The sequence below is a fragment of the Micrasema longulum genome, unplaced genomic scaffold, assembly GCF_059751315.1.
Source record: "Micrasema longulum isolate JH-2025_06_02 unplaced genomic scaffold, ASM5975131v1 h1tg002196l, whole genome shotgun sequence".
Classification (NCBI taxonomy): Eukaryota; Metazoa; Arthropoda; class Insecta; order Trichoptera; family Brachycentridae; genus Micrasema; species Micrasema longulum.
The window spans coordinates 141976-286154 of NW_028279360.1; the positions used below are offsets into that span (position 1 = coordinate 141976).

Below are 144179 nucleotides of genomic sequence, written 5' to 3' on the forward strand. Positions count from 1 at the left end.
TTATGAATACATTTGATAAACATATAAAAAAAATCTACTGACATTTCTTGATGGAACTGCATTTTAATTATAATAATAAAAATACGTATATTGTTTTTAAGACCAGTCTGACGATGTCAGTCACGATGAAACCCGATCACTGATGAAAATTTGTGGAATACAACTACATACGTATTTTTATAATTATATAAAATAAAAATTAAATATTACATTTTGGGTTTTTTTTTAATATGAGTATGTGCAAAATATGAAATAGCAAAAACAAAAAATTAAGCTAGAGTAAAAATAATTAAATTAATGTCAGATAATTTAATTAAGAGTTAATACAAAAGCAAGTAAAAATTTACCTAGAAAAAAAAACCTTAATCTATATATTTTTGACCCAGTTATAAATGAATTATTTAAAGAAGAGAGGCTTGAATGGACATCTTCCATTTTGTCTTTAAAGTAGGAGCTATACAGTTTAAGGGCAAGAACATTTGCATGCCTCTGTCCTTGTGTTGTTTTACAAAATGGAATCGCTAACACTTGATTACTTCTTTCAATATAGCAGTTTGAGTTTTAAGGGAACACGTGCTGACGATTTAGATCATATTTTAGATATTGCACACAATATGTATCTTACATTTAAAAGTTTCGCCTCTTCCAATGTTTTAATTCGAATGATATGTTTTATTATTTAAAAAAAATAATAAATCCATGTCAATATTATTAGGTACATGGAAGCTAACGCGATCAATCCAAGGACAAGTAATTCACATTCATCCTGCCAGGAATCGAACACGGAGTATCAAGCATTTTAGGTAAATGCGCCGACTACTACACTAAGAGGCGGACTGTTCTTCAAGTTGGAAATACTTATCAATGATTCTGGTTAATTTTTACCCACATAACTGTATTTGTCGCTGGCCCAGACATCCATCTCTTTTTTTATATTATTGAGGTAAAAGCAATATTCGCTCTACGTATCTAAGATGTAGCTAGTATAGGAATAGGTTGGTGCATGTAATACGATAATTGGTTAAAATCTTGTTTGCAAATGTATGTTTTTGAACACGTCTCAATTATTTGGTTCCATTTTACGCAGTGATTCTGCGCGCGCATTCAAATTAAATGTAAAAATAAGAAATAAAGTAGCCATTATATTTTTATAAATAAAAAATCTTACAAGATTAGAAATATTTTAAATTCATGATATACTCCAGCCTATGCAGAAAATTCAACACAAAATATATTTTTAATTTATTCTTGATGCTTAGTGTAGTTTTTATTTTGAATTACTTTATTATTATTACTATGTTCTATTGCAAACCAGCAAATTCATAATTTGTTAGCCTTAAAACAGACTATTGTCTAGTTAGCGACAAATTGTGAAATGCAAATTTTAAAAAAATAAAAAATTCTCCATATATGAAAACAATTTTGTATGTATGTAAATCTAAATTAAAAAATAAATTAATATTTAAGGCATTAACTTTGTGGTCAAAGATTTATTTAATGTTATTAAATATTTGTATTTAACCACTTACTGACTTTTCTTAGTCTACCGGTTTTGAGACGGACCCGTCTCTTCGTCAGGACACCAATTAAACCATCTTGCAAAATCCTAACACATTTATTAGGTAACTCTGCACCCAAGGTAAACAGTGCATGTAAAAGTTGCATACTGTATGCAATATATGCATGGCATGTTGGTTTTTGAGCAACAACAAGTATAAATGTGTAAAGTGGGTTTTGCATGTTGGTTTAATTGGTGTCCCGACGAACAGACGTCTACGTCTCGAAATCGATAGACACAGAAAAGTCGGTAAGTGGTTATCTACAAATATTTAATAACATTCAATATTAAACCACTTGAAATATTGCAATATGAAAGTAAAAAAAGTAATATTTCATGTTGACCTTTCCAGGAATCGAACCCAGTATGACGTCAAGCATGGTAGGTGAATACGCCAACCACTACACTACTGGCATATTTTTCTGCACTAGATTTCCTTTCTCAGGATTTTTACCCAAGAGTATCTAGTCAAAATCACTCATCTAGGATTCTACTTCTATTGCACTCACAGAACAGTATTCTGCATCCGCACGGACACAGGCAAAAATAAAGTAAAAATTCGTAAAATAAGCTAGAATATTTCTCATTGAAATTTTGTATTTCAATTAATAAAAATCGTAATAACTATGTTCCCTTTTGCAATTTGAAAATATTATTTTTAATTAAGTAAACAAATTTAACCCCTTCGTCCCGGTGTTTATGAAAAAAAAATCTAAATTTAAAATTCATTTCATCTCGAACGTACCGAAATTTAAAAGTTAGGAAATTATATTTGAATTACTGGTTTTTCTAAGTACATTTTTTTTCTTCTTTTGTTACTAGTCAACATAACAGGGAAAATTCCATTTTTGGTTTGATAACTGGCCGGTGTGTTTGTTTTGGAGTGAATTTCTGTCATCTTTATAAAATATATTTAGCTACATTTCAAATATACTTCGCGAGATTGAATCTGATTGTGTTTATTAAACATAAATTATGTAACAAAATATCAAATGTTTCTTGAATTTCGTCAATATATTATAATTTTGAAATCCACTTTTTATTTGATTTTTTAATATTTTTTTAATTTAAAACAGTAACCACACTTGAGTTGATCACATATACACAGTTTAAAGGGGTGCAACCTGGAACAATGCATGCCTGTGAACCTGCCCCGACTCCGAAAATCCGTGTTTAGTCGCCGCACTTGTAATACTATCATAAAAATACATGCACATACATATACACACACATACATATATATTCATACACATACATATATATTAACACACACATATATATATATACATAAATATAAGATTTAGGGGAAACGTGTACAAAATAATCCCTCGAGTTAAATCGATATCCTGAGATTTTAGCGAAACTACTAATGCGATATATTGTTTAATTCTATAAGCATATACAAAACAACGTTTTAAGCATTTGACAGTAATGGCAGAGAAACGCGTGCAGTGAGTACGAGTGTCAAAGTACAACAATCTCATCCATCATATATTTATACGAGCATAAAATTCACCGACACTACCCAGTTTTTCGGCATCTTTTAATTTGAATGTAAAAAATAAAATTGTTTATTGTGATCACATAAAATAATACCGATAGTCTTCATCATTCATTTGGCAGTTCATCAATATTTTGGTTTTTATATTGGTAACAATAACTCCTGAACCTGTGAAATGATCCTGAAGAGATCATTTTGTACACGTGGTAAGACAAAATGATCCGTATAGACGTATAGACGTAACATGGTGAATAATAAAAACCAGTATAGACGTAACATGGTGAATAATAACACAATTTGATGAATTGTGGTAGATAGAAAAAAAATCACACTTTTTTAATCTAGTCAAATTATTAAAAAAATATAATTTATTATACTTTAAATATCAATTTTTCTTTAGAGGGATATTTGATGAAACTTTTTTCATACTACATATACGAGTATTATTGTATAATATGACCCTTTACTAAAGCTAGGGTTTCCTAGGACAGCGGCACCCGTATTTTAACGGCCGTAGTGAACGTTGATGCGGTGGACAGCCGTCGCAACGGTGAAAAGAGAGTGGTTTCCTAGGAAAACGATGTTGATAACACCGTTAAAAAATAATACCACTCTCTAGTCACCACTACGACGGCTGTTCACCGCATCACCGTTCACTACGGCCGTTAAGATACGGGCACCGCTGTCCTAGGAAACCCTAGCTTTACTGATACTGTTTTTTTTTTTTATTTGTTTTTTTTTTGCGATAAAGGTACCTACATAAAAGGAAAACAGAGTTTTAAAAAAAAGGATAATTATATAGCCATGAAATACATATTTACATTAAAATCAGGAAAACAAAAAATCTCACAAAGGCATGGCCACTTCGTGGGTATACAAAAAATGTTAATGATATTTCGCTCCTTTAATAATTAGTCAATTATAATATTTTTCTGTAACAAAAGAAAGAGACAAGAAAATATTAAAAGGTATTTTTTAAATATTTTTATGGTAATAAAAAAAGGAAATAAAAAATACAAAAAATTATAAAAATATTCCTTATTCCCAATTTCCGATTAAAAAAATGTATCCACGCGATTTATTTTAGGTCTGAAAGGGTTGGTATTATTTTCATTTGGATTGAAATTGGTGATATTAATTAAATATAATTGTTGATTTAAGTGGCTACATATTTCAATTAGGTATAACTCAAGCGGGCCTATTGTTTTGATATTGAGTTTACCTTTATATCCTGTTCATTACCGAGAATACAATATTCATAATATAATAACGATTTCAATTAAGTCATTTAATTGGAGTTAACCGAGCGTTACGTAGGTGAATTCGTCTGTACTGATCAAATGATATAAACTAGGTAGTTAATAAAGTGAAAAATAGTTTATTTGTATTGGATAAAATACGTTGAGCCATAATATTCGTCAAATTTTTGGTTATTTGTAACGAAACAATAATGAGGCATACGATTTTTTAGATGTTTATAGCATTAAATTTGTCGATCATTGTTTTATACAATATTTTTGAGAAATCAAATAACTTTGTTTTATGAAACACTTTATTCATTTTACACAACCGACTTATTTTGGCAACAACACGTTAAACTGTTTCAAAGTTATTTAACAGCTAAACATGCATAATACAAAAAAGAAACAGTGAACATATTAGTGGGTGTCAATAAGAATAGAGAAGAGGATAATTGAACGTAGTTATAAAGAAAGCAGCCAGTCCACAGCTTAAATATGTTATCGGGTGCAGTAAATATGTTATCAATTCACATAAAACACCCACAGCACTAGAAAAATCTTACGGTACTTTAAAAATCATTCAAACCGGTCAAATACATAATTAGATTCTTGTTTGTTGTACAAAAAAACTAATGTAGTCATTTGTTAAAGCATTTATAAAAGTCAAAAACATTCCAACAATTGTGTAGATTTGATTATTCACTATTTGGACAAAAGTGCAATTGTCTAAGTTGCATAAATACGTTCAATTGTGTTTATGGCGGGGAAGAGATAGGCGTAGGGGAGGGGGCAATTTTGTTTAAGGTAGGGTTTGACTTTATATCAAAAATATTAAAATTTGGGCTTTGACTTGAGTTTTATTGGTTATGATTGTATTTTTTTTAATTTACGCCTGTTTTTTTCTTGAATTCCAAAATTTTTTAGTTCATTAGTTTCATTATATAAATGCAATAATTAGATTCGGTCTTCAAAATTTAATCACTGGTTATTTGACAAAATATGTAAAAATATTTCAGCATAATCGTACTATGGAGTTTTATTGCCCACTGGTGATTTTGATTTTGTTTTTTGTAAGAAACAAGGCAAAATATTCAATCATGATCTACTTAATCAGAATTAAAAATCTTGTTGTTAGTATTTATTGCAATAAATATTAAATGTAATTTGTAGAAAATTAACATATACAACCTCTTTTGTTTAGATTTATTATTTCAGTAGGATGCAAAATTTTTAAAACATTTTCCATAGGAATGGTTATCCAAGCATTAAAAATATATTCATGCATTTTGTTTGAATTGCTTTTTTCTTCTTCTTTAATCTTATTTTCATTCAAAAAGCATAAACGTAACTTATTTAGTACTTACCTAAACAATATATCAGACCTACTCTCTTCAATTTATTTTAATATCCCATCTAGGCGGACAAGGCACACCAAACTATTTTCCAAACTCTCAATACAATACAAATGCAGCAACAAATTTACCCATTAATCGTGCCCTGATCTTGTACAATCAAAACAAAACTCTCGACATAAACATTTTACTAGACTCTACAACATCTTTTAAAAATAATATTCTAACTAAATTCTAAGCCGTAATTATCCCCATTGACATCAGTACACATTTTATGATACTCTCATACACACAACCTCACCCTGTTCAGACGGTTTTGACATACCTGGTAACAAATTTTGGCTCTAATAAAAATACAACTTTTATGGCATTTTATACCTAAGAATAATTCTTCAGAATTGTTTTGATATGTTAGTTGCATTGTATTCTATTACCTTTATGAAATGTACAAAATAAAAATAAAATATTAATAAATACCATTTCAAAGTACCAACAACTGTATGATTGAGCTTTTCATTGCCCGTAGTAATAAAGTAGGAAGATAACGGAGTTGCATTTTATTGTCTACTAGCGGGCCCGACAGACGTTGTCCTGGCTGAACGTTGGTTTGGCTGCTTTTACCTTGGAATAACACGTTTCATTGATAAGTAGGTACCTGGATACTGATTGATAATGATTGAATTCCAATATTAAAAAGTATACATATTTGAAAATTGAATTTTAGTAGGTACTTTGGTACTTATTTAAGGTTGAATTCCAAAACATAAAATAATTTATTTTCAAATATAGAATTTTTCTTGCAAATTAATGTGAAACTCAGCTCTTCTCGCCTGTCTATTGTTTGTGTCCATATTGTTATTCGTGTTGTTCTAATGTTTTTTGTAAATTAATGTCACTTGCTTTAGGCCAATGCTATCGTGTTTTGGTAGAAGGCCCTAATAAATGAAAAAAAAACAAAAAAAACCGGGGTACATTTTATTCGAGAATGCGATTTTCAAAAATGTATTGACGCATTTTAGTTTTTACCAAAAATCTAATATAAAAAAATAAATGGGAAGAAATGATAAGGAACTTTAGGATAAAATCTGATTGAGATCCACAAAAAACAAATGCTGTTTGCTAACATTCAAATTTAAAAAAAAATAATTGCTAAAAAATTGACGTACTCGTAAATTTTTAGTAAACGCATTATTCTTGAATGCAACCCTGGTAGATCAACGAATAAAACATTTTCCTCCTAATTTCTTTATTACATATTCGATTAAAGATTTTAATATTTACGAACACGGACAGTTCAAAGATCTACATTTCATTTAAAACCGCACGTAAATCGGTTAAGCCGTTAAGGAGTTCAGTGACATCACACGTAGAGAAGAATTATATATTTTTATATATATAAAGATGGAGTAAAATTTTAATTTCTCTGGAAAAATTAAATATTGATGGTTGTTGAAGGTACCAACCACTACATTACGAGGTGGAGATAAGTATTGCTAATAAATAAAAAACTTCATTTTGAGTAAATTATGACGTTTCATAGAAATTGTAATATAGTATACAGTGCCAAATCGGAAAAACTTTAAAAAATCATTGAAATTGCATACGAATAGATAATGCTGAATTACACTAAACTACGATGTCTATTTACAGTCCGAATATATTTAATAAGTGTTAAAATTACCAATTTACTATGTTTTTCATTAATAATAATTTTTTTTACGGAATAAACATTGCAGTGTAATTATATTGTTTTCATTGTTTTATATTTACCGGCGGTCAAAATTTGCGAATGTCATAAGCCCTGTAAATACCTAGACTTTTATATTCTCTTTCTTGTTTTACCCGGTAAAAGTAAACAGATTAAATAAATTTGTTTTGACATCAATCATTTCGCTGCTTACAATACTTATGGGATAAGGGTCAAATAAACATTGACGGGCGTCAGTAAACGAAGATTTCAGAGCATAATTACGTTGATGAGTTTAACGCTTGGTACGTCCGAGCTAACGACATGAATATGTTACCTTCCAAGTCCATTTGGCTTCCCCTATCGCCCTAGTACTAATGGTACAGTGAGAGTTGAACATAGTTGCTGATTAGATTATAACTACAAGCTTCGTATTAATGTTAAGGGCTGGCGTTGGGACAACCCCGTATTAAAATAAAACCATTATCATTTTCTTATTATTTAAACATATTCTGGATATTAGATATATTGTAGTACATAAATATGAGAAATGCTAAAAATGACTTATCTCTATCTTCCTCGGTACTAAAACAATAAATTTACAGAATATTGATTTTTAAAATCTTGTAATTTAAAAAAAAAAAAAAAAATTTTTTACACATTTATTACAGTAATTTACGATGAATTATTTTTACAACAAATTAATAAAGTAGTAAAAGTAAACATACATATTTTTTATTTTTGTTGGTTCATCTAAACTGCCTAACTAGGGATAGCTTCCCCGTTCTAAGGCAGTAAATTACGTATTTTATAAAAAGTAATTACAGTTTTATTATTATGTGTGCTTTTTCAGTCTTAAAAGTAAATAAATAAATATACAGTGAAAACATAAATAATACCAAAATCTCTATATCCTAAGTCCAAAGTCATTACTAGTAAAACAAAAAATCATCTTACGTCCTTCTACATCGGACAACAATTTCTCCGACTCCGATATTTAAAGAAATGTTTTTAAAAATCTCCTTTGGTCATTCATGCTAATGAGCGAAAAAAAAAACACTTATGAAAATGTCATATATTTATTAATTTTTAAACAAGCATGTTTTTTATTTAAAATTTTGTGTTCATTATAACAATAATTAATACAGTGTTATTAAAATGCACAAAATTTATATTGGTGAAAATATGTATACACGATAATTGATTACCAATAAAGAAAAAAAAAAAAAAAAAAAAAAGATAGCACATTTGGTTAAAATTTCTTAAAAGCTATTTTTTTATCAACATCCTGTGGATTTTAAATGCGTTTGTGTGAGTTTTGTGAACATGCCTGCTTTGGGTTAGGTTGGCACTAGAACTCCATGTGAACTGTTAGTTTTGCCTCCTGCGACTATTCATTCAGTAATGTAAATAAATCTTAATTATATAATATTTCAACTAAAAGGGGACTGTAGCGAAAAAACAAACTTCATTCAGTTTTGTAAAACGCTGGAAATATTTGAAGAAAAGAATAGAGCACGAAAATGGACCTACCATTGACGCGATGAAAATTTTCTTCTATTTTGGTGCACTAAATGATGGAAATTCACTATTCATTATGATATTAAACGTTTTATTACAATAACTTTCACAATGACGCGTGACAATTCCATGGATTTTTATGCAATGTGATGTAGTATCAAAATTGTGTTTTAAACTTTCAAAAGACTGTGGTAAACAAATTCATCTGCGCGCGGTGATGTTACATCGTATTACTACAAGCAAAAGACAAAATATTCTTTAGAATATTAGAAGCTCAGACATTTAAAAAATAATATACATGAAGCTATACAGTTCAATAATTCCTTTTCCATAATGTACACAAATTAACATACAACGAAGCCATGTTATAACAACAAAAAAAAAACATAAATTCGCCGCTCATAATGCGCGCGTGTGTCCCCCATCACTGTCAACAACCGACTAAATTTGTTTGACGCAACACCGGCTATAGAACAGCGTCTCTGTTTTCTTATTATGTGTTTTTGTGCTCTCTCTAATACAGGTGTATTGCTGTTTTTGTAGACACCAGTCTATGGGTAGCTAGTCTCAATATTTTTTAATCATACAAATTTTATTTTCCAAATCAGGTGTGAAAATGTCCATTTGAAGATAACAAAAAATACAACTTCATCATTAAGAAAAATAAGAGAGAAATGTCAAGTCTTGTGTCGTATGTCGACTAGTGTGACATCACAGCCACACAAGGGTTAATGTTCCAAATCCAAATGTTCTAATATTTTATCTATTATAATATTTTATGTGAGTACAATAATGACGAGTTAAGAGAAGGATGGGACACAGAGATAATTGGCCAGGAATATTATCTATAAATGCTGTTTTGTACTAAACATATGTACGTGTACATGAAATTGGACATCCTTCCTTTCAACCAAGCAGCAAAACGTAATTTTGTCCATGGTCAATCTCTGTATGATGCGTTGTTTGTGTTAATAATGAATAGTCGGGAAATGTGACGGTAATGCATTCGGCACTTTCGTAAATTATGGCATCATTTAGCCTGTTATACACAATTATTATATGAGAATATTGGACACACGATTAAATTATCACAAAGGACCCATAACAGAGGTGATAAATATTTTTACTACTGATATAATTCGTTATTTGACGTCCAGTTCATAAAGTTGACCATCAATTTTATGGAGTTATTACGGGAATTGATTGTTCTGTTCCGAATCACGGTGAAAAGGAAGCTTTTTTGATGAAATGATTAATTATTTTTATTTATTTAATTTATTTAATGGTTAATTTACAGAAAATGTATAATTTTTTTATATAAAGGATAATGTTACCGTGGGAGATATTTTATATAATTTTGAAACCCAACTTATTAAACATAATTAGATCATAATTTACAATAAACAGCCGGGCCAATTTTTTTTTCGGATTTCGCTTTTCTTAAAGCAACAAAAGGGTGTCCAATGGAGTCAAAACTACGTGTACAAAAAATATTTTAATTGAAAGTTGTCTTTTGTCTCTGGAGTGGTTTTGAAATTTCAGAAAAAAAAATATCCATTTTTTAGTTAGTATTAATCATTATGTAAGTAAAGATAATAACTTAATTTTCATAGTTAAATTGCCTTGATTTAGTCTTTGATTATAAATATGACCTAAATTAGCCTCTTTTAAGGCGGAATAGTTTTGGTTATATGGCAGGGAAACCAAACTCTGCTCGGGCACCATAAATCATACTCTAGCCATTTAACTGAATGCTAGCGTTTGGGCGTATCATTTATTTATTTTGAAATCCGAAATTATCAAAAGGTTGTGATTGATGCTTTTTATGATATAAAAAACAATGTGTTGCCAATTTATGCAGAAGTTATAAAGTTTAATTTAAAAGTAAAGTAACAAGACCTTGCTTAATGAGCAAGATATATTCAGAATTTTCTAAAACAAGTTACATTGCATCAAACAAAATAAATGACGTAAAAAATAACATATTTTCCTTCTGGGTACTTTATATTTATTTTGCATTTAAGTTTGAACATCTCAATTTGTTTTGGCAAAAACTTTAAGATAAGGTAATCAGTCTTACGCTTTTGATGCCAGTCCGAGAACAAAGAAATATTGCAGTTTGATAAAACCGTTCAAATCAATATTTCAGGTCAACTCGGCCAGAAATCTCTCAGGGCCTTATAGATGGCGAACGCGCCAACTCGCTTACCCTTTTAAGGATATTTACCTAAAAGTAGCCATCGAGTATTAAATTCTAAGTCCAGGATTCTGGTACTATTGCACACAGAGGACTGTATTCTTTATCCGCCTGGACACGGAAAATGAGCATATAAAACTGGTTATATAAAATATAAGAGTTGAAAAATTCGTCATTTTTACATACATTTTTTAATTATGATTATATTTAGGATGTGGGTACGCATTTTTCCCTCATGTTTCAAATTATCGCTGGAATGCTGCGGTTTTTGTGCCAATATAGTAGCTTAGGCGTCGTTTGATGCGAATAATTGAACGATAATATTAATAGTCATATCCCAAAATGAACAAGATGCCAATGAAACAAAAGGCATCCCTTGATGCACGTTAGCATTGTATCTACCACGAATTAACCGAAAAGATGTGGTTAACACGTTTTCGGTTACCAGGGCCCCGATTACAATGGGAAGTTAACATTTATCTTCAATTTTATCTACAAAGTAAAATTATGTTTTCTGTATGAAAAGCAGAATGCAGACATTTTCTTCTTTTCAACATGTTGAATAATAGGTAATCAATGAAAATACATAAAATATTCATGCAAATATGCTCATTTTCGTACATAAATATCGTTTTTTCTTTATGGGCAGTCGAATATATAATATGTTAAAACAGTGCTTTCTTATCTTAATTTTATTTAAACATATAAATTATAATAATTACATTTTACTTAGGCTTTACTTAAATGCTTAAAGTAGACGCTCTCTTAACTGGCCTTGACAAGACCGACCCGGAGCCGGATAGCAAAAAAGCCGGTTAAAGAGAAGGTAGTGAAAAACACATATAAAAAAACACTTTCGCAAGGAAGAAAAAAATTATTTTTATTCAAAACAGTAGGAAAATATAATTTTTATTCTGTATTAGAAACTCACGTATTTAAAATTAACACTTCACAAACTGTAAAAAATACGTACAGGAAAAAGCTACCCATTACTCCAAAAGAGGTATTCCTAAAAGAGGCCGGTTAAGAGAGCGTCTACTGTAGTTGTTTATTTTTAACTTTTTAACACTACTTCATGAACACTACTAACTTATTTCTCTGCTCAATGAATATTAAAAAAAAAATAAAAATTGGTTTCTAGAATGCTATTCGTCAATGCGTTTTGTAGCTGCAAGACATTTACTAAACGTAAGTGTCATAAACTATCCAAATATTTAAAACTTAAAATTCATTTATTTGCGTTTATGCGTTTTGTAGATGCAGGGTGTGTTGTAAAGCAGCTTTATTTGTAATTTAAATGGGGGCCATGTTTCATAGACATGTTGTAATCTAGCGCCTATCTGTTATACTATGTTTCTTTTTTTTTTTAGTGAAAACCAGTAATTTTAATCACAACCGTCAATGTACTGCAAGGCGTATTGGAATATTTATTGTAAAGCGCTCTTGAGTTGATTTTCAGAAAAATGGCCGTAAATAAATCATCCAGAATAATAATTTCGTGTTAGGTATTAAATTTGAAGTATTAAAAAGTTTTGCTTGGCATTTTAATACCACATTAAAAACAAATGGGTTTTTTTAACGATTACAAAGTCAGTAAAACACTAAAATTTTCATAGATTTAGAAACATAGCTCAGTTAGCAAAGCGAGTCAATTAAAAACTTGTGAAACGGCCACAAACACCAAACAGGATGTTTCGTAATTCATAATGGTGACGTAAAGTTGTTATGGCTCATACAAATCCGTAGGGATTACATACATAAAAGGGTAATGTAAAAATATAAAGCCGGTGGTTTTATGGCGTTTTTTACACCTTCATAGTTCAAATTGTCTTTCTTCAATATCACTGCTTCAGTATACCAAAAACAAACTTTTGTGTTTGTTTATTAACATTTTAACATTTATTTTATTAGTTGCAGAGACACAACTTTAAATGATACGACCAGTGGTGGTATTCTTAATCTTCTTTTTTCCCTTGAGAGTAGTTAATTTGAGGATATTTATTTTGTCCATGCAACTAATTTTTGCTTCATATATGGCCACACTGATATGAACACGTGATATCAAACATGATGGTTTTCATTTAAAACATTATTGCGACCTTAAGCATTATCCGAAACACTTAATTAGGTTGAATTGACCCAACCGTTTTAGTTTTATTTACGCTTTTGAAGCAGTTTTATACACCATTTGACGTTTAATCATCAGTGCGGCCATTATATGTGGCTAAGTGTCATCACATAAAAAATATAAAAATCTTCTAATTAATCACTCTCTAGGGGGTAGAGAAGATCCAAAATATCACCATACAAACGACCAATGCCTGAAAACTTTATAATGTTCTCTAAATAATCAGTGTTGAGTCTATTCGTACAAAAATGTACATATTAAATGTACATACATACACTCATGCGCATACACATACATACATTCATAAAAACATAGACAATTTATTTATGCGAAACTTCATGGTTGTCATCTATAAATATATATTTTTAAAAATTATTCCTCATTTTTTATGTTTTATTTTTGACATCCAGTAAGGTTCTCCAATCCGTGGCATGCATCAACTTTTCTGACTCCCTACGACCAATGTCATGAAAGAGCGAGGTCAACACCTTCCGTAACTTGACAACACTCCCGTCTTTCCACGATTCTGGCAAAAGGTTGTGAACCTTTTTGCCTACGTTATAGTGTTGTCTCGATGCCAGAACAGTGTTGACCCCTTCACTTAGTATCAAATCCCTATTAGAGTATCTTGTATTATGGTTGTGTTTGACGCTTGGGTAAATGTCTCTCTTTATGTGTGTAACCACTACCGTTCTCAATATATACTGTTGAATAATATTCAGTACTCTGAATTCTTTGAAGAGCAAGTCACTTGGATAACGAAATGTTTTTTTTTAAATGACTCGGATTAAAGATTTCTGTGCAATTGCTACAGGTTTAAGGGCGGTTTTTGTGCAAGCTCCCCAACCAATTAAAGCGTTAGTCAACACAGAGTTTGCCAGTGCATGGTATAGGTGTTTCAAGTCCGGGACTTTAAGCATAATATAATTTTTCATTAAATTATGCTTAAACGGTTTAAATTTATACTCAAAATAATAATAAATGAAACATAAAATTAAAACATAGATTTATTAATAAAAATTGAAGCATACATATAAATATCTTATAACCGTAAAATAAAAGTTACAAAATGTAAAATGAGAATAAAAAATAACGGGGTATTTTAAAATTTAAAACAAACGTAATATTCAGTCAAAGTAACATATTTTTGAATACATTGCAGTTGACAGACATTTCTATGCCAGCGTCAAATCTGTTAAAAATATCTAGGGCCCAATACTCTTAAACGGCTCTGAAAAAAGGCAATTCTGCTTTAAAGTACACTAAATTTAACGCTTGTAACACATCTTATTTTAATTTATTGTTAGGTTCTATTTTTTATTAAAGACCAGAAGTTTGTGAAGACCAAACCAATGAATGAAATCAGAAATAAATATTTAATGGCTCCTGTGCAAAATCAGCAAGTTGTGACTTGTATCTTTACCTTAATAGCGCATAATTTATGTACTGTCAAAATCAACTATTAATATCTTATATTTTTCAATATGCAATTATAAATTGTGTTGTTGAAATAATGTAATCAGTTTTTTTTAAATATTTTTAACTTAATATTATTGAACGTCTGTCTTGATTGGAAGTTTATTATAGAGCCTCTGTTTAATTTATATAACTTCAATGATAACTAGATTAAAATCTAATCTGGCAGAGTTTAGATAGAGAAGTTTAATTAATTTCTCGCTTTCGTGGAATAAATTGAACTTATTCTTGTAAACTTTTAGATGAAGTTTATCCGTATTTGTTTCTGCGAAGATAGGAACTAGATTGACAAATATTTAATGAGAAGAGTTTGGAGAGATTGCATTTTAAAATTTAGTTGAATCTGCTGAAATTATTTTTTTTTCCATAAGGTTTTAACCACATTTACATATTACTGAAATACACCGTAACCTTTAACATCACAACAGTATACTCTTTTATAATATTCTTTACAATATTTTGTGACCTCGTTATGGGGCAGCCACCGCCCCGGTTTTAAATGGCCACTAATTGCATTTAATTACTACGCAGTGGTTGTTGATAGATCAGTTACAATATGATGATTAAAAAAAAATTCAAAAAGAAATAATTTTTAATTAAATTTCACTTGCATAATACGATACTCATTAAGCCATAAACGTCTAGGGGCTTAAGATGTATTAAATTTTGATAGAGTCACGGTTGTGTATATATCTCGGAAAATATGTACATATAAAATACCGTGTAGTTTCGCAGTTTCATTCCAACAACACTACCAACGAAGAAGTTCAGTGTTACGGGATATTTGATATAAAAAAGTATTTTTTACTATTTAAAAAAATAAAATAATTAATGGTACGGCGAAGTATTATGAAAATGTACAAAAAAATAATGAGAATGATCAATAAAATGGTGGCCTCCGTGGTGTAGTGGTCAAGACGCTTGACTTACGCACGGAAGGTTCCGGGTTCGATTCCCGGTGAGAACGTAAAAATTAAAATGTGATTTTTCTCAAGCCTGGGTGTTCTGTGATGTAATTCACCACTGCAATCGGGCCTCCTGGCCTGTTGTGGTGCAAAAAAAAAATCATTTAATGACAAATTATTTTAAACGACGTCACTAGCTCTTCGAAATTCACCAATGATAGATCGAGTAAGTAAGTAAGTCGATAAGTTTCTAGTTTACCGGAAAACAATTCACCGATCAGCAGAACTCACCAACAAGAATTGTTACGTCACACGCGGAGTAATTTCAAAATTACACAACTTTAAGCAACTATAGTGCTGATAATACGATATATAAAATATTTTTTTTTTAATGGTTTAGTTTTATAGTCCATCCACAATGTTTTTTTTTTATCCACTAAATTTCCCCATTGTTCTTCTACCTAGCGCCCATGATTGATCTCTTAGGCCCCACAAGCCCTGGACAATGTGGCCACTGGCGTTAGCATCAGTACCATAGCAGATATAGAAAGGATGAGTGACGAGTGCTAGCGTCATGAAACGGGACCTCTCCAGCTAATGCAATGAAAAAATAACGTCTGTCAACAATTTCCCAAGATATCACTTATAAGAGATCTCTCCCAGGTGATTGTCAACGTCAGCGAGACCTGACATAACACGTGAAGAAAATAAGGGTTTTAACTTTTTTTTAATCAGTGTTAAGAGTTATATTAAAAAAACCATACCGATACCCGAGTGATTCGCTCTTCAAAGAATTTCAAGTGCTGGATATTCGTCAACAGTATATATTGAGGTCAGTAGCGGTCACACGTCTCAACAGGGAAAATACGTAAGGGTTTGTCATGTTCATAATAATAGACACTCCAATAAGGATCTGATTCTACAGAGAGGAGTCAATACTTTTTCGGCTCAAAGGCAGCAATATTAAATAGGCCCGAGGGTAAATAACCTTATCCCAGTTTCGTGGAAATGTGGTGGGATTGCCAGGCTGAGGAAGGTGTTGACTGCATTCTTAATCCATATTGGTCGGAGGGAGTCAGAGAATTTGTTGTCCGATGTAGAAGGACGTAAGCTGGTTGCTTGTTTTACTAGTAATGACTTGGGACTTAGGATATAGAGATTTTGGTATTATTTATGTTTTTTCTGGATATTCATTGTTTACCTTTAAGACTGAAAAAGATAGAGACACACATTATGATAAAACTGTAAATACTTTTAAATATCATTATAAAATACATAATTTACTGCCTTAGAACGGGGAAGCTATCCCTAGTTAGGTAGTTTAGATGAACCAACAGCAAAAATAAAAAATATGTATGCTTACTTTTACTACTGAATTAATTTGTTGTGTAAATAATTCCTTGTATATTGCTGTAATAAATATGTAAAATAATAAATAAAAAATAATAATAAATAAATAAACTGATTTCAATAATTTTTTACATGTCAATTCGATAACTATTTTTACGTGTTTCACTTCGTGAAATTATTTGTAATTTTACTTCGGTATTATTAGCAGCAATATGTGTTAAATATTAACGTATTACGAAACGTTTACTTTTCACTTTGTAAGAATAAATCGCCATTGCTTCTCTTTAAATTGTGTACACATTACGTATTCTTTTTTTCTTCAGAAACCCATCAAATATAAAAGATGTGTTCTTGAAACTGCGCTGAAATGGCTTATATTTTTATCAGATGCTCTTTAAAAGCCCTAAAACTGAAATAATGTATGTCTTTGAGGGGAATTTAATACCTATTTTGATGGTGATTTTCGGAAAAATTACCCTGCAAAGCTATTAAACTAGGGTAAATATTAAAATGCGTATTTTTACAAGCTTTTTTCGTGTATTAACAATATTGGTAAGTGGTTTAAAAATATATGAAGGTCCCGTGCTTTTTTGATGGAACAAGTGTCGAAAATCCTCTTGTTTGAATTTGTTAAATTTTATTCCTACGGTATTTTGTGGATGCAAACTTTTGAAAAAAAAATATAAAACACCTTTGAGACGATGTTATTTTAAAACAGCTGTTTTCAGTTTTTCATAATTTACTTGTAATAAAAATAACCATGGTCAATTTATGATGCGCCATTTTCATAAAACCTCTTAAGAGTGCTTAATTTTTTTCTTAACATCATAATAAAAATACATGCTCTTAGATATATTCCAGCTTCTTCGTCATTTTATCCAGAATACATAATATTGGGTGATCAAAAATAAAAACCGGCCGTATTATAAAATAGCCAATCGAAGATAAGTTATATTTTCAGTTGGCATTTAGAAATAATTTGGCTATTCTCGATATATCGGAAATGATTTGAGATATTTTAGAACAAATGTTAAGGTAACGCATGTAATAATATTTTATACTTAAAAAGAAAACACGTTTTTATCGTTTTAAATAATTAATAGGGTTTAGTAGGTCAGTTGAATCGGGTTGTGGTCCCGTGGCTAGTGTTTCGGACTCACGGCTCAGAGGTCCGTGGTTTGAATACCTCTCTAACCCAACTTGATTCCCATTTTCCAATAGTGCTTCATTTACAACTCGTTGAAAACGGCAATCAAAATAAAATATTTGGGTAAATCATAAGAACGCAAATATTTCTTTTAAGAAAAAAAAAAGTTAATAAACAATAAATCTTATTCAATTAATAAATATTTTTTTGTAGATATAACACGCACCGTTGGGTCTTCGGGTAATTTTTTTTCAGTAATACTCATTGGGTGTATTTGTTAAACTTCGCATTCACCCGGAAATGAATACCAGTGATTATCTGTCAGTGCAGAAATTTAATCAAATATTTCCGGTGTGCGGCCTCCGTGGTGTTGTGATTAAGACGCTTTACTTCCACACTAAAAGAACGGTAAAAACACAAAAAACGAAAGTTTCTCAAGCCTGGGTGTACTGTGATGTAATTAACTACTTTGATTAGGCCACCTGGTTTGTAGCGGTGCTGATACGAGCGAATATAAAATCGTTGAGAAACACGGAATTAGGAAATAAACACTTAACAATAAATACATAGGAGGTAGTAACTTAAATTAGTTCAGTTTAAGCATGCAGTCAGTTCAGACAAGCTGAGTTAGTTACAGTCAGTTCATACATTCAACTCTAGTACATAGTTAAGCAGTTTATGATATAAAACGTTTACGTAGTAACTCTCAATGTCAATTTGTTCATAAGCATTGTGATAAGCATGCATCAAAACACCGACATCGTTTTCTTCGGTCTCGTTTGTACGGATATCCCTCTTAAACCCAAAACCATGGTTAGTTTAGCACATTTTGCATAAAAAGCATTATGGTTTTGGTCAGCCGGATTAAAAGAAAAAAAAATACCATTCAATATGTGTGTGGTTATCCAGCCAAAATGCAATACAGCTAATCGTTGATTGGCCCTTTTACGGTACGGCGAGGTTTTGTAATTTGAATAATCAATTATTTAAAAAGGCTGAGATGAAAATTTGACTGAGACAGATACATTATTCTTGAAATATAATTCCTTTTAATCAAATAAATAAATAAAACCTTCCAATGCCTTTGTATTCATTACATTTCCTAAAAAAGGTTTTTTCTTCTGTTGAAATATCTGAAGATCCTGTTTCAATATTTTTTTTTTTTTTAAAGACAACTCAGTCCTTCCTAAAACTAATAAAATATGATTCCTAGTCTCTCTTATAAAAATAACGAGATCCGATTGGCGAGCACCCTCACTTTGAATTTAATCTTTTGATCTTTTAACATTACACGAGCTAGCCCGAACTAAACCGGAGATGGCCGATGTTTATTGAGCCTATTTCTCGAGGCGACTCGTCACGGCTACTGCAAACCTCGTTTTGTATGGAACAGAAAACTAAACATATTATCTGATATATTTTTTATACAGATATGAACTTGCAGAGAACACGGAAGTCTAGGCATTAACAGAGTCTACGATCTTTCAACGGCTGGGTTATGTGATCACTTTACATACTGAGGAATATCCACCATTCAGTTTATTGGTATTCAATTTTCATGAATAGCATTTTAGATTATTTATGCGTATATGTGTGCTTGGTTTTAATTTTACATTTTTATGAAAGTATTGAGCAATTTAGCAATTTCTTTTGATAAAAAGCGTTTTTTTTTTTAATGCTCGAAACCTTTATACTAATTTAAAAGATACTCAAAACAAGTTTTGCAAATGTTGATGCTGTATAGCAAAATGCCCCACGCATTTTAATTGGTTCAACGTATGTATTTATTTATTTATTTATACGTTTACATTTTTTGTATTCTTTTTTTATACAGAATAATGTTCCCTTACTGGAGTGTCCCGTGCAGAGGGAAACATTTGACAAAATGTGAAACATGCCTTAAATTAGCTGTTTAACAAAGTTAATAGAATAATAACCATAAAATAAAAAAAAATCCAGTTAACCTAATAATCATTAACATAATAAACAATATAAACTAAAATAATCATAAAAAACGTGACCAATTTATATAGACCAATAGACCAAATTTCATAAACAGTACACACATTTACCTATTTGGCTTCATCCACTCATTGATCCGTGTGCAACCGACCTCCACTATCCATTTCTTAATTTTATATTGTGAGAACTTATTAATTGTCTTTATGGATAATGGAAGTAGATTGTACACTTTAACCGAGTAGTAGGCCAATCCTCTTTGACCGAAGGTTGTATTTATTTTTTTGCAGCATCAGGGTGGAGTATCTAGTAACTCCTGTATTTGTCACGGAAGGTACAGAATAATGTTAATAAGATACATAAAGCTTTATTGATTTTACATAAAAAAATTCAAATATGCCGAGGGAGCTTTTTCTGATTGTGACTCTTAAAATATTTTTTATTTAAGCTTTTTGTGCAATTATTATTTGCTTCATCAGTGTATGTATTGATAAAAGTATGAAAAAACTGAAAGGTTTAAAAATGCCAGCAAAAATATAATGTTCTACTGTCAATTATTGTCTTTCATTTGTTAATGATTTCATGCTTCTTATTAGCAACACAAAGAACTAACAATATTTTTTGTAACATTTTATAAGTGTACGATGTATTTAAGGGAAGCAGTTTGCAGATAAATGCCAATTAATTAAATGTGATGATTTCCGAAATCAATGAAAGCATGACTAAATGCGAGATCTTTGTGAATGTTATACTGAAACAGGTAGAGGAAAGTGTGTATCTGGGTAGGTGTTTACTAGATATGGAATGACTGAAAAAGATATTGAAAAGAGGGTGAGTGCCGGGAACAGAGAGAACGGTGCACTTAAATGAACTTCAAAAAGTAATTTTTTGTCGCAGAAAGTAAAATTAACAGTTCACAATGGAGTCCCGGTGTCGACCCTGATGTATGGTGGCAAATTATGGAATTGAAAACACAAGAATTAAAGTAGGTTGAATGCTATCGAAATGCGATGTCTTAAGCAAATGTGCGGTAAAACTATATATGACAGGTTCACAAATGTCGAAATCCGTTTATTATGTAAGGCTAAAGACAAAATCAATAAAGGAGTTATGATTTTGATAAAAAAAACAGTAAAATTTTTTGGTTTAGTTTGACTTTTTTATTATTTTGACCAACGGTCGCTTTTGCTTAAGTAGGCATCTTCTAAACTGGTAAATTGTTTACAACGTTTACAGTTTTTATACTATTTTTAACAACATATTTTGAAGATGAGAAGATTAAATAGGTATTTTAACAGAGGACAGAACATATGAATATTGTATTTCCAACTAGTTTGCTAAACAGTTTATTTTTGGGAGTTTTTGGACCGAAATTGGGATTTAGCATTTATGCACATATGTAAGTGATAATTTTATTTATATTTTTATCAAAATCATTAAATATGGCGTTTTATAAAGAAATATCAACAAAAAACAACAATATTATTAAAGGAGTCGTGTGTTGGTTTGGACATGTAGAGCAAAAAATGGACAGCAAAAAAACAGCTAAGAAAATGTATCATGCAAATATTAATAGACTCAGAAATCGAAGAAAACCGAGTAAGACATAGTACAACCAAATCCAAGAACATGCCAAAAAGAAATGAAAATGTTGAAAGTTGGAAAAAACGGCGTGCGTGCATGATAAGATATTTGAATTTAGAGGGGGCGGGGTCTGTATGCAAAACAAATTGATATGGCGTTTTACCCTCTCTGCCAACCCAGTGAGACAATGGCGTAATTGTTTTAATTAAACATTTAAAAAGTCAGTAGAAATGCGCAGAAAACCTTTTATTAGTGACCCTAAAACATGATAGACGACATATCTGTTCATCTACAGCAAAACTAATGAAAACTAATGAAATAATTCATATACATGGATTAAAATACAATTCAAGTTTTAACTATATTTGTTTATATAAAATACGAGGCGTATCCAGAATGTAAGTGTACGGAGGCTCTCACGACCGGATGGATTTTATTTTTTACATGTTGGCTACATTTCCTGTAGCCTGACCTTTTTCCCCCACAATGAGACCAATTCGAGGTTAGTACTTTAAAAATGTCGACGCAACAACACGTTTCGTGAAAAATGTCAATCTAATCTCCCGCCAAATGAGAAATACGCGGCGTCATCCGTTATCCGTTTGGAAGGAAAAACCTCCGGTTGAGGTGAATTTCTCCATTCCATCGTTACTGGAGATAAAACTTGGGTTGCACACTACACGCCTGAAACCAAACGGCAGTCTCAACAGTAGCGTTACACCTCAGCCTCCGTCAAAAAGTTCAAAACCACAATTTTGCCAACAAAATCATGGCATCCGTGATTTGGGACTGTCAGGGCATAATTTTAATTGAATTTATGCCTCAAGGGGAGACCATTAACTCTGCAAGATACGAAACCCTAAAAAAATTGCGGAGGTTGATTCAGAACAAGAGGACAGGCATGCTGACAAAGCCTGCCTGCTGCACGCCTGCCTGCTGCACGACAATGCCAGACCACACACGGCCAACGCTACAAAGGAACTGCTCGTCTCGTTGAAATGGGATGTCCTGAACCATCTCGCGCATTCCTCTAAATTAGCACCTTCAGATTACTATTTTTTACCTTCCTGAAGCTGCACATGGGTGGAAAAAGGTTTTCAACCGACAAGGAGGTAGAGAAAGAAGTGGGGAAGTGGACTAAGTGGTTGACGGGAAACTATTTCAAGGAAGGTATCAAAAAGTTGATACCCCGCTTCACCACCTGCATTGAGAGGAATGGCGACTATGTCGAAAAATAGCTTACATGTGTACTACGGTAACCAAGTAATTTTTTTGTTTAAAAAAAAAATGTAAGTTACAAAAATTCAATACACTTACTTTCTGGATATGCCTCGTAACACACTTCATGTCAGTTAACGTGCGCAAATTATGATTCTGATTTTCATAAACTACACATTTTTTGGAGATGGAAAGTGAATCCGCTGTTTAAATTACAATCCATTAAATGATTAAAGTGTGAATAGTTGGATAGAAATGCCATTTGGCAATAAGCCCGCCAATGTACAAATATATATTACATGTCAGAAGTATTAATAAGAAAATAAAATTAACGAGGTATCTTTTTTCTGGTTTCACTATTTGTATGTGCACGTAAAAACTAAATTAAAAATTGTCCCAAAAACAAATTTTAATGTAAGCATTTAAAAATGATGTCGCTGAATGGGGACTGTTATTTCAATATTAAAGTCCCTACTTGCCTTCAAACATACAACTGAAAAAAAATGTTTTCAGAAATTTACAATTTTGCGCAACAAACATTTAGACAGAGTCGAAAAATCGTTGAACATAATTTTTTTGGAGTTTTTTTGATCCATATAAAACGAGTTTAAAACAAGAATTGTCAATCTATAAAGTAAGGCATTCTTAATAATTAAGGGGATTTTTGTCATTTTATGGTTATAAAGATAGTTGTGGCCTTGAATTAAACCCTGTTTTTATCACTATTGTTAACTTTAGAATATCAGCGTAATAATATGAGTAAATCAATACTTATTTGTACATTTTTGTAGACATTTCATACTACGGTGACATAAAACACAGTTACAAACCTTCATTTCAATATATCACAAAACATTTGTTTTATTACGCTTACGCTTGTTTTTTATATGCCTGTATGTTGTCTCGTCGTCCAGACGAATTTAAAACAATGTATGTTATGTTCATATTATGTGAAATAAAACTAGAATCGTAGATTAATGTTTTTTAGTCTATGACTTATCAAACATGTTTACATGGGTTGCAAAATGACAATGGTTTGTATGTACCTACAAGTTTTAAAAATATAAAAATAAAAAAAAAAACTTTTTTATGGCCATCAGAGCAAGTAGTTGTTCGAAGTGTGAAAATGAATTATTTTTCTGACTGCGTCAAATAAAGGTGTTTATCGAAACCACAATTCCGCTGCGTGAATTCTCCTGAGGAACGCCAATACATTTCATTCTACTGATTTACTGCCATTGGCCGTACTACGCGGATGTTCGGTTGTTCCGTCAGCGGACTGGGCGGAACGTTTACCTTTGGCGACTGTTCCGTTCTTCGCGCGCGTTTTAGCCGGCAGCGTCGAATGGCAACTCTGCATTCCACGTATTCTAAAAGGATGAGCCGCACTCAGCGGAAATTCCGTCGACTGTATAAGGCGTATTTAGCCGACGGATAATACGCCACGGATTATGTCGTGTGGCTAGTCGTTCGGTTGCACATTTTCCACACCCGAAAATTAAATGAGTGTGTCGCTCGCGTAACGCAAAAGCACAGACTTAAATGATTAAATTCAATATTTTGGATATACGTATAATATTATAATTATCTGCTGTATGTGAATATAACAAACACGTTTGTTTAGTGACTGAATTGTGGACAAAATGGTGGAATAAATAACTTATCTAGAGATCAAAGCGAATTAAATAGTTAAATCAATTACTTGGATTGGCTAAGTTAAAAAAATTGGATGTTAACAAACGTTGTGTCGTTTTTATCCAAATTCAAAAATTATCACAAAAAAAACACATTTGTCAAAACTAAACGTCATTAAAAAAAAAGTATGCACTACAAGGTTTCGTGTTTGCTTTTACGTAAAATATGTTATTTGGCAAAATAGAATGTCAAGTAGGATAAACACATCTGATGGCTTCAAAAGAAATTTCAAGGTTATCAAAACCTGTCGTAATCATTTCGGCGAAATGATCATGTCCAATCAATTTAATCCTAGTCAGTGAAGAATTTACTTTTTTCTTTTCTCGATCCAATAAAATGTACCACATTACAGAGAGATCCTTTGAGTAGCTTTTTTCGTTCGGCAACGAGCAATTTTTCCTTGTATGTGGGCACCGTCAAAGAGACTGATGTCCTCAAATGCGGTGTGCGGTATGTAGTGGACATACGATGTGTCCATTTTAAATCAAATCTACTGTCCTACAAAATCTTGTTTTTTTTTTGCGTTAAATATATTATTTTAACAATGGGATGTCAAATAGACGACCGTGAACACTTTTGACACCTTTTTTTGTTTTCAATCGAGAGAAAAAAGGAGAATACATTATTGACTATTTTTTTTATGACCTTTTGTTCTATTCATTTCCATAAAAAAAATATATATATATTTTACCACCCAATACAATACTTAGACTTGTAATATGTTATTATTAACATGAAGGAAAATACTTTTTGAAAATGTTTTGATGAAAGTATTCTTTGTCGAATATTTCTATCAAAAACTGATTTTACAGTAGTTTTTTTGGGAGATGGTTTTTGTAGAATGGATAAATAAAACGATGAAAAAAGAGATATTTGTTTGAGTTTTGTGGAAAAGTGTTTTCTCTGCGGGACTTTTCAAAATATTTTACATAATGCGGGCAAATTTCTTATGCTGAATTCGATTCAAAAAGTTTTCAATATGAAATTAAATTCATGTCCTAAATGTGGATTTTACATATTGTGATTTTCCCATTAGGAAAGTTTGACTCGAAAACAGTTTTGAAATTCACTGAAACAAGTGAATAAATTTCTCTCCCTTCGGTAAATTAAATTCAAAATTAATCACTTGCTTCATTTTCCTCTCTGATTGGATATTACCAATCCAGTTAACACAATAAAACTCTTAAATCATTGGTGTATGTATTGTATATTGCGGATCACTAAAATATAATATTATTTTTGGATGGATTTCTATTTTCGGAACACAAAAAAGATGTTTTCGTTTTAACCTGCAGTGTGAAAATTTGAAAACAAAATTGTGATTTGTCTAAATTATCGCAGATTTTTTTTTCATAAAACAAAATACGACTTTGCTGTAAAAAAAATACGAGATATATATCAAGTCTTGTATATATAAAACATTTAAGTTTGTAAGTAAAAATTCTTGATGGAAGTTCATTCTTATTTATTATATAAATAAAAGACGAGTGATACTTTAATCCACAAATTTGATTTAAAACTCGAAATTCGGTATTATAATGCACAAATCCAATGACCAGTTTCATCGCTTTTGCGACTGTTATCTTTATTAGGAGTTCAATGTATTTATACACAACTAAGAATAGATAATTCAAAATTATATGAAAGTTAATTAAATAAAGTTATTTATATCTTAAGGATCATTATCGATTTTTATTGGGTTAGCTAATTAGTTGACATAATGCTATTTTAATGAGTTTAAGTATTTTTTTGAACAAACAAATGGAACAATTGAAGAAATATAGATGTTCAAACATAGGCAAAATGGTGAATGTTACACAGTGTGTAAAGTGACCACTTAAACCAGCCAATGACAGGTCATAAGCCCTGTAAATTCCTTGACTTCCATATTCACTTATTAAAGGTATTCTCTATCCCTGTTGTGATTTGTTAATAATTAAAATAGCATTATATCAACTCATTGATTAATCCAAAAAAAAATATGATAATGATCCATAAAATAAAAATAATTTTATTTAATTTACTTTCATATAATTTTGAATTATCTATCATTACCTTTGTTTTGTATAAATACATTGAACTCCTTAATAAAGATACCAGTCGCAAAAGCAAAAGCGGTCGGGGTCATCGGTTGTGTTGGTCGACTCTACTATTTTTTCTGTCGGTAGGTCGACGCGGCAACAAACCCTTAGTCCTCTTTTAGAAATGTGTTTAACATTAAAACGTTCTTGACCAACAAAGCGATACGCACCGGACGTGTAAAAGGGAAGCGGTTGGGTAAGAAGTAATTTACAAATTAAAAAAAAAAAATTGTCGTAAAAATGTTTCTTTTAAAAAAAAAAATGGTTTTATTTATGTTTACTATGAGAAATGTTCCTCGGTATGACCCTGAAACACTGTATATCTTATATTATGTGTCATATAATAAGCATACATCGTTTATTTGAGGCGTCAGTGTTCTATAATTTTTAATTATTTAGAATATTGAGGGGAGGTCTTTAATCCCACCATCCACCCGCAGTCGTAATTGAGTTCTGGGGGACTCTCTGTCAGCTACGCATAGAGGAAAGTTATTAAACATATTCCTGAGGAATACAAACTCTATGCAGATTAACGAGGGGAAGGAGGATGGATGGACAGAGGCCAACACGTCGTCCCCACCCCTCAGGATCCTCTCAATGCCTCTGTTTTTTTTTTTATTCAATAAATATGTATTTACACAGATAATTAACATAAAAAAACGTATTCAAATATACAAAAACACAAACATCAACACAAACATCAACAGATGAAAGAATTGAAGGAATATGGATGTTCAAATATGGGCAGAATGGTGAATGTTACACAGTGTGTAATGTGGCCACTTAAACCAGCCAATGACAGGTCATAAGCCCTGTAGATGCTTAGACTTCTATATTACCTTTTCTGAAATGTTCTTCATCTCTGTTGTAATATGTTAATGTTATCAGCTCCCCAGGGAGTTAAATCCAGTCTTTGTCTACAAAATTTTGGACAAACTCAAAATATTGTTGATACGAAAACAATTTCCTAAAAATATGGTGACACAACAAACATAATTTGCACAACAAACATAATCAAAAACACAGATATTTACAATGAGAGAACGGCTTTGATTAAAGAAGGACTCCCTTGGTGGTCAGAAGCAGAGGATCCGAATACCTCTTTACCAATTATTTAGAAAAGTTAACTAACGTAACAATTTTGGAAAAAAATATAAATTACCACAATTAGCCATAAAAAACCTTATTATCTTAAAATTTTAATGCGCCGTTGATTATACATAATCAAAACAATAAAAATACGTTTCACGTGTGAAAAATGACTTATTTAAAATTATATCCGATACAAGAGTGTGAAATTTTATTCTGAGCTTGTTTTTAAAATGAAATGGCTGTTAAATTCACGTTGTTTTGATTTATGGAACACATTTACGTTAGTACGTGAAAGGCTTTTTCATTTAATATGCAAAAAGCGTTTTGAAAACGGGTGACGTGCATACCATGGTATTATATGGCTACAGATGGAAACTGTTTGCAATGAGAATTAACATAAAATTTTGCATTTCATTTTCGTGCTTTCGTGCCCTGTATTTCAAACTTAATCTCATTGATAACCTTGGAGTAATTAAACAAAATTATTTGTCTAGCTAATGTCATGGTTAAGTGTTTTTTTTGCTTATTTACTATGCGTGAGGTTCGATTATATATATATATAGTTGGATAATTTATAAAGCGCCATTTTCGTGAAAATCACCTCAAGGGCGCTGTACAATTAATAAATATCCCAGTACGTCTTGCAGCTACAGAGCGCATGGACGGTGGGGATTCTAGTTCCTCGTTTTCAATTAAGATCAATCAAAAATTATAACAGATAGGAGCTAGACGTCTTGCAGCTACAGAGCGCATAGAAAGTTAGAAATTTAGCCCCCATTTACACATTTTAAAAATTGACAAATAAATTTAGTGTATTAATGATATTTAAAAAAAAAAATATGAATAATAAAAACGAGTAAGATTACAACACGCCTTGCAGCTACTAAGCGCATAGACGATTGGAATCCTAGACCCCGTTTACAAAATTTAGGTATTTGAAAGTTGATATATGAAAACTAGATAACCAATCATCGTGCAGCTACAAAACGCATGGACGAGAGGAATTCCAGCAAAGTTAAAACAATATCAATAAATTTATAAAAAATCGAGTATAGTAGTAAATTGGTCAAGTGTTCATGCCAAGAAGTAAGCAATAAAAAACTAAATAAATCAAACACTGTTTCAACTCCATGGTTAACAAAGGGAGATAGATGTCCGAAGAGAAGCTTTTGTAGACAGTAGGTAGATATCGTCGCCATGTGGCCCGCTGGCTGGTAGATAGTTTCTGGAAACGCACGTGTGTAGTTCTATTATGCCTTTTGTTCCAATGACTGGGTGTCTATTTTGGTCCGTATTATTTTGTTTTATGAGACGCAACTTTCCTGTTCAAATTCACTTTTCTACATTAATATTACACAAACGCGTGTATGAGCGGTTTGATTTATCATTTTGTATATTATTAGAAGGCAGATATTTGAAATATTTTATATTTATCAATAAATGTCAGTTCACTTTTAGTAGCACTGTTGTTATTTATTAATTATGGGTGTAGTGTTCTAAATAGCAAAATTTAGGTACTTTCGCGTCGCTGATGCATTCTTAAACGGTTTTAAAGGATTTATATAAAATTTTATGATTTTAAGGTTACAGACACACACATACGCACTGACATACTCATTATGTACCTTGAGGTCTTGAGTGCGACGTTGTAGTTAGTATTTGAAACTGAATTAGCCGCAGAGTCGTTAATAAAAACGATACCGATGATATTATATTATATTTTAATTACCTAAAAATATAACAATATTTTTTTACCTACACCCGTTAGTTTGTTCAACTTACATTAATCTTAAATACATTACATAATGAAGCATGGAAGTCATGACATATTGAGGTGAAAATCAATTCCAATGTTTTCTCTAGGAAAAAAATGTATCAACTTATAATGTGTGCATTTTGATAAAAATATGGGGTATGTCTATTCAAGAAGACACTGTATTAAAATTTTCGGTGACTTTAAGATACCGTAATTAACAACAACATTTAAAAGAGCAGGTGCTATAGGTGGTAAATGAAATAAGCGTTTATTTTAAAACAAGAATTATTTCAAAACAGTACACAAATAAACTAAACTCAGTTACGTTTCAGCTCTTTCAATTCGAAGAAGTCAAAAAATAGAAGAGTTAAAGAAATGTGGATGTTTAAGTAAAGTAAGAATGGTAAATGTTATAAAGGGCCACTTAAAACAGCTAATGATAGATCATATGCCCTGTAAATGTCTAGACTTCCATATTCCATTCTCAAAAATGTTTTTTCTCTCTGTTGCAAACAAATTAAGATCATTTTAGCAAACTTAAAATTTTAAGGAAAGCTAGTAAAGTTATTTATTTATTTATGTAATTTAAATATCTTACCTTGAGCTGGGGCGTAAATATTAAGATACAGGCAATCCTCCGACTGGTTCACTAAAAACGGCAGGATCCTTTTCAAATACTCCAGCCTTCCTTTGGACACTCTCTTCAGCACTGCTGTTTCATTCCTTATATCGGGTAACACTTGAGGACACACAGGACTAAATCGATCCGCCACTTTAATCCCCGACCACAGGGCCCCCGAAACAGGAGGCATAAACCTCAAAGATCCTAAAGGAGGAGACGCGTAAGGTATCCCTCTAAACACTTCCACAGGATCTAAATACCGAGATTCTAAAGTAACAATCACCCCTCTCAAATCTCCATACTTAGTCCTAACGACCCTAGAGCTTAAGGTCCCTGAACTTCTTTCTGACTGACTTCCTCGCTGGTCTGATGCCGCTTCGCACTTCACAGTGAAGAACTTCGTAGCGAACGGAGGAAGAGTCAGAATCAGAAGTGCGTGGAAGATCAACATTGTGAATGGCGATGCACTGTTCAGGCATTTGAATCGTGATCTCACGTTTTTTCCCATCACTACACTTTAAGTATTACCTTGTGTGAAACATATTTTTAATGTTCACATCAAAATCTTTAACACAATTATCACATTTAAAGTGACTCATTTTTATTTATATTTAATCACGCCAAGATATGGAAGATATTCCATATTTAACCGTTTTATTTACAGTATTTTTCCAATGTTCAAAATCCATTTGCAGTTTGTGGAGTGTTGACAGGTTTAGCTGAAATCAAAGAAAAATAAAACAATATTAATCATTGCCAATGAAATCATATAACTCAGGACTTTTTGGACTCAGTTAAAGAAAAAAAAAAAAAAGCGCCTTCAATTATCCAACTTTTTTTATCAACAGTTTTTTTTATTTTTTATTTGTTAATAGTTTTTTTACCAAATAAGGACAAAATTACAAATATTTTCTACATGGACAATTAATAATAACGTTTCTACCTCCCTAATAGAGCTAAAACACGTGTTTAGAGATCCCTCTCTTGTTCGTTGTACATTCATTTTTATTATATTTAGGTTTTATTTTTGAAACCTGTTTTAACAATTTCCTTGAAATAAGATATTATATTCTAAAACATACACAATTTTTTACCGTAAGGAGTTGAGGATAGGGTGGGTTTATGTGTTTTTTTTTTATTTTTCTAAATGCATTTATTACGAACAAGAAGGCAACAGGCGGGTATCACCGACTGTTAAATGCTAGGATTCGGCCTTTGATTAATTAGAATCTCGGTCACTGTGAAATTTCACCCCTTTGAGTCTCAAAATCAATTTTTTGCTGTTAGGAACAATTGAAATATAATGATGAACCGAGTTGTGGTCACATGGCTAGTATCGCGGTTTCACGGATCAGAGGTTCGAGCTTCACACTCCGCTCTACAACAACTTGGTTCCCATTTTCTAATAGTGAGTTATTTACAACTCGTTGAAAGTGGCACCCAAAAATTTTAATATTTGAGTAAACCATAAAAAAAATATGTAATATTTTTTTTAAATGAAAAAAAAAATTCTGTCACTCAGAATAACGTCACTAAAACCACACAGTTATCAACCATTAAAAAAATCTAACAGTCGGTAGAATTCCAACCCAATCCTTCCGAGATCTACTGATTTTGAGGTCTTTTATTTTTATTACATCACAATAGCCTATGAAGCCCAATTACAGTGCTGAATTGTAGCACACGTGTAGCAAACGTGTGTTGTTATGCTATATTATGTTATATATATTACGCTTATATATAGAAAAAATGGATAAATAAATAATAAATTTGTATGAATATTATTTGAGGGTACTATTTGCAAACCCGGAAAAATTAATCTTTCTTTATTTTGAGTAAATCACAAATCACAAAAAAAATATAAAACATACCTTCAACTTTTTTTAAACTTCATTTTTGTATTATATTCAGTATTTTTTTTATACGTAAGCAATGATGACATAAGTACGATTTTGTAAAAAAAAACAGTAGTGAAATAATAAACTTGATTTTTTAATTTGTGTTTATTCAGAAAAACAACAGCAATACAAAAAAATATACACAACATTATGAAAAAAACATAAAATAAAGCCAAATCAGTTTTCCACATAAATACAATTATAAAAATCCAGTTTAGTTAGATATAATTCATAGAAGTGCATGTGTGCGAGTTTTTTTGTGTGAGGATGCGTGTGTAAAAAAGTGGAGTGTGGTTTTGGTAGGTATGTGAATATGTGTGTAATTGTATATGGGTGTGAGGGTAGGTTTAGGGACAGGGTAAGTGTGTGTTTGATATGAGTGAATAGAAATAATTTAAATTTATAATGTAAAAATATATTATTTTTTTTATAACGAAACATAATTTTTTTCAAATAATAGTTTTTTAATTTTGGTTTTAAAAGTGAGTTAACTGCAGTGAAATATGTTTATGTTATTGAAAAATAAATTATAATTACGCGTCAAACGAATCAGAGGAGAGTTCTGTGCATAGTTGGTGCGAACTGTAGGTACATGGAAAAGAGATAGATTCGTGTGACGGGTGCGGTAGCCAGGTACGTTAAGGGTCAATTCAGAAACCAGAACAGGACTATCAAGACGTCCATTAAGAATGTCATGTAGAATCCCCATATCTAATAACAAACGACGATCCTCAAGACTAAGTATATTATGTTTATGACAAGAAGTTTTATAGTTAAGGTCCGTAAATCTGGATCTCCAATTGAGATGTCTCAAAAATGTTTTCTGAATATTTTCAAGCCTTATCTTGTGTATGGAATACTGGAGAGACCACACAGAGGAGGCATATTCAAGGAGACTGCGAACGTAAGCGAAATAAATTAATTTGATACTACCAATATCATTAAAAGCTTGGCAAGTGCGGATAACAAAACCTATGTTTCTGTGTGCCCGGTTCACTATATTTTCGATGTGGTTCTCATACGTAAGTTTTTTATCTAGAATCACACCAAGATCACGAACACTTTCAACTCGTATAGCTCGATTACTTAAAAAATATTGATATGAAGGTTTGGAGCTACGTGAAAAAGAAATGAGTAAACATTTTGAGACATTTACATTTATGAAATTTTTTTCATAGTAATCTGTTAATCGGTGAAGATCGTCTTGGAGATTATGGCAGTCACTAGTATCTTTAATATTCAGATATATTTTTTTATCGTCAGCATACATCAAGAAATTTGAATTATGGATGACTGCATATATATCGTAAAGGTACTCATTAAAGAGCAAAGGACCTAAGTGTGAACCTTGAGGAACTCCCGATGTAATATCTATAAAATTGGATCGAAAACCTCCGAGTACGACAGCTTGGCTCCTGTTGCTTACGTAGGATGATATCCATCGATATACGTCACCTAGTATCACAAGGTTAAAATTTTTTCTCAGAAGGATAATATGATCCACACGATCGAATGCCTTTTCAAAATCAGTGTAGACCACATCCACCTGTTCACATTTATCCATACAACGAAGTACAAAGTTCGTAAACTCAATTAAGTTAGACGCGGTTGATTTGCCTTTGAGAAAACCGTGCTGATGTGGAGGAATTCCTTTAACAATAATGGGATAAATGCTTTTATAAACATTTTTTTTCGAATACCTAACTAAACGTATTAAGAATGGAAATGATTTTATACATTTCAACTTTACAAAACTCAGGTCGAGGTTACCATGTTTGCAACAAACCCGACAATTGAAAAGTCAAGTTCTTACAAACAAAGCCGGATTTTTACTGACGATGTTGTCATTATTGTAAAAAATTGTATTCTGAATAAGTTTTAATTAATATCCAACTTTTTTTAAATCTTGGATTTTGACAGGTTCGCAGGTAGTACCTTTATTTATCCTTCGGTCGTACATAATATATACGATTGGTTAGTATTGGTTGATTCTCGGTTGTTTTCAAACTTGATGAATTTAAGTTATGTCATTTCTCTTCATAATTTCATACTTTCTGTTTTATTAAATATAATGTCAGCATATCACTTAATAATAATAAAAAACGTTTTTAACGTTTGTATTTACTGCTCAAATTTAGTACCCCATTTTAAAATTAGTCATTATTATTTTATTATCAATCTTAAAATTAACGATAAACGTAAAAAATTACTAACACATCACAACAGAGATAAAGGACATTTAAGAGAAAGTAATATAGAAGTCTAGGCATCTACCGGGCTTATGACCTGTCAATGGCTGGTTTAAGTGGCCACTTTACACACTGTGTAACGTTTACCATTCTGCCCATATTCGAACATCTATATTCCAACAATTCTTTCATCTGTTGATGTTTGTGAAGTTTAAGAGCTGAAACCTCTATTTATGCGGGTGAGATTCATCTCTTTGAATTGTTTCACCTACATACTAGGTAAAGCCTAAAAATCTTTTTTTTTTTTAATTTCTGTACTTCTTCATGGACCAGGTGGATTTATCAACAATATTTTGAGTTTAAGTTAGAGAAAAAATAAGATTTTCAGGCGTTGCCTAGTATGTAGGTGAAATAATTCAATTAGATGAATCTCACCCGCATAAATAAAGACTTCAGCTCTTTAACTTCACAAACATCAACAGGTGAAATAATTGAAGGAATATAGATGTTTAAATATGAGCAGAATAGTGAATGTTACACATTGTGTAAAGTGGCCATTCAAACCAGCCATTGACTGGTCATAATCCCTGTAGATGCCTAGACTTCTATATTACCTTCTCTTAAATGTTTTTTTATCTCTGTTGTGATGTGTTAATATAAGCAGCTCCCCGGGAGTTCAATCCAGTCCTTGTCAACAAAAATTTGGACAAACTCGAAATATTGTTCTAAGAAATTACGTCAATTATTATGATCTCACTGGAAATTGAATCCGAAACTCTCCGTGTTATTATTGAGTTTAAAAAACGAAGGAAGAATTTTAACATTTTTGAGCAGAAATTTACCGGATATGGAACAATTTATGAAAATATATACCACGAATAACATTATTTTATATAACAAACATACCTTGTATAATTTATTTATTTAATTTTAGCATTGCAAAGTCAAATACTTATTAAGTTTAAATATGACCACAGTTCACTACATTTTCACAGAAAACTAAAGTCATAAACAAATTAACATGAAATAAATGACAAACTACCCACCGTTTATGGATTTTTGATTCCATACTAATTAAAACTCAAACGAATAACATTATATTGAATTTTAACCGTTTTTGGTGCACAAACCAAACGCGTCATATGTATTTTAAAAAAAAATAGTAGAATTAAATCCAATAAAAGTTTTAAAATTGGATACCTTACCAAATCGAAAACAATTGAAAACAAAACATATAAATTTCTCCGAAATATAGAAGTCTAGATATTTAGAGGGCTTATGACATGTAAATGGTAAAATGATGTTATTTAAAATTAAAATTAAAATTGAACCCGTCAATAAGGTCATAAGCCCTATAACTGCCTAGACTTTTATATTTCTGTTATTAATTTACTTTGTTCCCAATTCACTTAATTAAAAAAAAAAAAAAGTAATTTTCATTTGCAAGATTTCGATTTATTATTTAATATTTTTTGCTATATAATCTTGTTTAATTTTTAGGTTTTATTTTTTTTTTTTACTTTGGGTACAAGAAAAATTATGTTTAAAAAAAAAAAAAAATATTAAGCAAAATATGTTAGTATTATAAATTTTTTTAAAAGGCAGATTTTCCGTTTATGTTAATAAAATAAATAAATTTGTATTATTTTGTTGGAATGTAGATACAGAAATAATCCTTGCACCTTTGAGCAAATGTTGTGTTAAGGAGAGGAATATTGACAATGATATTATTTCTTGCCCTTGCTATATATTCATGTCTGTGAGATGGGGATGACCATGTCCTCCATGAAATGCCTAGCAGAATATATTTAGCATATATCAGACATATCACAAGTACATCAAAGGCTTTATAAATGTCTATAGATGGAATTCTCATTGGTACCTTGAGAATAACTTTCATAACTCTTAAAATGCCGCTCTTTAAAATTTATTTACAAGCGGTGATGTAACATTGTGTTACCTGAATCAAAAAATAAAATATTTTGAAGTTAAGACATCTGGAAAAAACACACGAAACATACTGTTAAATTTTTTTTTCCTTAATTTTTTTTTGTGCGATTTAGGGATCTAATAGCAAAATAAATTTGAACATGCCGGTCATATAATAAGCGTTCACTTCCGCTACTGCCAGTAACCGATCAATTGAACGAATTTCTTCTTTTATTTTTGCCTCTTTCACACAAACACCGGCTACATAACAGCGTCTCTGTTTTCCTTATTATAACTTCTTTTCTCGTGTTCTTTCCTATACTGCAAAGTAAAACCGATTTATTGTTTTATTGACATCACTTTCATTTGTATCACCATTCTTCGCATAGTAAGGATAAATTATCTTAATAATTTCAGCTCAACTCTCAATCTCATTAGAATATGATATCTCTCTCTACAAGAATTTCGGCAATAAATTTAAAACAAATAGGCATACGTTACGTTGAACGTTCCCTTTCTTGAAGGACTACATTTTTGAAATGTGCGGTCGCCTCTCTTTGAGTCCTTGCGCGACAGTTGGACTGTTCGTTCCGAGTTTTCAAATGGAAAGGAATCTACTTCTAATGCACGGATATTGTATGGATGAGTTACTACCGCGGCCGTCAGATGGCGCCAAATCAGGCAACTTAGAATTATAATCCAGTTCTAAAATGCTTTTAAAACGGAGTACGTTGGACTTATTTTTTACAACGTTACAATGCCACTAAATGTTTTTGTTACATGTTGTTTAGATGCACAAGTATTTGTCAAATTTTAAAGATTACTTTCTATACCTGTTATTTTTCTTTTTTTCTGCTGCATTGTCATGTTTTCATACTTTTAAACTACTTTTATTTACAAAAATTATATTTGTACACAAAATCAATATATTGCTGCTCTTACTATAGTGTGCAGTTAATTTTGAAGATGTTTTTTAAATTGATTTAAATTGATTTTTTTATATTTCACTTAAAGATTCTTCTTATCGTTTCTTTGAATCCCTTAAAATATGTATGTGTATTTTTATGTTTTTCCTATTGTTTAAATTTTTACATCTGAGCATGTTTTTCATTCTTTATTTTAATTCTTAATTTTTAATTACTTTTACAAAGTTTCTTTATTTTAAATATTATTTCCATTTGTAAATACTAACTACAAACTACAAACTTTAAAATATCTTTTTTTACTGAAATTTTTAATTTTTAAACAACTCCATTTATGTTTTTTTTTTCCTTCTCTTTTTGGTACTTTCAATAATATCCTTACATATAATTACTTTATAATATAGAAATTTTACTGTTCCATTAGAGTTAAGTCTAACTGTGTAAAATATATAACATCGTTACGGTACTGTATGTTTCCTAAATAAAAGAAAATCAAATAAATAATAAATAAAGGCACTTTATAATTATAATTTAAACCTAACGTTAAAAAGGTTTTAACGTTTTCAGTCCTGCGGACTTTTAATTTTAAACATCAAAAACAGCCTTTTATATTAAAAAATATATAAATGTAAAAGTTTCGGTTGCTTTTAAATGGCTAAAATATTTTGTTTTCGGTGTATCCTTTATATTCGAATGTTGATTCTGGCAAAAAGCTGGAAAATAAATTGGATTTATTATTAAGCCAAAGAAAAATCCTTATACATTTCCAAGCATTGAAATCAATGTGCTCCTAGAAAATCTTATTTACTATCTCATAGGCATGTTAATATCAGAGTTACTTCGAAGAATCCATTATAGCAGATAAAAAATACACTCAATAAAATACACAAATAAAAGCATTCTACATGTAATAAGTTGGGAAGCTACGGCTTTAACTGCCTTAATAAGTGCTTTTTCAAGATATATAGTCCAGGATCATATTTCAGTAGTTCTAAAAATTGATTTTTCCGTTTTTAGTAGTGTAAATAAATTAAACTACGAATATCTTGGAAGTTTTTTTACAGAATATATATTTTTTTTGTACAGCATAAGGATTTTTCAAAAAATATTTTCTAGTAAAAGAAAAACAATGAAGATTAAAAATAAATTGAAATAAATATAATTTTGCAGTATGTCCAAATGCTTGCAGACTGGCTGGATTTCCTCCCTAGGAAGTTGTTTAAATTTAAATTTATTTCAACAAAGAGGGAAAACATTTTTAAAAAGGGAATTTGGAAGTCTAGGCATTTACAGGGCTTATGACCTGTCATTCGCTGGTTTAAGTGACCACTTTACACACTGTGTAACATTCACCATTCTGCCCATATTTGAACATCTATATTCCTTCGATTCATTCATATGTTGAGGTTTGTAAAGTTAAAGAGCTGAAACCTTTATTTATGCGGGTAAGATTCATATAATTGAATTATTTCACCCACACACTAGGCAACGCCTGAATTTTTTTATTTTCATCAATTTTTATACTATTTTTATGGATACTTCTTCATGGATACTTCTCTGTTGTAAAATTTTAACAATATTTTGAGTTTGTTCAAATTTGAAATAATTCAATTAGATGAATCTCACCCGCATAAATAAAGGTTTGAGCTCTTTAACTTCACAAACATCAACAGATGAAAGAATTAAAGGAATAAAGATGTTCAAATATAGGCAGAATGGTGAATGTTACACAGTGTGTAAAGTGGCCACTTAAACCAGCCATTGACAGGTCATAAGCCCTGTAGATGCCTAGACTTCTAAATTACCTTCCCTTAAATGTTTTTCATCTCTGTTGTAATATGTTAGTAAAATTTTAATGTTAACAGCACCCCAGGGAGTTGAATCCAGTCCTTGTCTACAAAAATTTGGACAAACTCAAAATATTGTATTTTTTTTGTTAATTTTTGTTTTTAATTGTTATATACAATTGTATTCTGCTAAAATATGTCCATGTACTTGTAATTTTCTCAAACTGAACGATTTGAGTAGGTATTAATAAATTGACTGAAGGCAATATGCCCGCTATTATATGTTTATTAATTGTATATGCATATAGAGTTAAAACAAATAAAAATAAATAAGGCTGTCTAATGATTGGATATTTACTCAGTGAAAATCAAATACCCCATATGCAACGTCTGCATAAAACCTATTATTTTCTACGGATGCGAATCGTGGCACCTCAGTAGGGCCCAAAACCGCAAAATACTGAGTTTTGAGAATAGGTGTCTCAGAAGAATCTTGGGTGTGCGGTGGCTTAACTTTGTGAGTAATGAAGAAAAAGAGAATGGACGCAACAAACTCCGGTGACAATTGTCATCAAGCGGAGGCGATAGGGATAGCTCGGCCATATACTGCAAATGCTTCCTGAGAGCCTTAAACACGCTTGCCTACTTTACAAGGCATCAGGTTCTCGACGTCCAGGACGTCCACTGCTGACTGTTTGAATGAGGACGCGAGCCTGACTAGGGCGGACGCACATAAGCTGGCAGCCGATAGAGATGAATGGAGGCTCTTTGTGGACACCATATGCTACAACTAGGGAGCGCACATGAAATAATGATGATTATTTTAATTTAAATGAATAACTTAGATATATAAACATCTCGAATGAGGTGTAACTCTGTGAATAGTAAATGAATACCTTATTTAAAGATAAATAAATTGATTGGAAGAAATTGTCATTTAGCTTTGACCACGCTATCGCACAAATGAGGGTGCTACTTGCAAACCTGGCAAAATCCAAAATCTAAAAAAAGTTAGATATTATTTGAAACTTATTCAGAATAATTTTTTTTACAGTAATCATAACATTTTCATTTAAATATGTGGCTTTATTTGTAAGAACTTGACTTTTAAATTATCGGGTTTGTTGCAAACATGGCAACCTCTACTTGAGTATTGTAAAGATAGAATGAATAAATTTAAATGTTTTATTTCATTAATGTTTTTTGACATAATTGTGCTTATGTTATCACTGCTTACGGATAAACTATTTACTGATTATAATAAAAAATTGAAGTTTGAAAAAAAGTTGAATTTAAGTATTATATTTTTTTTTTGTAATTTGCTTAAAATCAAGAAAGATGAATTTTGCCGGGTTCTCAAATAGTACCCTCAAATATGGATATGCAAAAGTTGATTAAACGAATAAAGTCGTTTAAAAGCATTTATTTGTAACCCTTTTGTAACTCTTTGCCAACTGTAGAAGACTAAATAAATAATTTGTGTCTAAATGAAACGATTTGATTTTTTTGAGCTTCGAAATGAGTTATGAAGCGTGCATTTAACTTTGATTAAAACTTAAAGCTATTATTTGAGCTGAGTCCGAAAGCTCGAAATTTTAATTAAAGTTTTTAGAATTTAGTCTGACGTAATTAACCCCTGAAATTCCCCTTTAAATGATTACATTTAGCATTTGGATTTTTTACATTCATTATCCTTAATTGAATTTTTAGCCGCAAAAGACCGTTTTCCTTTATTATATTTTATATCTTAAAGAATATTTAGTGAAACAGAATATTCTTGTCAAAGAAAAAAAAAATTGAATGACAAAATAATCGCAAAGTATGTATTGCGTATCCATACTTCAATATATTAAATACATAGATTTTTAAATAGTCCAATGAAACAATCGTTATAAATATAAAAAAATACCCAAAATAACAAAAGAAAATAATGTGATTAAAATCATTTTTAGGATGAAAAGTCCAGAAAACAAGATTTTCATTGGCCCAAATCGTATTTTGACTAACCTTCTGTATTTTTTTTTGTAGTATGGTGAATTTCTTTTAAATTTGCCGTAGTTTGATATGATCATGTGCTGCTGCGGTGATTGGTGTGTGGTTCAATGATTGTGTTGTACATTATTTTACATGAACCCATATCAACAAGTCTTCTGGTTCTTTCACAAAAAAATATAATTGAAAATGTTTAGTTCTCTGCAACAATTATTGTTATAGCTTTTAAGTGTTTGATTATTGTTTAGAAATGTTAATTTTATTTTATTTTGTTTTTATTATATTTCATTGGAAAGCCAACAGACATTTATTTATACATTTATAAGATACAATTATACCATAAATACGTATCATAAAGTCCAATTACAGGCTAAAACATAATATTGTAATTGTTAATGTTGTCACATAAAAATTATACATAACAAAAAATAAATCATACGAAACTTATAGGATTACTAGAAATGTAAATGTAAATGTAATACATATAATAAACAAAGGAAAATAAAACAACTTTGTTTTTAACCACTAATTTTTGTTTTTCACCGACTGGTTTCAAAGCAAACTAGCTTCTATGTCAAGGTTTACGTAACTTATGAATTGATTCCTTTTTTTATTTTTATCATGTTTACTAAATACTAAACGTGGACCCAATTAATCAAGTCATTTTTTCCTTTATTTGGTTATTAATTTTTGTTTTCTTATTATGAATCGCTTTTTTAATTTCTAAGATTTCTAAGTTGTCTCATTTTAACATTTTATTTTCAACATGAAGTACTTTTAATCCAGTGTCTTTATCAGATGATTTGCGAATTCAAGAAAAATTATTATTATTTAAGCATCTAAAGTGTTCTTTTACTCTAATATTAAAGTTTTTTTTAGTTTTTCCAATGAAGATTGAATCGCAATCATTACAATTTAATTGGTATATTCCTATATCTATTTTTGAATATCGGTCACACAGTTGCACATTATAATATATAATACAAATATAGTTGACCAGACAGTGTACATATATAATGTGCCTACATATAGAACTGCACATAACCTGCACAATATAGGCTGCGGATTCAAGGCGCAACATCATAATAATTAGTTTATATTTTTTAATAATTTGATATAAGTTAATATTAGGCCAATCATTATTATGTTTGTACTATTTTAAGACAAAATATGTTAATTTGTATTCTCCATCACACATGTGACACTTGTTATTAAACATAAAGAAAGCAATATTTCTTTGTGCTTTAATGTAAACCGTTTTTTCAATAAACCAAAATCGGCACCCGGTGTTGCATAGAGTACTCCATTGGAAAAGTAAATGCAGTTTATTTGGATCAAGTGTTAAACTGGAAGTATCCCATTCATGATTACTGCTCGTGTCCCATTCAAGGAAATGCGTGATTTTGAGAAAAACACAAATTAATGTGGTAACATTTTAATAACTTTATTAAAAATGTTTTTTTATATCCTTACATAGTGAACTTCAAATATTGTATAAATGAAAATAATATTCAATATTGAAATCAAAACCAATTCGTTTTTTACCCAAACAATTTGAAATACGCTTGCTTCACTTACGACAAGGAACTGCGGTTTATAGGTTAATCCGTTTTTAATCATGGTGTTGATGTAGCACATTATTTGAGACAGTTGTTTTGGCTGGAAGACGATTGTCCCATTCGTGGACACTTTCCATTATGGGAGTTGATAAATCATGAAATTCTTGAAAATTAAGTAAGTACCTAGTACATTTTACTACAAAATGTTCCAAAAATGTATTAAAAGCAAATTATATTACTATCTTTGTACCCTTATGACTATCTTAAATTTATATTTTTTTGTTCATATTATTAATTGAAGCACAAAACGCTTTTCAGTTAAAAGTCAATAAAATTGCTAAAGCCTTTTCAAATGTTCATTTTTCAAGTAAGAAACGCTCAACTTAAGGTCATTTACTATACATTTTGATAACTTTTTACTAGTACTTCACGAAATAAAATTAATATAACTCGAACATATTTTTAAGTGGGAGATTTTTTTTTTTACGAAATGCATACTTTGACTATAGACGTTCGTTAGTCTATAATACGTTTTCTTTGTGGAACTTGGAACTTTTTAGGAGACGTTTGTTTATCTTTACGCATCGCTTTGTTCCTTTTGCATTGATAGGACTTCTGGGTATTTGGCTTCAGTAACAGGTGTGCTTTCTTTTGACGTGTTCACACAGATGTCACATCCTAAACTGAGATCTCCCCTTTTAACGAAAAGAAATTGTCAGTGAAAAGCTTATTCGCTTGTTTGGTATGATGCTAAAAATAGGTAGCAAAAAACTTTGTTCTAATTTAAATATGTTTAAACATGGACATAATAAAATGGTAAATATTACAATGTTTGCATAAAAAGTTATCATTAAAACCAGCCAAAGACATTTCAAAAGCTAAATAAATGCTTACGAGTAATTTCAAATAAATATTTTTTTTATAAAACAAATAAAACAACTTTGTTTTTAACCACAAACTTTTTATTAATTTAATATATATTTGAATATGATGAAAATTTAATTGATGAACAATTAAATCAAAAACAAAAGTGCGAACTTAAAAATAAATATTTTTATTCTACTCCCACATTAAGTAAAGTAAACCTACCCAAACAATGGAGGCAGATTCTTTTTATAAATGTCATTTTTTCAAAACAATTATCTTATTCCCTACCATCAAACATTAAACCTGCTTTCTACACAACTAATAATAAGCACAGGAACATTGTTAAAAAATCACAAAGACAAAGTCCATAAATATAATAAATCTGTGATATAGGCTTAGGCTCAACTTCTGAGGTGCGCGACCTGGGTATTGTTTTTGATCAAAAATTTTCCTTTATTAGGCACATAAATAAAATTACTAGTAAAGCTCTTAAAACGTTAGGTTTCATGTTACGTGTGACTAAGGAAGCAAAAACAAAGGCACTTAAAGGTTGATGTATACTTCATTAGTGAGAAGCCAGTTAGAGTATAACTCTACAATATGGACTCCTTACTACAACTGTCACCAAAATTCTCTTGAAAGAGTCCAAAAAAAATTCTTACGGTATGTAAATTTTTAACTTAGAATCAGTCATGAATTTTTAAATTACGATTTTTTACTAAAAACACTGAATTTGTTAAAACTTAACGATTGAAGAAAAATTATAGACCTTTTAAATTTATTCAAAGTTGTAAATTCAATATGGGATTGCCCTGAACTGTTTATCTCTCATCAACTTCAGGGTGCCTGGAAGAATGACTAGACATGTGATACCGTTTTGTAGCAACAATTCACGGACAGTGTATACTTGTTATGCTGTATTAAATAGACTTCATGAACTCGGCAATAGTTATTCCCACGTATCTGAGATATTTAGTGTAGGGTATTGTTCCTATAGAACAAACCTTTTAAACTTTTTCAAAGATGGTGAATGGTAATTATATTTATTTATTCATGCATTTAATAAACAATTTTTTGTTCACTATGCCTAGCTGTGTGAAAAAGTTCTTATGATTTTCTTGTTGTTTTACTGTAGAATGTTTTATTATTTAAACTTTCTACTGAATATGCTGTATAATTTTTAGGTTATTTTTTTTAAAATAAATCTGGTATAATTTTTGGTGTGATTTTTTTTACATTTTTTTTTTATAAATCTTGTTTTTAATATTCATGTTTTGGAAAAAAAAAATCCGAATTCGCAAATCATCTGAAAGAAAAAAATCATAACTTAAGACACTGGATTAAAAGAACTTCATATTGAAAATAACATATCAAACTTAGACAACTTAGAAATCTTAGAAATTAAAAAAGGGATTCATAATAAGAAAAAAAAATTCAACAATTAAAAAAACAATATTTTTTTTAGTCCTCTCCTGTCTACTTTTGAAAATATTGAAATTAAATTACCATCCTTGTAAGAAAAAAAAGACTAGAGTTATTGGGTCTACGTGTAGTATTTAGTAAACATAAAAAAAAATATATTAATTAATTCATTAGTTACGTAAATCTTGACGAAAAAGATTATTTGCTTTAAAACCGGTCGGTGGAAAAAAAAATTGTAGTTAAAAACAAAGTTGTTTTATTTACTATTCAAATATTTTTTTTTATTAATTCGCCTATACATAATATGAACAACATTTGAAAGATAATAATTACCAACGAGGTCAAAAATAGTCTTCATACAGGGGTTAAAAATTGTTTAATAAGTTACCTGAAGAAATAACATAAATAGAAATAACTAAAATATTTCAAATTTAATTTTTAAAAAAACGGTCTTTAAATGTTATATAATTAAATGTAAGTTTTAGTTTTGAGGAGGATAAGCTAGATATATAGGTATTTAAACATTTTTTCATCTCTGTCTCGCAAACGTTTTTTCGATGCAGTGCAAAAAAGACAACTGCACGTCTAATTAATTTTTGCAAACTGAAATCGACAAAATTGACGTTTTTCTTTCCGTTTTTCTGCACCTTAAAAATGAACTTATTTTGATATTTTTTTAGAAAAAGGCTCAAAATGAAATTTTCCGTCTTAGTTTATTTTTCGTTTTCAAAATTGTTTATCACATCTGTATTTTGGCGGATAAACTGAGAGCCCTAAGCAAGACATACATATACTTTAAACAAGATGAAAAGAGACAGTGCCTATCAGGCAATCATTTCCTAACCTCAGATAACCACTCAGTGACTCAGAGGAGTTATTTCACTCAGTTTGTCAATAGTTAAAGATTAGTATCAAAATTACCATAGTAAAAAACGCAAAACAATACATTTTATTATTCAAGTTTTAAGTTTTTTCAATATTTCACTTTGATTTGACATTTCCATTAATAGCCGAAGAGAAGCATAAATTAAAATTTTACAGCCTTTTCTAAAAAGAGTCCGAGAGAAGAATGAGAGTCGTTAAAAGTGCAATCAGTTAGAGTGCTGTCTAGACGTTGCGTTGTTTAGAATCTTTACTTCAGCCTTCTTCTGTTTGTTACATATATCTCTCTTTTTTTTTAAAAAATATATATATTTATATAAATAGGTATGTATGTAATGAAACATAGAAATTTAGATAATTATGCGGCGAAGGGAGGTTTGATAAATTTGATTTTAGTTTGATTTTAGTATTGTTTTTCTGTTAACTCCTTAGCAAATATCTCCCCAAATACTGTGCAAAAAAATTACTGCAAGTTTGAATGATCATGCTTAACTAAAATTGACCAAATCGAGGTCTCATATTCCCAATTTAAGCATCCAAAAACTGAATCGATTTAGGTTTTTTTAGTGAAAGAGTCTAAAGGCAAAATGTTCTGTACCGGCACGTTTTTCTTTTTTCCCTAAATAGTTTTTTAAAATTCATTTAGGATAATTTATATACCGCCATTTTTGTAAAAATCAACTTAGAGCGCTGTAAAATAAGTATTCTAAGACGCCTTGGAGCGACAGAGCGCATAGGCGTTTGGGATTCCCTATTCCCCGTTTCCAGTAAAGTTAAATAATAATAAAGGAGCTAGACAACACGTCTTGCAGCTACATAGCTCACAGACGTTAAGAAATCTAGCTCAAATTTACACTGTACAAAAAAATTAGTAAAAAGTGTTTTTGATCAATAGAGAAATGTTTACAAAAATAATCTAGATAACGTTTTCAGCAGCCACATAGCGCATGGGTAGTTATTTTATTTGTATATATACCTCTAAAGAAAACAGATAAAGCAAGGTGGTTTAAAGGGTTTTTGTGTGATTCTAGTTCATATAAAAGACAAATCATAGAAAAATACACACCAATGGTAGATATCTATAGTTGGTTAAAAAATCATTACTCTTGTGCCATAATCTAAAGATAAAATACGAGAATACGTTTGTATTCAGAAAAGTCGATGCGCTCATCCACTTTTGTTTGTGAAAATAATATAAATGTAGTTGAATGTATGTATAAGGTGTTTGAAAGCGATGAAGTATGACAAAATTTGATATAATTTTGAATGAAGATATTTTTGTTTAAGTATGTGGACTAGGAACGGAAATACTAAGAAATATATTGAAGGGAGGGAGTAAAGAGGAATTAAGTATTTTAGTGAATTGAGTTGAGTGTCGGGAACCGTGTGAATAGTTCAAAAAAAATGTTTTTTTTCGTTTGCAATAGTGATAGCAATTTTTCTTATTTTACCTTAAGGTGCATGTGATGTGTTATGATAATTTTTTTATTGTGTTGCAGTGTCAAGATTTTGATAGTTGGGTCACTTTGCTTCGTAAGCTCGATCGAGCTAATTAGATAGTTTCAAAAAAGCACAAAAAAGAATAATATTGAAGAAAGAGTGCCATTAAATTAAAAGAAACTAGAAACCTCAGACAAAACTTCCTCTTTCATACCGATAACCAAAGAACTAACTATGGTTTTCATTCCCCTATGCCCAGAATTCTAAGGCCTGCCAACAAACATACCAGTCTTGATTTCATTGATAACAAGTTGTCTTTTTTCAAACGATCACTTAATCCAATTCAATTATAAACACCTCTCTCCCGATTCCACTCCCACCGAGTCTACTATAAACCATTGTGTCTTTCTACTTCTCTTTATAATAATTTTCAATATTTACAAATGTCCTTAAAAACACCCATTGGGCGTATATATAAATAAATAAATAATTATCCTTATGGACAGTAGAAGTAGGTTGTACATTTTTATGGAGAAGTAGACCAACCCTCTTTGACCTTTTGAAGTTGTGTTAATTTTCGATTGCTTTTGCAGCATCAGATTGGAATGTCTAGTATCTCATGTAGTTCTGTTGGTGTCATTGGGAGGTATTGAATAATTTTTGTGTGCATACATAAGTTAAACTTTTGCATAAATTTGTTTTATAGCCTTAACAGAAAGTCTTTTCCTAAATGTCGAGGGAGCTTGTTGTGATATGGAGTAGGATAATTTTTATTAAAGATTTTTATGCAATGATTAGTATTTTGAGTAATGTGTCATTTACATATCCCCATCCAATTATACCATATTCCTAAACTGCATAATACATTTTTAGAAGTTCTTTTGAGCTGATTATATTTCGTATTGTTTTAAAAGAGTAAACCTGTTATTTTTAATGTATTCTTAATACGTTCGATTTGATCATTCCATTTTTTTATTTTATTATTTACTCTATTGAAAAGAAATGCGCAGGTTATAACTCAAGCTCTATTGAGCGGGGTTTACATCCACAGCTGTTCGGCGGCGGGGAGTGCCTGTCGCTCGATGCCACTTTTACTCCCACAAAGTCTACTATATATTATCATTGTATCTTTCTACTTTTCTTTTTTAAAAAAATCTATGTATTAACATGTCCTTGAAAACGCCCATTGGGCGTATATGTTAAAAAATAAATAAATAAAAGTAAAAATTTAACAAACGTAAACAAAAGAATGAAAATAAATAAATACAATTACAAACTTGTTTACTATCAATTTTTCGTGAATCTGATATTTTTTTTTCTTCCTATAAATTTTATTTTCCTGAAATATGTTTCCGTTACAGGTACTTACAAAAATAAATAAATAAAAATAAAAAAGTTTATACCAATATAAATAGCAATAACGCCTATTGCTTAGGACTTTTTATGACCAAAGACAAAACGGTTTTCTGAAAATACGTTTACGAACTGTCGTTTTTAAATTGACTTCAACCAGTGTTTTTAATATTTTTTATAAGCAGCGCTTTGTCAATGATAAACTCGATCCCAATAATTGAAGATATTTTTTAAGTTTTATTCAATTAATTATTTGCGTATTTTTTGGGAGCTTAAATAATCAAAGGGTGTATGAAATGTGTGTTTGCCTTTATAATTACTTTGGTAAAAAACGTTGGATTTTGCAAGTTACCCGCGTAACAAAATTAAACCCTTTTGTTTAAGTTGTTGGGTGCTGCGTAATGTATATATTAATTTTTAACAACGTGAAAATTAATAGCGGCTTGTTAATGGGGTCGGTATGCCGTGGCGGATAAAGCGTAATGGCATCAAAAAGAAAAACTTTCAACGACACAACACTTAAATTTCAAACGTTAACGACCGAAAGGGTAACTCAAAATGGCGACTTCGGTGACAAAATGGCGGCCAGGGTGACATATTGTTAAAAGTTTTGGCGCCGTAAACGAGATTTCGCAAAACTGCGTGTCATCACGTGTATTACTAACTAAAGTTTCAAAAATAATAATATTTGTACGGCCAATGTTTTGTTAAAACAAATTTGTGAAGAAGAAAGTATTTAAACTCTTAAACGGTTCTTAAGAAAACATCTTGTAATAATTTTATTGTTTCGTAAAACTCAAGTACACATTTTCAAGCTTCGAAAAGTACACATCATACAAAATATTAGAGTGACTTTTTATATGTGAACATTTTATGGCATATTAAATTATGTCAAGAATTATTCGTTTTATGAAATAACGTTTTTTTATGGAATATAGAAGTCAAAACATTCATAGGACTTTTGCCTATCATAAGCCGGTTCAAGTGATATTTTTCATATTTGAGCTTTTATTTTTCTTTTTTTTATTTCAAAAATATTAACTTAACAGTCTTAAAACTAAAGTTCTGCTGGATTGTAAGCTCATCGAGTTCTTATTTTTATTTTATTATTTTATTTCATTTTATTCAGAAAACATACAGTCATACATAATAAGTATTAAAAAGAATATTTTATTAACATAAAAAGACCAATAAAGTTTTCATAAATTATGCAAAAGATATAAACATTAAGTGCGACAAAAAATTAATAAGAATTTCAAGTGAAAAAAGAATGATTGTTGACATTTGCGTTTTCCATGGAGATAATAAATTAAAATAAATGAAAATACCGAATGTACACTCCGAGCCATTATATACATTGATTAAATTATTTCTTACTGAACTGCTGCTAGTTTGCCTGCTTTTACCTTTGAATAAGACTTTTCGTTGATAAGTAGGTTCTTAGGTACTTGTTTATGGTTGAATTCCAAAACGTAAAATAAATATTTTTTCAAATATAGCATTCTTTTTGCAAACTTCAAACTCCGGTCGTCTCACCAATAGAGGACTGTACTTATGTAGGAATATAATTTTTAAAGGTGTATTAAATTAAATATAATTTATTAGATATTTAAAGAAAGAACCTAATTGAGATTTTTAAAAAATGCTGTTTTTAGGCGCAGTGGTGCAGTTGGTAAGACAGCTAACTCTGAAACTAGCGTCGCGGGTTCAATTCCCGCTAGTTGTAAGAAAAAAAAAAGAAAAAGATTTTTCTCAATTAGTCTGGGCGTTGTGGTGTAGTTTTCATTATTTCCTTTCTTATCCAATTTTCCACCTGCTGACAAGCCTTTAAAAAAGAGATATAGCGGGTAGTTCCTTTAAAAAAAAACATAAAAAAGCATTTTTTTATACACAAAAAAACAACATCTTTCCGTTTTTTTGTAATTGCATTCCATTCAATGAAAAAAAAGTGTGATAAAAATTAATTATATTAAGCTTAAACAACACATGTTTTGAGTCATGATTAGATTGGAAAAAAACAAACAAACGAACTTTGATAAATAAGATAAAGACATAATCTTTATAAGGTTAGTTCAGCTCACCCAACACATGTTTTTATTTATTCATGAAATAACATAAACGTAAATAATTCACTAAGATTATCGGTAATTAGGAACGAAGCAATCACAAAACTTAATTGGTCGTTTTGATATTAACTCTTAAAAGACTGTGCTGAATAATCCCTTTGCAGCCGGTGTGGTAACACAATGTGACCACAAGCATAAGTCGAGATATTTTGAAATGTAAGCTAAAATACCAAATTATTTACAATGGTATGTGTTAAAAATGATATTTATTCAAAGATGTTACATAAAAAATATAAAATTAAAGCATATTTATGCAAAATAAAGTTAGAAATTGTGTTCATTCCTTTTAAAATCCCGCCAGCAAGCGCTACCGCACGCGTCTGGTTGTTGACTGAATTCCGAATTACATTTACGACTGAATTTAACGGAAATAGATCAACCGGGAGACTAGAAAGTATGCTTTGCTAATACAACTCTTATTTAATGCAAAAAAGAATATCAAATTTTTATTGCAAATAAATACTAGATTTTATTAGAATAAATAAAAACGCTGTTAAAACATATTCTTAGAATAATATTGAAATAATACCTAAAAAAATAGCAAAAAAAAACTTGTAATAAATATAATAATAGTACGTAATACGTAATATAATTATCATAATTACACATACAAAAAAATGACAACGTAAACACGTGTTTTAAAACTAGTTACGAACAAATTTTTTGAACACTTTAAATTAAATAACTTTGGTTCTATTTAACGGTTAAAAAAGCTTTGAACATACTTTACAACAGTTTGTTATAACTTCAAAAAATATACGTAGAGTTGAAAAATCTTTTTAATGTCATTACAAATCGCTTCTTCAATAAACGCTTATATAAATTATAAAAGCCTGTCCAAGAATTGAGTCAAAACTCTTAAGCATTATAATTACTTAATTAATTTTTTGGGCACCTCAAAACACACAATTGTTTTCCTTTAACGTCGATAAATATTGCAGATTTAGTTTCGACGAGTTTCAGAAAATGCACTATGTTTATTTGGGCATTTTTACACCATCCTGTTTTTCTTGTTACATCTTCTGAACTTTCGTGTGTTGGCAATTCAACATCATGGAAATTGATGGTTTGGTGCAAGAAGAGAAAGAACATGAATAGTACGTTTCTAAAAACATTTCGGTAGCGTTCGTTTGCTTTCGGTGGAATTTCACACACTATGTTTACGTGTATTTACGTTAAAAACTACAAATTGTAAAGCTAACGACCGCGGAAAGAATATTCTTAAACTTCTATCGTTGATTCTCTAATCAGTGTTTTTTTTATCCATAATACAGTTACTTTATTTATATTTAAATCAAGATTAAAATGTCACTATCTAAATATTTAAATTGTTCCTTTATCCTTCTTCTTTCCTTCCCACCCCCTCTCCGCTCTTCATGGTAAAGTAAATATTTTTACACTAAATGTTTATTTTGTTAATCTTTCTTTTTAATTTTTGTATAAAATTGTAAGATTCAATATGTCCATGTATTTATAATTTTCTCAAACTGAACGGTTTAAGTAGGTAGAAAGAAATTGCCTTAAGGTAATATGCCCGCCCTTACATGTATATATATAGATATATATATAAATATATTTATACATATATATATACATATATATATATATATATATATATATATATATATATAAAGTGTCAAATAAATAAAAATAAAGGAGTTTAAACAAGCAATATCCATCAGCTCCATCAAAACTCTAAGCAGCCACCTTCAAGTTTTTCTCATACAAGAATATTATCTTGTTAATTTGTCTCCAATATCCACAACTACTTTTGTAGGGTTGTAGTGAAGTATAATTTCTGGATTTTTCGCTCCCCTCTAAAACGGTTTCTCTTTATTCATTATCATTATCTGATTCTAAAATTTGGTCCCCCCTCAAACTCCTTTGGAAGGCTCATTTTCACTTTCTGTATCTGTATTTTCACACTCAATATTGTCTTCCACGTCTAATACATCTTCTCTATTTTCCATCTCCATGTTACTTTCATCACTTGCATATTAAATGTTCTCAATTTCTTTGTTATTAAAATTTCGAGACATCGCTCATCCGGGGCAAAAACGACACAACTAACTTTTTTTTTAAAACCGTGATAAGTATGTCACAAGTCTTATAAATACGTGTTTTATCCGGTGCAAAAACGGCAGAATGATAGTTTGACTACAAACTACCAGGGAGCATTTGTGCCAATGAAAAATTTGAACAATTTTGTAAGTACTAGTGACAACAACGCCTGATTTGTAAGTTGCGCGCGGGGACCTGCCGAAAGCGCTTGTGTCTGTGCCTGTGTAGACATAAAGGTGATTGTGACAAACTATTTGTAATTTTTTTTGTGTAACAACGACCCTACTGTGATTTTTCAGGACCACAAAACTGATGGAGGACCATCAGCACCACAAAATATTGACGGAGATTGGATGAGTAATGTCTGTAATTATGACGAAGATTTCTCGCTAACTGATAGTGGTGATGAATTTAAGCCTGCAGAAAAGGAAAAAAGAAGCCTTATATCAACATCAAGCTCATCATCGTCATCATCAACCTGAAGCTCATCATCGAGTAGCTCGAGTACTGATGTATCAATCATACGCGATGAGCCAAATAATGATTAAAGGAACCCTAACTAAAATAATCAACCAATAATGTCAAATAGTATTGAGATTTTTTTTTTAAATAATGAGATAATAGTCTTTCGATAAGTGAATTTAAATAATAAATATATATTATCAGTTGATCTTATTTTCACCCACAGGTAATAACTTGCCATAATTGTCTAAAAATATATTATCCCAGTACAACAACGACGTAAATATAAGTATTAATATTTTTATTGGTATATTTTAAGATCATTTGAAGTAATTTTTGAAAACTTTTTGCAATCCGTTAACAAATTAACAGTCCAAACTAACGTAATATTCAAAAAAATTGTGAAAATATATTTAAAAAAGTAATTTATGACTATAACAATCTTTAATAAAATAAAATCATATTCACTGCAGTTATGTCGTTATTGCACCGGATAAGCGACATGATAAATTATGTAATGTTGTAATAACTTATATTTACATATAAGGTTTTAATCAAAAATCCTTGGGCACACTTCCACTTATTTGTTTGACCAATTAGCGCTTTCATCCTCTAATGGACATCTTCAGACTGGCGAATATTATACAATGTAAGGATGATTTACAGAAATCAAAATATTATCTTAAGTGTGGAAATGAGTGAAAGTGTACCAATTATTTTTGATTAATAACTTATATGTAAATGTATGTAAATATTACATCATTACAATGAAATTCCATGAAGAATTGTCAAAAAGTAATTTAAATCAGATAAATTGTGAATAAATTGTAGAAACATTTCGGGAACACGGTGTGTTAAATACAGCGTCAGCTTAGTATACTACAAAAAACTTCACGCGACTAATGTGTTCTCTGTCCCACAAGTGGTATAATTCTGTATCGTACTCTTTCGGTATTGTTTTCTCGGTCACTCAAGCTCCGCCCCTAACTAATAGTGTCCTTGTCGGTCTTCTGATATGCTATATTCTCGTGCTCTTTCTTATAAAATTTAATAAACCACTTATAATACTGGCATCTCTTTCGTTTGTTTGAATTTATTTTACAAAATGAAGAAAATGTTTTTTTATAGAAAAAGCCCGTGCATTTTTTATAAAAATGTTTCCTTATTTTGGTGTAAAAAAGTCCATATAAAGAATACAAAAAATATGAGTTGGTTATTTAAAAAAATAAGAGAGTTATTAAATGTTTTTTACCCGAGGTAGACATCCGTTACCGCATAGCCACACATGAGTTAAAAAAAAAAGTAAAGTTGCCATTTGTATCGGAATAAAAACAACTCAACCGGATTTTGGTCACTATGTGTTTGTCTGCGTTGCGTCCTTCACACTAAATTAGAACACTAAAAGCGTCGTTTCCGTAATAAAGAGACCGATGTAACGGTTTTGTCCTTTTCCGACCCGCATGTTGCGTTTTATTTTTAAATACAGAAAGACAGATAATATTAGTTGAAGTCATTTTATGATCTTTATTCATTTTAAACGTTTTTTGAGTTAAATCGTTTTTGTCTTAAAGGTGTGATATGGAAAATAACTCTCTTTAACAAACCGTTCGCTTTTCCACGCCAACATTTTTTAAATTAATGTATCCTGTTACATCTATAAAGTTCTTCATTATAAATTAATCTTTCCCATGTAAATCCAGTTAAATTAAATCTCATGTAACAATAGAGATAGATTTACAAACTTTCACTTTGCTGATGAAATTGTTATTTTTGCAAACACGGCGGAAGAAATAATATCAATATTGACACACCTCCAAAACCAATGCAATAATTCATTAATTGACTGTCCAGATTTGCTGGAGTTGGTGTGTTTCCGTGTACCTGGTCGACATACCCGCCACAGATCTCCTTTTTGTTCTGCAAGTTCTAGAACCAACTATCACATGCAGTCGCCTATCCCTAGGCTCCATAGATATGGCAATCAGTATGAGGACAAGGCTGATATATTTGGTTCTGGACTCGATAGTTATAAAACGAGTCTGATTTCTTTTTTTCTCTCGCAATATTATCCTTAAACTTTTCTTTATATTTAAAAATGTTTTTCCTTTTTTTTTTTCATATTTATGTTTTTATTTCGTCAATATTTTTGGCTGCTTATGTGTATTTACCTAATTGTTACTATTGTTATAGTTATGCAATTTTATAATTTTTTGTTAAGTTTTTAAATAGGTATTTTTTTTCTTTTTCATATGTATGTTCAATATTTGTTAAAGGCAATTTATGCCGTTTATGTAAAAAAAAAAAATTAATAAAGAGGGAATGAAATTGAACAAAGAAAAAACAGCAGATATGTCCACAACAAGTTAAGTAAAGTCTATAAATATGGTCAGGATATTGTCAGAGTTAAATTATATGTAAACTTAAGTCACACCGTTAGACAAGAAAGGGATAATTTGGAAGGTGAACTAGAACAATCAAGAGGGCTAGGATAGGCCGCATTCAGCTTATTATCAAATATTCTGAAATCTAGAAGCATCCAAATATACCCGAAGAAAAAAAGTGTTCGACACATATGTACTCCCTGTGCTCACTTATGGGTTTAGAGCATCACTCATTAGAAAAGAATCATATTTAAGTTTTGCAGGGTTTGAACTGTCAGTAGGGAGGCAGTGAGTCACATCTTGCTGGAGGATGTGATTCTATAAAATGCTGCGAACGCCCAGTTGCATTCCACCGGCAACAATACTGACTAGTCCAGCTAGCTGGGCAATGAAATCACACTCATAACGGTGTGATTACAATAGATAACGAGAAGATGAATGGCGAGTTTTTGGCGCCTCAAAACCAAAACCAACCAGCTAAGGAATGGGAAACCACTCTGGTCATTTTTTTTAGGATACAATATGGTGGGTACATCAATAAACAGTTGTCCTGGCTGCTAAATATAAAAGTAGCGTAGGACAGATACATATGCTTTCGTTGTAGTGATTGCCAACGTCAGGGGGACCCGGCAAGGCACTAGAAGAAGAAGACTCAAATTATTAAGGTGACAAAAAGAGTGACGGAAAGAAGAATATTAAACATAGCTCCCTGGGATAGCTAGACGAATCAGGGGATCAGGGAAAGGCATCAAAATGACAGATGTGAGAAAAATAATTGGGAGAAAAGAAGAACTGGAATTTTGCGGATTATGTTGCTCAGATGCCGGATGGCAGATGGATAAAAACAGTCATGGACTGGAGGCCACAAACGGCGCACAAGTGTAGGGAATTACCCTGACCCGATGGATCACGATATCAATAAAGTTGCAGGTCGAAAATGGCAATAGGTGGCAGCTGACGGGAATTTCAAAGGTCCAAACGGGAGGCATGTGTTCAACACTGGACTCAAAAAAGAGGGAGAATACAAGTTATTGAGTTTTAACATAATACTAAATAACTGAAGTTAACCAATTATTAAATCATGATAATATTCCAACAGATCTTGTTTCAGCACACCCTTTAAAGAAGCGAAGTAATTATTTTTATTTGTTTGTTTAATGCGATTATACTGTAATTTAAGAACTCTCACAGAATGTAAATTTAAAACAATGTTTTTTTTCTCCACTTTCCAAAAAAGGTTTTCCTATTTTTTACTAAATCAGATGTTTATTTGTATTAATAATTAGTTTAACGGAAAAGGAGAGACTGAAAATCGGATAATTTTTAAGATTAAAAATTTAAAAACAACCCCGAGGAGCTGGCTGGAGGCCCTATAGGAGATGATATTAACGTAATTAAGGTACTTAATTATTTTTTGTTTTCTTTTAGCGTATCTTTTTACTCTGCCATTATTTACGGGGCATTTTATATAGAAATGCTAAAAACGTTGATAATTTCCTAAATAAGGACGTTTTAATGGGCTTTGTATTTTGTTCTCTGCCTGAAATCACAACTCCTTTAGATACAAATACATTAATTTCATTGTTCTTGAGATTACTTGTGATAATTTAAACGCTTTCTTTCGTTTTATTGCCTGAAACAGTAATAAATAAACTTGTTTTCTAGTAATGTTTACATGTAGACATTTATTTGTTATTATTTAAAGTAATTTTGTTTAACATACCGCACTATTAAAGGAATTCAAACAATCCAATAGAAACATTTAAATAAATTAATTGATAGCATTTTTTGATAGAAGTTTAGGAAAACAATAAAACATAATCAATCGCAAGTTTGATTTGTTTTTAAAACCTTCTTACTAGAATGTAAAAGTTTGATTTGATGCTATTAAAAATAATGATTTATTTATATTTTGTGATTTGCGAATTCAGAGATCTATTTATAAAAAGACCGAAATAAATTCAAGTGTTCCTGGACTCGCACCTGAAGCGTAAGACTGGTCATCTCAGTTTCATGAAATAGATGATCGAGCTTTGCTGCATTTGGTTTACCAATGCAGTGCTCTATGCGCCTCTACGTGTGGAAAATGGAGATAATGATTATAAATACAAATTTTATTTTCATTCTTATTATTTTTTATTTTTACGGTATGTTACGTATAAAGACATCGTAACAAATAATTGTAAAATAAAAATAAAAAAAGACTGCATCAAAATGCTGTCTTATATAATTTTTCATCTTTACTTTTAATATGCTCAGCAAACAAAATAAAAACCCAGCTTTATAAACCCCCTCCTTCTCCACTCATCCGTATCCACCTGATGATGGGTTACTCTGAATACCCGAAACAATTTTTTTTAATAACACTAAACTTATGAGTGGCGAAAAATACAAAATAATCTCATTATTCACATATTTAAAATGTAATTCTACAAAGTAAATGAAAAAATAACAAATATTATGCAAAACAAATATTTCATAAAAATAAACCCATCCCACTGATACTAATTTTTGATGAACAAAACAAAATATTGCATTCCGTTAATGTATTGTTTGCATTGTATGACTAACAAAACGCCGAACAAAAACTGCACTAAATTTGCATTTCCACGCTCCAAAAGGTTTGCTTGGAAAATAAATCATCAATGATTGTAATTTTTTCGAATGAATATGATTTTAAAAATACTCCACCGCGCCAGGGATATTTGTAAAAGTCAATCTTATATTTACTTAATTTTTTACGCAATTTCTAAATTATATTGTTATGGTTTTTCTTACGATCAATTTAGTGCTTTATTTTTCCAAACCAAGTTGTAAGATTTCCATTGAAAATAAAAGTGAAAATGGCATTTCCCAATAAAAAATTATAAAAGCGTTATCTATGAATAATTTGTTTCATATTTTCGTTTAAAATCACCTTGAAGGTCTTGTTGCCTCTTTCCAGTTCTACACATTGCAAAAACAATTTTCTTTTAGCTGTAATGAACGGTAAATTTATATTTTATGATAAAAAATTATTTGTTTACGAAAGGCTCGTATTTTTTAAATTTAATTAACATTTACTGCTTTCAATGCTATTATTTTGATTGCAACAGAGAAAAAAAAATATTTTTGAGGAGGAAATATGGAAGTCTAGGCATTTACAGGGCTTATGATTTGTCACTGGCTGGTTTAAGTGGCCACTTGTTAAAAGAAAGAAATCCTTTATCTATAGGGAAATCCAGTCCTGAACTCTTCTTAATAGTTAATTATTATTAACTAATTATACGCTCTTTTGAAATGCTAAACACTATCTCGGTATGATCAAAAAGGGGTGCTTCTGAACAAAACCTACTAAAAAAAATATTTTTTTTTAGGAAAAACAACAAACGTTGTATTCAAAATAATTCAATGTAAAAAATAGTGCATGCATTCAGTTAGATGTTTTTCACAGACATAATGATTCAACATGTAAAACAAATACGTTAAATGAGAAAAGATCAGAAAAAAGTTAAGGATGTGTAAAAAAGGTTAAGGAGTAGAGAGATTAATTTTTATTATAAAGTTCACCAAATCAAAATTTATGAATGATAATAACGTTGACATAAAAAAAGGTTCATAAATTAAATACACAGTGAACATGTTTCATTTTAGAGTGTTTCAAGTAGTTTTTTTGGAGTCACAAAATTAAGTTTAAAATATCTAAATAGAGACAAAACAAGTTAAATTAAGAACAGCTACAAAAGATAAGTAAGGTTGAAAAATATATTTTATTGGACAATGAATTACAAAAAAAAATGAATCTGTCATGTTGACTTAAGGGGACGTTTGATTGAAATACGCTCTAGAAGATGAGGACGTTCGATTATTTAGGCAAAAAAGAATAGGTCGTCATCGTAATCATCATTGTCATCGTAATCTCCCTTTCCGCAACCAAAGGTGCGTAGGGCATTGCATTGGTAAATTAACTGTATTTGTTTGATCATCTGTTACATGAATACAAAATAATTAATCGAAAGCTTTACATGCCAGCCCAAGAAAAATACAATATTGAAGTTCAAAAACCGCAATTCAATATTTCACGTCCACTCTGCAAAGAATATAATCCACGACCTCAAGTATGGTAGGCAAACGTATAAACCACTACACAACGAGGCGGACTTATCTCCACTCGATTTTTATTCAGAATGTTCACCTGAGAGCAACCTTTGAAAGTCTTTGAAAACCAGAGTCAAAAAGACTCGTACGGGGTTCTGGTTCTATTTTACACCCAAAACTAAATTTTTCATCGACCTGGATACAGAAAAAAAAACGTGGTCTATTCTTACTACGCAAAACTTGAAGAATGCACGTTGCCAAAAAATACGAACTTTCGTGTAAGCGATCGCAAACACAACCGTTCGTTTGGATGCTATCCTCTCTTGTTGTCGTGTCGAGATCTCGTTACGAGTTAGTTCATCGTAAAACGTCAACAGACGAAATAATTCAATGTAAATTGAGTTAGACGTAATTTTCTGCGAGGAATGTCATGACGTGTCAATAAATAGGGAGAACGAAATCAAAACGAACTAAGTCCATTCTACTTTACATATTTGAATTATTTTGCTTTGCAATATTTGCATTTCCATTAAAAGTTCAAACTTCCACACAAAAACGTCACAACAACGAAAAAACACAAACATCATTTAAAGTTAAACTTATCCTTTCCTAAAATATTTTCCATCTCTTTTGCAATAATATTTCAATCCAAATCTCCCCAGGGGATTGTATATAGTCCTCCATTTAGTCCTTATTTTAATAAAAAAGGAAATAAAAAACATAAAAATAATATTATTAAAGGGCAACAAAATATATCATAGAAAAAAGAATTCATATCTTTAGTTTGAATTCAGGATAGTGCGTTTTTTTTAAAAGAAAGAAAATTTTAAAAGTTTGAGTTCAATGAAATATTATCCGTAAAAAAGGAATTAAACATTTTTGGGCCTTTAAAATATGCATGTCTCGGTGCTAGCCTCGAGTTGCGATGTGGTATTTTTAACACAAGATTCCTTCTTTGACCTAATCTATTTAATTACTTGTAAATCAATTTTGGTTCTCAAATATATATTTTAAACACTGAAAACAATATATTTGTCGTATTTCTAAATTATTTGTTATTTCTTGATATCTATCGTATTATTCCAGTAGCCTTTATTTACATTAAAAATAAAATGTACAACCACTTTTTGTTTTTTTTTGTGATAACGTAATAGTTTTTTTTTTGTATTTGTGACTTATGAATACCTATTGTAAAATGCAAAGAAAAATATAGTAAATAAAAAAAAAAAATTTATAATTTTACGTATAAATTCACTTAAAACAAGTAACTTAAAAAATTAAAATAAATATTATGGCTGCATGAAATCAGAGCTCGTCATAATATTCTAAGATTGGTGAAGAAAAGTTATGCTTTACAGGAAATTAAATCCAGAAAGATGCAAAACTTTTTCTTTGTTCGGAGAAAAAATGTCAAACATTATATTTGAAAAACTTTATCATCAGTGTAATAAAAAAATATTGTTTAACCATGCCACGAAAATTAGTTTGAGTTTTACTATATTTTTTTATTTAATTGAAACGTGTTTATATAAAAATATGTGGACGTTATTGTATACAGTAATTTGTTTATTTTATAAGAAGTTGATAAGTACCTGCCCCGCTTTACTAGAAAATCTGTGTTGAGTCGGGGTGCTTACTTACAATGCATTCATAAACATACATATATACATACACACACACACACACACACATATACATATCAGACGCGTGCGGTGACTTTTATCAGTAAGGATGCTGACAAAAAACCATCATGTTCCTTATTTTTGTAGGTTTATTCAGAATTATTTAAAATGTAGTTGTCCATTAGAGTAATATTAATTTATCGTTGACCATCAAAAAATTGACGGAGCACAGGCGCGTCTAGAGGTGAAGCTGTAAATTTTCGTATTTTCTTCTTCTTTTTCCACTTCTAAGTGGATCATGTGGACATCACCAGACGCCTCCGGGAGACCTTATCGTTAGCCAACACTCTCGCCTCCTCCAACGTCAATTCCGCGTCCCTTAATTCCGCTGAACAAAACTGAAAGATCGGCATCGATTGTCTTCCAGGACGGTCCTTGTAGGTTGGTGTGAAAAGGAGATAAACAATATACATTAAAACACCTAAAACAAGGCCCGAGACAATCGTTCTTAAATTTGGGCCAAGTGTCAATAATGCGCTAATTCAAACTTTATGATAAACGTTATAAGAGTCGTTTTTTCTTTGCATTGTAAAAGTTGGATGCTTCTTATCTCTCAGAGTCTCGAAAAAGGAATCTAAAACCTTACAAACCTAAAGCGCATGCCCCAAAATTTGAACAATTGCTATGGGAACTAGACACAAATCGACAAGCAGCATCCCGCGTATACAACAAATATTATCAAGAACAACATACCTAGATATTCAGTACATACGTACATTGATATAGGAAATACGCATATGTAGCTAGGTATGTATACTGAAGGCATTGTTTGAATCGCGTGCACCCGAACGTTCTCAGTAAGAATTTTAGGAATACATATTTGAAGGTTTTATTTCGTATTTATAATGTTTTTTTTGTAAAATTCATAATTTTTTTTAATTTTCAAGGGATGCGCCACATCCACAGTACCTATGGATGGAACGCGCCTGACATATATATATTTACACACATATATAAACATATTATAATCTTTACATAAATATTATTACCTATAATTTTGATTTATTTTTCATTATACATATATATCCATACAAACATTTTGGGCATTTGCAAATTATTCCACATTTTGATAATAATCCATTCGCATTCAAACAAGCCAATTATTTAAACCAGATATAAATTTTGAAAACGATTTAGACTCCTGTGTTTTATTGGTTGTGTCACTATAAACTATGTTTGTAATTGACTAATCCATGTATAATGTTAATAAATTAATACATTTATTTACTAGGCACGTTACCATAGCAGCATTGTTAAATGAATCAAAATAAGATCTTATACAATAATTTATTATTACAACAGAGATAAAGAACATTTTTGAGAAGGGGATATTAAAATTTAGGCTCTGTCACCGGCTGGCTTAGTGGGAACTAACTTTACACACTCTGAAATATTTTCTCGCGTTGCCCAGTATATAGGTGAAATAATTTAATTAACATATTACAACACAGATGAGTAACATTTAAGAGAAGGTAAAATAGAAGTCTAGGCATCTACAGGGCTTATGATCTGTCAATGGCTGGTTTAAGTGGCCACTTTACACACTGAGTAACATTCACCATTCTGCCCATATTTAAACATCTATATTTCTTCAATTCTTTTATCTGTTGATGTTTGTGAAGTTAAAGAGCTGAAACCTTTATTTATGCAGGTGAGATTCATCTAATTGAATTATTTCACCTACATACTAGGCAACGCCTGAAAATGTTATTTATTTCAATTTCTATACTTCTTCATGGACCAGGTAATTTATCAACAATATTTTGAGTTTGTCCAAATTTTTGTTGACAAGAACTGGATTTAACTCCCTGGGGAGCTGTTATATGTTAATATGTTAATATTACAACAGAGATGAATAACATTTTCATACATCTTGTCATACACGCCCGTCGGTTCTGCCTGCTTTTGATATGGCCAAACTTAAGATCTTGATTTATCTAATCATGCCACGTCTTTCTTGGTCGTTTTCGTCCCACTTTACTATTCATTCTCGCCATATATACCTGTTTTACAATTTTTCGTCATCTATTTGTTCTACATGACCAAACGATCTCAGAGACCCTTTCATAATTTTATCAATTATATCTGACTTAGATTTGTATTCTCGCCTGATTTTATCATTTGTAACCCTGTCTTACATTGATTTCCCACAAATTCGTCTAAAAGATCGCATTTTGACCGCGTTCACTCGGCTCTCATCCTTTCTCTGCTCTTCCTCTGCGTTTGACGATGACATCGACCAGAGATAAAATTAGTGCCCTTCTACAATATCATATTATATCACTGCGGGAGCAAGTCGAATTGTGCCCATATCAAATAGAACTTAATATTCTGTTTATATTGTATTTTATAACATTATGTACCTAGCTGCTTTAAACCATTAACTACATTCCTTTAGTTTATTAAAAAAAAAATATATATATATATATTAATTTTTTTTAAACCAACTAAAATTCTCAACACAGTTCTATATTTTATTTCTTTATATTGTATTTTTAAAAAGAAAATTCTTGTTTATACACCCATCTTTTTATTTTTTTACCAACTGTTCTTCTTCTTAACTTCGTCTTAACAACTTTTTAACACTGTTCCTATTTATTATTTCTTTATATTGTATTTTTTTAAATTTATTTTGTTTATATATACTCATCTCCTTTTTTTATACCAACTTTATTTCCTAAGCACTGTCCTATCTTATATTGCTTTATATTGTATTTTTAAATTCTTATGTTGTTTATATACTCATGTTTTATATTACTTCCATGTATGTAAAAGCCTTCTGGGCGAAAAAAACTAATAAAATAAAATAAAATTCCATGTTTCGAATTTGATCAAAATATTTGTAAGAAGGCACGACTCGAGTCAGGTCTTTTTTCTTTGATGCTGTTTTACAAGTATCGACTTATGCCCAAATGTAGAATCGCTTTTTTATCGTTATGGTGAGGATTTTTTTTACTTTTCTTTATTTTACTTGTGTGTCTGTAAATGGACTATTGAATGATATTAATAACTCAATTTGGCAAAAAACCCGACTTGTGCCCCTTTTCCGTATCAGCACAGAATTATCATTATTGTATTTTGGTAAAATTAACACTAGAAACACTTAGTATCTGGACAGAAATGTAAGTAATATGTTATTTCTAGTGAAGCATAGATAATTTTGATGTTATCATAGATTATTAAGTGAGAGTTTAAGATATCACTTCTCTTACAAGCAATGGGGTGAAATCACACACTAATAATTCAGCAATTTGTTAGACAAACTGTGTTCAATGTATTCCCATTGGTGTCGTTTACTAAATTTACAACTTATATTTGCACTAGTTCTAGATTATTCACGATTAATTCCCCTGTCGTCTTGTTTAAGGTAGACAGACTTACAATAATATATATTGTGAGTATATACAACTATATTTCACCTAATCAAAATTAATTACGACTTTTATTGATCCAAAAACAATTTATATTTACAATAATTTTGGTTTGACCAAATTTTTGCAGACGTCAGGATTTCACCCCCAAGAGTCATATTCCCCTCTCTTAAATGTAATTCATCTCTATTGTAATTCGTCATCTTAATATCTTCCCAGTCTTTGTTTACAAAAAGTCGGACCAACAAAAGATATTTTTGATGGAGCTAGCTGGTCCAAAAAGAATTATAAAAATTCAAAAATATTTTTGGACATTGCGGCGTAATCCATCACATCTATTTTTATTAAAACTAGCGGACCCGACATATGTTGTCCTGCTCGAACGTTGACTTGCCTGCTATTAGTTAGAAAAATACTTTTAATCGACAAGTAGGTACCTAGGTTTTTGTTCATGATTGCATTCCAAAACTAAAAATGACTTATTTTCCAATATTGAATTTACGTAGATACCTAGGTACTTGTTCATGGTTGAATTCCAAAACAAAAAAAAATAATTTTCAAATATTTCATTCGTCAAAATTACAAAAGAAAGTCCCGATAAACCGCTTTTCGAGTTATTTGTCAATTTGTTTTGCTCAAATATAAGTTCAATATTTGAATTAAAACGCTATGGAAAACGGATGCACATGCGACAAGTGTGAAGTTAACAGTAATAAAAATAATAAAATAGTTTAAAAAAAATATGCAAAATTTATTTTATACATGGAATTATCTCGGAATATTTTTTAATATTTTTGGCAATTTCAAATATCAAGTTTATTTTTTACATCATTGTTCATTATTTTTTGTCGATTAGAATTTGAAATTGCGGAGATAACGATCGTAAATCCGGATGTAAAAACTTTTAAGATTGCCGATTTACGAAGCAAATGTTCACTTTTTGGCAACTATTACAAAATTCAAGAAAACCGAACATAATGACCTTCATTATTTAGATGGCTCATGGTTCGCTTTACATAATAGACCTCTATTAAGATTTTTCCTACTGATATTTGACATGAAATGAGTTACGATATTTTTCAAGCTCATAATACTTTAAACAGTTTTGCAAACCAAATTTAATGCAAATCTTGCTAATGAAACCAACCAAATTAGCTTATTTTTATATTTGGATTTTTTTTAAAAAGGTTTTTAGAAATGATTCTTTTTACATGACTTTGAAAAACTACGCTAAAAAAAAAAAAAAATAACATTAATTTAGTAATGCGTAATCCTGCAGTGATTTCAACATTACCCGAAAGTGAATGCTCACTTTCAGCTCACCTGCTATCATATTGAGGATAGTGCAGAAACAAAATCACACATTTCCTGAGTGTAAACAATTGATAACTAAATCATCTAAATTACTGATGACAAATTATTACTGACATACGCGGACATCAGCCGGACATATTAATAAAATTGCTGACAGCCATGGAAGTAGTTTACGAAATCAAGTTCCCACTCGGAAGTAATGTGAACACTGGACAATATATATTGCCGTCATAAGAAAGAAGGACGTTTCTACATAAAACAAAAAACGGAAAAAACAAATATTTTGTAACTCTGAGATTGAAGAATTCGCTGTGTGAAAAATACTGCAAAAATAAGTATATTTTTATGCGACAGTGTGTATTATAGTTTGCCCTAACGGAATATATATATTAAATTTAATAAATTTTACGTTATATATTTAAAAAATATCTTCATGGTAAACAAGCGAAACTACCACATTCGACTAAAAGCCAAAAAATCGGTACCGTATACTGACGACACTGGCAGATTCGTCTTTACACGTCGGAAACAAATTATAACGTTGAATAAAATCACATTATTTAAGTAAAACTAACCTTTTCTTTTAGAAATATCTTCAAGTGTGTTACAGTCTGCAGCGTTCATGGATTTGTTATTATTTTTTTAAGGTGATTCTGCTTTATTTCCTTTCGTGTTTTACTGTACAAACAAACGAGATATATATTATATATCTCGTAATTAATGCAGGCCCCGTAGGACACAATAAATGGTTACACGTATTCAAAAAGTTGTGTGTATGAATTCTTTCAGCATGAAGTTTCATTTTCTAATCTTTTTCTACTTTGTATTTATCTTTTTGTCCATAACTTGACGCCGTGAAGTTACATCGTTATTTAAATCCATAAAAAGTGATAGTAATACAAAACAAGTCGAAAAGTTTGAAAATCGTAAAAAAAGTTAACGATACGTGTGGACCCTTTTATTTATTTTTTTCATTTCATGTACCCACTCAGATGTTTAACCTACCAGTTGCGAGCGAGTCTATAAATATATCAAAACCATATGCTGAAGATATTACTGAGACTTGATTATTAAAACATTTTAATGTACTTTTGTTTTTGTAATATGAACGCGCAAATAATGATAACCCCTTCTTCATAAAGATAATATTTATTATTTACTGACAAAACTTAAATGACTGGTAGAATATTTTTTACACCTACTCCTTTTGTAAAAGTGAAATCTTATTGCGGTGAAAACCACCGAATTAATAAAAAAATCATATCGTTATTTCCAGGAATCAAACGACAATAATGGACGACAACGCGCAAATCACTACACTACAAGAAAAAAAATACTACTCGATGACCTATTTCTTTGACATTTAAGAAAACACGTCTGTTTGTTTCATAGAAATAAATAAATTATGTATTTTGTTTTGATCAGTAAAAGTATCTGCTTTTTGCAGATCCAGTATAAAAATATAAAATAGTGTTCCAAAGTAAAACATTTCGTCCATAAGTCTTTTGTATTGAGATGACCTATTTGTTAAGTGACCTGTTTATTCAAAGTTTAACAGAAGCAAACTTTTCTCTGTAAAATCTACCCTAAAAGCTTTGTTCATGTATGATAGATGATTACATTGCACCCTAGACAAGGAAATTTATTGAAATTAATGATCCGTCTATAGGTGATTGAAATATGTAGATACAATGGTCTACCGCGATTATCAATTTGCTTACTCAATACACCTATAAAATGTGTTTATTTATTCATACGAATACATAAAACGTAGCCCTAACTGTATGAGGCCAAGGACCCTTTGTTGAGTTGAAATACAACAAAGTGGAAAGCAGAAGCACGTAAAAAAAATGATAGCAAAATTAAAAATAGAATATTTTTACATAAACATACATTATATTTCAAAGGGCATCTGGATAACACGCCTAATAGTACATAAATCTATGTCATATCTCGCAGCAGTCTCCTACAATGGTCTCTTTTCTTTAAAAAAATCTAAATTTGTACACTTCTCCTGAAAACGGTTTTCATTTTGGAGAACTCAATAAGTTTATTCAGGGCATTGAACACTCTTGGGGCCACTAAGGAGAATTTTTTTGAACGAAAATCGTACAGGTTTTTGGCATTAAATAATTCAAAGTACAGGAAAATCTTGTGCGAGTATTTTGCTAGGATCTCCTCCGTATGACCAGAAATGTAACAGTGACTCTTTTAAAAAGAAATGTCTTATGTACCTTCATAAATTGAAACTATGTCTCAAATGGGAAAGTGGGAGGACATCAAAGCATCACTCTCAGTATTGCTTTGCATCTAATATTTTTCGGCTTTGTTGGCTTTAACATTAACTTTTTGTCTGCAAAAATACTCAATTAATAAGTGTTGATATTAATTCCACCCATAAATATAATAAACTCCATGGAGGTCACGCCTCAATATGCAAGTTGAGTAGTCGCTCGGAAAAAATATGTCACCAATTCCTAATAGAGTCACCCATACGGAGGAATACCATTTTATGAACACAAAGTTAGCTCCAAATTACAGCAATATAATGGACCATAGCTACTTAGGTTCAAATTGCGAGCGCTCACCATCCATTACACGTTTGTTGTTAAACTAAACACCGAACTAAAACAAAACCTAACATTTGAAATGCTTTTGTTTAATGCAATAGAGTTAAGGACTTCTCTAGAGAATTATTACTCAGAGCACCAATTCGATTTCAGAATTTTAAAACTCTTTATGCATTGTTGTTGTTTTTTGCAGAAATAATATATAAATTTTATTTACATATCAGATTAAAAATCTAAAATGCTTATCTCTTACACAATCTTTACGCAAAAGGTCGTTACAAATTTTACAATTTTGGACGCCAATTTGGGACCACCAACAAGAAACGGAGATTAACAGTCTGGCTCGATGTTTTTTGTTAAGCTAACCCCTTAGGCTCAGGTGGTACAAATAGCATGTAATGCTGGCGATATATTTTTTTTATTTAAAGGTGCGTCCTTTGACCAAAGGGTACTGTCATCGTCAAAATCACCCATCTGCACCTCACTCTCTGAGAATTTGGGACCAGCTCAGGTATTTTACCTGCGTCATCTTATTTTTACTCTAATTCGGATTAATAATCCCATTTTTTGAGGAAATTTCTCTTATTATCAGAACTTGAAACCTCTAAATATAGTTCCTCGTTGTCCGATTTACGAAACTATGATTCAATTTGAACTTCTCGTATTTTATCCATTGTTTAGGTCCACATCAAATATGATGCATGTTTATTTTATTTATTTTATTTTATTAACATAAACGGCAAATCTGCCTTTTACAGACATTTATCATATTAACATATTTGGATTAATATTTCCCTTCTTTTCCTTAAAAACATGAATTTAAAAAACAAGATTAATAAAAATAAAAAAAAAACAAAAATTATACAAGATTTATATTTGAAAAAATAACCTAAAAATTATACAGCATATTTAGTAGAAAGTTTAAATTATAAAACATTCTACAGTAAAACATCGAGAAAATCATAAGTACTGTTTCACACAGGTAGGCAAAGTGAACAAAAAACTGTATATGAAATGCACGAATAAATAAATATAATTTCCATTCACCATCTTTGAAAAAGTTCAAAAGGTTTGTTCTATAGGAACAATACCCTAAACTAAATATATTAGATACGTGGGAATAACTATTGCCGAGTTCATGAAGTCTATTTAATACTGCATTACAAGTATATACTGTCCGTGAATTGTTACTACAAAACGGTGGCACCTGTCTAGTCATTCTTCCAGGTACCCTGAAGTTTATGAGAGAAAACAGTTCAGGGCAATCCCATATTGAATTTACAATTTTGAATAAATTTAAAAGGTCTATAATTTTTCTTCTATCGTTAAGTTTTAACAAATTTAATGTTTGTATTGTACAATATGATGACATAATATTACGTCTGACAATAGTAATATAAAGTTAAATATTTTTTTATGGTCGCATGAGCTACACATGTTCACCACAAACTTTGAGAATTATCCTAACGCGTCCAATCGGCTCGAGAAACCGAACACAAATATCCATTCGACCAATATGTATGTATAAGGTATAAATGAAATATGTAATAGGTAATATTATGTATAGTATATCGCGGATCGTTGCTGGACTTCCAGTTCCAATGGGGGCAAGCCCGTTAGAACCGGGAGTATATCCGTCGTGCCTTATATGCTCTAGCAAGAGCCAAAAGGGGTTGCCTTTGTCCGCTTAAAATAATTCCCATAAAATATTGCAACTCACATCAGTGTGCCTAACAGCCAGATGCAAAGCACACGATGTCTAAAAAATGGATTTAAAATAGTCCGTAGAAGTTTCAAACCCTACTGTGGGTTGCCTTAATATGAATCCTCATAATGAGCTCAGGTCGTGGGCCAGGAAGCAGAGTGTAATACTCTGCCAAAAAGTACTTGGTTAGCACCATGTGAAGGAACTGATAAAAGGATATTAAAAAAATTTTGCTTTTTAGCGCCCTTACAGGGCACTGCAGATTGAACAAACACCTTGTTCTTCATTTTAATGAACCTTTTCGAAACTTCTAGATGTAAATTCTTCAGTGCAGATGAGAAAACACTTACACAAATTATATGTGAATGCGATGCATTACATCATAAAATGATCCTCATCCTAGGAAAACCACTGGTTTAACTTGAGTATGTTAAAGAGTTTACCTCCTATCTAATAGACCTATACTTTACGGATCTGGGCTTGGATGGGGAGGTTAGGCAAAATGTAAACTCTCGCTTTCCTCACAGAAGCTAGGTTATTTATAGACCTGGGCATAGAGAGTAAAAACTATTCACGGAAACCCGTCACAATAGATCTTCACAAGTCGGAGTGACGTCAGGAGCTTGCATATCACTGACCCCCACCACAAACAATAAGAATACCTTATGAATAAATAACAAATGTAATAGGAAATATTATATACAGTTTATCGCGGATCGTCGCTGGACCTCCAGATCCAATGAAGACAAGCCCGTAAGAACTGGGAGTGTATCCGTCGTGTCCTATACGCTCTGGCGAGAGCCAGGAGGGGTAGCCTTAGTGCACTTAAAATAATTCGCTTAAAATATTACAACTCACATCGGTGTGCCAAACAGCCAGCTGCATAGTCTACGACGCCTTAGAAAATAGATTTATAATAGACCGTTGAAATTTCAAAAGATAATTCTTAGCTGGCTCTGGCCAAGCGTGCAACTTTGTGGAAATCCATCTTTCTTCACAGCTTTCCTAGCGTGGGAAGTAAACATTTTAGCCATCCAATATAAGAGATTCTATCGGGATAGTACGAATTTGACCATTCTGGATAGAAAAATACTGGAAAACATTCGCCACAGTGATCCCCAATGTCGAAAGGATCGGACCTGCACAAAAAATAAGAAAACGAAAACTAGCACACCAATAAATGTAATGCTTTTCTCAAGTAAAGGGCTTTGGTACATAACGTTTTTAAGTTATCTATCTTCTTGTATATTATAATTAATTTATAAATATTAAAAAAACTGCTAAATGTTTATAGCTTATCCTATTTTTTTTCATGTTAAATAGTTTTCATTTATATTGCATTATCGCTTTATTTCCAATATTTAACTGACATCTACCCTTTATCCCCGTGTATTTTTTTCTTGTTCAATTATCATTTTAAGAAAACTCTTAATTTATTTATTTATTTATTTAACTTTTTTGACATAATGTTATTTGTACATTGGCGGGCTTATTGCCAAATGGCAATTTCTTCCAACCAACCTATAAAATAAAAGTTTTATTTTTATAATTCAAGTTACAGAACATATTCAATAGAAAAAAGAAAAAAAAAGATTAAAAAGTGAAAAATATATAAAAATAGAAATAAACGTATTTGTTTATAAATTACCTTAAATCAAAACTATTACTCAATGGGAAAAAGGAAAAAAGCGGAAAGAGGAAAAAGGAAAGGAGGAGAGATTAAGGAAGAGAAAGGAGATGTTTCTTCAGACGTGATTTAAACAGAGGTAATGTTGTAACATCTTTGATGGTGGATGAGAGATGATTCCACAGTCGAGCCGCATGGACACTATATGAGTTAGAGATACAAATTTTAATGACAAATTTTACCAAACAGAAATGTGAATCATGTGATCTGCCGTCAGATGCCATTATTAGTTTAAAACACGTAAAAAATTACACCTTTCTTTATATCTTGTATCTTTCGAATTGCCAAGAATTTTTTTTTAAATATGGTCATGTCAATTTTCATACTTCAAAAGAATTAAATTGCTTCCATATATTATACGAGTATATTCAATACAATGTTGACTGAGAAAAAAACTGATAAAAAAAACATTTTTTTTCTCGAAAAAATACCTGTATCTTTATGGTACATTATGCAATAAATTGTTAAAAAATACTCTCTCTAAACCGCAAGAACATACATTAAATTTCACTTAGTGTATAAGAATCCAAAGAAAGGGAATCATAAAAGCTTTTGTGATATATCTACAATGAATGAAGCATAATGTGAACTATGATTTTTTAGCTTTCTTTTCGCAGATAGTATAAAAATAAAATATTTTTGGCAATAAATTGTGTCTGGAGCGATCTTCTGAAATAAGTTAACATGACAAAAGATGAAATCTTTTACAACAACAAACGTTCAAAAGGTTAACGAAACCATTAAAGGAAATATGGAAATATTGGCAGTATCTGGTGAGATAGCTAGTCATTATTTCTCCGCTTTTTTATATGCGTTTTATTGATTATATTATTATAAAAGTGTAGAAATACACCGTAAACAATTTTTAAAGTCCGTGGGTTTTTCTATAGGTTTCACTGGCCCAAAAAAATGTTTTTTTGTCAATACACAAGTTTCTCTTAAAAAATATTATTATATATTATTAATATTCAAAGCATTAACTTTGTGGTCCAACATTTTAATAATATGTTAATAAAATGTGTATAAAACCACTCACCGACTTATCTGTCTACCGGTTTCGAAACGTAACCCGTCTCTTCGTCAGGACAACAACACTACACCAACATGCAAATACCACTGCACACCTTCACCATAGTAGATTTGCAAAAATATAAAATCGACATGCAGGTTAGACACATGCTTCACTACGCCACCACCGAGGGTTAATGACTTATGAAGCTAATATTTCAAAAGGATTAACAATCGGAAAAGGAGGAAAAGGGGAGGGGGACGGTAGGGTGACCATTACAATGAAATATCGAATAATGGACTATATTGGAAAGTTACTTTATTATTAATTAATGGGACATTATTTTTCAAAGCCTTCTTTATGTAAAAAATCTCCATATTATTTAAAACCGAAACCGGTCTCGAAACCGGTAGACAGATAGGTCGGTGAGTGGTTTTATACAAATTTTATTAACATTATATTAATATTATTATTATTCAACTCTACTGTTCCAATGTGAGTTTGGATTATTACACACGGAGGGCCTTTGTCGGATATTGTCATTCATTCTCATGACCATATTGCAAACATATGTAAATAGTAGCAAAAACTGTTTTTATTTCGATCACAATAGCCTATGTTTATTGTAATTTATTAACGTTAAGTGAGATTATAAATACCGCCATATTAAAATTTTTGAACACCATTGTCCCGCATATACATCAGTCAATAAAATATAAATCCCGTAATCTTACAAGTAGCACATCAATATAATTAACTCTTTAATGACTGTAGTAAATAATTCTGTTGCGCGCTGTGATGTAACATCGTATTACCACAAGCAAAAGACGGAATATTCTAAAGCTCAGACTTTTGAAGAAAAAAAAAATAAAATCATAAATTTGCCGCTTACAATTCACGCGTGCGTCCCCCATCACTGTCAACAACCGACTGAATTTGTTTCACACAACACCGGCTACGGTGAGTACAAAACAGCATCTCTGTTTTCCTTGCAATGTGTTCTATCTTCGTGCTCTCTCTAATACAGATGTATCGCTGTTTTTGCGGATATCATTTTTTGAGTAGCAAGGTTAAATATTTTTCGCATTAAAATCCAGAACAGTTATACAAATTTGATTTTTCAAATCCGGTGTGTAAATGACAACTTGAAGATCATAAAACGTACGAATGCTTCATTTCAGAAAATAAGAGAGATATATCAAGTCTTGTATCGTATTTCGACTAGTGTGACCCAAAAATAATTATTTGGTAAAAGGTCCTTATCATCATGTTTCATCAGTAGATCTTCTACTATTTGTATCTTGAGTCATCTTGAATAAGAATTAAAACTTCCTTTTTATATGCAGCGGGATATCAATGTTAATTTTTGGTGCACTAAAAGTAAAATGACGTTGTGAAAAAGAACTTATGTAATTTGAGTACCAGTAGTATTTTTTCTAGATTAGCTTTTATGACCTTGATATGCTTTTTATATGATGTTTTTATCTGATTTTTCTAATTCTAACTTTGAAATGAATTTGTTTTACATGTAGTACTTTTAAATTTGAAATTAATAGTCTAAACTCATGCAAGAAAGAGTTTTTAAATAATTCAAGTAATGGCTTTTTAAATTTGATTAATATATCTTTTACAACGTGGTGCATGTTGTCTGAAACACTTGTCTATGCTCAGTCAAAACTTAGTCGAATTTAAGTACATAATTAAAACACTAAACTTCTGAGTTTTGAGAATGAGCCATTTAGAAAAATATAAGTTAAAAGGTGGTTCAATTTTATAAATAGCATAGTAGTCCGAGAACGGACGCAGCAGCTTCCTGCAACGAGCGTGTGAGTATGTGGCGGTGGACCTGGATTAGACATGTGCAGCGCATGCCTCAAAAGAACCTTAACCCAAGTTGCCTTTTCTTTAAGTCTGCGGGCTCACGCCGCGCCGTCCTAAAAGGTCGTCGATGACAATCTTTCGGCTTTATTCGGCGGAACTAAGGGGCGCTGGATTGACGTGGCAGGAGGCAAAAATGTAAGCTAGCGATAGGGTCTCCTGGAGGCAACTAGTGATGTCTACATGCTTTACTTAGAAGTGGATATGGAAAAGAAACAGAGTGAATCTAGTAATGTAATAATTGATTCTTCACCCCATCCTGCAATACCGTATTAAATATGACTCTGACATAAGGCAAAGGACACATTACGTAAATGCTGAAAGTCAAAAAATTTTCTCAGCACCTTAAGACAGTATTTAATTTTTCTAGGTTTTATGATAAGAATAAAGATATGAACTTTCCACTTATGTTTATTTTCAATTGTTTTTCTTAAATATTTAATTGTATCCGCGTGTTTTATTGAATCACATTTGCTAAATATAGGTCTATGAAAAGTCATCAGCCACATTGTAAAGAAAATATATTTACTATATATAAACCATATTCCCTTCTCAAAAAGGTATATCCTTATATCTGTTTTATAAGGTATAACAAATTATATTTAGGTTTTCTTTTTTTTTTAATTATGTTTTTTTGGACTGGCAAATACGACTTAAGGCTGGTAAAACGTATGCAAAATTAGGAAATCATACAATCCTGCCATTTTATTAAAACGAATGTTTTTTTTTTATCGCGCAGTAATAAAAAAATAAAAAAACATAAATGAGATGAAAACAATATTTTTAAAAGGTATTTCTGTTAAAAATATATTAAAAAATTTAATGAAACTAAAATATAATTACATTTAGACCGGCAGATTACGCCATTTCAAATTAAGACTAAATTTAGGTATATGGAATTTCAATAAAGACCAAGTATTGAACTATTTTTTTTGTTATTATTTAAAGGTAATAAATTGAACATGAAAGTGGCCGAAGCAAATTTTTTTTTGTTTTTGAAAAGAAATACAAGTATTTTAAATCACATACATTTTTATAACAATTTCCTTTATTTTTACGTAAAATTATGCCTTTAGTAATACTTAAAAAAAATAAAAAAATATTTCAATTGAAACCCCTTTTTATAGAATTGTATTCTCTCTTTTCAAAAAAAAAGATTATTCTGGTTGTAATATTTAATTTATAACAACATATTTACGTTTTTATGACCTTCATACCTGCTCTTACCGAAAACGATAAAAGATAAATCTCTCCGACTGCAAGACTGCGCTCAACTTAACATCCTTAAATAGATAATCCAGTGTATATACTATTTATGTATTAACTTAAAGGTGGTTTATAACACATTATTTGAGACAGAAGTTCCAACTCCATAGGACTAAAAGTTGAAGTTCAGTTGAGAATAGCAATTTGTTGACGCAGGCACATAAGTCATCAATTTGTTGACGCAGACACATAAATCATCAAAAATATTGAACAGAATCAGAAACACAACAATACAAATTCAAATATATGGTACATCATTATGGTACACAGTTAACTCAAACATTTGGAAAAGCATCAAGGACTTGATTATAATAATACATTTTGAGTATTATGCAATTAAAATAAATAGCCTTTTCCCCATGTCTATCAAAACAATTAGAAATGAGAAAATGTTCAAAATGCCTGTAAAAAAATGAATAGTGGAGCTAGATAATAGATAGAAATATAATTAATTGTTTCATTCGCCCAACCCAAAATAAAAACAACTGATCCACAAATAAATAGTTCATGTTGTGTTTGCGTTCTTTTATTGTGCGCTTTTTGGTATTAAAAATATATGTATACATAAATGAAATATAAAAATAAATTCTTAGTTTATAAAACTGACTGAACATTTTTTATATTATTTCTGTATATTAAGTATTATTTGTATATTCTCACTAGTAAAATTAAAAAAAAAAGTGTATTGTTAAGTGTCCACGGCACGGGTGAGGTGACATTATTTTTACTATTTATCACATATGAGAAAAATTAATAAATAAAAAAAAAATCCATATCGTAGTGTGGCAGTTGGCACATTTGACTACTTTGCTTTAGATCTTAGCTTTGGTTTCTGGCAGAGTAAACATGAAATGCTGATTTTAAAGGTTGTTCTACATTGCAATATTTCATTATTTCTGGACTGGCACTTGTAGAGTACAATCACCTAGATTTTGATTTAACATAAATAATTATAATGTGCTACAATTTTTGCTACTAATTTAGTGCCATAATAGAGAAATAATGATTATAATAAGTAAGTTATTATAATTTTACAGTACGTACTCGTACCAAGGAGGTCAAAAGTTTAGTATCAAATGATGAAATGGTCAAAGTTCGTATCACGTGATATTTTCTGCCATTGAAATATTTATTTACTTTGATAAATAGAGTTATGAGTATGTCCATTAATCAAAATATTATTTTTGTACCGCACTTAAACCCGAAACTCCAGAAATTTTCTTCAACTGAGAAATAATACATTTTTCAAGTAAATGTACAAGATACAAATTTAAAAAAAAATAAAAACACTTTGTTTTATCAACCACTTTATTTTTGTACGTCAGAGGTATAGAATTCTATGCACCATTAGCTGTTTTTTTCTGTAAAAGCAAAAAACGATTCCCACGACCGATTTTTTTAGCTGTTAATATAAAAATATTTAAAAAATGATTTTTATATCGTTAAATAAAATGTATGAATTATTTTAACAATTTGAATACTTAGAAGACATTAAATTCTGTGCCTTTAAAGAAGTGTAACATAAAAATAAAGTTGGTTTTATTTTTATTTATTTATTTTTCACGCCTGTAAGGCTTTTACATATATGAAAAGTATTTACAACATGAGTTTATAAACAACACAATTTTTTTAACACATTTTAAAGAAATAAAAGAAAGAACAGTATTAAAAATTTGGTTGGTACAAAAAAAATTGTTTTTCACTTATGGAAATAAACCAACAACGTTTGAAACATTAGAAGCCAATAAAACACGCACTATTTAAAAATAGGTCGGATTTGTTAAAAAAAATAACAAGATATATGAGTAAAAAAAAACAAATAACATAGGGATGAGTGGTTGAAAAATATATAAAAATCAGTTTTCAGTCTATTATGTGGATATAAAAAAACTCCAAAGTACGAATCTATATAAAAAAAACAATGTTGACCATCTTTCCATCATCCAAAAATTGATGTAAAAACACAGCAATATTGTAATTAATGAACCGGTATACCTTTCTATGCATCATTAGCTGCTGATAAATGATGATGCAGATGATCGTAAGTTAAGTAATTAATAAATGTAAAAAAAAGCTATAAAAAATGGATAGTGGAGCTAGGTAGAAGTAAAATGGATTGTCTCATTTGCGCAAACCAATATTGAATAAACTGCTCTACAAGTATGTTAAGTTTTTGTTATTTTCATTGTGCGTTTTCTAATATAAATAATATGGATGTACATATTTTATACCTAGTTTTAAAACCGTCTGAATATTTTGTTAATTATTTCTGTTTATCTTGTCTTCTATGTTTATTCTCATATGTAACAATATTTCAAAAATGTAAATTGTTATGTGTCCTCGGCACGGCTAACTTCAGTGAGGTCACATTTTTCTTATTATTGTTTATAGTTTGTAAGAGTAAAATATAAATAAATAAACAACACATATCTGAAACTCCTCAAAAAATTTTACACCTTTTTTGTTACGATAATGATAAATAAGCGCGTAGATTTTCACTGTTACTAATATTTATTTATAACCATATATTTATAAATACGATCAACATAATACAGGCTGATTGGAACTGAACCCGCCATAGCAAATTCGCACATAGAGGAAGTCATTTGCTGATTATTGACTAATTATTGATTTCCCTCGCTTAAGTTGTTTTTGCTATGGCGGGTCCAGTTTCCGTCACCCCGTTTAAGACTTGGACCAAACTAATGCCAATTCACCTTCATCCACACGGAGTCAGTAGTAAAAGATTTACGAAAAGCTGGAAGATCTATCCCAAAGACATCCAAGTTGTGTGATAAATTGACTTATCTACACATTCTGGAGATTGGGCAATAAAAACAAAAGTTGCTTTTAGAAAATTTGATAAATAGCAGGCTACCAAAATTTATGACATTTACTCGTTACAATAGATAAAATTAAATATCTTGGTGTATACATAGACCAAAATTAAAAATGAAAAGACCATATTAGTGAACTAGTTAAACGTATTAGAAAATGCATGTACATATTTATTATATTAAGGAATATTTTAAAAATCAACAACTTTAAAATAGCTTATTAATCAATTGTACAATTTTTGTTACAATATGGTATTGTAGAATAGGGTGGGGCATATGCAAATATATTAAACCCTCTTAAAATAGTACAGGGAATTATTATTCAATTCATAAAGTAAAACTAACTCTTTCATCGGTATGAAAACCATAATGGTTATCGGTAAAACCATAGAACTAACTGTGGCTTTCGTTCCCCTATGCCCCGAATTCTTAGGTCTGCAAACGTTTTTGCAGGCAGCAGTAGATTCATTCAGTGACATTTTGTTTTCTGTTTGGGTACGGTTATTATTCATTCTATGCACATGGCCTAACCATTGTTATCTTGTTTTTTTATGAATTGTGGAATGTTGGGTTTTCCAAATAGTGCATTTGATTCATGGTTAAACCGTCTTCTCCACACTCCGTTTTGGTTGACTGCACCAAATAACTTCCTTAATATTTTTCTTTCAAATACTGATACCACGTTTTCATCTCTTTTGGTCATGACCCAGCATTTGGCATCATTTGTAATGACCGGTCTGAGAAGAGTTTTGTAAATAAAAGTCATCGTTTTTCTAGTGAGCAATTTGGATCCCAGATGTTTAAACAAGCCATATAAGATATGTTTGATGCCGATACCCGTGCTCTAATTTCGGTAATATAATTGTTATCATTAGTCATTTTGGTACCTAAATATTTAAAGGAGTTGACATTATCTATGTGGTGTGACCCAACGTCAATTGCCTGTTGTGCATAGTTCGTTTGCGACTTTCTTGCTAACATGTATTTAGTCGTAGATGTATTTATTTTAAGACCCATGTCCCTTGCAACCATCTTTAGCTTTAAGAAATCATCTTTTGATCCCGGGATAGTTCCGAAGTTTAATTCTAGGTCATTTGCATAGGCTCATTAATATGTGGGTGGTCTTTCTAAAAATAGTTTCTGTTGTTTGTACTCCTGTATCTCTAATGGATTTTTCAAGAACAATATCAAACAATAAGCATGCCCGTGCATCACCTTGTCTTAGACTGTTTTACGTCTGGGATGTGTCTGATTTTTTATTTTGGACCTTCACCAAGCATTGTGTTATAGACATTGTCATCTTAAGAAGTCGTATTAGTTATTTAAAAATCCACAACTAAACCTCTCGATAATGTAATATGCTGCTCAAAAGTCATGAACATGTGGTGGGTCTCAACGATTTTTTTACAGTAAGATTACCAATATAAATTTTTGGTCAGTTGTTGATCTATCTGGTCTGAATCCACTCTGGTATTATCCTACAATATTGTCAACATGCAGGAGAATTCTTGTAAACAGAAATCCAGCAGACTTAATTAGCTGTGCCCAGCTGTGTTATACCTCTGTAATTATCACAGTTCATGGCATCTCTCTTTTTGTGTAGGGGGCATGTAACACCGATGTTCCAGTCGACTGGCATCGTTTCCGTTTCGCATATTTAAATGATTAAATCATCAATCAATTAGTTGATCGTAATACCATGTGTCAATTGAAAAAAATACCCAAACAAATATGCATTTCTTCTTTTATCCGAACTACTGTAGCCAAGCATTCCCAGTATGAAGTCTGACAATACAACCATAGATAGTATCATATTTATTATTTACCATATTTTACTTTGATGATGTATCTTGCAACGGTAGTCTAAACGTCAAAATAAGTCTAACTTATCAAAATTTGAAGATAGTTTGACGGGAAAGTTCATAACGTTAGTAAAACACAATAAAAATTATGTATCTAACATCTGACTAATGCATTATTCTCTCGCATTTCAGTTCGAATTATTTTAAAGTCGGAGCTAATAGCATTACCCGCCTCGTTCGTATAGGATTTGCATATTATTTTCCGTTCAGTTTTTGCAAATACTTCTCAAAGTCACGCCTTGTAATTCAATCAGCGAAACGTGCTTTTCGCTAGAAAAGTTTGTTTACAATTTGAAAAAATGAAAAAGAAAAAATCCGACTACACGTTTTTAACGCCAATCAATCTCCTATGCGAGTCGAGTTTACTTAGCGATCCTTACCTCAAATTATTTTATTCCGTTTTGAGAGAAAATTTTAGGATTTGACTCTTAAGTCAAATAAAAGCCGGAAATGAGGGCTCCCAGAGTTTTCAAAGGATTTTCAATTAATTATTTTTTTACAAGATGCCATGGACGAAGATCCATTTAACGGGATTAAGAATGAATCAAATTTAAAAAAAGGAATAAACGGCAATAAAATAATGTTTGCCAACATTAAATTTAATTTCAATGATGTTGTCTGGTATTTTTATGGCATCCCTATAAAATTTTCACTGAAAATTCTTAAGTAAAAAAAGCACTTCTATTTTTTGCGTGTTACTGAAATTTTTCTTAATTTTAATTTTAATTTGTCTTTTTTTATACAAACATAGAATTTTCATTACAAAAATACACTTTAAAAAATACTTCTTTAAATTAAGTTATACCGTTATTTGGAAAAAATGTCCACAATGACTAAATATTGCATTGTATTAAAAAAACATTTTTTTTATGTACATCCTGACAAAAATCGAACCTAGGACCAAAAACATCAATGGCAAACGCGCCAACCACTACTCTACGAGGCGGACTTATCTACACTGCTTTTTATATTTGATCTCGAAAAGGTTTAAAAAAGGCTTTGTTTTACAGGTTTGAAAAAAACTTGTATACAACTAACCCAAACATTAGAGAATAAACTGTTGTATTTATCGAATTATTACACTTCAACATTGACACTAACTAGTCAAAAAAAATAACTATCCGCTCTCATTTAAATGTGAAGAAAATCTACGATCATGGTCAAAACATTTTCAAACGAATGGATCAGTCTCGGATTTTCAAACTAATAAACCATCACGCCATTTCCCCGCAAGGTAAAGTAGAAAGGATAGAACGCCACATCACTCTATATTTGCATTAAGATCTCGCTTTCTCTACATTCGTACATCTTCTCATCTACGTGCGCCGATTATTTCGACTTTTGACATGTCCATCTTCAAGTATTTGTTGGATTTGGTCAAGTCATGACTTTCTCGGTCTTCCTCTATTTCTGCATCCATCAACATTCGCATTGTAAATATTCTTAGCCTTTCTTTCGCTATCTATTTGCTCTACATCTCCTAACCAGCGCAGAGCTCCTTTTTTGATTTGTCGATTATGCTTATCTCAGCCTTACATAATGTACGGATCTCTACATTAGTGCAAATATCGTTTATAGTTTTACCACACATCTAAGAGATCGCATTTTGACAGCATTCAGCCTACTTTCATCCCTGTGTTTCCAAGTCCATACTTCGCTCCCATACATCAGGGTCGGGACCAGGACTCCATTGTAAACTTCTATTTTTTCTTCATCTGTTTACTCTGTTCCCGGCACTCACTCTTCTTTCAATATTTTTCTCAGTCATTCCATACCTAGTGTCGGATTGTCTTCTTTGACCAGGTAGTTAATTCAACAATGTTTAAGTATGTCCAAATGCTAGGAGACTGGCTGGATTTTCTCCCTAGAGAGGAAATCCAGCAAAAGAAGAAGTATAAAAATTGGACAATTGTTTTCAGGCGTTGCCTAGTAGGTGATTTGGTTCAGCCGGATGAATCTCACCCACGCGATAAAGGTTTCAGCTTTTTTACTTTACAAAAGTCAACAGACGGAAGAGTTGAGGAAACGTGGATGTTCAAACATGGGCAGAATAGTGGATATTACACAGTGTGTAAAGTGGCCGCTTTAACCAGCCAATGATAGATCATAAGCCCTGTAAATGCCTTGACTTCCATATTTCCTTCTCAAAAATGTTTTCCCTCTCTGTTGAAATAAATTTAAATACAAAGTGAATGCTTTAAATATTAATGGAATTTACTTCATGATATTAATATGATCAGACTATGTCAATCATGAAATCACTATTACATTTACCTTTGCGCACCTAATAGTGAATAGGGCACTACATAACTGCAACGTATTTTGATCATTTTGGTACATGAAGGTAATATGTTCAGTCTTACACGTCGATAGTTTTTACGCGGAAAGCACCCAGGGACATTGAAATATTCCAGTGTATAACTACCCTTTATACAAATTTGTATATCAAGTCCCCTTTGCCCGAAATCAAACTTAGGACCTGAAGCATGGTTAGCGAACGGTTATTTGTAGTATAAAATATGTTAAATATCTGTGTGGAAAATTCGGAATTAATTTATCGAGAAACATCGATATATCGTTTACCCCATAATTGAATTAAAAGAAATAAAATAAAATTCGTTTTAATCAATATAGAAACTCAATTTCATCAGAATCTTTAAACGTGGCAATCCAATATGGATCCGGGTTTGCCAAAAAATAGAACAAAATGTATATTTGTATGACAGTATTTTAAGATTGTCAAAATGTTGCAAATTCGTTCATATTTGGATGAGATTTTCCGTTAGCTACTGCATCGGCACTAATCAACTTTAAAAAAAAATCGAATTTGCATAAAAATTAATCGATTGCAATGAACGTCCTTCAAAATAAACCAACTGATAAATACACCGATGGGAGTACTTTTCCGAAAGAATAGTCCTTTCGGGTTTAAAAAAAAAACAAAAAGAAGTAATAAATTCCATTATAAAATTTAATAAATTAATAATTCTTTTCTCTTTCATCTTTCCTTCCCATCTCCTTTCTTTTCTTCATAGAATATGTATGAAAAATATTAAAAAACATTAAAAAAATTGTATGAAATTATGATATTCAGTTTATTTCCTTAGAATATGTCCATGTACTTATATTTTTCTCAAATTCAACGGTTTGGGTAGGTAGGAAGAAATTACTTAAAGACAATATGCCCGCCTTTATATGTATATATATTGTTTATGTATATAAAGTGTTAAATAAATAAATATTACCTACTTTCAACATAACTTTCCCGTAACAATTATTTTTGATACACAAAATTCGTTTTAACTTAAAAATTATAAATATTTAAAAACGCCAACTGTTTATTCTTCATTTCTGAAAATTCCTGGAGTTTCAAATTTAAACACACATTTATTAAGTAATTTTAAAAATACTATCCGTTTTTGAACATGAAAAAATAACATTAATTTCCTTTTTAAATCATAGTAAAACCACTTTTTAATAAGTCATTTTAATACACATGAAGGTACATTAAAACACAATAAAGCACCTTTAAGTTATCAAAAAGAGGCGAGTTTTAACGACGTTTTTATATATCTGCAACCCAACCCCTTTTTACCAAAAAGTGCATATTTGAAAACCTCCTTAGATTTAGATTAATGAGTAGGATTTCTAATGGACACCAAAAAGGAACCTAATTTTTTCAAAATTGAATTAAAAAATTGTTAAAAACAGTATTTGAAGATTATTTTTTTAAGGGTTCACTTACATATTTAAAATTGTGTTTGGTAAGTGCATTTTTCAAATTTTATTAAAATAAATAAGCAAAACTAAATACCTGTGATTGGTCGAATAATTAGCACAAATTCACACATTGAAATATAAAAACAATTCAATACTTTCACAGTTCATCTCGAAATTGAGCACAATATTCACGTAAATCACAGAAAGATAACGTATCTTAACAGCATCACTCCCACTTTTTCACCGTGTAATTTTCTAACAAAACTCACAAATGAACAACTGTCGTCATATTGTCGATTCGGCAAAATTATAAACAGTTGAATTCACTTATTTTTTGAACAGTTCCTGTCCGATTCAGGCAGTTTTAAGCGTTTCCGAGGCTTTTCACATTTTCCGAACATACCCGCGCGGAGGCGGATGTCCCCAAACTGAGCACGGGAGTTGAGGTTATGTGTCCTGCGCACGGGCTCTGCGCACGCTGTCCCGAGCGCCGGCGGAGATGCCCGATCGAGATGGGTCTCGAAAACGTCACAGGGGTAGGAAACATTTTTTTTTTGAAAACAACGATACCAATGTGTTTATTTTTTTATGATTTCGTGTAAATTGGATTCATTTGTAAATTTTGTGTAAATTGGATTCACGAGGAACAAATCCAACGTACATAAGATCACCCAAAAAAAATTCAAATTGATAACATTGGCCGTAAAAATGTATCCACCGATTTAACAACAAATATTTCACGTTTGTCAGCCTTGTTGTGTAACGGTCAGCGTGTTTGCCTACCATGTAAGAGGTCTCTGGTTCAATTCCCAACGTAGTTGATATGGAATATTTCATAGTCCCTGGACTGGTACCCGAAGCGTAAGACTAATTATCTTACCTTCATGTAACAAAAATGACCAAGATACGCTGCAATTGGTGTGCATTAGGTACGGAGAAGGAATGACGAAGATGATGATTTACATAGAATACTTAAAGTCATAATCATCATAATTGAACGTAGTTCTGCAGAAAGCAGCCAGCCGCATAAAATAAAAATTGAGATAATAACACTTAATAATCCAATATTTAAGTTTGTCTAATTGTTCGTAGACAAAAGACTGGATTTTACCCCCTCAGGAGTCATTAAGATTAACAAATTACAACAGGGATGGAGAACACATTCAATAAGGGAATATGGATGTCTAGGCATTTACAGGGCTTATGACCTGTCATTGGCTGGTTAAGTGGCCACTTTACACACTGTGTAACATTCACCATTTTGCCTATGTTTGAACATCATATAAACATTGTAATGAAACCAACTGGTCCAAGAAGAAGTTTAAAAATGAAAAATTGTTTTCAGGCGTTGCCTAGTATGTGAAATAATTCAGATGAATCTCTTCGCAACAATAAAAGTTTCAGCTCTTTAACTAAACTAATATTTTAACCGACGTTTAAGTATGGCACTTTCTTACAATTATCCACCGTTTTTATTTTCTTCCGTTCAAGAAACTGATATTCAACGTATTTTACTTTCTAAAAAACCAAATCTATGGGCAGTGATCAGCTGAGTATGAGATTTATACACTTTATTTTTCCTTTTATCTTACCGGTTATTACTCACATTATAAACTTTTCTTTAAATACTGCAGATTTTCCTGAAGCTTGGAATAAAGCATTCATTATACCACTTCCCAAAATTTCTTTACTAGCTCCTGTCAAAGAATACAGACCTATATCTATTCTTCCAATTTTTTTCCAAAGTCATTAAACGAGTTGTATATAATCAGCTAAATAATTATCTATTGTCAAATAATCTTCTTGATCCCAATCAATCAGGTTTTTGTGCGGGCCATAGCACAACTACCGCTTTAATCAAGGTTACAGATGACATTAGATAAGCAATGAATAACAAAATGCTAACCTTGATAACATTACTCGACTTCAGCAGCGCTTTCAACTCTGTGGATTTCGATCTTTAGTTGGCTAGACTTAAAACACTAAATATGACACAACCGGTTATAAAATGGTTCGGATCGTATTTACGAGCTAGACAACAGTGCATCAAAACACCAGATTATCAATTGGAATGTGTTGATATTGCCGTTGGAGTACTTCAAGGTGGAGTTTTATCACCATTACTATTTTTATTGTTTATTAATCCGATTGCAGATTGTCTCAATTGTTCATATCATCTCTATGCAGATGATTTACAATTATATCTTCATTGCAGACCTGAAAACACCAGCGAAGAAATAGAATCGATGTCTAATACACTAAACTGCGTGTCAACATGGACAAAAAAATATGGTTTTCTAATAAACCCATCTTAAACACAAATTATGTTTGCAGGTAGTCAAAGATTGCTTAGTAAGCTAGACATGCCTTCACATAATCCTCTTATTGTCAATGGTACCAATATTCAATACAGGAAATCCGTAAAAAATCTAGGAGTTCAAATGGATGAACACCTCTGCTGGCGAGCTCATACTAATGAACTAAGCCGCAAAATATTTTTCAGTCTAGACTCACTTAGAAGGTTGCAAAAATTCTTACCCATTAGTACTAAATGCACTCTTGTACAAGCATTACTACTACCCATTCTAGATTACGCTGATGTTTCCATGACTGATTTAAGCTGTGAGCAACTCGATAAACTTTAACGACTTCAGAAGATATGCATAAGGTACATTTTTGGTCTTAGGAAATATGACCACATTTCTGATTATCGTAGGCAACTGAAATGGCTCAAAATTAGATAGCGGAGAGACTACCACTCCCTCTCACTTCTGTTCGATGTACTTCATAGTCCTAACGCTCCTACATACCTGCGTGAAAAATTTCAACGCTTATCAGTTCATGCTTTACCTCTTCGTTCTAATTCTCAAGGCACTCTCTTAATACCCATCCACAATTCCTCTTTCTTCTCTAACTCATATAATGTTCATGCGGCTCGACTGTGGAATCATCTCCCACCCACCATCAAAGATGTTACTACATTATCTCTGTTTAAATCACGTCTGAAGAATCATCTCCTTTCTCTTCCTTAATCGTTCCTCCTTTTCTTTTACCTCTTTCCGCTTTTTTCCTTTTTCCCATTGGGTAATAGTTTTGATTTAAGGTAATTTATAAACAAATACGTTTATTTCTATTTTTATATACTTTTGGCTTTTTTATCTTTTTTTTTCTATTGAATATGTTCTGTAACTTGAACTATAAAAATAAAACTTTTATTTTATTGGTTGGTTGGAAGAAATTGCCATTTGGCAATAAACCCGCCAATGTACAAATAACATTATGTACAAAATTTAAATAAATAAATAAAATAAAAAAATATCAACAAATGGAAGAATTGAAGAAATATGGAAGAAATATTAGAAATACGAAAGGGGGTAAATAACAATGTAAATATTTTTAATTATCAATTAAATTTATCAACTAATAGTCACATTTTGAATATGTTCTCTCTCCCTTTATCCACACGTAAACACCCAGTTTTTCCACTCTTTTTTCTCCTAAAGCCACACCCATTCTACCTTCAGTATTCTTATTTAATATCATGTTAGTTTGTTAGGAACCCTGAACGCATAGTTTTTGCCGAAACTAGTTATTAAGTTATAAAAAATAAAGTAGTACGTACAAATAAAAAAACAATTTATTTCTTTGTTATACCTTTAATATTAAATTATAATGTTCCAGAAAGTTAAAAATAATAATAATAATCATGGTTTATTAGCAAAAAATTACATAGAATTACAAAAATTAAATTTTTTATCTATTACCTACATACTTAGGTTATAGATTTCTCTAGATTACGTCTATTCTGCCTAACTAGGTACAACCTGTTTGAAGACAGACATTTTTATACAAAAATAAACAATAAAATGACTACCTACAAATTAATAATGCTTTAAATATGATTTTTTTATGTACAAGTTCAAAAGTAATCATTGAATTTTATTTTCACCATTCAATTTTTTTGTGAATCTTGGAAGAAATAATTCATTATTTTTGTACGTTTTTCATACATCATGGTAACAACATGTAATTTTTAATTTCAATTTAAATTAAATTTCTAAGAAACTGTTATGGTAAAATCTCCTCTTAAAATCATTTTCCAAGAAACATTATAAATTTACATTTTAAAGAAAGGAATATACAAGTCTAGGCATTGACAGGGCTTTAAACCTGTCATTGGCTAGTTTAAGTGGTCACTTTACACACTGTGTAACATTCCTTGTTTTGCATATGTTTAAACGTCTTTATTTTTTCACTTTTTCCATCTGTGGACTTTTTTGAAGTTAAAGAACTAATATCCAGTTTTTTGTCTGCAAGCATATTGTATTATTATTATTTTAAAATTAGAATATTTACTACAACTATTTGCATCTAGAATCGGGTTGTGGTCCCGTAGCTAGTGTTGCAGACTCACAGATAAGAGGATCTAGGTTCGAACCCCACTCGACTCAAACTTGATTTCCATTTTCTAATCGTGAGTTGATTACAAACTGTTGAAAATGGCAACCAAAATGAAAATATTTGGGTCATAAGTCATAAAAAAATGTTAATATTAATTATATTATAAAAAAAAAGTAAAATAAGGGATTCAGGTTCTGTTTCCCTGAATACAATACATCCCAAGTCATTTTACGAGATTTCTTCGTGCTTCATCGCAAAAGTTCGTGAAAGCTCGTCGCCACTCGGAAACACTCGGAAAAGCTCGAACGTTTCCGAACCGGCCAGTGTACGGAGTTTTCTACTACACGACATGGGATGAAAAAGTACTATAACCATCCCTTTCGAAGATAAGCCGATAGGGAGAGGGGTCAGAAAAAGGGGACTGAAAATATGGAGCGGGGGTGTCTCTCTCAAAACAGGGTGTCATGATTAATTATTACAATTCTGCCGTAAAGTTTGACGCAATTTGATCATTCATTCACCTGTTTTTTCATGCTTTCTTTTGTTTGAATTAATTTATAATCCTGAAATATTAATTACACAATTTTTTACCCTGAAATAAAAGGGAGTAAATTTACAAATTTAAATATCGGAAACACAAAGCCAACCATTTTTAATATTATCATCATTAAATTACCTAACCACACCTTGTCTTGCATAAGGAATTGCGTGTATTATACAATTTCAGCGTATGTTAATTCCTTCTTCTCTAGTTTATGTACATACCTATTACTGCTACAATCATGCCATTTCTCAGTAGGAGTAAGCAGAGAGAATGAACTGCCATACACGTATATCCTGGAATACATTTCTAGCTTCTTCCACATTTTTATATCTAGTCATATATTCCCTTTACTTCTGCCTGCTTTTAAAACGACCAGACTTAACATTTATGTTTATCTGATCATGCCACGTCTTCTACGTCCCACGTTACCGTATATATCTTCTCGCCCTATATACCTGTTTTTTTTTATTAATATTTATTTTTTTGTTTTCTTTTTTTAAAATCATCAGTCATATTCACAATAATACGGTTATAATATAGTAGATACGTAATACTAGACTAAAAATTATTTGAAACTTATAATTAACAATTTGCGTATAGTGTCATAAGTTAAGTTAAATTATAGAACAATCGAATTTTAAAATCAAAAAAATTAAATTTTAGTACATATAAACCATTGTAAATTTATAATAAACATTTTATTATTTTTTCGTCATCCATTTGTTCTACGTGACCAAACCATATACCCATTTATTTATATGTTTGATCTTAAAATGGTACAAACATAATACAAGGAAGTCATAATATTAACTTTATTCTAATGATAATTATCAATTTTTACACTATACACATTTCAAATTTCCACTTCATCAAAACACTAACAAAGTAACGAAAAATATTAACACCAAGTTAATAATACTAACATGGTAACGAAAGAATTCTGGGAAGAATCAGAAGACCTTAACCGGGTTGTGGTCCCGTGGTAGTATTGTGGACTGTGTTTCAAATCCTACTCTACCACAACTCGATTTCCATTATTCCAGCACAAATTATTTATGACTTTTAAGAAATGGTCCAAGAATTTAAATATTTTAGTAAATAGTAAAAACACAAGTATGTTACTTTCAAAAAAATTAAAAATTCAATGATAATGATAATTGCAAAATAACACAATCACTGAACCACACAATTACCGCAGCAGTGTATTATTTTATCATACCAAGAATATTGGAATAAATTAACCGTATTACAAAATTTATGAAGGTAGATGGTAGAATAACCCCCAACCACTATCAAAGATCCAATGTTTCTACAGTAGCTGTGTTGAAATCATGCCTGAAAAGACATCACATTTTTTTTCCTTACCCTCTCTACTTTTACTCTCAATTTATTTCCTATTTCCCACTAAAGACTACTAATAAAGGCATTACTACTGCTACCATCAATCCATATTTCCGTAGTGGTAGGCAGATAGGATGGACCGCCCACACGTCTATCCTGACATAAATTCCCAGCTTCTTCCACGTTCATACATTTTGTAATACATTCCTTCCTGTTTCGTCTGCTTTTTACATAACCAAACTTAAGATTTGGATTTATCTGATCATGACACGTCTTCTTTGATCGTTCTACGTTACTGTTCATGCTTACCATAAATATCTTTTTAACCATTATTTTGTTATCCATTTATTCTTCATGACCAAACCATCTCAGTGACGTTTTCTTAATCTTATCAATTTTACTTGTCTCAGATTTGTACTCTTGCCTGATATTATCATTCGTTACCCTGTCATACATTGATTTCCCACACATTTGTTTAAGAGATTGCATTTCAACCGCGTTTCTTCTACTTTAATGTTTGCAGGCTTTTTTAAAAATATTTATTATCATTTATTTATTTTATTTAACGTCGCATTTTGTAATTAAAATTATTTTAAAGATAGGATTCATGTACTCGTAAGTTGTTAGTTTTAAAAACTTGCCATGGCAATAAAACAGGCATTGTGGCTAAGTTAGTTAGACAGCTTAATATAAAACTGTCTTTGCAAGTTTGATTCCCGCCAGTTACAACAAAAATCAAAGAAAGATTTTTTTCTCAATTTTTCTGGGTGTTGTGATATATTTCTTATTTCCTACCTGCTGACTTGACTCTTACGTTCAGGTAAAACGAGTTTTTTCTTCTCAAAAAAAGCCTCTTGGTAAACAAAAGTAAAAGAAATAAAAGATCAAATAATGTGATAGACGAAAAAAAGAGAATCACTCCTACGATTTAGGCAATGAAATCATAAATTGAAATCATCCCTTCTAAGTACATATTTTATAGTATCTACCTTACCGGAAATCGAACCAGAGTGGCACAAGCTTTAACCAATAACCAATCACGAGGCGGCAAATCGATACACGAATTCATTTTTGAATGTTTTTCTTACTAGAAATTTGCCATAGAGTCAATACACTCGTTCAGGGTTTTCTCATTTCACACAAAGAACCTAATACCACCCAAACTTAAAAAAAATGGGAAGATGTGGAACAAAAAAAAAATTGACAACGTTAAATTGAATGTTGTACTATTTTTATTTAAAACATTTACAATGTGGTAGCATATTAAAATTTATGTTAGTAAATATACAAGTCACTATTTTTGGATATTTTTAAGAGGTGAAAATATAATATTAAAGTCAAAGCATTAACATAGCTTTTGGTTTAAGTTTCCACTTTGTGTATTGTGCAATCTATTTTTTGATTTGTATTTGACCATTTATATTTGTTCAATTATTCCATTTTCATGTTGGTGAAATTTTAATTCTAGCAAATTTCGTGAAGAATGAAAAAATGAGAGAACCTACCAAGCAACTCCGGTGATGATTGTCACCAAAAGCAATGCGGTTGGTCCTGCCATAATATACTGTTGATGTCTCCAAAGAGCGAGAAGAGAGAGAGAAAAAACATAATATAGTATATAAAAGAATTTAAAATACGCTGTAAAAAGGTAAATGTAATTCACTTAAAAAACCTTGCGCATTAAGGGATTAATAAAATGCATTGCAGTTAGCTCTACAAACTAATTATGACAATAAACCTTCTATTAACTTGTATGCAATTGATTCCTCTCAAGTCTCAGGAATATTTCCCCAGTAACTTCAACAGAGGTATGAAGTTTAATGAGTTTCCTCTAGATCAAGTGGAAATACTTAATAACAAAGGACCTCTTTTGAATCGAGATAGCTAGTAGAAGACAAAAGAGGAAGAATCGGGGGAATTAAATATGCTCACAGATCACTGGCTATCGAAAACATTTGTTAAAACGAGGCAGTGCAGAAAAAAATCATTTAATTTTTTATCAGTCGTAGCTAAATAGTACAAACAGTTTAAATAGTTAAAAGATAAAGTAAAACATAGTAAAATTAAAGCATTGGTTATTATTATTATTATTATTTTCTAAACAATTGGTACGTAACGTATGCCGACGCTAGTAAATTTTTCAGATCTATAGGCTCCTACGCTAAATGTTAGGAATTACAACGCGATTTGAAGATTATGTGATTACTACATTACAAATTGTCTCAACTTCAATATCAGCAAATGCCATGCTATTTCATTTACTAGTAAAAAGAAAACACCGTCCTTCACTTACTCAATGTACAATCAAATTTTGTGTCTTAAACTGAATGCTAGGATGCAAAGACCAGAAATTCATTTTTAATTTCCATACTGACTTCATTATTTCAAAATTTTATAAAATGCTCAGTTTTATTTTTAGAATCGGAAAAGTTTTCGAAAATCCCAAAACCCACTACATCTTTTATTATCCACTTGTCAGAAGTCCACTGGAATATGCATCTACAATATGGAATCCGCAAAATAAAATAAATATATGTAAAATATAACACATTTAATACAAGTTCGTCAAATATCTTCACTTCAAATACGGCAATAATAATACGTGTCACCTGCTTCCAACTTTTAAAAACGGCGAGCACTTGATTTGCGGACTTTTTTAATTATTTTATTTTATTTTTTATTTATTAAGGTAAAATAACAGTTGTTTTGTAAGAATGCAAAATATAAAAAATAGTACATACATCCAGTTAAAGTTTTTCACAAATATAATGAGAGAACATGTTACACAATAAAGAGAAAAATAATATATTACATAAGACATGACAAAAAAAAGAGCTCTTAAGAAGGTTAAGGGATGAGGAAATAGAGCGAAGGAGTGAAGGAGAGGGATTTTCTTAATTTAGTTGACCAATTCAAAATTTGATATTATAATAAAATAAACTAATTAAAGGAACATAAACTTATTACACACTGACAAATGTTTATACATAATTTATACATAAAATACTTCATGGCCACATTGACTGCCCAGACCTACTCTCCTCGATTCGTTTAAATATCCCACCTAGGCGGACCAGACACAAAACATTTTCATATATCGAAATACAATACGAATGCAGCAACAAATTCACCCATTAATCGTGCCCTGACCTTGTATAATCATGGAAAAACTTTGGATATCGACATCTTACTAGATTTTGCAACATTTTTTAAAAACTGTAATTATCCTCACTTACATATTTATGTACAAGAAACTGAACAAGAAGAACATAAAAGTATGTAGTAAAGACAAACAAGGGTAATAAAATAATACAAAGTATTTGAAAATACCTTCATTTTGACAAAAATAGGTTTCCAATATTTCGAGTTTGTCCAAATTTTTGTATACAAAAGATGGGATTTCACCCCCTAGGGAGTCATTAAGATAAACAAATTACAACAACCAACTGGTGGTTGATTACGTATTTTTTCATTAATACTATGTATACTACGTTGACGTTAAAGGTGAAAGTGTATTTTAGTATTTGAATGTTACTTTAGTGAGTATCCTGACGAAGAGACGCGTACGTCACAAAACCGGTAGACATAAAAAGTCGATAAGTGGTTAAATACTCATATTAACTTTCAGTAATTCTACTGTTTTTGTTGCGCTTTTCACTAAAAAATTACCAAATTGTATAAAAAACTTATTTATTCATTTATTTATATTTATATATACGCCCAATGGGCATTTTTAAGGACATATTTATGCATAGAAAATTATTATAAAGGAAATTAGAAGACACAATGGTATATAGTAGGGGTGTTTATAATTGAATTTGATTCAGTGATGGCATGAAAGAAGACAACTTGTAATCAAAGAAATCAAGACTGGTATGTTTGTTTGCAGACCTAAGAATTCTAGGCATAGGGAAATTAAAATCTTAGTTAGTTCTATGGTTATCGGTATGAAAGAGTTAGTTCTATCTAAGGTTTCTAGTTGGGATATTTTATTTTATTGAGCTCTTTAGTATGCCGGTTATTATCATTATGTAATACATAATGTTTTTATTTGTAAAATCCAATAGATTAATCAATTTTACTAAACATCCAATATGCTAAAAAGACAGTACTTGACAGCGTTGAAGTGGAGCGTTATGTGACGGCAGGTTGAACATTTAGTAAAATACAGTAGAAACCTATTTTTAAACACGATGAGTGGAGGAGGTGTATATAAAAAAAAATAAAAAAACCACTCGATAAGGGTCGCGGAATGAACGGATTTTGCACTGTCTCAAAATTTCAAACAAAAGTTATTGTAAACATTTTCGAGCTTAAAGGTGAAAAAAATCCGAGAGTTCCCGAGGGGCAGAAATAACCCAGCTAAAATGCTATGAATAAAGCAAAAAAAGTCAGTTTTATTGTTTCATAATATGAAAGTTTTTCTACGAACTCATGCATTTTTTCATAAAATGCTCTTATAGGGGGATGCTATAATAGGTCATTGCGTTGCTCTCTCTACTATACATCGAACAACTTTATTCGAAAATCTCACTACGTGTCAACGCGGAGATACACGGGAAGTTGGAAGCGGGAATTCATCTAAAATATAACGCACGAAAACCAGATTTTTGTGGTTATAGTAGGAAAATTTCGCGCAAATAGCTTAAAGTACACGCAGTTACTGACCAACTATATCAAAACTATTAAACTGTCAAGCGATGAGTTGTTATGTTTGATGTTTGCTCAAAGGGAAAGCAAAGACAAATGAAAATTATCATGAAAATATTTTAATAATTTTGATACATTTCTAACATTATGGGATAGGATAATGTAAATATTGAAATCAAATTAATGATGAATAAAAAAGTTATGGAAAAATTATCTGACCTACTGGAACTTGATATCCCCCTTAGGCCCAAAAGCGTTGAAATATTTGTCTTTAAATCAAGGCATATTTTTTTGATGATGACAAAAACAAATTTAAATTTAAATAATCTACGAATGACAAAATCGCGCATGACAAATGGAAATTAAAATAATCTTAAAGCATTTAAAAAATTCTTCAAAAGCTTTTGTAATTCCCTTAAGAAGTCTTCGTTTTTCTCAAAAGGGCCGTCGCTAGAGCAATGCAACCCTCTCCAAATGCAAGAAGAATTTTATTTTTAATCTCTCATAACTACCGTCGTCTTGATAGGTTCTTGTAATTGGTTTAATTTATAATATCTAGGTCTTGGCAATCTTTTTGCTTTGATTGTAACCCTTGTATATTATATATTAGAATATGCATCCGTGATCTGGTCTCCCTTCTATGTAGGCCGGATAAATCATATCGAGTCGGTGCAACATCGTTTGCTAAGAAAAATAGCTTGGATGATTGGCCTCGAGAGGGAAGACTACACTTACGGAGAAATGGAGTCAATGTTAAAAATCTCAAGTCTACAAAAACGTGAAAATAACATTGACTCCATATTTATGTTTAATTTGCTGAATAGTTTAATTGATGTACCATCGTTACTGGAACAAGTGGCATTTAAAGTTCTAATCCGCCGGTTGCGAAGTAATAATGTGATGTTCCTCGATCAACACAGCACAAACTATGGCTTACATGCACCAATGTCCTGATTGTGTCGTATTGTAAACTTGAGACAAGATCTGGACTTTTTTGGTGTAAGTCTTTATAGTTTTAAAAATTCATTAAGATAGACCAGATCTTGTCTTGAGGTGGAATTTTTATTTTTTTTGTCCTACCTTTAATTTTATTTAGTTATAAGAAATTGTATATACCATCGTTAAAATGGACTGCATAAGTCCGTCAAATAAATAAATAAATATATGAATTAGCTTTTATTAACCGTTAATGTTTCAATAGAAAAGAACACATCTTTTTTCAAATCTTCTAAGTGTTAAGTATTTTTTTTAAAGAAAATATAATATTCCGCGTTCGTATGATTGGCCCAAATATTTCAATTTCGGGAGGAGTTGTAAGTTGTGGTCGAGAAGGTTCGAACCTCGAATGTCTAATCCATGAGTCCGCAACACTTGACACGGGACTACAACCTAGTTGTGAATTAAGTTTTACTAACTATGTGTCCAGGCAGATGAATAATACAGTTCTGTGTGTGAAACAGAACCAGAATCCTGGACGAGAGTTTTTGACTTGATGACTGCTCAGGAACAGGTCTGCTGCCTGTGAAGTCTGACAAGTCCAGACTAAGAAAATAAGTCTTATTTATTGTGTGGTGGGTGACGCATTGGCCTAGCATTCTTAAAGTCCTAATAAATATTTCTATCAGAGTGGACGTGATATATTTGTTTTATGGGTGTTTTTTTACTGTAATATTCCGCTGTTTTTATAACGTTAGACTTATGTACTATTACGTTAGTTAAATCTAACCTAACCTAACTTTCATTAAAAACATAACGAAACTGCATTTTGTTAACCAATGCAGTGCCATATGCCCCGCCCCACTGGGTGCAAAAAAGGGGATGATATGTCGATTGCGTTAAAATGTGCGTGAATTCACATTATCATGTAAACATAGTTTCTTGTACAAAGATGACATATGATGATCATCTAGTGAAGTTTTATTTTTTATGAATGTTTTAGTAGATACTCTTTGTATTTAATAGACTTATCCTTAAGAATTATATGGTCTACCGATATTTTAACCCTACAATGTCCAATGTAGACGATCAACTACATACCGATAATTGGTGTATAACGGTGAATTCAAACATGTTTATCACTCGACGACGAGTTTATTATATTGTTTACATACTAGCCACTATAATTTATTTTTATGTCACCACCAGGGTAAAACTTTTCGTCAAAATTTTGAACGAAAAGTCAGTTGCACGTATTCTGTCAAAAATGTAATTTATCTCAACTTCAAAGGGTGATTTCTGTTTTTTTTTTAAGTTTTTGAGTTGTGTTTTTTTATTTTTAAAAATGGAAATACATAAGTTCTAATTATTAACTAAAATATTTAAATTTTCAGACCATTTCCTAAATTTCATAAATAACTTGTGCTAGAAAAATGGAAATCGGGTTCTGGTAGAGTGGGATTTGAACCTCGGACCGTCGGTCTGTGAGTTAACAATACTATCACGGGACCACAAACCGGTTCAATTGTTTCCGCAACATTCATTATTGCATAAAAATGTGTTCATAATCATATTTATATCTTGTTTTTTGACATGTTTGTATTTTTTAACCTTTTTATGCTCAATGTAGCACATTGTCTACACAAACTAAAATACGCAATTAAGACTAAAAAAAACCCTTTTTTTGTAGTATTTACATAAAAAAACTTACGATAAAATATGTTTTAGATAAAATTAGAAAAATTAGGCCTTTCAGGGTTAAGCTTATTAAGGTATTAATGAAACTTTTTGTTTTATATATCATATTAACAATATTTTAAGAATGTTAAAATCTTTGTAGACTTACGCTAAAATTCAACCCTCCATAGTTTCGTATATCTTTCTCAAAATATTATTTTTATCAATTTATGTTTCAACGTAATTTCAATTTCTGTATTTTCTGTTTTGTTTGTTATTTCGTTATTGAAGAATTAGATGTCAAGTTTATATGTCAGTTGTCATTTATTTATAATTTTTAATTTGTGTGGTAATTAAAGCGTTCTCTTTGAAGATATCAATTCACCTCACTTCCGGAAAAAACACACTCTTAATTACTACGATGCTACACTTATGGCCATCCCCTATACCACGGATTCTTAACTAAATGAGTTAAAGTTTCACTTCGAATCATTATTATTGATGGCTTAAAATAACACAACTGTTTTGTTTTTTAGGGATTTGTATGAAGACTGCCAATAACAAAACTAATGAAAGGTTTATATAAAAATTGCATTTTCAGACATTTTTTTTTATCGTCATGAAAAAAAAAATTATAAAAAATTTTTAGTTGCTTAATTTTTTAAATTTTATATTTGAAATATTTAAATAAATGCTCAGTCTTAAACTGATATTTATCTCACTATACATATATAGGTTTGTCGCACCCAAATAAAAAAAAATCATTTTTATAGAATAGCATTAAGCTAAAATTTATTATGCGATTTTTAGTACATATTTGTTATAATTTATTTAAAAAGAATAAATATAAGCGTACATACCTACTTAAAGCAAAAAGTATTTAAATATAATGACGTTGAAAACACACTGAATATTTTTTTAATTCTTTAAATTAAAAAAAATCATCATAAACATATATGTCTTTCACCATCTAATGGTGCATAGGGTACTGCATCGCTACACTAATTGAAGCGTATCTTAATATTTTTTTTACGTAAAGGTCAAGATCAGTATTACGCTTCAGGTACCAGTCTAGGGACTATAAAATATTCTAGTGTAAAAACACCCTTTATAATAAATATTTTATTTCGCCATGTCGGGAATCGAACCCGAGACCTCTTGAACGGTAGACAAGCGCCCTGACCATTACACCCCGAGGCCGACAAATTATACTTTTTTTTTTCTAAAATTTTTGTTCAAATCAATTGATGTGACACATTTGTAAAGTGAATTTTTATATTCAGCCACCTGATAAATACATGATTGTGTTAAGTGTTGAGTTGTGAAGAAATCAAAACTAAGGTTATTTTAAAAAAAAACGTTCCTAATGAATAAAAATTCCTTTTATTTTTTTAAGATTTTCAATTTTCCGTATAAAAAGGAACACGTTTCTCAAGAAACGCTGATATTACTAAAATCAATAAGCTTTTGGGCAAGTTTGCGAATAAACTACTAGTCATAATGATGCCAAATACGCTTAAACGTTGAAAACCATGCTGTTTTATTTCTCCGTATTGGCGAATTTCCTTAAGAGAAATTGCCAATAAAAAAATGTATAAGTTATTTTAATATTCATACTCAATTACGTCCAGTATAATATTTCTTTTACTATTTATGGAAAATTTTATTTTCTGTTACCAGATACCGGCTTTGCAATGTCTAAATATTACCTATTCACCTTTATGAATGCGATTCGCGGCACTCCATAAGGGTTAGATATAGTAAGCTATTTCAAAACTAGATTACCCCGGAAGAACGTATTAATGAAAGTATCAGTTAAAAGACAAATAAATAATAGTTTTTTTAAACCGCTTTATAATTATTTTTTCAACGGGTTAAAGTTTGATTTTTAAATTTGATATCTCAGTTAGACACTTATTTTTAAGGTCTCTATTTTATATAAACACAAACGGACCCATCAGACGTTGTCTTGTCCGAACGCTGGCTTCCCTGCTATTAGCTTGGAAAAAGACTTTTCATTAATAAGTAAGTACCTAACTTCTTGTTTGTGATTTTATTCCAAAACTTAAAATTGATAAAATTAAAATATTTCATTTGAGTAGGTACCTAGGTACTTGTTTATGGTTGAATTCCAAAACATAAAATAAATATTTTTTCAAATAAGGCATTCTTTTTGCAAACGTCAAACACTGGTCGTCTCATCAACAAATAGGTGTACTTTTGTAGGAATACGATTTTAAAAAATGTATTGAATTTAATATTATTTTCGTGTTCCCAAAAATCCAATAAAAATAAATAAATGGGTAGAAATTATAAGAAGTTAATGGAAAGAATCTGATTGAGATCCACAAAAAATAAAAGCTGTTTGTAAACATCTTTCCATTTTTTGCAAATGCATTCTCCTGTTAGATTGGTGAATTAAACATTTATGCTCCCATAATATTTTTTACATATTAGATTGACGGTTCTAATATCTACAAACACGCACAGCGCAAAAATCTATGTTTCTCTGAAAACCGAACGTAAATCAGTTAAGCCGTTTAGGAGGAGTACGGTGACATCACACGTACAGAGGAATTATAAATATTTATAGATTAGACAAAAAAAATACTATGACCAAATTCTATAGTTTGAAGCAGGACTGATGTATTTTAGTTATATGCATTGACAATATTATAAGTTTGTCCAAATTTTTGTAGACAAGGACTGGATTCAACTCCCTGGGCAGCTGTTAACATTAACATATTACAACAGAGATGTAGACCATTTAAATGAAGGTAATATAGAAGCAAAAGCATCTACAGTGCCTATGATCTGTCATTGGCTGGTTTAAGTGGCCACTTTACACTCTGTGTAGCATTCACCATTCAGCCCATATTTGCCCATCAATATTCCTTCAATTCCATTATCTATTAATGTTTGTGAAGTTAAAGAGCTGAAACATTTATTTATCCGGGTGAGATTCATCTAATTGAATTATTTAATCTACATACTAGGCAACGCCTGAAATTTTTTTATTTTTTTATTTCTATACTTCTTTATGGACCAGGTGGATTTATCATCAATGTTGATGAATCTGTTGTTATATGTTAATGTTAACCACTCCCAGGAAGTTCAATCCAGTCCATGTCTACGAAAATTAGGAAAAACTCAAAATATTGATGGGCAATATTGTTAGATAAATCTCATCCGCATAAATAAAGGTTTCAGCTCTTTAACTTCACAAACATCAACATATGAAAGAATTGAAAGAATACAGATGTTCAAATCCGTATCAATGCCCGTGCAGAATGGTGAATTTTAAGCAGTGTGTAAAATGGCCACTTAAACCAGCCATTGACAGGTCATAACCCCTGTAGATGCCTATACTTCTACATTACCTTCTCTTGAATGTTCTTCATCTTTGTTGTAATATGTTAATAATATGTATTGGACTGAATTGATTTTGTTGAAAACACAACAACAACAACAACAACAACAACAATCCATCACGCCATTTCCCCTTAGGGGTAGGCAGAGAGGATAGAACGCTAAATCACTGACAATTACACTGACTTGTGAAGGACACTGTTCAATGAATTATTTCATGAAATATCTTATTATATCATCGGATCTAGTAATTTATATATATATTTTTAAAATATTTATGTTAAAATTTATAAAAAACGTTTGAACAACAAGAAATGACTTCCTAAGTAAACTTTAAAGACAAACCTGGGTACATTTTTTTTAACTTCACGTAAGTTTTTCCACCTACCAAAAAGATTCCTAATCACTTTGTTTGTATTTTTTCAAATAATTATATTTATTAAAAAAGAAATTAAAAAACTAATTAGGCCCCTGCAGTCGTTTTTCAGTTGGTAGCAAATCCCATAATTCTTATTGTTCTTAATTAAATTTATTGCTTTGAGAAGCCTTTTCTTGTACACGGAAGGTTGTATATCTTTCTCTTCCGCCACACGGGTTAATTACTGGGGTAGAGTGAGAAGGAAAGCTGCTGTCGGAGGCCGAGATAATTGACGTATCCTGTTATCACCGTGTTTCCTGCCGAAAAAATACGACCTTTCAAAAGCTTTGAAAACTTTCAGAAAACAATAAAATACGAACACAAACTTAAATGGAATACAAATTTAATTGTAGTTGTCGCTTTTCGTAGTATAAAAAATCCTTGCAACTGAAAAGTACAATCCCTTTCTCAAAAAAACATTCCAAGTAAATTGTATTTTTGAGAAAAAAAAAAAAATATTAAAAATTAGAGATACGAAAGTATCATTAATTGATTATCATGATATCGTTTGTATTATTTAAACAAATATATTGTTACGTCGTTTCCCTGCAGGGTTTATTAAGAGAGGATAGAACGTCAAATCAACCGTATCACACTCTTTTTGCATAAATACCTTGATTCCTTCACATTTAAACATCTTCTAATAGATGCGCACTGAGTATTACTTCTGACATGTCCATCTTCAAGAATATGTTAAATTTGGTAGATTTTTATTTAATTTTTTATTTTTATTTTTTCATATACGCGTTCATTCGATTGCGAGTGATTTTGGCTCTTGATAACAATAATAAGAAATTTAAATAATAAATGATTTAATAAAACGACAAAAAAAACATACGCCGGAAAAAAATATGTAATGTGATATTTTAAATCAGTATTAAAGAGTTATGTGACAATAAAATATTATTATCGTCTTAATTAAACGTAAATTTTTCATGAAATTTAAGGGTAAAGGTAAAAAGAGATAAAAAGTAAGTCTTATTATTTAGATTTGACCGATTAGATTCAAATTCAAATGTTTTTATTATTTATTCTGAAGAACTTAGTCCAAAATAAATTTGTATCCAAATCATTCTAGGCTAGTAAAAATGTCAAAATAAAAAGTAACGTATTATAATCTGCACAATCAGTTTTTCTGGGTGTATTATAATCTTTATAAGTATTTTAAAGGGATTTGTTTCTGTCGTGGAAGGGACAGTAAAAGTACAAATAATGATCCAATGTCTCATCGTTATTTTCACAAAGGCACATTGCCGAAGTAAAGACATTTGTTGGATTTTTTATGCGAAAACTTTTTCGGACTGCGTTGTTTTCTGCATCCATTAATTTTCGCGTTGGTTATCATTTAAGCCATTTTTCGCCGTCCATCCACTCTACATGTCAAAACCAACGCCTATATCTTTTCTTGATATTGTTTTTAATTTCTGTACATCGTTTTAGAGAGATCGAATTTCAACAGCATTAAGCCTAGCAGTATCCTTGTTTCATAATTCGCTTTCATACATAACGGCCGGCGGCTGTGAATGGCTGATTTATGTTAATAATTATTAGACCTAAATAAATGAATAATGAAAAAAGTAAAAATTGAAATTCATATATGAAAAAAAAAAACGTTCTGTTTTGTTTTATAGAAGAATGTGTGTATCTTGGAAGTAGGTTTACTAGGGATGGAAATACTAAAAGAGATATTGAAAGGAGGGTAAGTGCCAGAAACAGGGTGAACGGTGCACTGAAATCTACTTTAGCAAACAAATGTTTATCGCAGGAGGAAAAACTAGCACTTCACAATGGAGTTCTAGTGCAAACTCTAATGTATGGAATCGGAAAAATGATGATGAAAGTAGGTTAAATGTTGCCAAAATGCATTCCTCAGGCAAATGTGAGGTAAAACAATGAATGATAGGTGCACAAATGTCGAGATCCGGGAACTGTGTTAGGCTGAGACATGCATTATCGACAGAATCAAAAAAGGGATGCTGTGTTGGTTTAGACGTAGATCAAATGATTACGTAGAGCAAATGAACAGCAAAGGAATGGCCAAAAGGATCTTCGATGCGAATGCTGATGGATGCAGAAAACGAAAAAGATCGAAAAAGAAATTGAACGATCAAGTCCATCAAATACTTGAAAATGTACATGCCATGAGTAGGAATAATAGGCGTGCGTGCATGAGTAGATGTATGAATGAAGAGAAAGCGAGGTCTGTATGCAAAGATAAAGTGATATGGCATGCTATTATCTCTGTCTACGGCATGATGATTTGTTTAATTGTTTGTTTTTTTTTGTTTTGGAAATTCCTGGTCACTTTTTACATTTCATATTGTGAACAATTTTTAGCTTGCTAATACGATTAATAAGTTTTTTTTTTACAATGTTTAATAATATATATTTAAAAGATAAGAAAATTTGGTTGAACTTTAAGTCAAGTAATAAAATTTTGAAACAATATGTTTGTTACGAAAAAATATAATCAAAAGTTTGACTTTAAATTTTAATCAGAGAATAAAATATTAAATTATGTGCGTTGGGAGATATGGTGAGCAAATTTTGAGTGAATATAAAAATATTTAAGCAAGTGATCGTGGATCGCCTTGCTGTAGAGGAAGCAATACCCAACTGATACCAGACCATACAGATACATTTTGTACTATCAGTAATATGACTAAATCATTACTAGTAAGTGTGGACTCATGTAAAAAAATGTTTGTGGTATAACTTTCAATATTGGCTCCGTGGTAAATGTAACTACAGCATGGGGTATTGTTTGGAATCTTCTTTTTAATGCTTCGTCTAACTTAGTGTCGTCTTTCATCTCCAATTATTAATATTCTCGATGGTTGAAATTTGTCGGATGAGTGGTGGATAAGTTTTTTTGTTACCATGACATATTCTTAACTCCTGTGTGGCTGTGATGTCACACTAGTTGACATAGAACACAAAACTTGATATATCTCTCGAAATTTTTTAAATTATGTACTCGTATTTTTTTATTAACATTTCAGAATTAAATCTTTTATTACTATGCTGGATTTTAATACATTTTTTTTAACCTTGCTACTCGAATAATGATGTTTGTAAATACAGCAATATATCTGTATTAAAGAAAGCATGAAAATAGAACTCATAACAAGGAAGACAGAGACGCTGTTCTATGGTGGGTGTTGTATAAAATAGATTCAGTCTTCAGTCAGTTGATGACAGTGATGGTAGACGCACGCGCGTGGTATGAGAGGCGTATTTATGATTTTAAATTTATTTTGCTAAAACGGGGTTAAATTTTATGTTTATTTACATAAATTATGTAAAAAAAATCATTCACAGGCTTTCAAGTTTTCTTTTTTTTCATATGTTTGAGCTTTAGAATGTCTGAGCTTTTATATGTCTGAGCTATAAAATGTCTAAGCTTTTGCTTGTGGTAACACGATGTTTCATCCCTGCGCGCAAAGGAACTATTAACCAAAGAATTTTAAAAGCTAAGTTGTAGGCACATTTATAACCAAATTATAATTATTAAGTATTTTGGTTTAAACAACTTTATGTAAAGGCTTTGTTACTATACGTACGTAAACATTATTCTCTACCTTCCGTTTCAAATACAAGAGTTACCAGATACTCCACCCTGATGTTGCAAAAAAATAAAAAAATGAATACAACCTTCGGTCAAAGAGAATGTGCCTACTACTCGGTTCAAGTGCACAATCTACTTCCATTATCCATAAGGACAATAAGTAAGTTCTAACAATAAAAAAATGCTATTAAGAAATAAAAAAAGAAGGTGGGTTGCGCACGGATCGATGAGTAGATCAAGCCAAATAGATAATATGTGTTTACTGTTGATGAAATTTGTTATATTGTTCCATATAAATTGGTTATGTTTTTTTTAATTATTTTATTTTTTTATTGTTTATTATGTTAACAATAATTAGGTTAATTGGATCAATTACGTTTTTTTATTGTTAAAGTTATCTTAACTTTGTTAAATAGCTAATCTTTGGCATGTTTCACATTTTTTTTAATGTTTCTCTCTGCACGGGACACCCCAGTGAGGGAACATTATTATGTATAAAAAAAGGATACAAACAATGTAAAAGTATAAATAAATAAACAAATAAATAAATACTAAAAATTTCATTAGTTAATACTCAATTTAAAACGTTTATAGGTGTGATAACGGTTTTTGAATTGATTGACTCGTTATCTCCATTTCGATTATTTATATTTACTGGTAAATTGATTTTTTAATTTGCCTAATTTGTTGTTTTTTTTTACGGGATAATTTATTGCCTTATGATAAATTGATTAAATTTCATAATATTTTTTCAGACTTTTAAATTATTTTGTAAGAATATAAATGTATTCTTCATTTGAGTTATTTCTTAAAGATCGTTTTAAGTTTATGTGTTGTTGTTAGTTCTACATTCAATTTTTGTTATTCTTTTGATATCCTTCATAAGAATTTCATAATTGATCTTGGATCTTCTAGTTTGCAAGTAATACATTTCCATTGCGCTCGATAATTTATATTTTTTTAGCAATTGTCGTGCGTGGTACGACATTTGAAAGCTTTGTATGCATTAAGTACAGTTTATATTAATGATTAAAAAAAAAAAACATATTTTTTTATAAAAAAAAATATAATTGTTGATTATTATTTCAGCTTCATCATCATTTCATGTCCGCTCCCTAGTTGCAGCATATGGTATCCACTAAAAGCCTCCATGCATCTCTATTGGCTGCCAACTCTTCTACGTCCTCTCAAGTTAGATTTTCTTCTCGAAGTTCTAAAATAAACTGCTAATAAACAGACAACAGTGGACGTCCAGGACGCCAAGAACCTGATGACATGTAAAATAGACAAACGTGGTTAAGGTTCTCAGAAGACAAACGCAGTATGATGTATATAACCTTGCAAACCCTATCGCTTTCGGTTGACGACAGTTGTCACCGGAGTTCGCTGCGTCCGTTCTTCTATTACTTAACTCCTTACTAAGTCAAACCATCACACACCTAAGATTTTTCTGAGACACTTATTCTCAAAACTCGGAATTTTGATGTTTTGAACTCTAGTGAGGTGCCACGATTGCATCCGTAAAGGAGAATAGATGTTATACAGGCGTTACAAAGCTGGCATTTGATTTTCACCTAATGATTTCCAATCTTCATATAGCCTTCATACTGTTGAATGGGGCGCCTGTTACTCTTAACCGCACTTCCAGTTTTTTTTTAGAGCTGCCACTTTTTATCAGATATTATACTCCCAGGTATTTGAAAATCTCAACCCTGATGTTTATTTGCAATTTATTAACTTAATTGTCTGTGGTTATATTTGTTTTGCGTCTATAGTCGCGTTTGTCTACAATGATATGTTGATAACCAATAGAAGTTTGTTTTATTCTGTCAAAACATTGACTCGGGCTCTTGCATAATTGCAACAATAATATTGTGATTTCTGTTTTCAAATTTTGAATGAATTTAGGAAACGAATTAACAACAGAATAAGGCCACTGATTTTATTTACACACCCAAATGTATTCTTCATCCGTCAGGTAACAATTACAGGTTTTACTAAACGTATTATTTTCAAATCAAATCCTTTCGTTTATGAGCATATTTTTTAAAAGAGTTTTATTACTTTTCGTAAGAAAAAATAAAATTTCTTACAACTTTTTAGACGGTCAGATTTACAATTAATCATTTTTTAGCATCGTAAAAATAACATCGCAATACTCCAGCAGAATCGGGATGTTTTAAAAATCTCATGAAACCCTCTTTTTTCGGTTATTCGAGAGTTTAGGGTTGCGGAATAGGTACTTCATAATTAAATCGCGGAAGAGCCTTTATTGTAAGCGAAAATATAAAAGATGCCGCGGGTTGTAAAAAATATAACGTCATTAAAGTGTATTTTTCTTCGTTTGATTTTTTAGGGTTTTTGGCTGGTTTCGTTTTATTTTATTTTTAACTCGTTGAAAAATGATACTTTTATTTTTTTAAATACATTTGTGATGGCCGTATGAAAAAAAATACTGGACCACAAAGACAAAAATAATTTATTTACTAACTGGTGAAAAATAAAATGCTTAAAACTTGCATTATTATTTTTAAAATTTCGACCGGAAAACCTCGTTTTATTTTTTGTCAAAAGCACAACTATTTCATCTGCACAACACATCAACTTTAGATGACTTATGTAATGTTTATATATATACATATCCTGTTGTAGTGCCTTAGAAGTAGGTACTGGCAACCGTCGGTAGAAGAGCAATATACAGCATACACTACAGATTGGCAACCCAAAAGATCAGTTACGTAAGTAAGCATATAAAAGTGCCGACGCACTGCTCACTTTTCCTCTCCTCCACCTTTGCAACTCGCCACCTACAACCAAGATACGATATCTTTTCAACTCGAAATTATTGTTAACTGCGTAGTAAAAATATATGAATTCTAACATCAGTGCTCATTTGTAATAGCAATATATTAAACAACGAATCTCGTCTGTTATTACCTGTAATTCAATAGATCTTAAATAAATAGTGGTCAAAACTCATGAGAGTACAGACTTTTATTTTTTATTATAAAGCGTAAAGCAACTTTTTGAAAAGCAAAGAGAGGCCACTTGTAGGATGTCGGATGTAGGATTTCTATCAACTTCTTACACCACATTTAAGCCTGTAGCGTAGAACTTATAACGTCTAGTGTCGTTGATAGATCTGCCCACTGAGCCAGTTCTAGATTCGACAATTAGCCGATCGCTAATTAGTGATCTTCACCATAACTGGTGATCTAAACCACAATTGGTATCCCTGAACACTGGTGACTCCGACAATCAGCCCCTACACTGGGATCTATCTTGCGTCTTTTAATAGCCCACTTTCATATATTACGGTTTCCACCGGCAAACCTGCGTCCAGTATACGGACGCAGGATAGAAATGATGTTTTTTTGACTGACTCATACTTGTACCTAATAATAAATAACTAAACAAAATATCCTTAAGGATATTTTGTTTTGTTATTTGGCATAATTTAAAAAAACCCTTATTTTATGTAAATCAAGTCAAGGGTTCTGAGCAATACGCAACCCGATACGCCTTGTAGCCACAAAACGTATAGGCGGTTGGGGTTCTAGTTCCCCATATCCAACAACGTTATTATGTTTATTTATATAGGAGCCAGATGACAATACGTCTTGCAGCTACAAAGCGCATGGACGTTTCAAAATCTATCCCACATTTTTATTGGAAATATTTGTACAAGTTTTACAGTAAGTATATACAACAGTTAACAGGGCAAAATTTCAAATAAAAAAAACAAAATTTACACATAAATAACATAAAAAACATTCGTGTAAAAAAAAATGAAATAAAGCAAAAAAATACATGTTATTAATACTACACGAAAAGTATGTGTACATATTAAAAAAATTTCAACCTAAATTCGATACTTTTGATATATGGAATAAGTTAAACGTTTTCAAACCCTCTCATTAGCAAAATAATATTTGAGTAAGGTACGTTGTAAGTTCCAAGGTAGAATTACTTTCGGTCACGTGTGCAAATAGCGTTGTGTTTACCACAAATACACATTGAACAATAGTAAAACGGACTTTGAGAGAAATTGTATTGTACGTAACATCACTATTGTCTATGTTACAAAGGAAACATTCCAAGAGTTTAGGATTGACTCAATATTGACATATTATTAGCATTAAACTTCATACTACACGTTTAGTAAAATCAGGATTTAAGAAATTAAATTACCTTGGAGGAGAATTTAAAAAAATAGAAATAAATGAAATAATACTGAATGGATTATATGGAAATAATATACAAATATATATGAATAAAAAGGTGATAAACTTAAAGTAAACTTTGGTGTACAACATGGATTAATTTTGAAACAACTGTAATGTATACGTTACATGTACTAATGACTTATAATTATACAATTTTACACAAAAAGTAAGTATGTATGTACATCGATGATAAAAGACTATTTGAAATAAAAATTAAACTCACGAATTGACAAATAAATACATACACAACCATTTTGTTGACTTGATGGAAAAACACAAACTTGCATAGACTCAATGACGTATACATTTTAAATCCAGAAAAATATCATAAAATAATTTTCTGAATATACATCGAACGACTATTTAAAATGTTAAATACTTAGGACTAACAATAGCCCGACTACTGACATGGACAATTTATATCAAAAAAGCAGAATTATCGAGTCTTTTAAAAACGTTCTTCCAAGGTTTTGGTTATTTTCCACAAACATACCTGCGTTTTTTATCTATTTCAATCAAGTTAATAAAAACATTTAAAACTGAACCCAACAACATCGAGAAATATAAATAAATATGTATTTGATATATCGATAACATTAATATTATAAATTTTACTACACAACAGAAATGAATAAGGTTTTCAAGAACGAAATAATTGAAGTCTGAGCATCTACAGGGCTCAAACGTCACCCATCGTTAACTAATGAAATTGATGTTTGTTTGAATATACGCGTTTTTTCAATTATTCCATCTGTTTATTTTTGTGGTGTTAAAGAGCTCAATTGATATGAGCGAGATTTATAAAGTTTAAAAAAACGGAATTATTGAAATCTCGACATCTACAGGGCAGGGCACAGAATATGTGACCTGTCGTTAACTGGTTCAATAATTCATAAAGAAATTGGATGTTTAAATGTACGTTAAGCTGAATTGATATGAGTGCAATTCACCTTACTTTTTATTTAAATACATACCTAATTTTATACATTTTTGACCTGTTTGTTTAATCGAACATATTTTGGATCCGTCAATCTTTTCAGACGACTTTAATTTCACCCTCCTGAGGTTATAAAGATAAACATATCAGAAGTGGTTGGCCGATAATTTGTTTCGATTTATTTTAGCCAGAAAAGTTTTCTGTTCCTTTATTTAATTTTTGTTTATTCAGAAAAATAATAGCCATACAAAAAAATATACACAATATTATAAAAAAGCATAAAATAAAGCCGAATCCGTTTTCCACAGAAATACAATTATAAAAATCCAGTTCAGTTAGATATTAATACATGTAGAAGTGCATGTGTGGGAGTTTTTATAATTGAGGATGCGTGTGTAAGTGAGTGGAGTGTGGTTTTGGTACGTATGTGTGTGAGTGTATATGGGTGTGAGGGTGGATTTATGGACATGGTGAGTGTGTGGTATGAGTGAATAAAAACATCTTAAATTTATTATTTTTTAAATATTTTTTTTATATAAAGAAACAGATATTTTTTCAAAGATTAGTTTTTTAATTCTTATTTTAAAAGTGGGTTTACTGCAGTTAAATATATCTATGCTATTGAAAAATCGTGGTTATACAAGTAAAACTGACTATTTGCAAAAATGACGAAATTGAGATTATTGACTTTTTGACATCGTATTAGCATAATGCTTGACTGGTAAAAATGCCAAGTCGGTCCGACACTCCAAAACAAATTTAATTTGTAAAATATGTGAACAATTGATAGAAGCTCACAGATTTTTGACAAGTAAAACTGACCAACACACATAGTCACTTTTATTAGTAAATTTAAGATCCAAAAAATTGACCAAGTAATAGTTAGTTAATTTTACTAAAAAATCATTAATAAAATTTATTCTCTAGATTATTACGTAACACTTCTTGTTATTTTACATTTATTTTGTATTTCTGTGTTTATTTAACCTTCATTAATATAAAAATGAATTTTTATTTATATCACTACAGAGATGGGTAGAATTTTTATTTCAAGATTATAGATATTCGAGCGTTTACAGGGCTTATGACCTGTCATAGGTTGGGTTCAAGTGGCCACTTTTATGTAGATACTATACAACATTCCCCATTCCGCTTATTAGCGAATATCCATATCGGTGACATTTTTGGTTTTTGTATATATGTCATGAAACAAGGAAAGCTTTCGCTAGCGCGTTTGGAGCGCCATCTATGTATTTGATATTGAGGTTAAAATAAAATGTTTTTGAAATACTTTTATAATACACATTAAAGTTAAAAGTACCGTTCATATAATGTTAAATTATCAACCATGGAAATGAAAAATCTGATCTTTGAAAAGCAATTGAACTCTAGAAAAACACTGAACATTACTGATTTTGTCACTTGGCCAATTTCTCTTGTATGCCCACGAAATGCACTTTAATTACGCGCCAAGCAAATCATAGGAGAGTTTCGTGCATATTATCACCAGGTAGTATATTTTTTTCCCTTTTCTGTTTCGTTTAATTTTGATTTCCGTTTTTATTTTTTTTCGAAAATAAAAACGAGAATTTCAAAACAGTTACCTTTTATATTATACACAGGACTCAATTGTTATAGGAGTATACGTTAAGTTAATAAACTTGTTAAACTTCTGTAACAGAACAGAACGCCCGAAATTCCTACACCATTCAAATCACGAGTTATCAATTTGGGAGAGTATTGAAGTTAAATGAGATATATTGAAATCATCATCAAACTGCGCAAAATTATTCCAACAAATTGGTAGCTATCATGTAACATTGTATTTTTAAAGTCAATTAATTTTAACAGAGACGTGTTTTGTATTTTATTTAAATATTTAAATTTATAAATAAATTACAATAAAGATGGAGAGCATAAAAAAAAAGTTCGATTAGCGGTGTTAGTAAACTTTTTTTATTTTATTTTTATTATTTATTTATTCATTCAAAATTACACTAGTTTAAATATTTATTAACTTATTAAGGCTTTTTAGGCTATGCTCGTGTCAAGCCCTCAATAAATAACAATAAAAATACTTAGTAAAATTAATTCGATCAAATTATAATGACAGAATAAATAAAAAAAAGGTAAAAGTAATAAATAATCAAATTCCAAAGAACACAATGCTAAAAAGATAGTCAGGGATAATTTTATTTCAGAATGCAAAAATGCAAAAAACATTATTGTATTCCCATGAGTTAGCAAACTCATTCTGCGATATATACAATTAAAGATTATCAGATAAAAATACATTTAGTTGAACATAATTAAAACAAAAAGGGACATATCTCGGAAACCTTTTTTAAAAAAAATTATAATATATTCTTTAACATTAACATTCTTTAACATTTAAGGTGGCCTCCGTGGGGAAGAGGTCAAGAAGCTTGACTCACGCACGGAAGGTTCCGGGTTCGATTCCCGGTGAGAACACAAAAATTAAAATGTCATATTTCTCACGCCTGGGTGTTCTGTGATGCAATTCACCACTGTAATTAGGCTTCCTGGCCTGTTGTGGTGCAAAAAATAATAATAATAAATTAATAATTAACTTACATACGCCAGGGGTTATAGAAAAATAATTTAAGAAAACTATTTTTTAGTGTTATTTGATTTCCATTCGTAGACTGGTAAGAAATTGATTTAAGGTGAATAGATAGGAGGTTATATTGAGTAGAGGCAATATAGAGGAGTCACCTCAATCAGAATTTAAAGGAGTGTACAGGGGGTAAATGTAGACAGTTATGAGATCGTGTGCGATGGTTATGTATATCACTGTTGAATGTAAGCGCTAAATTTGAGTTTAATTTATGTTGCAATATTTGTAAAAAAGGTTCATATGAAGGTAAAATACTAAAAATAATTATGTTTTCGTCTATGAGACAGCAAAACAGAACATCCATATTAAACTCTTGTGTAGCTGTGATGTCACACTATTTGATATATGACACAAGACTTGAAATATCTCTCTTATTTTTAAAAGTTATGAATTCGTATACATATTAAAAGTTATGAAGACGTCTATACAGACACTTTATACAAGAGAGAGCACGAAGATAGAAGTCATAACAAGGAAGACAAAGACGCCGTTCTGCGGCGGGTGTTGTCTAAAACAGATTCAGTCTTTAGTCGGTTGATGACAGTGGACGCACGCGCGTAACATGAGCGGCGTATTTGTGATTTTTAATTTATTTTGGTAAAACAGGGCTAAGTTACATGTTTTTTTGCATAAATTATGGAAAAAACATTATTAAACAGAATATCTCCTTTTTTTTTAAATGTCTGAACTTTAGAATATTCCGTCTTTTACTAGTGATAACACTATGTTACATCACGCGCAAAAGAATTATTTACCACAGTCTTTTAAGAGTTAATATACTTGATGGTTGGAATTTGTCAGGTTAAGTGGTGGATAAGATCTTTTGTTTCCATGACATAGTTCTAACTCTTGTGTGGCTGTGATGTCACAATAGTTGACATACTTTAAAAGGCTTTATTTATTTCTCATATTTTTTTAAATGATAAAGTTGTATTTTTTACAAAATTCAAATGGCCATTTTCTTATCGGATTTAGAAAGTAAAATTTTACTTTCTTTAAAGCTGGATTTTAATAAAAAAATATTTAACCTTGCTACTCGAAGAATGATGTCCGTAAATACAGCGATACATCTGTATTAAAGAAAGCATGAATATAGACAAGGAAGACAGACGGAAACGGTTTTCTGAAGCCGTCAAGTCATTGTTGAGTGAAACAAACTTAGTCGGTTGTTGACAAAGATGCGGGACTCACGCATGAATTATGAACGGCGAATTTATGTTTTTTTTTGTTATAGCAGGACTAAATTTTTTTTTATTTTTATAAATTACGAAAACAAAGTAATACACTGTGTCTGTCATGTTTTTTATTTGGGTCTTTTGCAGCCCTTGCAGAAGTATTTTGTCATGCGACGTTTTCAGCGAGACAATAGCGGGAAATTTTTTGCCCACTCAGTTGTTTTACTTGATATTTAACTACTGCCTTTTTGGTAATCTTCAATTTAATAAATAAATACATTTTACTAATAAATATATAAGGATAAAAAAAATACAGAGCTACAAAGGGTTCGTCTTTTAGACGACGATTACGCGATATACCCCGATCTGATTACTGTGCGTCCGCAATCAATGCGTGCGGGTAACTAATTTCACTATTTACGGAGGTACTAGATGTGGGCAGGGAGGCAAGCGGGGGGAACTTATAGAAACAGAAAAAGCACGGGGTGCCAGTAGTCTAAAGGACAAATGGTTAGTGATCTAGGGTTAACAAGGCCTACGACATGTTATTGGCGAGATTAAGTGGCCACTTTACACACTGTGTAACATTTACAACTTTGCCCATGTTTGAAAATCCGTATTTCTTTAAATACCCCATCTGTCGATTTAAGCATTAAAAAAAACTCCTTGCCAACAAACATATTTTTTTTGAGAATATACATTAACTGCTTTCAATGCCCTGCTCCTATTACCATCAGGGCAATCTAAGTACACACACAGTCAATTTATCAGTCATCCTCAATCTAATTTTATAAATTCTGAAAGCGATAGGGTCTGTTAGTTCATTACCTTGCTAGTAAACCGGAAGAAACAAGTCTGATCGGGAAAACCAGAGCTGAACAAAATAAAATTAGAAAACCTTTCATTATAGCTAAAAAAAATGTTTTTGCAATATGCAAATCTAAAACAAGGATACGAGACCTTTTAAATGCATCTAGGTAAGTGGATGGGGATTTTAATATAGATTTGAGTGAATTTAAAAAGCACACGAAGTACTCTTACTAGTCGAGATATATAATTACTAGACCTCATAATATTTTTTTATGTTTTATTTATTTATTTGGACACCTTGTAGGCATCTTAGACATACAATAATGACAGACTATGATAAATGACAGACTAAAGTATAAAAAAATAAAAATGGATTTAAAAGAAAAAAAAAGCATCTTAACATATCAGTTAAATATATATGGGCATGCATAAGGTACATTCATATATCGCTGTAAAGATAACAGAAGTGAAATAACAATATAACTCTAACTGGTTTGTAAAAAATATTATTCAATAAAAAAGAGCAGAAACCTTTATTGGTGTGAACAAATTGATCTAATTGAATTTTTCACATACTTGGCAACGTCTAAAAAACGAATGAATGTTCAATACTACAAGAAAGCTAACAATTAATTTATAAGTAAAAAATATTTCTCTTTACCATTTTTTTTACATCATTATATATTTTTATACATAAACATATACTATTTACCTAAATATTAGTTTTCAATAATAAAACATATATATATATTTATTTTTTAATGTTATTCAAAATTGTCTTCTTAGTTATTTTTTTTAACCGGTTCAAAGTATTTCTAATACCAAATTATCTTTTTTTATCGATAATTCTATAACTAGTAATATTTTATTCTTTTATATAGTTTATATTTCTTAGACTTTCTAAATTAATAATATTGTTTTAAATGCTTTGTATTACTTATAATTATGCTTACATGTATGTATATTTAATTGTATTTGTAATTAATATGTAAAAGGCACTAAGTGCCGTTTATTTCAATAAAATAAAATAAAAATAAAAAATTGGAATAACAAAAAAAGGTAAATTAAAAAGTTTTTTTTTTTAATTATACAAGTGAAAAAAAAATACGTCAATGGTCTTTTCGAAAAGTACATAGTAAACTGATTAAATTCCAATAAAAAAAAAAAACTTTAAGACGTTTTAAGTCAGACTAAGATTAAATATATATATTCTACTACCACAAAAAATAATGTTTAACCACCTGAACAATGGATGGAGATTCTTTTTATAAATGACATTTTTTTTAAACAATAATCTTATTTCCTATCATCAAACGTTCAACCTGCATTTTACATAACTAATAATATTGGAACATTGTTAAAAATTTTGAAGACAAAGTCCGTAAATGTAATAAATCTGGCATACGCCAATTAAATTGTAATAATTCCGATTTAATAAACATTGGAAAAACTAAAAGAAACTTCCATATTTATTAACTTCCACAATTATTTCTTAACTTTATTCCTGGCAAATCAATATCCAGTATACCATGAAACCGATTAATTTTTAATCGATTTCTTTTTGCAGAATTTTTACCCAAGAGTACTCGCTAATTTTAATAATGATTTTGATTAAATTATAACTAAAATCTCCTTTGCTAAGTTTTACTCCATTATTTGAATCGGGTTTTGGTTGCGTGACTAGTGTTGCGGACTCACGGATCACGGTTCGAACCCACCCTACCCCAACTTTATTTCCGTTTTCTAAAATAAAGTTATTTACAACTCTTTGAAAATATTTACCAATATAGAAATATTTGGGTAAATTGTAAGAACCGTAATATTAAAAAAAAAAAAAAACATTAACCTATGCGTTTTTATTGATATTCTTATAAAAGAAATTAACTATGTTTAAAAAAAAAAAACGAAAAATATAAATATTATCAATTTCAAATGGGTACTAACGAATCTAATAAATTTCAACCTACTATAACTTAACTGTGCCGTTTAGATGATGATATGTGTGAAAAAGGCTATTTTCCGTCGGATATCACGTGGCTAGTATGTTTATTTGGAAATTCTTGTAATAATGAATACACTTTAGATTCCTGTTGGTTGCATAAATAATATGATGTGTGTTTAATAACACATTGTAACTACATTTATATTCTAATGAATACGCGTTGAGTTAAGCAGACAGAATCAAAACTTAATACTAATGAGACCGTTTTATTTATAAAAGAAAATCAGTTGAACTTAACTCTGAAGAGCTTTTAGAAACTTAGTAATTTAACATCCGTGCAAGACGAAAGCTCTTTCTCAAGAACCTTCATAACAATATTACCACTTAAACTGCATCACGTCACTAAAGTTTACCTAAGTGCATGTTGGATATCAGTAATGAGCAATAAGTACACATAATTAGTAAAAGTTACGGTGTGAGGAAACAAAGATAATTACAAGAATGTCATTCAAAAAGGTAAGTAAACCAAAAGAAGTAAGAGTATGTTAAACTCAAACTCAAAACATTGTTGATTTAACTAACTAGTATAAGAAGCATAAAAATTAGAAAATTGTTTTCAGGCGTTGTGTTGTACGTAGGTGAATAGGTTAGGCGGGATAAATCTCCCCGAATGATAAGGATTTCAGCTCTTTTACTTAACAATAGTCGACAGATAGAAGAGTCGAGGAAACGTGGATGTTAAAATATCGGAAGAATAGTGAATCCCTGTAAATGCCTAAACTGCCAAATCACCTTCTCACAATGTTTTCCCTCACTGTTGCAACAAATTTAGATAGAAATATTTAATATTAGTTCTTACCAGGTTTTTATGCCGTTGGCACTATTTTGCAACTATTTTGATTTCGTTGCAGAATCCAACATCAGGGTTGATTTTCTGGTAGTTTGAGTGTATTTTTTTAATCTTATGCACTAAAGATTTGTACCATGTCACAGTCTTTGCTGTATGCAGATTGTTCATTGAAGCCTATAGGGTAATATTTGTATGAAATTCATACTTTACTATCTACAATAAGTAAAATTGTCATCCAAACTGACCAGTATTTTAACAGAAAAAAATGACCAAAGTTGCTTCTTTAAACAAATTAAATTTTCCTTGGTATGTAGGGCAAATTTTGTGTATCGTAAAAGCCTTTTACACATACAAAATACAATACAGTTTTTTTTCCCAAGACTCGACCATTGTCCACGTGTAAACAGCAATTATTGAGACAAAACATTGTCCTGAGATATTTTCAAGGAGAGAAATGGGCAGGTTATCCCCACGAAACAACAATTACCCCCACCATCGCAATTTATCAAAATAACAAATAAATTCTGGCTCTGGTGGTTTTGCGGGTGCACAGAACAAAGGTGGTCGATCGATAAAATACGGGTTTCTTGTGATTAAAAAATAAACAATTGGATATTTTCAGAGTTAAATAACAGTTTCTGAAAATTCATTAAGTTTTCAGGACGCCGCTGAAACTAGGACGAGTCACTAAACGAAATTGAGTGTGATATACTGAAATTATCTATTGTTGAATTTATCAATTTTAGTTTCCACTATGCTTTCAGAATGCAGAATGCACTATAATTTTATAGTTTTTTTTTTTTTTAAATAATTTTAAATTCAAATTTCATTGATAAACTCTTACGGATTACATACATTTAACAAAATATTTTCACTTTTAAAATTCACATTCTACTGTTAACAATAATATTTTTAACATCTTTTGTAAAGGTTGTCTGAGTCTTTTGTTAAGTTTTGTCTGGTCATTTATTGTATAATTTCAGTCCATGGTTTATGAGTCTCGATTGTCCTTTTCTCGTTTTAAAAGATTGTTTATGATATTTTTCTGATATTCTCGTATTGTGTTCATGTTTACTACAGTTTTTTTTCAAGTTTTAATTCTTCGTCTACAATTACATCAGTGGCTAATTTATGAATAAATTTTAAAGATTCTAGTTTAAAGAGTTCAGTTACATTTAATTGTTTAATTTGTTCAAAAAGTTATTTAGTTGCTGTTAGGTAGGGAAGGTCATATACCAACTTTAATTTTGTTATTTTGCTGTCTTTGTAGTCTGTTTATGTCATTTTGATTTCCTGTTCCCCATAGTAGTTGCATATAACATATTTTAGTTTTTACATAGGCTTCATACATTTTTTTTTCCTTTATTGGAACAAAGTTTTTGATTTTAAAAAATACACTCGATAAAGTCGCCCCTTTGCTAATTAAATTGTTGATATGAATTGTCCATGTCAATTGTCTGTCTTTTAGTCCTAAGTATTTAACATGTTCGATTTCATCAAGCATCAGTTTTCTTTGTTCAAACTTGCGAAATCTAATCGCAATTCAAAAACGGTAAATTATTTTTTTGTAAATATGGTTATTATTATTTAAGTCATATATACTCGTATAACAGTATTATTTCTTTTTTTAAATCATAACTTTAAAAAAAAATCTTACTTAATTAGTTACACAGTCATTATCACTCAGTCAGTGTGTTCTAAAGAGGACTGTATAAACAATAAAAACAAACAAAATAGTTTGTTTATAAAAGGTACAGGAAATAAAATATGAATGATAAAAAAAAAAAAATTTTGAAAATAAAAATAAACTTTTGTATAAAAGAACATGCTTAATGTTTACAGCTTGTATTGTTTTATATCATCTCAAATGGTAATAAAACCAACTGGTCCAAGAAGAAGTTTAAAAAATTGAAAAATTGTTTTCATGCGTTGCCTATTATGTGAAATAATTCAGTCAGATGAATCTCTTCACACCAATAAAGGTTTCAGCTCTTTAACTTCACTTAAATCAACAAATGGAAGAATTGAAGAAATATGGATGTTCAAACATAGGCGAATGGTGAATGTTACACAGTGTGTAAAATGGCCACTTAATCCAGCCAATGACAGATCATTAGCCTTGTAAATGCCTAGACTTCCATATTCCCTTATTTAAGGTATTCTCCATCCCTGTTGTTATTTGTTAATCTCAAATGGTTTTCGTTCATATTTTATTATCGATTCAAAACCACAATGTTTTAAATTTTCGGGCAACGACTCTGGTGATAGTGAGTAGCAAGTTTTGCATGCTAGTTCAATTGATATGACAAAAAAACAGGGGGTTTCCGAAACCGATAGACATAGAAAAATTAGTAAGTGGTTTTGAACAAATATTTAATAACATATATCAAAATTTTTGACCACAGTTAACTTTTTTAATATTTAAAAAAAATATTAACAATTAATTGACCATGTTTCATAATAAAATACAACAGATACTTTAGTAAATGTTTGTTAAATAACATAATGTGTTTAATTATCTTTCTCTTTGTATGAAATCTTCAATGTAAGCATCACTTCAGACATTTAAGTAGTGATTATAAATTTGTGTAAAATTAATTTCTATGCTTTGACTATAGCAACGAGCTTATTATTTTGGGATCAAACACCGTGAAGTGGTATTAAATCTATACTCAAGTGGATAGATTGAAAAGCACTAAACTAGGGTTTAACCACCCTTTGCTTTATGGTTCAACCCTTTAAAAATTTAATTATCTTATTATTTTTCACATTTAACACGTAATTTTCTGTTTTCAATCGAGTTAATTTTTAACAGAAAAAAAATTAATTTACAACAGAGATGAAGAATATTTAAGAGAAGTTAATATAGAAGTCTAGGGGGTTGAATCCAGTCCTTGTCTTAAAAAAATTGAACAAACTCAAAATATTGTTGATAAATCCACCTGGTCCATGAAAAAGTATAGAAATTGAAAAAATTACATTTTCAGGCGTTGCCTAGTATGTAGGTGAAATAATTCAATTTGATGAATCTCACCCGCATAAATAAAGGTTTCAGCTCTTTAACTTCATAAAAATCAACATATGAAAGAATTGAAGGAATATAGATGTTCAATTATGGGCCGAATGGTAAATGTTACACAGTGTGTAAAGTGGCCACTTAAACCAGTCAATGACAGGTCATAAGCCCTGAGGATGTTTGGACTTCTATATTTCCTTCTGTAAAATGTTTTGGATGTCTATTGTAATATTTTAAACTGAGGTACATTGACATGCATAAAAAGATATTTGCCTTAAATGTGATAAAAACATAATAAAACAGCGTTTTTGTGAAAAACGGTTTGAATTATGCTTTAAATAAAAGTTTTTTTATTTGTGAAAACAGTTTAGTTCAAACCCTTTTTTATAATATTATGTGTTTTGTCTGCATCTTCAGAAAGTTATTGAAACCAACATTTTATATACTTAATGAATTTTAGAAATAAACGACGAGTAATATTTAAGTCCAAAACAATATTTTGTTTTATTTTTTTTTATCAATTTCTGGAAAAATCTTTTAATTTTTCTTGTCTATATGAATACCTCACTGGGCATAACCCGTGTCGAGGCATTCATTTGGAATAATCAATGAGCAGTTTCATAGCTTACGCCATTTCTTCGAGACAGGTATCTTTATTATATACATAAAGTTCAGTGTATTTATACATAAACAGTAAGTATAATATCTATCCTATATCAAGCTTCTCTACTGGAATTTGCGGCATTCTACTGCGGTAGCACTCTGGGTTGGTTGGAAATTGACGTGCAACACTTTGATCATATATTTTTGTGGGGTTTGGAGTTGGAAGGGTCAGGAATAGAACTTGCATACTAACATACTTTGAACTAGTAATCCGTAAGACCTTTTATTTCATATTTGGTTGGAGGTAAACAGTTAAATAATGCATTAACTTCTAATGTAGTGTAGAATTAGTATAAAAAAATTCTATATTTGTGATCAAAGAAATAAAAGGATACTGCTATTTATCACTTAATAGAGGACGAAAAATTTGATTTGACAAAGTAATAAATTAATTTCATCATGCTTGGAGTTATCGTTGTTTACTTCTGGCATACAGATTTTTTTATGAAGGCAAATTTTTGAACGGTTTATTTCCAATATTATTAACTTTTTAAATTAAACAAAACAACTTTGTTTTTAACAGCTATTTTTTTGTTTTCTTTTTCCGCCGACCGATTTTAAAGCAAACAAGCTTCTTCATCAAGGTTTACGTAACTAATGAATTGATTCCTATTTTATTTTTATCATGTTCACTAAATACTACACGTGGATCAAGTTGTTTTTTCCTTACACGGGCGGTAATTTGATATCAATATCTTCGAAGTAAGACAGGAAAGGACCAAACGAAATATTCTTTATTTGGTTATGATTTATTATTTTCTTAAATTAGTGGTTAAAAACAAAGTTGTTTTAGTTATTTTATCATAATGAATGACCACAAAGTTAGTGCTTCAAATAAAAACTTTATAATTTACTTATTTTATTTTTTATTTATTTTTAATTTCAAGTACAAGGAATAAGTACTTTAGCGGACTTATTACTAGAAGCAATATCTTCCAGCACTCCATAAAAATATGGAAACAACTGCGCGATATTGCATAGATTTATTTACTATGAAGCGTTTCGTCCAGATGCCCTTTAAAATATATTTGTGTTTATGTTGAAACATTTAATTAATATTTTTTGCAATTATTTAATTATGAATGTTATTCCACTTTTCATTATGTTGTATTCCAACTCAACACAAGACCCTTGGCCTTATAGAGTTTGGTATACTTTACAATTGTATTTTTTTGTAATATGTATGTATTTGTGTGAATAAATAAATAAATTAAAAAAAAAATATAAATAATGAGATTGGAAGGTTATATAAATTTGAAAAATATAGTTATACAAATGCATTAATTACGAAATTGAGTAATAACATTGATAGCAAATAAATTATTCTCGTTTTCACGGGTTAACGAATGCTTGCCAATGTGCCACGTTACGCTGCCATAGGACTCGCTGGTAACTGCCATTTTAATGTCACATTTCGTACATTTTACGACACGATCAAGAATAGCGAGCTATCGACCAAATGCAGCGGCGCACAACGACCCTTAATAGGAAACATTCTAAACCACCCTTCTCAATCCAGTTACAATGAAGCCTTCAAGGTGTCACAATAGAGAATAAAAAAGAATAAATAAGTACAAGTCTACATAAAAATGTAATAATTAAAAATAATGAGATAATTTTATTAATACAGAAGCACTTTTATCTCATCATCATCATCATTCATTTTCCATACCCAATGGTAAATAGAACATGGCATTGGTACATTTTGATATTTTTTTGTTATATAAAGGTAAGATCATTAGTTTTACGCTTCAGGTGCCAGTCCAGGGACAACGACATATTTTTGTGTAAAAACACGTTTTTTAAAAAAATAATATTTATTTATTAATCTTGTTCATAAACGCTCAAGAGGCATTTACAAAAAAAATGCCAAAATCCTAAAAAAATAAACACTAAATATACAGAAAAATATGTTAAATTAGTTAAAAAAGAGATACCTTAAATGTTGTACAAAGTAAAAATAAACCAAAAATGCAACAATATAAGCTTACAAAATATTTTTTGTAAAGAAAACAAAGAAAATAGAGTGTTACGGTAAGCAAAAAATGTGTGTTAAATAATAATCAAGCAAGCATATTATCGCGAAAAAAGAAGAAATACAAAAAAATATGTATGTATGAAATGCTTATTTACCAATACAACAATATAATTTGATTTAATAATAAAAAATATAAAAAAAACAAGTATAAGGCAATAAAAATAAACAAGAAAGTTTTTTTTTTAATTTATAGAATTGAATTATCAATAATAGTATCGGTATCAATGAATTGTTTTGTTGATTATAAAAGGTAATAGAGCAATGAAACAATATACAACAATATTTCACGTCAACTATGTCGGGAATCAAACCCGAGACCTCTTGCGTGGTAGGCAATTGCGCTGCCCTATCACCACGAGGTCAACATTTTATTTGAACAACTTTTTTATTTATTTAATTTCCTACTGGTTTTGGAGGTATTACAAACTCCTTAAACCAACAGCGGTCCTGAGCACACAAATGTGGACTTCAGGTATTTAATTTTTTTCATCACTGTAAATACTTTTTACTTTGAAAATACTTTTTAGAAGCTCTCTGGATTATTATTTACTGCAAAATCAACACATGTTATTCTTGGGGTAAATTTTAATGGTAATTTTTTTGTCGAAAATTCTCGAGTGCGAATTACTCAAAATGGCGTCTAGTTATGCAACTTTTTTTGTTTAATTACTATTGAAAGAAAGTATTTGAGTTAATAAACCTACGACATTGGCTTTCATCAAATTAAAAAATATATATAAAACCACATTGTTTTAATCAGTTTTATTTTCTACCGACCGGTTTCAAAGCTTCAAAGCTACACAATCTTCTATATCGAGTTATATTTAACTTACTCAGAAGCTTGTGTAGTTTTTAAATTGCTTAATAGAAAAAATAAAAAATAAGTTGTTTGTAAAAAAGCTGTTTATGTTTAATTTATTTTCATATATAACGACAAACTTTGTTTTTCAAATATATTTTTTATACTTTGTAAAGTTACTTATTAAATAAACAAATACAGCTTAACTATGTTGTTACGCTGAATTAAAAATAAGTATTTTTTTCCATTTGGAATCTAGAAAAAAAAATACGTAAAAAAGATTCTCTTTTTTTTCCCTTCAAGTCTTTTTTTCAAAATTGAAACTTTGTTCCGAAAATGGAAAAATATCTTATATGTGAAGCCTATGTAAATTTTTCAAAATGTTATATATAACTACTATAGGGAACAGAAAATCAAAATGATATGAATAAACTATTGAAGTTAGTGTATGACCTCCTTTATCTAACAGCAACTAAAGAACTCCTAAAACAAGCTTGACAATTGAATATAACTGAACTCTATCAACTAGAATCTTTAAAATGTATTCATAAATTAGCCACTTATGTAATTGTAGATGAAAAACATTTAACTTTTTTTTAATTTAGTAAACCATAAACTGATAAACTTGAACGACTTCAGAATACATGCATAAGGTATATTTTTGGTCTTAGGAAAAATGACCACATTTCTGATTATCGTAGGCAACTGAAATGGCTAAAAATTAGACAGCGGAGAGACTATCACTCCCTTTCACTTTTGTTCAATGTACTTCAAAGTCTTAACGCTTCTTTATACCTGTGTGAAAAATTTCAACGCTTATCAGTTCATGGTTTACCTCTTCGTTCTAACTCTCAACAAACTTTCTTTACACCCATTCACAATTCCTCTTTATTCCCTAACTCGTATAGTGTCCACGCGGCTTGACTGTGGAATCATCTCCTATCCACCATCAAAGATGTTACTAAAGTATCTCTGTTTGAATCACGTCTGAAGAAACATCTCCTATTTCTTCCGTAATATCTCCTCTTTTCTTCTTTCCTCTTTTTTCATTTTTCTTTTTGAGTAATAGTATTGATTTAAAGAAATTTATATCCAAACACATTTATTTCTATCTTTATATATCTGTAACTTTTTTATCTTTATTTTCTATTGAATATGTTTTAGATTGAATTTTAAAAATAAAACTTCTATTAAATTGGTTGGTTAGAAGAAATTACCATTTAGCAATAAACCTGCCAATGTAAAATAAAAATTTTGTACGAAAATTTAAATACATAAATTTAAAAAACAAACAACGACACAATACGAGAATATCAGAATAATATTATGAACACAATTCTAAAACGAGACAAAGATAATTGAGACTGATAAACCAAGGACTGAAATTATAAAATAAACTACATGACAAACCTAAATATAAGACTCAGACAACCTTTGTAAAAAATGTCAAAAGTATGATCATAAACAATATGAATTTAAAAAGAAAACATGTTTAGTTAAAATGTTATCCGTAAGCGTTTATAAATAAATAAATTTCAAAATGTTTTTTTTTTAAAGCATGGTTAGACACTTGTATTGAAATATACACGAATCCGATCAACTATAATCTGAATCTGCCCGGACACAGACAAAAAGGTAATTTAATGCTCCTAAAACATTATTTTTCAATCTTAAATAAAACCGGTTGGCACCTTGTAAACCGCACGAGCGTGACATTCAAGCCATGCTACGTACTACGGTCAAATAAAACTTGACCAAATGAAACGATAAGTTGTATTTTTATATTTATGGTTTAATTAAAAGTGATTTAGAAAAGGGTTTAGTCACGATTAAAAAATACTCTCGATTAACACGCAACTGCATAAAAATTAGTGTTGTTTTCCATGAACCGATAAAACGCATTTTGTTCACTCTCGTTATACTCAAAGAAGTGCTTTGATTACAAAAAAACGATAAAATAAGGAACAATAATGGTTGTATGCAAATTATTTTATAACGTTTGTTTTGTACAAAAATGCGTTAGCAACGATATTTTAAGTACATTATCCACCTCATTGTCTAGAAGCCCACCTTGTGGTTAAATGGTAACTCATTTGCCTACCATGCACAAGGACAGGTACTGAAGCGTTAGCCCGATTACTTGATTAAAGTTATTTATCATGGAATTGCATTGTAATTGGGAAATATCTTTTCTTTTCACATTCTTAAAGTAATAAAAATCTATGAAATACTGTCGAGCAAACTTTTTTGCTACTTATTAGTAGCATGGAAAATATTTCTTTTTTGTTGTATTTATTTTTATTTAAGAAGGTAAACATGAACAGAAAAAATATTAAATGAAATATTATAAAACCCACTAAACCACGAAACTGGCTTGTCAGCAGGTTTCATATTTTTCCTTTACAAAGAAAAATGTTTAAGAAATTATATAAATTTAAAAAGTAATATAAACATTGTTAAGAACAAAAAGCATACGTATTTTTTCACAAAATGTTTAAACAAAAAAATAAATAGATGACTGTTAAAATAAAATAAAAAACAATATAAAGTCTTGTTACATATAAGCCATTTAATAATTTTTTTCTTAAAAGTTTTGTCAACATTTTCTTTTAAGATCTGTTTAGGAATCTTATTTAATTTTTTAGTAATTATATAATGAAGTGTTCTTTCACCATACATGTAAATAAGAATTCCCGCAAAAAACGGTCATTGCATCGGCCGTGCCCCTAATACGTCACGATTCTTGTTAATTTTGCACTTTGTTTCTAACCAATTAAATTTTTATAGAACATTGTCTAGGAAAATATCAAATACTACAAATATATTAAATGGAATAAGAATAATTAATGGCATTTTCGAAATGAATACGGATATTGTAGAGAAAAGTTTTTATACTTAAATGTAAAAAAGAAATTTGATAAGAATACGTTGCTAGAAAAACACAATTCGTTTGGCCTTGGTTTTTGTGACGTCATGATTCGTGGTAATGCTCTTAAAAAATTTCGACAGCCAAGAACAAAAAAACATGAATCGTGACGTATTAGGGGCGTGGCCAAGAGTATTTCATAGAACTTTATTACCTCAAAAATGTTTTGAAAAAGTGATATTTTTCAATTATCAATGCCAAATATGTCTCGTTTTTCTAATGACATTTCAAAAATAAAAATCTTTTTAAAGTTATGCATGAAAACATATCTCCGCAATATCCATGTTGATTTTTAAAATACAATTAATTATTCGAAATCCATTTCATATACTCGTATTTTTATCGGTATTGGTAGAATGTGATATTTTTCTATTATTTTGGGCATCAACACAAGTTGGGTCCGTCTTTTTGCAAAATTTATAAATATATACCAAAAGTACAATAAAAATGAAGAGGTTTTACATAATTTGAAAAAAAAATTCTTTTTTGTTTAAAAAGTTTGTTTTTACGTTACAAATATTATTTTATTTGATGAAAAGCCTTTAAAATATAATATAAAATTGACGAAAGTTAGCAATTTTGACACCAATTTCTGTTCACATCATATCGAAGGAATAAAACTGCCAAAGCTTATCGCAGTATTTTCGCAGTTTACGCTGAAAACATCATGATTTTGTTTTGACTAATTTGTTGTAAAATAATAAAGGAAAATACATTATGTTATGTCGTCTTGATCTTTTCATTTGAAAAAAAAAACGGACATAACCTTTTTTAATTAACCCAATTATTATACAATCCCTATTTTTATCAATTTAAACACAATTTAGAAAAATCAAAAGATTTAAAAAAAACATATAGAACAAGAAATAAATTGAATTAAAAATAATGCTTGTAGAATATTAATAAATCAACAAATTGAATTAAAAAACTCACTCTAATTAGCCCTCTTAGTTTGATGACAATAAATCATTAAAAAAATCCCTTACTTTGCATCACCAACATACGTATTTAGTAGTTTGTCACTTTCTATTGGACCGAAATATTATTACTTCTCTTTCGACATGTTTTTTAATGTTCCTTTATTTAATATAATATTTAGTGTTGTATAATTAATCTCAACACTGCACAATATTTTCTGAACAATATTTTTGTAATTTATTTATGTTATCCCAAAAATGTTTTTAATTTAAATAAAATAAACTATTGTAAGACGTCACTCTCCATTATGTACTCAAGAATCGTTCATTTCTTTTACGTAATGGGAAACGTTAATGTAAATATATGTATTTGATTAATGTAAAAAGTTGTATCTAGTTGAAATATTGTATTTTTATTTGTCATTATTTTTTTTTAAAAAGATAAAAAAAAGATAAGTGTAATAGTTGGGGAGTTCGTTATAATACTTCAGGTCCCGGTTTGATACCTGGCAAGGTCGACACTGAATGATTGTTTTATAAGTGGTACCACACTGCAGAGTCCTTTGGACTGATAAGCCCCAAAGTGATTTATTTATACTTTTAAAATGTTTGTATTATTGTTTTTATAAAGAATAATGTCTCTCACTGGGGTGTTCCGTGCCGAGGGAAACATTTTACAATAAGTGAAACGTTCCTTAAATTAGTTATTTAACATAGTTAACTTAATAACAAAAATAAAAACGTAATAAATTCGATTAACTTAATTATCATCTTAAACATAATAAGCAATATATACCAAATAATCATAAAAAACATAAAAAAATCAAAAAGACTTGAAGACCAAATTTCACAAACAGGACACCAATTTTAACCTATTTGGCTTGATCCACTCATCAATCCATGCGCAACCCACCTCCACTATCCATTTCTTAATAGCAATTTTATATTTTGAGAACTTACTTATTGTCCTTATGGATAATGGAAGTAAATTTTACACTTTATTTATTAACGGACAGTGTCCATCTGTCGATGCATACAATTTATAGGGTTTAAATATTACAATAAAAGAATTGTTTAAAACTTTAAAAAAAAAAAAAAAAAAAAGCATCGACAAACATAAGGGACCTCGAGAAAAGATCTGGACTATTTATTTAGTGCTCGTTTAAACAGTTGTAAACTTGAACCAAAAAAATCCAGATCTTGTCTTGAGTTAACAATACGACAAAGACGGGTCTTGGGTCGGGATTGGAGAATTAAGGTCATAGTTTGTTCTATGCTGATCAATGAACAGTACTTCATTGTTTCCCAACTTACGATCAGAATATTGAATTTAACTTATCCCAGTAATAATGGAACATCGATTATACCATTTAGTCTGCCGAACATATATATGAAATCAATATTCGTTTTACGTTTTTATAGAGAAATACTTAACATTGACTTCATATCAGCATAAGAATAATTACTTCTCTCTAGTCCAAGCATTCACGCTACTTTTATAAGTAAGAGATGTTGGATTAAATTTAACCGAGTAGTAGGCCAATCCTTAAATTCAAGCAACATGTCATCTAATACGCTGCATTTGGTATTAATTCAGTGCCCTATGTACCATCAGTAACGGAAATTATGATGGTGATAGTAACAGCGTATTAACTGGTTACAAAAAATATTGAAAAAATGCATTTATTGCGTTAAAAAGATGCTTTCAAACGCAAAATATCTGCGTTTAATTCACTTAAACAATACGTCATTGCAAAATTTTATCCTTTTTAAATGAAACTGAACCATTCATGGACAAAAAGAAATGTAAATATTTTTTTCCATTGTGAACACAGTAAATTTTTAATCTGTTTAAAAAGGCGTCGGTTAAAAATGCTAAAGGATGCCTCTTTGATAAAACATGAAAAGTTCAGTTAAATTCGTCCATTGAGAATTATTTTTGATTCTGGAATTCTATGTTAATTTTAAAAAAAATACAATTATAAAATTTTTCAAATAAATTACTGAAATTTTAAGGGTGAAGTTCATTGTGATTTACCAAATCCTTAAATTAAAAACATAATTTTAAACGGTGCACGTTGGTGGTAGCTCTCAATAGCATGCATTTTGTAAAACTATAGTAAAGGTGTATAGTAGAATTTTAATGTTTTTGTAATAAGTGTCCTGACAAGGAGACAGGTAAATCTCGAAACCGTAATTTTCTGTACCCAATAATGATTTGATTTACTGGAATGTTTATACCAGATTTAAATATAAAAAACCTTCCAAGTATTATCCTGAACCTGTTGCCTTGTTTAAAAATAAAAAATAAAAATTTTGTGTTTACAACAGACATAAAGATCATTTTGGAAGAGAGAATATAGAAGTCTAGGCATATGCAGGGCTTATGATCAGTCATTGGCTGGTTTGATTGGCTGTTTTACACACTGTGTAACATTCATCATTCTGCCAATGCTGAACAATTATACTCCTTCGATTCTTTTGTCTGTTGGTTTTCATGAAGTTAAAGAACTGAAACCTTTATTTATGCGAGTGAGATTCGTTTTACTGCACTATTTCACCTACATACTAGAAAACGCCTGAAAATATATTTTATTTTTGTTCTTCTTTTTGTACCTGTTGGATCCGTCAACAATATTTTGAGTTTGTCTTAATTTCTGTTGACAAAGACTGAATTCATCTGGTTAAGAAGTTATCAAGATAATCAACAGAGATTAAGAGCATTTTATAGGAAAGAATACAGAAGTGTAGGTATTTACTAAACTTACAACCTGTCCTTGGCTGGTTTGCGTACTACCTGGCTGGCCACCAATGTTTAATCTGACATGTGAAAGAGATGTAGGATTAGGTTGTTGACAGTTGGAGCCAGTTAGAGATTAACAAAAGACTCGAGGTTGCTGTTTGATGCGTATTTATTACAATGTGAATTAATAGTGAACTGTGTCACGCGAGTTTTACGGCGATGAAGAGTTGGAAGTAACGGCACTCGTACTCACTTCATACTGGAACTGAGTTACTGACTGACTGAACTTTACTGGACTGTCGGGCTGACTAGGCGTTGACTGCGCCCTGTGGTATCTTTATAGACAACGTTCCTTTGTTCTTCATATCTCTATGATAAGGACGATTATAATATACAGCATGACGTTAATCTCGTAATTTGCAAATGTAATAAATTGAATTGAATAAGAAACGCTGACTTGCTCCATCGGTCGTCGCCTTATAATTTCAGGTGAAATTATTTAGCACGTGTCTGTCGTCGCTCATGAACTATAAATCCCTCAGAGATACGGTGCATTCAGTGTACTAGTGCAGTTCTTTTTGCGCCATAAAGTTTGATAAGGGTGATAATCATTTCATTTCATTTCATTTCATGGTATTTTATTTTATTTTATTTTATTTTATTTTATTTCATTTCATTTCATTTCATTTTATTTTATTTTATTTTATTTTATTTTATTTTATTTTATTTTATTTTATTTTATTTTATTTTATTTTATTTTATTTTATTTTATTTTATTTTATTTTATTTTATTTTATTTTATTTTATTTTATTTTATTTTATTTTATTTTATTTTATTTTATTTTACTTTATTTTACTTTATTTTACTTTATTTTATTTTATTTTATTTTATTTTATTTTATTTTATTTTATTTTATTTTATTTTATTTTATTTTATTTTATTTTATTTTATTTTATTTTATTTTATTTTATTTTATTTTATTTTATTTTATTTTATTTTATTTTATTTTATTTTATTTTATTTTATTTTATTTTATTTTATTTTATTTTATTTTATTTTATTTTATTTTATTTTATTTTATTTAGTTTTATTTTATTTTATTTTATTTTATTTTATTTTACTTTATTTTATTTAGTTTTATTTTATTTTATTTTATTTTATTTTACTTTATTTTATTTAGTTTTATTTTATTTTGTTTTATTCTTTTTTGTTTTATTTATTTTTTTATTTTTTTTACACACATGGAAGTTACATTAAACATGAGTTTATAAACAACATCAAATTAAAAAAAATACGACATAAAGGTTGTGATAAAAAATTTAATACAAAGGTTATGATAATAATGTTCATTATTAACAGTGTGCGGCGGCTATAGCAGATAGTTGAAGAAAAAAAAAGCGTTCTTATTCTTAATATTTGAATTTCGGTGACCATTTTCAACGAGTTGAAAATAACTCACTATTATTAATAGGAAATCAAGTTAGGGTAGAGTAAGGTAAGATTACAATCATATTACAACATAGATGGAGAACATTTTAGGGTAGATAACATGAATTTCTAGTCATTTACAGGGTTTATGACCTATGAACGACTTGTTAAGCTGGCCGTTTTACACACCGTATAACAATTACCATTCTACGTAGATTTCTTTCTTAAATTCTTCCATTTGTAAGTTTTTGTGAAGTTGAAGAGTGTTACCTTTATTGGTGTGGGTAAGATTCATACATACACACAATATAACAGTATTTTTTTTTTTTTAAACTTCTTAGACCTTTTGTTTTAATTACTGAGATACTGTATTTGTGGATATTGTTATTAATTCTAAAAAAAAAACAAAATTTTGGCCAAAAATAGTCAAAATCATCATGAACTTCAGATTCTGAAATCACCAATTTCCATTTTATTGATGGTGGTAAACAAAAATTTTTTTATGGCAAAAAATATTTATTAAGAAAAACAAAATTCAAATTTAAGGTTAAGAACAACTTATAAATTAAATTTATTAACATTGTTATCGTAAGAGTACACAAAATGATATTTTTATGTCAGACCTAATTCAAGATTTAATATAAAAATCCATTGCTCGTTCGCAAAATTGTGCAAGTTCAAAATATTGTTTCATCGATGAGTTTGATTAAAAGTTGAAAAAGTATGAACTAAGCCGAAATAACCAATGATTTGTTTATTTTAGGTGGTAGTTAATAATGAAAAATGTTTCGTGGTAGCCTAGAAAAGTACAACCTTCGCGTACTGTCCGCGACATTTTTCCTTCGAAGCCTTCCTGGTCCCGCAGGAAATTAAGTAGAGTGGCTTTAAATCGTTAGTTTATAAGAAAATTACAAAGCAACACGAGGGAAATAGAAATGATGGCAGCCTTTATACAAATGATGACGTCATATCCTGAAAAAACTTGTTTTCTGTAAACAATATTATTGAGGAAATATTTTAACAGTAATAGTTTGAAATTAAATAAATATTTGAAGCACTAACTTTTTGTGTGATTTTCCATATTAATTCGATAAGTTAGTACGATTGCAGAATGTTTCATTACGATATATCTTTGATCTTCGCAAATTCGACCTCATAACCATATATCGCACGCAACTACACTGGCTCAGTATCAGGCATAGAAGAAACATTCACATTCTATCACTTCTTCACAATATTTTAAATAATCCCACTTCCCGTATTTATCTGAAAGAGCTGTTTCAACCTCTATCACAACATGGACTATCTCTTTGTTCTAGTGACGAGAGAACCCTTTTAATACCCTTTCATCGCTCTTACTTTCTTGCCTCCTCTTTCACAGTAGTTACTGCTCGAAAATGGAATAATCTACTCACAAATGTAAGAGACGCCCCTTCTTTATTTACATTTAAGTCAAGATTGAAATATCACCATATAAATATTTTGTAACTTTATTCTTCTTCTTTCCTTCCCATCCTCTTTCCTCTCTTCAAAGTAAAATGTAAATTTTTTGTGTATTTTTATTTTCTTAATCTTTTTTTAAAATTTTTGTACACAATTGTAAGATTCAATATATACATGTACTTGTAATTTTTTCAAACTGAACGGTTTGGGTAGGTAGAAAGAAATTGCCACAAGGCAATATACCCGCCCTTATATGTATATCAACTGTATGTGTTTAAAAAGTGTTCAATAAATAAATTTATTAAGAATACAAACAGGTGTACAGGTTACATGATTATAAATAGAAACTATAAAAAATGTTTTTATTCAAATAGTAGGGTCTGCCATCCGACAACAAGCTTTCACTTAATTATACGAAAATAAATAAAGCGATGACGGTTTAAACTATAAAAATAAGAAATATATTGTACATTAAATAAAAATAAAAGAAAATAATAAAATAAATATGAACACAGTAAGAAGATAGTGGGAAGGGAGGAAGGAAATTAATGAGGAGTGGTGAAGAAAAGATGGAAAGTAGGAGTGGAAAATTGCATTTGATTTGATGACGAGAAATAAAGAGCAAAAAAAAAACCGAAACATTTATTCTCTGTTATTCTGAATCAAGTCTATTAATTCTCTTCTGTTCCTATTAAATGCATTGTTAAATTTATAAATATGTCGGCTTCGTGGTCTAGTAGTCAGCGAGTCTGCCTGTCGTCCAAGAGGTCTCAGGTTCGATTCCCGAAATGGTTGACATGAAATATTTATTTGAAAAAGTTGTTTCTACACTAGAATATTTCAAAGTCCCTGGACTGGTACCTGAACCGTACGACTGATCATCTTACCATCATGTAACAAAAATGATCACCAATGAACCAATGCAGTGCCGTATGAACCATTAGGTGCGGAAAGGTAATGATGATGATGATGATAAATATATCAAGAATATTAAAATTCTTGTTAAATGTTTCTCATATATGAGGGATGGTAAAATGTTTCCGATGATTAGTTTTAATATTAGGAATATATAAAATATCAAACAGTCTAGTTGGTCTGGACGAGACAAGGTAAGCAAGATGATTAATTAGTTCTGGGGATTAAATTTATTAGTGTGATATTTATATATATATATACATAAAAGACAAAATAAAAACATAAATATCATAAAATGTTAACATATAAGTTCACATATTATTTAACACGTTATTAAGTACCTCTGTAAGTGAGCTAACTGCGCGTGTTCGGAAGGTTATTTAAATTGTTTTAAAATATACGAGTATTGTCTGAATGGAATATAAATTGACATTGGAATAAATTTGCTTTTTTGTTTTTTTAAAAACAGTTCCATGTTTTTTTGTCCAAATTTTCTAGGGGAGCGTTAAAAAAGCCAGTACAAGAATAGGGGTTTTGAACAGTACTTATATTACACCTATGTAAAGTAAAATATTAAAAATAAAAAAAAATTAAAGAGTTAAATTACCTTTACAATTTAATTCATTTCTATAATAATAAATAAACTCATTTCATCCAGTAACACTTTGTCAAATGGCTGGAATGGAAAAAAAATCAATGAATAATTACAATGTTTTGAGTATGTCCAAATGAGACAGGATGAATTTATCCCTTGGGATGCCTATAAAACTAAATGAACTTTTTAAAGCCCTGCACTCAAGTAGCGAATGCCGATTCAGGATTAACGATATTATCTCAGATTGGTTTGAGGTCACTACCGGAATTTGCCAAGGTTGCGTCCTTGCACCGTTTTTTTATATAATTCCTATGGACTTAATCCAAAAAAAAATCGATTTCACTAGATTGAGGAATATCCATCTCCTCCTCCAAAAACTCCGCGGTATGTCAATGATGCAGTTATAATTGACAATTCAGTCGGGGGTCTTCAAGTTACTGTTGATAAGCTAAATAGGAAGTCCGCATGCATGGGTTTAAAAATCAATATTGCTAAAAACCCATGTCCTTTGTAATACTTTGCGCCAAGATGCTCAAAATCCTTTAACTCTATCAAAACAAATCATTGAAAGGGTTGAGAGTTTTAAATACCCGGAAGTATATGTTGCAGAAAATGGCAGCTTTCAAAAATAACTGGGAGTGAGGTTTGGAGTAGCAAACACCACATTCAACAGTATTTATTTATTTAATTATTTTATTAGGTAAGCAAACAGTATGTACATAGATATTGTCAATTTTTTGTATATTAATGAAAGACACTCATGCACACACCAAAATAATTATTTTCACTGAATACATAAATTAAAATTATGTTCAATATAATTAATGTAAAAGAAACAAAATAAAAAAAAAATTGCATAAAATAATCAAGTTAAATATCTGCTTCTTTCAAAATTTCTATAATTTTTTATCTAAATTTACATACATTGTCACAAAAAAAAATCAGCCTCGGTAAATATATTGTTATATTGGTCCTATATTATAGGTATTGTAGATTGTTTAAAATAGTTTGTTGACGCGTTTTTTGTGTAAAACAGAAGATTTTGTCTTGTCGATCTAGATGGTGTAAAGAATAACAGTATGAAGGCTGTCTGGAGATCAGGTATTTAGATATTATCACAGTGAAAACCAAATGCCGCCTATATACTGCTTGCATAACACCTATTCTCCTCTACGGATGCGGATACAGTTTAAAGTAGATTTGAAGTCTTGGATTAGCATAGAAGGAACAGATAGATATACATTGTTTAAAAAAATAATTTAAATAAAAAACGAATGCGTTCTGCAAATAAATCATGTCTTCGTTATACCAGCATATGTGAATTTGGTTTTTCTTTTATTTTTCTTTACTATTATTTTTTTTATGTCATACCATATTTATATGCTTTAAACTTTTTAATTATTAAAAAAGGAATGGCCCACGCTCAGACGCTGAAGTCTTTGTGGGCATTTTTTCCAATTTATGTCAAAACTTGATTTCAAGATGTTATTTTCTAAAGTGTATTATTGTTATTGTATTTTTATGTAAATAATATATGTATGGAAAAATAAATATATATTTTTTTAAATCGTTAAGCCTCACTAGGGCCCAAAATAGCAAAATTCTGAGTTTTGAGAATAGGTGTCTCATAAAAATCTTGGGTGTGCGGTGGTTTGACTTTGTGAGCAATGAGGTAATAAGAGAACGGACGCAGCAAACTCCGGTGACAACTGTCATCAAGCGGAGACGATACGGTTGACTAGGCCATATACTGCGGATGCCACCTGAGAGCCTTAACCACGCTCGCCTACTTTACAAAGCATCAGCATCTCGACGTACTGAACGTCCACTGCTGACAGTTTGCCGGCAGTTTATGTCAGAAATTCGGGACGAGAACCTGACTTGAGAGAACGCAAAAGAGTTGGTGGCCGGCAGAGATGCATGGAGGCTCATTGTGGATATCATATGCTCCAGCTAGGGAGCGGACATGGAATGATGATGATGAAAACATATCAAGGAATCCCCATTTCTTTGTTTCCATGTGTGTTCCGACGGAGTTCAACTTTCCATAAAATATATTTATTCATGAACTCTTATAGTTTTGTTGATTTCAAAATATAATACTTCCATTAATTATTGCATGTCACCCTGTCATAATATATACGATACAGTAATGGTAGCGTGCAACTCTATTTTACTACATCGGGGAAGAAATTCTAACTGTATTTTCAAATACGTTTATAATGATAAGATTATCATGCAGGGAATATTAGATGAAAAAAAAAGATTTTATCAACTGTTTGCCATCTTGTTATGATGTAACCGGCGTTGCAAATTGCACTTAATTAATTAATCTTTAATTAATGAATATTTTGACCACATAATGACATTTTACTGCACAATTTTTATTTAAACATTTTGTCTATTACGGTATCAGAAAATAACAAAATATCGAGTACTTTGAGACCAATACATAATAATATTGATGTTTTTTGTTGATATTTCTTGATAAAACTCCATAGTTAATGATTATGATAAAATTATAAATAAACTTATCAATAAAACTTCTTGGTTTAGTTTTACTTTTTATTATTTTGACCAACGAGCGCTTTCGCCTAAGTAGGCATCTTCAAGACTGGTGAATCGTTTACAACGTTTACAGTTTTTATACTATTCTTAACATATTTTGGAGATAAGATCAAATAAATATTTTAGCAGGGGACAGAAAACATAAATATTTTAAACTAGTTTCCTAAACAGTTCATTTTTGGGAGTTTTTGGACCAAAATTAGGATGAACCAATGTGTTTTATCTGTTCTTTTCTTACCTATTAAATAATAAAAGCTTTCGCCGGTCTTGGAAATGCCTACTTAGGCGAAAGCGCTCGTTGGTCAAAATAATAAAAAGTAAAACAAAACCAATAAATTTAATTGATAAGTTTATTTGTAATTTTATCGTCATCATTACCAATATACAAACAAATAATTTGAGAGAAAGCGATGTAATCTATTTAGATCCTTTGGCAAAACACAATCACATAAGTCGAAATGTTTTACTTTTCAGACAGGTTTTTGTGTCTCAAATATTGCGGAAATCAAATCTAACATTGAAAGAATGTATTTTTTTCTTCATACTTACAGGAATCGGATTATTGCTAATAATCGAGAATTTAATATGGTGATTTCTCTTTAGTTTTGCGTCGTTTAAGGCGTTAAGTTCGAAAAGGTTCTTATCCGAGAAAATATTAGCCGATAACTAATAAATTTATTTTATATTCATTAACATTTTTTTGTCTATTATAAACAAAGATAAATAATGAACATGATGTGACCTCACTCGGGTAACCCGTGCAGAGGACACTTACCAATATTTGAAAAAAAAAAAAAATTACAACAAAGATGACTTTATATACATAGATAATAAACTAAATTTCAAACAGTTTTAAACACTACATATTTTAGTTCATATTTAATTTATGAACATTAATATCAATTATATTATAAAACACACAGTAGAAGAACAAAAACTATACATTTGTGGAGCAGTTGATTCAATATTGGTTTGGACAAATTAGACAATCCATTTTACTTATAAAGTAAATTACATTGATAATACTATCCTTAATAATGTTATTTGACTTACGTATTTTGGAAAATGTGTAAACATACACAGTTGCATACTACAAAATGAGCCAATAATGTTTTTTTTTAAAGTTGACTCATTGCATTGTTCCCCCCGCCCATATTATTTAAACAATATGAAAGTACATAAGATGATGACCAATTCTTGTTTTGTCCAGTTTGTTTTTTATTGGGCTGGAAGATATTGCTTTTAGCAACAAGTCCGGCAAAGTATTCGGTTGAGCCGATAATTTGTTCCCATGTATATTAGCCAATAGAATCATATTATGTGAGTGGATACTGGCTAATTTTGGTTTTGTGAGGTTGCCACGCCTGACGGGACGTTGTTGGTTTGGCTACACTGCTGGTCCCTCCCGCGCTTTCTTTCCTTTTTTGGCCAGCTATGTCTGTCCGCATTTCGAATCGTTGGAAAGTATTTCGCCATTCGCCGTTTGAATTAAAACTTCGCCTAAACTCGCATAACGCCGCAAACATTTATCATAAATCCATTGCCGTTCATCATCATCCGCCGCCTCTAGACGAAATTGTGTGCCTGCAGTGTTTCTGTTTCACCAATTTCCCTGATAGCATTAGCTGATTGCCGACAAGGAAGAAAACTGAACACCAGGTTAGTCAGTGTTATTACATGTTGATTTTCTCTAGTCTGAATACATTTCTGATAGATTGTTGGCCACATCCACTTGCTGATATTAGCAGTTTGGAGAATCAACTTATTATTCCGGTATCATAAATTTATTTTCAAAAATCAATGCGAATTATATTTACACAAATTCCCTAGTACTTATAATTTGTTCTCAAAGATTTAATTAAATACAAGAGACAGTGATTATCAGGCTATCGTTTCATTACCTTAGTTTTACCAAATAGAGACTCGTTGGTGCGAAGTAGACTCGAGAGTGGCTCGATGATTTGGGGACCGTGTGAGTTGAAGTACTCTCTTATGGTGGAGAGGGTTCAGAAGAAATTTCTTCGGTTTCTCTACATGAGGGAGTGCGGATATTATCCATGGCTTTATCCCACTGAGTTTCTCCAGGGTATGCTTGGTTACAGCAGTTTGAAGACTAGAAGGAATGTGTATTTAACAACGAACTTCTTTCGATTGTTGCGCGGTATTATTGACAACCCTGAAATTATGCGGAGCATTAGCTTTTATGTTCCTGATAATTACCTTAGACAGCGTCAACATAGACTGTTTCACATTCCAATATACAGGACCAACCTGCCAATTGTTATGCCTGTTGGAAGGGCTATCTCTATGTTGAACAATATCACTTTGGACATTGACATTTTTCACGCCTCTGAGGGAGTTTTTCGTTACAAGATTCTCTTACTTTTTTAACATATTATTCTTTGGATATTATGTATACTAATATGTTTTTTTTATATATACCTAATTTCACCTAATTATTTCTATATATATGAATAAAGATATTTTATTTTGTAATGTACATATATATGAATAAATAAATGATAAATGATAAAGGAGTTATTTCACGTCATTAACTCAACATAGAACCATAGTGATCATTGTTTTATCCGTATTAGAAAAAAAAACATTTTAACCATTAAATAAGTTATTTTGAGCTTCATAACTTAAACCAAATTGAATTAAGTGCGTGTCCTGTTACGGTGTATAAAATATAAATCTTTATTCAGTGCAATTAATCGGTAAACAACTATTAAACTAATTATAATTTGATTGTGGGTAGAGTACAAAATGTCTAATAAATGCATCGTGTGCCCTGAGCTAATCACTGCGAACAATTCATTTACGTGCTGCGAGTGTAAAGGGTCACTCCATTACAAGTGTGGCGGTTTACCTGAGGGACCATCGAAACGCCTCACTGCTGACAGACGCCGGGCGCTGAAATGCACTCTATGCATTCAGATTTCTCAAGACACGGCTGATAACGCGGTGAAACCAGGGATTGCAAACCAAGAGTTTGCGAGCCAGAGGCTCTACGAAAAATCCACGTTAGCTGAATCCCCAGCCAGATTGGTATCACTTGATATGATTTTAAGTGAAATCCTTGATACTAAAAGTCAACTGGCAGGTCTCTCCACTCTGATAGAAGATGTAAAATTTATTAAAAGTGAGTTAGCGGATCTTAGAGCATCCTGCGAATTTAACAGCAATAAACTAACTGACTGCACAACAAGAATCACAGCTATCGAAAAAAAATATCTAGAGATAGATGAAATCAAGGTAGCAGTCAAGAGCGTCCAAGACGACGTGAATCGACTTAAGTCAGAGATGGCTGTCAAAGATCAATGGTCTAGACTAAGCAACATTGAAATAAAGGGTGTACCACAGAAAAAGGACGAAAATCTATTCACAATATTAGACAGCATCAGTCGAAAGGTGGACTACACTTTTCCTAAATCCCAAATAAATTATATATCACGGGTACCGGTTCATAACTCTAAAGAGAAGTCAATAATTGTGAGTTTTATTAATCGATATTTAAAGGAAGATTTCACATCAGCCGCTCGCGCTATGAAAAACTTATCAGCTAACGATTTAGGCTTCCATTCGACCAATCGAATATATATAAACGACCATCTTACTCCGTTGACCAAGAAACTCCTTACGATGACCAAATCCAAGTTGAAGGATGAAAAGGGATATAAGTATATTTGGGTAAAATATGGCAAAATTCATGCAAGATTGAATGATACTTCGAGTGTCCACATTATAAACACTGAGACCGATTTAAACAAGTTCGTTTAATATGTTTATTATTATTTATATCGCTCGCACTTTCCTTATGTATTTTTTGTGTACTCGCATTACTGTCAATGATTGTTTTGAATGTGTTTGTAACCCCTGTTTTCGAAAGCAAACGCTCGCTTTATTATATTATTATATACTCATATGTTTACTTACAATTTAACTTTATTTATCTACAACGCAAGTATCTACATCTTTATGTCTCTTTTATTCGCACATTTATTGCAAACTATATCCGCTCGCCCGCTCTAACACATTACATTTATTTTTTTCTGCTTAAACTACTTACCGGTAATCTTCGGAATCAATTATCTATTTTAATTTGTTTCATAATTATGTTAATTAATATTTACGATCTTTCTTATGGCTAACACCAACTTAAATATACTGTACCAGAATGTAAGGGGATTACGTTCTAAGACTACTATATTCCAACGTAATTTAAGCATATCTAGTTACGATATTATAGCTCTATCCGAAACGTGGATAAACGACAACATTTCCGATAGTGAACTATTTGACAGCCGCTATATGGTTTGGCGTCGCGATCGGGATTACACGGCAACGGGACAGTCGCGGGGCGGCGGTGTTCTCCTAGCGGTACGTAAAGAAATATCAGCTATTGCCCAGCCGACATTCAACTCCAGCGCTGAAGATCTGTGGCTAACGCTATCTCTTAATCTCGCAGGTACCCGCACGCGCACCAAACTACACTTATGTGTTCTATACCTATGTAAACAAAAATCAGGCAATTCCTTTTCCGAACAATTGATAAATTTTTTCTCTAAGTTAAATATGACAATTTCTAATAACCCGCTTGACAAATATTTGATAATAGGTGATTTCAACTTGAGCGGTATTAAGTGGCTTTCAACTGATAATGTTTCATACTTGCCTTCTAATGCTCAAAGTCACGATGAGTACCTACTTATCGATGAATTGAATACACATAACTTGTCGCAATTTAATGGAATTTTTAATAAGCACGGACGGATCCTAGATTTGGTAATTTCTAATGACATTGTTAATGTTAGTGAATGTATGGACCCATTGGTACCTATTGACCCGCATCATAATGCTCTCTTCATTAATGCTCAATTTATTGAACTTACTTACCTGAAGCCTGCACCACTAACTAAATATCTGTTTAATAAAGCAAACTTTGATTCAATAAATAGTACAATCTCTAACATCGACTGGCATACTGAATTCTCAATTAGATCATTTGACGAATCCGTAAACTTTTTTTACAATACTTTTACAAATCTGAGAGATAAATTTGTACCCGCTGTTAAGACTTTGAACAGTTCATATCCTATATGGTACTCCCCCGCGCTAGTAAAAGCAATTAAAGAAAAGGATAAATACTTAAGAAAATATAAGACTTACGGCAATCACTCCAATCTAATAACTTTTAAATTATTACGTGATAGAATCAAACATCTTGAAAAGGATTGTCACGATTCTTACATTGCCTTCGTGGAAAAGTCCATCGAGGACTCACCTAAAAATTTCTGGTCGTATGTGAAGTCCAAATCCAAATCTAACTGTATTCCTAATAGTCTTGTATTAGGTAATATGCGAGTAAACACTGGTATTGAAATTTGCAACGCATTTTCTGAATATTTTCACTCCACTTTTCTAAATCCAGCCAGTATCCAATCGAGAAATTCCACTAATCCCTCATCTACCTCGTCTCATGTGTATACCTCAGATATTAATTCCATAGTGATTACCACAGACTATGTAAAAAATCTACTCTTAAAGCTAGATACTTCAAAATCAGCTGGACCTGATCACCTTCCCGCATGTTTTCTCATAAATTCTGCTAGTACTATATGTGTACCGATCACTTTGCTATTCAAAAGATCTCTCAAAGAATGCACAATCCCACATATTTGGAAATCCGCTTTTATAACACCAGTCCACAAGAAAGGGCCTAAAACCGACATTGCCAATTATAGACCAATTTCTAAACTGTGTATAGTGTCTAAAGTATTTGAAAGAATAATCTATAACCAACTATATTCCGCCATTAAAAACTCACTGAGTCCATCTCAACATGGTTTTCTAAAAGGGAGATCTACTGTGTCAAATTTAATCTTACTTAATGATTACCTTACTGATTCAATGGACGGTGGTCATCAGGTAGACGTTATTTACACCGATTACAGTAAATGCTTCGACCGAATCGATCACAAATTACTATTAAAAAAATTAACTAAAATCGGTATTAGAGGTGACCTCTTCAGATGGTTTTCATCTTATATAGACAACAGGTCGCAAGCGGTAGTGGTTAATAATTTTATTTCTAGTTGGGTACGGGTCCCCAGCGGGTGCCTCAAGGGTCTCTTCTGGGACCTTTGCTCTTCATAATTTTTGTTAACGACATTGATAAATGCTTTACCTCTTCGCGCTTGCTTTGTTTTGCTGACGACATGAAAATTTTTGCAACAATCAAGACCCCAGCTGACGTCTTTGATCTGCAGTCAGATCTCGACCGTCTAGAGGATTACTGCAACTCCAACTGCTTGGACCTTAAT

General features: G+C 30.6%; 1 protein-coding gene across 1 annotated transcript; it reads right to left on the reverse strand.

Annotated features, from left to right (window-relative positions):
* Nucleotides 1-24045: 24045 nt before the first annotated feature.
* Nucleotides 24046-84749, reverse strand: LOC148272755 (uncharacterized). The gene is made up of 3 exons (XM_088239606.1): nt 84414-84749; nt 30047-30789; nt 24046-24194 (listed from the first exon to the last, which is right to left on the reverse strand). The coding sequence occupies exons 2-3, from the start codon at nt 30576-30578 to the stop codon at nt 24046-24048; spliced, it is 681 nt and encodes a 226-aa protein (XP_088095732.1). The 5' UTR covers nt 30579-30789; nt 84414-84749.
* Nucleotides 84750-144179: the final 59430 nt, after the last annotated feature.

What these genes read in the sequence shown, in the direction of transcription:
- LOC148272755 (XM_088239606.1), bottom strand. Translation starts at nt 30,578, where the DNA reads ATGGGAAAAAACGTGAGATCACGATTCAAATGCCTGAACAGTGCATCG. An exon ending in TATTTACGCCCCAGCTCAAG is followed by an intron (nt 24,195 to 30,046) that starts GTAAGATATTTA and finishes TCATCCTTTTAG; the next exon opens with AATACGTGGAATGCAGAGTT.